The sequence below is a fragment of the Erythrolamprus reginae genome, chromosome 7 (genome assembly GCF_031021105.1).
Source record: "Erythrolamprus reginae isolate rEryReg1 chromosome 7, rEryReg1.hap1, whole genome shotgun sequence".
Classification (NCBI taxonomy): Eukaryota; Metazoa; Chordata; class Lepidosauria; order Squamata; family Dipsadidae; genus Erythrolamprus; species Erythrolamprus reginae.
Genome location: NC_091956.1, coordinates 66,999,739 through 67,143,917, shown reverse-complemented (window position 1 = coordinate 67,143,917; position 144,179 = coordinate 66,999,739). Strand labels below are relative to the sequence as shown.

The 144,179-nt window shown below is 38.4% G+C and overlaps 1 protein-coding gene across 1 annotated transcript; it reads left to right on the top strand.

Annotated features, from left to right (window-relative positions):
• The first annotated feature begins 45,495 nt into the window (after positions 1 to 45,495).
• SLC7A11 (solute carrier family 7 member 11) lies at positions 45,496 to 122,226 on the top strand. Its single transcript, XM_070756636.1, has 12 exons — positions 45,496 to 46,054; positions 50,824 to 50,950; positions 52,777 to 52,892; positions 59,186 to 59,311; positions 62,312 to 62,411; positions 64,979 to 65,023; positions 107,748 to 107,871; positions 108,070 to 108,173; positions 108,768 to 108,864; positions 110,882 to 111,031; positions 117,138 to 117,315; positions 121,678 to 122,226. The coding sequence occupies exons 1-12, from the start codon at positions 45,784 to 45,786 to the stop codon at positions 121,743 to 121,745; spliced, it is 1,506 nt and encodes a 501-aa protein (XP_070612737.1). The 5' UTR covers positions 45,496 to 45,783; the 3' UTR covers positions 121,746 to 122,226.
• The last annotated feature ends 21,953 nt before the right edge of the window (positions 122,227 to 144,179 follow it).

The following is a 144,179-nucleotide window of genomic DNA, read 5'->3' as shown; positions in this document are numbered from 1 at the left end:
ATGCCTGACATTTGAACCATCAGAGGAGGTTATCTTTTTACTGGATCCAGTCCTAGTTCATGTTTTTTGTGTACATGTCAATCATGGTTATGTGAGAGGGATAACACTTCAAGAATTCTTATTCTGACTTACTGGATTTTTCTCTACAGAAACTTGAATCACAGTAACTTTAATCTTTAAAATGATACAACCTCTTGTCTTCCTGTAGCATGTATTGCTTTATTATATATTTGTTTTTTGCCACATCCAATCAGTTTGGAAAATCTGATTCTTGGGAGGAAAGTCCCCATCGGCTTTCTTTTCTTTTTGTTTTTATTCCCTTCTTCGTACAGTCAAGGAACAGGGACGTAGACGGAAGTAATGTTTGTAAAGAAGTACAGGACAGATTGAATCTGTTGCAATGCCTGGTAAGGCCATTATTTGTTTCTCTTGCAGAAACAACCTGTCAGTTGCTTGATACAAAACTTGCTCGAGGCCTGTTTCTTGCCACCAATGGAGAATACACACAATTACTAGGTAAATGCTAAGCAATCTTTTGATGCTCCCAGGGCTGAGAAAAGCATCAGCAAACTCTGTCCTCTTTTGCATCCTTCTTGTCTGGCACTTTTCTGTCTTAACAGATTTAACTAATGCAACAAAGAGCGAATCGCCCCTTCTTCTAATAAACAGTTCGATTGAACTATCCCCACAAGTTCTATCCCATTTGAAGATGATTTGATTAATAGCACAATCATTTCTTAGCCAGCCTTTTCTTTTTCCTACAGGCCCGATGAGGGGAAGTTAGTTTTCACTTGAATGATTCCAGTTTCCGACTGATGGAGCATGTAGAAGTGTTCCCTAACTCCAAAGCTATCACTTATCTTTGTCAGATTGCCTTCAGTTACTCCTGCACACTGTTACGAATTTAGCAAAAAAGTGTTGGTTATGACCTATAAAGCCTTTCATGGCACTGGACCAGATTATCTCCGGGACCGCCTTCTGCCGCACGAATCCCAGCGACCAGTTAGGTCCCACAAAGTTGGCCTTCTCCGGGTCCTGTCGACTAAACAATGTCGTTTGGTGGGACCCAGGGGAAGAGCCTTCTCTGTGGCGGCCCCGGCCCTCTGGAACCAACTCCCCCCGGAGATTAGAATTGCCCCCACCCTCCTCACTTTTCGTAAGCTCCTTAAACCCTACCTCTGCCGTTTTTATCACTGCTGTTAGCCGCCCTGAGTCCACGGAGAGGGGCGGCATACAAATCCAATAAATAAATAAATGAATGAATGAATAAATAAATATAAATATAAATATAAATATAAATATAAATATAAATATAAATATAAATATAAATATAAATATAAATATAAATATAAATATAAATATAAATATAAATATAAATATAAATATAAATATAAATATAAATATAAATATAAATATAAATATAAATATAAATATAAATATAAATATAAATATAAATATAAATATAAATATAAATATAAATATAAATATAAATATAAATATAAATATAAATATAAATAAATAAAGATAGAAAGAAAGAAAGAAAGAAAGAAAGAAAGAAAGAAAGAAAGAAAGAAAGGCTGGTGCAGATTTCGTTTTAGTGTAGTCCAGATGGAAGTCTGATGCTAATACTCAGCAGCATTTGAATGAAAACCAAAGCTATTTATGACCTGGCCTTCCTCTTCCTATGGCACTGTATGAAATCTTGCCAGTCTTGTCTCCTATTATTTTCCCTCCTTCCTACTCCTAGCATTTGCTTCCCTGGAACAATGAGTCAAATTAGTTTACACAGATGTCTGTTTGCAAAGCAAACAGGAGGTGGCTCCTTTGTGTCCTGTCACGTTTGCTTTGTGTACTTTAAAGACTCCAGCTTCACAAAACAGTGTTTCTGGTGGAGAGAGGGGCATCTACTAGAATGAAAGGCAAGGCGGAAGGCAGCAGGGACATAGGGCATTTATTAGCACTTTCCTACTTAGATGAATGTTTGCAGTTGAAGTTGGCATAAATATTTGATTTGCAGCATTTTAAAATATTCATCAAACTGCCTAGCAATGGTGAATACCCTTCACAAAATAGCCAAGCTGTGAAGAATAAAGTTTGGTGATATTTCAATGTTTTTGGTGAAAAATTAGCTCAACAGTGATCATGATTTAACTGTTTAATGATTTTCTGATAACTTCCTATTCTGGTTCTGATTTGTGTGGCAATGCACTAGAAGAATTTTGTTGCATTATTGGGATCTATAAATGTGAAAGAATATCTTACATCTTGTCAAGTGACTGTAAACTTGAATTCTATGATGTAAATAGAATGACATTCTAAGATAATAATCCAGTCATAATTCGTGAAATACATTTAGATAAGGCATATTGCTTCCTTTGATATGTGGTAGGTTCACAAGTTTTTCTCTATTTTTTTTTTTACAGTTGGAACACAGATCCAGTTTTATGAACTTAATTTCCTACAAATTTTATTGTGATACCTGTACATTCATTGTTCACTCATGATCAGTGATGGGCTCCTATGGGAATGGTCAGGAACGCAGTTCTGGTTGTAAAATTTGGAGCTCCACCCCAGAGCAACCAATTTGCACTGAAAGATTTTGAAACAAAATGCATAAGCCACGCCCACAGTGTGGTAGTAAAAATTTTGGTAGCCCATCATTGCTCGTGATGTATTAACTGAGATACAACACACACACACACACGCACGCACACACACACATACAGACAGATACACACACTGAAAAGAGATCAAATTTGAAATAAAATATATACTATACTGCTGTCAACTGGCAGAAACAGTCTTTGTGATCAAAAAATAAAGCATAATGCTGTAAACCAACCAATAATTGTTTTTGGTTCTAATTGTTTTATTATTATTATTATTATTATTATTATCATCATCATTATTAAATTATTATTATTATTATTCAATTATTATTAATATTAGATTAATAATATTAATATTAATATTAGAAACTTCAGATCGTGCAGAATGCAGCTGCGAGAGCAGTCACGGGCTTACCTAGGTATGCCCATGTTTCACCATCACTCCGCAGTCTGCATTGGCTGCCGATCAATTTCCGGTCACAATTCAAAGTGTTGGTTATGACCTTTAAAGCCCTTCATGGCACTGGACCAGAATATCTCTGAGACCGCCTTCTGCCGCACGAATCCCAGCGACCGATTAGGTCCCACAGAGTGGGCCTTCTCCGGGTCCCGTCAACTAAACAATGTCGGTTGGCGGGCCCCAGGGGAAGAGCCTTCTCTGTGGCGGCACTGACTCTCTGGAACCAACACCCCCCAGAGACTAGAACTGCCCCTACTCTCCCTGCCTTCCGTAAACTCCTTAAAACCCACCTCTGCCGTCAGGCATGGGGGAATTGAAACACCTCCCCCGGGCATGTTCAATTTATACATGGTATGTTTGTGTGTGTGTCTGTTAGTATATGGGGTTTTTAAAATCTTTTAAAATTTTTAAAGTTATTTGGATTATTTATGATTTGTTCTATCTTGTAGTGAGCCGCCCCGAGTCTTCGGAGAGGGGCGGCATACAAATCTAAATAATAAATAAATAAATAAATAAATAAGGATTTATATGCTGCCCTTCTCCGACAACTCTTTATATGGAGTGGACATTCTCTTAGAGGACTTCTGAATTCTAATACAAAAAGAAACTGGCATAGATGACATACGTAAATAGCCACAATTCACCATCTCATATACCAAAATATTTTGAGAGTTAATGATATAACAAGTTAAACAAGTTAAAATTTTGAGAGTTAATGATATAACAAGTTAAACAAACTTATTTGCATATGATACAATCATATAGGACAGTGCAAAAAATTGATTAGGGTTGGTTTAGTTAAATATTTAAATCCCCTTAATTCTAAATGCGTGCATTTGAGTTTTTTCTATTCATCATTAGGGCTTTGTATTTCTCCCTGGTAAAATGAATTTATTTATTTGACTTCTATGCTGCCCTTCTTAACCGACTCAGTGTGGCGACACATTCCAACACTAGAAGTTTTAAAGAAGATATTGGATAACATCTTCTGAAGTAGTGTAGGGTTTCCTGCCTAAGCAGGGGGCTGGACTAGAAGACCACCAAGGTCCCTTCCAACTCTGTTGTTGTTGTTGTTGTTGTTATATTACTATTATTATTACTATTATTACTATTATTACTATTATTGCTATTATTGCTATTATTGCTATTATTGCTATTATTACAATTATTACAATTATTACTATTATTACTATTATTACTATTATTATTATTATTATTATTATTATTATTATTATTATTATTATTTTCCACTCTGGACTAGAACATGCCTCTTCTTGCTGCGCCTGAATTTCATTAAGTTGCCATTAATTCTCTGCTTCTCAAATTTGTTATAACTCTTTCAAAATACTTTTCTAAAGTCACCTCCCCATTAGCTTTCTCTAGGTATAAAATAAATTAATAATTTTTTAGATAGACAATGACATGTTGGATTATTCTTTGAGAGAGAAAGGTCTGATTTGATGAACATAAATTTTAGGTTGCCCACATTTATTTTACCCTAATGCTGTGTGATCCAGCAACCATCTAAGAAGAGTATATAGCATAAATAGAAAAATAATAGTAATGACAAATTTTGATAATAAAGTCAATATTTATTTAAATAGATAAAGAGAAAAACCCTGGCTAGGTAATAAAGCAGAGGAACTTCTAACTGGATTCCTCAAGACCTGACTTGTGGAAAGCTGGGGAAAAATGCTGAAAATCATGACCATATGACCATGCTTACGGCAATGGACAGAAATGTGCAAATAAAACTCATTTGAACATCACAGAAATTTCAATTCTAGAGGAGTAAAGTCTTTTGGATTTTTACGCATTTTTAAAGTGGATTTTAGGTACCTCAGTTTAAAATTTATTGTGATATACAGTGGTCCCTCGGTTTTCGCGGGTTCGAACTTCGCGAAACGGCTATACCACAGTTTTTCAAAAATATTAATTAAAAAATACTTTGCGGGTTTTTTCCCTATACCACGGTTTTTCGCCCCCGATGACGTCATACGTCATTGCCAAACTTTCATCCACCTTTAATAAATATTTTTTTTAAATAAACTTTAATAAATAAACATGGTGAGTAATAATCTAAATGGTTGCTAAGGGAATGAGAAATTGCAGTTTAGGGGTTTAAAGTGTTAAGGGAAGGCTTGTGATACTGTTCATAGCCAAAAATAGTGTATTTACTTCCGCATCTCTACTTTGCGGAAATTTGACTTTCGCGGGCGGTCTTGGAACGCATCCCCCGCGAAAATCGAGGGAACAGTGTAATGTGTTGAGGGTAGAAACAGAAAAACAGATAAACACAATGAGAACTTTAATAGTATGTAGATAATAATAAGCACAAAGCCCTTCTTTACTTAGTTGATTACAATCTTTAAAAAATACAGTGGTGCTCTCTAGAAAATTCTAGAAGGGGACCATGAGAGTCTAGCATGCAGAGTTGTTCATGACTCTCTATAAAGAAAATAACTGTTTCTGGCAATGGATTTTGAATCCTTCCATTTAATGCAGCAGGATCCAATCTTTGGTCACCGGGACCAAAGGTTTTATCTTCTGAGCTTTCAGATTTGTGCTGGATTCCATTTAACCTTTGGCATCCCTGATTTAAAAAAAATATCTCCATGAAATATTTGTATATGACACTGTGTAACTCTAGACTGATATTTAATCAATTCTCTCTGTCTTTTATAATATGAAAATATATGACTGTAGTTACTCTGTAAATAACCTTTGTTCAACTTAATTTCTGGCCTAGTTTCTTATTCATATATTGTACCTGACTATATATATGTTTTCCTGTTGCATTATTAACAGCTGGTGTTATCACTGACATGATGTTACCCTCTGTGTAACCTTTATTCCCCGAGCTTTGCCTTGTTAGCCAGCCATGATGTTGACCTCTTGCTCTGGTTCTCCAGAAGGAAAATGTCAATGGATAAACTTATAATCTGTTTCAGTGAACCTTAAAAATGTTGTTGATTATTTCCTCCCTCCTGATAATTTATAGCTACTGTCACTTGGCAAACAAAATATGGAATGCACAAAGTTGGTATAATTATGCCTAGAGGCAGATCCCTGAGTTATTGAGCAGAATTGGAACTTTGGCTTAAACTAGAATTTCAAATAAGGAATATCCAGTAGTATAGGGAGCATTTATAAAATGTGTGTAGGCATGTATGCTTAGGAGATACTTATAAATAAAAGAGAACCATATTAACTTTTCTTTTTCTTCAAGAAGCAGTTCTGATTTGACAACTGCTATGTTTGTGCTTCATAGCATTTTTGTCATTAATGTATTTCAAAAAGCCGGATTATTGTTAAGGATTTTTTTTTTTTGCTTGGAAACAGCATCAGAATAATAACCTCAGAATTCTGATTGACTTGTTTTTCTTAATGCTTCCCCTGAGTCTGCTCTGAAATCTTTTATGAGTTTTTCTTAGCTGGAAAAAAATGAGATAGCTACTTATGTCTTAGTTCAAGAAATCCTTCAACCAAAAGTGACACTATACTCACACATTTCCACATGTCAGGATCTGAAAATATCCTATCCTCCAGAAGTTGTGCTATCAGCTCTCCTTTCCCCAAAGTCATAAATGTTGAATATTATGTTTCATTATGGATGAAAGGAAGTACAAATGAATTAGTGTTACCAACCGAGCTAGAATCTTAGGCCCTTATTTTTACATTAATTTTGAGCATATTTTAAGTTTGGATCACAGCTGTTTCCATGCATTAACCAGGTCACAATATTATAAAAGTAATTTCTACTGGACATGATTACCTTCTTAGGAAGAGATGACAAACTTGATTTCATTGAGGGCAGCATCAGGGTTGTGTTTGACCTTGGGGTGCTGTAGGGGTGTGGTTGGAGTCAACTCAACATCACTCATGTCAGGGATTAAGGAGATCCTTCCTTTCTTCCTCCCTTCCTCCCTTCCTCCCTCCCTCCCTCCCTCCCTCCTCCTTCTTCCCTTCCTTTCTCCCTTCCCTCCCTCCCTCCTTCCTCCCTTTCCTCCCTCCCTCCATCTCTCCCTTTCTTCCCTCCCTCCCCTCTTCATTCTCCCTTCTTCTTCCTTTCCCCTTTTCCTTCCTTATTCTCTTCCCACCTTATTCTTTGTCTTTCCTCTTTGCCTTTCTCCTTCCCTTCCCTTCTTGGATGTTCAAATGCAAAAGGAAAACATTTCTCCTTTTGTTTTGTTTTGTTTTGTTTTAGTTTGTTTTGTTAGCTCTCCGCCAGGAAAAACATAGTCTGTTTTTCCTGGCAGTAGGCTGCAGAACGCTGTGATCAGTAAAGGGCAGCCATTCGCAGCCCTACTGGAATGCTCCAATGGGGAAGGAGGCATGCGGAGGCTGAAGCGCGCACCATTTCTCCAATTTTTGGCATTACCTTGCTTTTCAGCTGCGCAGAAGCAAGGAAATGTCACGCAGCGAGGAGAAAGGCTGGCCAGAGGCGCCTCTGAGGGGAGGGCAAACCAAAGGGAGCCATAACAGAGCCCAGTAGCTCAGGCCACGGTGATGAGTTGGGTGAGTGAGTCATCCAATCAGTGTGGTCCGAAAAGCAGCAGTGAAGGAGAGCATGGCGGAGCTCGAGCTGGCTGCCATTGTTGCTTCACTCAGCATTTCATTGCTTCCATGGTGAAAGCAAGAAAATGCCAAGTGAAGCTCCAGCAACAGCGGCAGCTGGCCCAAGCTCTGATATGCTCTCCAGCGCTGCTTTTTCACAGACTGTGGCAATGGGATGATTCACTCGCCCACCCCATCACCATGGCCTGAGCTGCTGGTCTCTCTTATGGCTCCCTTTGGTTTGCCCTCCCCTTGGAGGTGTCGTTGGCTGGCCCATCTCCTTGTTCTTGGAGCCCCTCCGTTTTCAGGCTTCCGCCCTGCCCGGCACAGCCCTTGGGACTCCCGCGGCACTTGTCCCTTCCAAGCACGGGATGGAAGAGAGGTGGGCTCAAATGACTTGGAGCTCTTCACCACTGCCCAGGCCTCACTCTGCCCGCCGAGCAGCCACCCGACTCTCCAAGGGCTTTCCTGGACCCTGACCAGCTCAACTCAGCATCCTCTTCGGCACCTGGACAGAGACATGGATATCACTGCCAGGGTCCCTGGAGGGAGCCAGAGTCAGGCCAAGTAGAAGCACCCAGCAGCGGTCAGCTCGCATGGTCCATGGGGTGCCTCTGTCACATTCCATACCATGGAGCAGTGAGGGAGGGGTATGGGAAGGAGGGCAGCCCTGCCTGCCTGTCTGCTTTCCTACCTGTCTGCAAGGAGAGGTGCCAGACTGGTGCTGTCTCTCTGCCCGCACGTCAAGCCGCATCAGGCCATCAGCAGCCTGCGGGGCTCTCCCGTGTTTCAGCACAAGTTAGACCATCTCCAACCGTCCCCTCCCTCATTCTGTTCCGGACTGCGATATCTTACCTGTGCAGAAGTGGGCATGGAGGAGGGAGGATTTCGCTCAGTGGAGTTGTTGCTGCTGGCTGGAGCGGCGAGATTTGGCTGCTGCACTTGCAAAGAAGCCAAATCTTGCATGAACATCCCTCACGCCTCGGGATTTCAGCAAAAATTGCAGATTCCAGTGTATGACCTATAAAGCCCTTCATGGCACCCGACCAGATTACCTCAGGGACCGCCTTCTGCTTCACGAATCCCAGCGACCAGTCAGGTCCCACAGAGTGGGTCTTCTCCAGGTCCCATCAACCAAACAATGTCACTTGGCAGGACCCAGAGGAAGAGCCTTCTCTGTGGCGGCCCCGGCCCTCTGGAACCAACTCCCCCCAGAGATTAGAATTGCCCCCACCCTCCTTGCCTTTCGAAAGTTGCTTAAAACCCACCTCTGCTGTCAGGCATGGGGGAACTGAGATATACTTTCCCCCTAGGCCTTTACAATTTTATGCATGGCATGTCTGTATGTATGATTGGTTTTTATATAATGGGCTTTTAACTGTTTTTAGTATTGGATTTTGTTATTTACTGTTTTATTGTTGTTGTTAGCCACCCTGAGTCTGCGGAGAGGGGAGGCATACAAATCCAATAAATGAATGAATGAATACATACATAAATAAATAAATGCATGGTGTGCACCCAGCACATGCATGCCCGGCGGTGATGGAGATGCATGCACAACTCCATTTCTGCCAGTGGAACTGTGTTCCACGCCGTCCCCCTGGAGCCCATCTCTACCTGTGATGGCCAAAAGCAGAGTGCAAGCTCCATTTTCTCTGGCAGACACAGTTTTTATAGTGACCCCATGAGTCAGATCTAAGACCCAGTTGGCTGGATCCAGCCCATGGGCCTTGAGTTTGACATTCTTAGCCATAACCCATATATGCTACCTAGGCTTCCTTATTGACAAGAATGCAAAGGCATCCTTACGGATCTTGAGTAAAAATATAGCCACTCAACTCCATTAGATTTGAGTGCTTAATAAATTTAAACAAATTTATTTATTTATTTGTGTTTGTTTCTTTGTTTCTTTGATTGATTGATTGATTGATTGATTGATTTTTATGCTGCTTTTCTCCTTAGACTCAGGGCGGTTTACAACATGTTAGCAATAGCACTTTTTAACAGAGCCAGCCTATTGCCCCCACAATCCGGGTCCTCATTTTACCCACCTCGGAAGGATGGAAGGCTGAGTCAACCTTGAGCCGGTGATGAGATTTGAACCGCTGACCTGCAGATCTACAGTCAGCTTCAATGGCCTGCAGTACAGCACTCTACCTGCTGCGCCACCCCGGCTCTAGTGATAATATTTACTCCATTTTTTTAGTGTAAGATGACTATGGAATAGCTGATATTGTAGATTTTTCTATTGTTAAGAAGTCTGACAAATTACAGAGAGGCATATGGTTTTGGAAATATGCATCTTTAAATTATGACTGTAAAGAAACAATTGGAAAATGCTGGTAACATTGGGAGCAGAATAAGGATGGGAAGTACATTAATTGTAGGCAGTAACTGTGATTGCAGAACAACTAATGTACCTTTTAGATCTGTCAAAGTGCTCTTACCCCATCCAAATGTTTCATGGAGAAAGAAATCTAAATATAGATCTACGTTTAATGTTTATCTGCACTGCCCAATTGCCTGATTACTAGGAGAATCAAGCACCATTTCTAGAAGGCAGAAAGAAATGACTGTTGTTGTCCTCAATTAATCTTCTGCCCACTATAAAAGTGACATCCAGGTGAGCTGTTCTGCTCCACTTTTGAAGTACAATTGAGTATTTGTCTGGCAAGATGGACTGCATATTAACACCAACGCACTGAATATTTTTGTAGAAAAAAGAACACCCTTCAAAGGATTCATTGCTTACTATGCACTTTAATCACGTCTGTATCTTCCTTTAGCAGCAATGGCGAAGAAACTTAGTAGCTGTGATCTTTTCATAGCATGTTGAAATTGCATATTATTGCACTGTCAGAAATATTGTTTTTAATAACTATTTTGTTTTCCTGACATATCTATTTTCCCCCACTGAACTTTTATTGAAATATATAGTTTATTATATTTTTTTAACCAAGAAAGGTAAGGCAGAGTGTAAGAGTGGCATTTTATTTTAAGGTGGTGGTTGTGCCTGCATATATTTGTATTGTGATGTTTTAATTTTATAGGAGATGTGGTGGCATAGTGGTTAGAATGCATTATTGCAGGCAAATTCTGCTTGTAGCCAGGAGTTCGATCCTTCCCGGTTTAGGATTGACTCAGTCTTCCATCCTTTTGAGATCGGTAAAATCGGGACCCAGATTGTTGGAGGAATATGCTTACACTGTAAACTGCTCAGAAAGTACTGTAAAGTACTATGGAGTAGTATATTGCTATTGTATATATTTATTTAATGTTTTAATTATCTCTACTGTTTTATAAATAATTCATGGCAGAGAACATTTGTAATACTCCTTTCACCTTTTATTTTGCTCACAAATGTGATTATTATTTTATTATTTATTATTATTTATTTTATTTGTATGCCGACCCTCTCCGCAGACTCGGGGCGGCTAACAACAATGATAAAAAACAACATGTAACAATCCAATTTAATAAAACAACTAAAAACCAAACATACACACAAACATACCATACATAACTTGTAATGGCCTAGGGGAAGGAATATCCTAACTCCCCCATGCCTGGCGACAAAGGTGGGTCTTGAGTAATTTGCAAAAGACAAGGAAGGTGGGGGCCATTCTAATCTTTGGGGGGAATTGATTCCAGAGGACCGGGGCCGCCACAGAGAAGGCTCTTCCCCTGGGTCCCGCCAAACGACATTGTTTGGTTGACGGGACCCGGAGAAGGCCAACTCTGTGGGACCTTATTGGCCGCTGGGATTCGTGCGATTCGTGTGAGCAACAATTGTGAGATGATTTTGATTGAGAGAGAGAGTAATATGTCCAAGATCAAGCAACTGATTTTTGTGCCTAAGGTGAGACTAGAACTCATTTTCTACTGATTTCTAGGCCAGCACTTTAATCATTACATCACATTGGGTCTCTAATATCACATAAATTTTAATATTATAGAATGAAGAAAATTGTTGATAATATCTTGAATCACAAAATAATAAATAATTCAATATTAGATGAAGTGAAACCAGACTGCTCACTGCAAATAGTAATAATGAAGCTAAAATTTAAATATTTGGGTCACGTAATATGAATAGAAACATTACTGTGTGAGATTTAGATTTTCTGAAACAACTGAAAGTAATTTAAAAAGAGGCCAACTGAAATCAAGGAGCCTGGATACTGTTACTGAAGAAATAAGCAGGGGCTTGCAAGAAAGCAAAGAAACATAAATTGATATTTTTAATGAAATTATTATTATTATTTATGAAATGTGTATGCCACCCTACTCCCGGAGGACTCTGGGTGGATCACAACAAAGATAAAACATCGTAAATATTGAAACCATCAAAGAAAACCATCTATTAAAAGCAATTAATAAACATATACATAATATAACTGCTTTGGTCGTGCTGATGGATGATCTCTGGCGGGCCTGGGATAGAGGACATTCCTCTATCCTTGTGCTTCTTGACCGCTCAGCAGCTTTCAATATCATTAACCATGGTATCCTTCTGCGCTGACTGGAGGGGTTGGGAGTCTCCTAAGCCTACTGGAAGAGATAGATCTTCATTGCTTTGCTGAAGGCCAATAGGATAGGGGTAGTCCAGATTTCAGGGGACAATGAGTTTCAGAGGGTCAAGGCAGTGACAGAGAAGGCCCTCACCTGCAGACTGCCAGTTGACATTGTTTAGTTTATTTATTTTTATTTTATTTATTCATTTGTCCAATACACAAATACATAGGAAGAAAAATAGACATGTGATAATATAAATGAGGGTGAAAGTTAACTTAGAGGAGAGCATATAAGAAAGGAAGAGGATATATAAGATAGGAGAAAGAGAGGAAAGACAATTGGACAGGGGACGAAAGGCACACCAGTGCACTTATGTACGCCCCTTACTGGCCTCTTAGGAACCTGGAAAGGTCAATCATGGAGAGTCTAAGGGAGAAGTGTTGGGGGTTAGGGGTTGACACAATTGAGTCCGGCAATGAGTTCCATGCTTCAATAACTCGATTGTTGAAATCATATTTTTTACAGTCAAGTTTGGAGCGGTTCGTATTAAGTTTGAATCTGTTGCGTGCTCTTGTGTTATTGCGGTTGAAGCTGAAGTAGTCATTGACCGGTAGGACGTTGCAGCATATGATCTTGTAGTTGATGGAACCTGAAGAAGCATGACTCTGTGGGATCTTACCGGCTGTTGAGAGCTATGTAGTAGTAAGCGGTCCTGAAGATACCCTGGCCATAAGCCATATAGGGCTTTAAATGTAATAACTAACACCTTGAAACGCGTCCTTCAGGTCACAAAAAATTAAAAGAAATGATTAAGTACATGAAAAATAGCAATTAAAATTGAACAACTGGCATGCGTTTATTCTGAGCATAGAATGTTATAACTGTCTAGCTTAAAGAAATGTTTTTAGATTGGAGCTATCTGTTTCATATAATGAGAAACAATTAAAAATAACATTGGTTTTTCTAGATTTTTTTTTCATGTTAGATAGCAAATAGGAAAGGCTTATTATGTTGTCATGTATTTTTCTATAAACAGCATATACCAGTAGTTCATGCTTTTTTAGCCCCAATAGACAGTTTTCTGCTATTTCTGGAAAATTCTGATTAAGCTACTTCTATTTGATAAATCTACATTTCTGGGACTTTCTAAATTCTGGGTTAATTACAATTATGACTAATAGGACACATGCATATGGGATCTGACAGGTAGCTATTTATTTATTTGCCACTCATATTTCAAAATACCAGATGGTTTGTAAATATAAACATGGTTCTCTAGATTACCATATTAAAAATGTAACAGTGGTCACATCAAATTCTATTGCCAAAACAATTTGTTTGCCAGGTTTTTAGAAACACTTACATATAAAACTAGCATTTTCCAAACTTTACAAAGTAGACAAATAGGAAAACCTTCCCTTTCAAGTTTGATTTTATTGTTGTTAGTGAAGCTTTCAGTTTTCCTATCCTGAAAAAAATTGGTAGTTTTAAAAATATGTCCATGGTGTGACTTTAATACTTTCTTCCTTATTCTGGAATTGCCAGGCTGAATTAATGTGAAAACATACAAAAGAGATCACCAATCTCCCAAGGCTTGCTTAAGGAAAGATGTAAAGTAGGTCAGTAAAGCATGTTGGGACAATTATATTGTAATCCAAATCCTTAAATTCCTGAAAGCAAAGCACCAACAGGCATTTATAGCACATTGATATTCTTGTAAGGTTTGTTGGTTAAAATTGTGCTCTCTCTGTGTTTGGTCATTTGTTTCCAAGCCACATGGCTATATGCTGATGGCATTTTCATGTTGCCTGGAGTAATAAGCTTATGTGAAAACACTTCCCAGACATTGCTTACTTTTTAAAATTACAGTAGTTTGAAAATTTTAACATGATTTCCTCCTTGAGTTATTTAGATTTCCCGGAAGTCTCATCCAGCCAAGTTTAAAGCAAAATTCATTAACATTAATAATAAGTAATAAAATCCTTCAAATGTTAAGATTAGAGTTTTATAGATATTTAAATTTACTTAATAATAATTAATACTTATTAGGAAAAAGTATAAAAACAGTTCTGGCACGGATCTTGCTTAAGTTACTTATTTTTCGGAATATAAGACGCATCAGAATACAAGACACACTTTATGTAATAACTCTCAAAGCAAGGTTGAATCAAGCAAGGTTTATTTCGCTAACAGGACAAGGAAGTCAATTCAGTCAAGAAGCAATGGAGTATTGAGAGCTCTATACAATGACAGTTCTCCTATTTATACAATCTAGCCCAGCAACAGGGCAGTTTTACAAGATACATTTTTAGCGCCAAAAGAAGGCAACCAATGAACATGCAATAAACAAATCTGAACTTTTGACTTTTACCCTGTCTGGGTAGGTCACCCGGCAAATATCTAACACTTTAGTTTTTGGGGAGGAAAATAGGGAAAAAAATCGGCTTACTAGATATTCATCTGGTTAGTGTCCTTAGTCTGGTCACTTCAGCACATTATTTTATCCCCTGGTTAGGGTTTTTTTAAAAACTTATTTGGAAAGAGTAACAATGAAAGAGGTTGAAATTTATAATTATGATTTAATAAGTCTGTTTAAATGTATGCCAAAAATTATAATATAAATACTTTAGAAATAAACAGGGAATGCCAATGATAAAGATGTGATCCTGAGTCCTGAGACAGCAAAGCATTATTGTCCCAAAAGTATCATCTTTGTAGAGCTAACATTTCTTTTAACTGGATATGGACTTAAATATAATGTACAAATAGAATAGAATAGAATAGAATTTTATTGGCCAAGTGTGATTGGACACACAAGGAATTTGTCTTGGTGCATATGCTCTCATCATACATAAAATAAAATATACATTTGTCAAGATTCATGTGGTACAACACTTAATGATTGTCATAGGCGTCAAATAAGCAATGAAGAAGCAATATTAATAAAAATCTTAGGATATAAGTAACAAGTTACAGTCATACAGTCAACATGGGAGGAAATGGGTGAAAGGAATGATGAGAAAAACTAGTAGAATAGAAGTGCAGATTTAGTAGAAAGTCTGACAGTGTTGAGGGAATTATTTGTTTAGTAGAGTGATGGCGTTCGGAAAAAAACTGTTCTTGTGTCTAGTTGTCTTGGTGTGAAGTGCTCTGTAGCGACATTTTGAGGGTAGTAGTTGAAACAATTTGTGTCCAGGATGTGAGGGGTCAGTAAATATTTTCCCCGCCCTCTTTTTGACTCGTGAAGTATACAGGTCCTCAGTGGAAGGCAGGTTGGCAGTTCTGATTAACCTCTGAAGTCTGTGTCGGTCCTGTTGGGTTGCAGCATCAAACCAGACAGTTATAGAGGTGCAGATGACAGACTCAATGATTCCTCTGTAGAACTGTATCAGCAGCTCCTTGGGCAGTTTGAGCTTCCTGAGCTGGCGCAGAAAGAACATTCTTTGTTGTGCTTTTTTGATGATGTTTTTGATGTTAGGTGACCATTTTAGGTCTTGAGATATGATAGAACCTAGAAATTTGAAGGTCTCTACTGTTGATACTGTGTTGTCTAGTATTGTGAGAGGTGGAAGGGTGGAAGAGTTTCTCTTAAAGTCTACCACCATTTCTATGGATCTCTTGTTTTAGTAATTTGACATAATAGATAAATTTATGTTGTTTGTTGAATCTCATCCCTAAAGCACATTATTGAAGAATTTCAATTACTGATAAATTCAGAACTATAGTTGAAAATGTTATAACATGAAGAAATCAAATTACTCTGATATTAACAGCAAGATTTCTGCTCTAATTCAAGCAATTAACGTTCAAGCAAAAATTCAAAGCAATAAAGAATTGTTGTTAAAATAAATTAAAATGGAAAAACATCATGTTTTACTTTTCTTCTTTTATAATTTATTATGGCTTTATTAGAGGTTAGATTTAATTTGGACTTCTATATGTTTTGATTAAAATTTGATATGATTTCTTAAAAGGTTTGGGCTGGAAAAGTTAAGAATATTTTTTCTTTTCTGTTTTGATACTACGTTGGAACTTTTTATTTTTAAGTTATTTTGTTCTATTCGGTGACCATAAAACAAACATGAAATTAAACACTCTTAAACTATTGATATAATTAGCTGAAAAGTGTCTACTTGTAAACTAGTTATAGATTTTGAATACATTTTTGTATTCCAGGGCTTAGTTTATGGCTTTGCAAAACATGCATTGAATGTAGATAGGTAGGTACAGTGGTACCTCTATTTAATAACGCCTCTAATTAAGAACTTTTCTAGATAAGAACCGGATGTTCAAGATTTTTTTGCCTCTACTTAAAAACCATTTTCTACTTAAGAACCCAAGCCGGGAAAAATGTCCCAGGAAATTTGAGAGTGGCACGAAGGCCCAGTCAGTTTCCTGCCATTCCCCCTTTAATCCCGGCCATCTGGCTGCCAGAGGAGCCTTTTGGTGGCGCTTAAGAAGGCTTTGGCAGTCCAGAGTGAACGAAGCATTTTCCTTTCTCTGGGCGCTTGGACAGGGAATAAACCTCTGCTAGCGTCCAGAGAAAAACACTCCCTTTGCTCTGGGCAGCCGAGGAGTCACCACAGCAAAGGAAAGGTGCCTGCTTCAAAGCAAGCAAGCGAGTGAGAGGAGAGGGGAGTCCTTCAGCAGGGGAAGGAAGAGGCATCAGGTAACAGCAGCAGCAACCAGCCAATGGAAGGAAGTGTATGGGAGGCAGCCTCGCGCCGGGTGTATTGGAGGTGCGTGCTCCTCCTCGCTGCCTCAGAGTCCCTCTTTTTTTTTTAAGCGTTAAAGTTTTGGATTTTTAAAAATTCCCCTTACCTCACCTTCTTCCTTTGGCAGCGACTCTTCTTCCTCCTCCTCCTTCTCCTCCCACCCAAGTTCTGAGCTTTTATTTCTTTCCTAATGGGTTTGCACACATTATTTGCTTTTACATTGATTCCTATGGGAAAAATTGCTTCTACTTAAGAACGTTTCTACTTAAGAACCTGGTCACGGAACAAATTAAGTTCTTAAGTAGAGGTACCACTGTATAATTATTTAGATTTGATGAAATAGCTGCTGGCATCAGTTGTCTATGTTACATCTGCATTCCGTATTCAAGCACAATGAAGTGTTTTAATGCTGTGAACTATACTTCAATAGGGATCTGAGATCAGAGGCCTGCAAGAAAAGAATACCTGAAGAAAGCAAAGTGCTTCTTAGTCAAAAAGATGGCATGCCAGCATTTGCTGCAGGAACTGTCTCTTCAAGGAAAAAAAATGATTGATGGCAGGGTCACACTGGATTTCTCTGAATTGTTACTGAGAGGCAACTATCACTGGTTCATTTTTCAATAAATGCCAATAGAATTGCAAGTGGAATGTGGAATAATTATGTACCTTTCTTGTTTATATCCTGAGAACGGTGGTTTATTTTTACTTGTTAAATATATATGCCACCCATCTCCCTGATAAGACAGCTCTTTACTAAGTAAGCTTGCTCCTTTTCACTGTCAGTATATGCCTGCAGCTAGTACCATATTTTTTGGAGTATAAAACGCACCGGAGTATAAGACACATCTTACTTTTGGGGGAGAGAAATAGGGAAAAGAATCTGCTTACCAGACATTCATCTGGCTAGCATCCTTAGTCTGGTCAGCTTCAGTACATTATTTTATCCTCTGGTTAGGGCTTTAAAAAAACTTTATTCGGAGAGAGTAACAATGAAAGAGCTTGCAAGCTGATAAGAGCTGGGAACATTGTTAGCACCTGGTTAGGGCTGGAAAGAAACTTCTTCGGAGCAAGTTAGAGCAATGAAAAAAACCCTGCAAAGACTTAGGGTGTGGAAAACATTCTTTGCAGAGAGAAACAATGAAAGAGCCTGCAAGGTAAGAGCTGGGAAGATTGTTAGCAGCTAGTTAGAGCTGGCAAAAGGGAAAAAAGGCCACATTCAGCATATAAAACGGACCCAAATTATCAACCACTTTTAGGCAGGAAAAAGCTGCATCTTATACTCTGAAAAATACAGTAAATTAAACACTGGCATTAAATATTATCTCAACATCCCTTTTAAAACAAACAAACACCCATTCAGCCTGTGTCACACACATCCATGAACATTGGTTTTCTGTCATATGGTAATGAGGGTTATAAGAGTTATTACATAGCCAGGGACTTGTCTTCTTAGAGAGGCCACATCTCATTGCTATAATGGGATCTGCCAGAATTGCAATTTGGGCAGCATCTACTGAGAATTAGAAGAAAGACCCTGGCTGTCCTGATTCAAAAATTCAATTTATTCATGTGATATATTTGTGCCCCCATCACAATTTATAGCATATACTAAGGAAGGATCATGACAAATTACTTGTGTAGTTTATAACTGCTGCTTGTTTCCACTTAATTTTGCTTATATAGACTTTTATGGCCCATATTTTTTTCTCCTTTTTATGGGTTCATAGATCCATTGGGATTTTCTTCTAAACCACACTATTTTTTTTCAAAACAAGCAAATTATGCTAGAGGAATTTGAATAAGAGGGCCCTTTTAAAAATCATTATTAAAATGTGTGAACAATGCTGCTTATGTTATATCTCCCTGGGGGAGAATTACTGCTTAGTATTGTCTTTGCTTCAAATTGGCCTCTTCTTTTAAACCTACAAGAGGACTTCATCTCTTTCCACCAGATTCCCAAGGCTCTTTAAAGGGCTGACATACAATGGTTTATATAAGGGCATGAAAATTTAAAATTAACCTTACACAGTAGTGTTCATCCCCCCTGGGAAGCATTAATTTAATACTAAGAAATGCTAGGAAGAAGTATTGCCTTTGTATAGCATCCATTTCCTAATGCTTAGGGTAGAAGTATTTTGACTTAGAAGTACTTTTGAAGAAGTATACTTACATTTGGTGTTAATTGCAAAATTACTTTCAAAAATCTTCCATTCATTCTTTTTGGTTGGGTGCATTTCTCTGTTTCACTGATGAGCAAGATCACTTCCTGTCCTGTTTGACCTTTCCATAGTAGTGTGCTCCTACGGGTATGGTCAGGTACGCATTACCGGTAGTAAAATTTTGATTTCTTTTTTCATTCATCCATCCATCCATCCATCCATCCATCCATCCATGTTTGTTTATTTATTTATTTATTTATTTATTCATTCATTCATTCATTCATTCATTCATTCATTTATTTATTTATTGGATTTGTATGCCGCCCCTCTCCGCAAACTATTTTCGTATGGTTTTCCTATCACAGTAAATGAGGTTGAATGTGTATAATTTTAGAAGAGCTGTGTGCATGTGTGTATGTACATACACTTTATATAGTAGATAATCAGGAGTAGGCTACTGCACAAACAGGGGGGGATGCAGTGGGGGTAGTGAAAATGGAGCTCCACCCCAAAACACCCAATTTTCATTGAAAGATATTGAAACAAAATGCATAAGCCACGCCCATCGCTGCCTTTCCAACACATTTTGGTTTCAAATTGGAAATAAGAAATTAGCTAGATATTAAAGTTGCCTCCCTAACAATCCTTAGTGGCAATATTATATGTTTTCACTTATTCTCTCTTTATATAATTATAAGGGAAAAGATCTTCTGGAAAACAAAACCTGAATTCTCTCTTTTATGGCAAAGCAATATTGAATCAATTTATCAGATCCTTTAGATGGTGCTGTGGTGCCAGACCAAAATTAAGAAGGTACCATATCTCCTTTTTAAGAACAGATATGAAGAACTGATTTTATGTGTAAATTGTTACTAGTGCTGGGAAAAGGCAGTAGCTATTGAAAATGGAGCCAATCTATTGATATTATCCTCCGATTGTAAAATTTGGTCCCATCCTAATTTCTTGTCCACTTTTGGATCCAAAGCCTAGTGTATAGAGTATAGAGCACCAAATATAGCTGCTTGAATTTAAAATAGCATTAAAATAAATGTGGCAGATATAGTAAGAAAGTGATAAGATGTGAGAAGGGTTATCTTTCAATGATGGGTTTTCACTTTTTAAATTATGTAGATTACAATATGTTCATTATCTCCTCTTTAGACCCATTTGCAAAACAAATTTAAAATACTTCTGATATTTTGTGGTCCAGCTGTACTAATACTAATACTACTTTTACAGAATGATTTTACAGAAAATATGATTTTGTGTTTATGGACTTCTCATAAAAAAGGATGAATGTCATTTTTTTTTAGATTGAGAGTGTAAACATTTGAAGTTCTTTAACTCAAATGATCTGGTCTTGTTTGGCTAGAGCCTTAATTTAATTTGAAATCAATATATATGTTAATATGATTTTGGAAAAACAAGAATTTGATATTGAACAATAAGAAGAGATCCACAGACAATTACTTCTGAAATTCAGGATGTCACCAGGAGCCAAACATTGAGTCAAAGACAAACAAAACACAAATACAAAACAAATAGTTGCCAAAAAGCCAACATGGTCCTAGGCTGCATTAACAGAGGGATAGAATCAGGGGTTAGTATCCTGGACACAAATTGTTTCAACTCCTACCCTCAAAACGTCGCTACAGAGTACTGCACACCAAGACAACTAGACACAAGAACAGTTTTTTCCCGAACGCCATCACTCTACTAAACAAATAATTCCCTCAAAACTGTCAGACTTTCTACTAAATCTGCACTTCTATTCTACTAGTTTTTCTCATCATTCCTATCACCCTTTTCCTCCCATGTTGACTGTATGACTGTAACTTGTTGCTTATATCCGAAGATTTTTATTAATATTGCTTCTTCATTGCTTATTTGACCCCTATGACAATCATTAAGTGTTGTATCACATGATTCTTGACAAATGTATATTTTATTTTATGTACGTTGAGAGCATATGCACCAAGACAAATTCCTTGTGTGTCCAATCACACTTGGCCAATAAAAATTCTATTCTATTCTATTCTATTCTATTCTATTCTATTCTATTCACAATGCTGTGATAAGACCTTACTTGGAATATGGTATGTTTGTGTGTATGTTTCTTAGTGATTTTTTAATTATTAGATTTGTTATATATGGTACTGTTATGGTTGTGAGCCGCCCCGAGTCTACGGAGAGGGGCGGCATATAAATCTAATAAATAATAATAATAATAATAATAATAATAATAATAATAATAATAATAATATTGCATCTAGTTTTGGTTGCCACAAAGTAAAACGGATGTTGAGACAATAGAAAGAGTACAGGGACTGAAGGCTAAAACATGAAAAACGATTGCAGGAATTGAATATGTTTAGTTTAATGAAAAGAAGGACAAGTGCTGACATTATAGCAATGTTCCAATATTGAAGTGGCTGCCACAAAGAAGAGGGGCTCAGTAAGAGCACACAGAGGAGGGTACAATAAGAGCACACAAAGTTGTCCTCCTCCAGGTCCTGTCGACTGAGCAATGCAGGTTGGTGGGCCGCGAGAGGGAGCCTTCTCTGTTGCTGCTCCGGCTCCATGGAATCAACTCCCCCTCGATCTCCGTACTGCTTCCTACTAGCCTTGGGCAAGGCCATGAAGATCTGGCTTTGCCGGTAGGCCAGGGGCCATGAATTGATATCCATTATGGCCAAATTGTGTGAATGGTATGCATGTAAGCTGATCGGATAGTTTAACTGAGGGTTTTAATTGGGGTTACAGTGAACCCTCAAGTTTCGCGTCCTCAAGGATCGCGAAAGGGCTATTTCGCGAGTTTTCAACCCGGAAGTAAACTCCACCATCTACGCATGCGTGCCCTTCCACGCATGCGTAGATGGTGGAGTTTCCCCGCCGGGCAGAGGCTTCCCTGGGTCTTCCCCCTCTTGCCCCCGTAAGACCCCAGCGGCGGCGCGAGCAACGGCGTGGGCGGGCGGGCGGCACGCGCGGGGACACCCCAGCTCGGCTCCCCAGCTGGGAAGCGGCCCCAGCAAACAGCGTGGGCGGGCGGGCGGTGCCCGCGCGCTTGGGGACATCGCAGCTCGCTCCCCAGCTGGGGAGCTGAGCTAGGGAGTCCGGACCGCGCGCGCGTTGCTGGGGAAAGCGCGCGCGCTTGGGGAATCCCTAGCTCCGCTTCCCAGCTGGGGAGCGGAGCTAGGGATTCCCCAAGCGCGCGCGCTTTCCCCAGCAACGCGCGCGCGGTCCGGACTCCCTAGCTCGGCTCCCCAGCTGGGAAGCGGCCCCAGCAACAGCGTGGGCGGGCGGGCGGTGCCCGCGCGCTTGGGGACATCGCAGCTCGCTCCCCAGCTGGGGAGCCGAGCTAGGGAGTCACGACCGCGCGCGCGTTGCTGGGGAAAGCGCGCGCGCTTGGGGAATCCCTAGCTCCGCTTCCCAGCTGGGGAGCGGAGCTAGGGATTCCCCAAGCGCGCGCGCTTTCCCCAGCAACGCGCGCGCGGTCCGGACTCCCTAGCTCGGCTCCCCAGCTGGGAAGCGGCCCCAGCAACAGCGTGGGCGGGCGGGCGGTGCCCGCGCGCTTGGGGACATCGCAGCTCGCTCCCCAGCTGGGGAGCCGAGCTAGGGAGTCCGGACCGCGCGCGCGTTGCTGGGGAAAGCGCGCGCGCTTGGGGAATCCCTAGCTCGGCTCCCCAGCTGGGGAGCGGAGCTAGGGATTCCCCAAGCGCGCGCGCTTTCCCCAGCAACGCGCACGCGGTCCGGACTCCCTAGCTCGGCTCCCCAGCTGGGGAGCGGAGCTAGGGATTCCCCAAGCGCGCGCGCTTTCCCCAGCAACGCGCGGGCGGTCGGGACTCCCTAGCTCGGCTCCCCAGCTGGGAAGCGGCCCCAGCAACAGCGTGAGCAATGGGGTGGGCGGGCGCGAGCAACGGGGTGGGCGGGCGAAGGGCGGGCGGCAGTGGAAGCAAAAACACCATCTGCGCAAGCGCAGATGGTGTTTTTACTTCCGCACCGCTACTTCGCTAAAAATCGATCATCGCGTGGGGTCCTGGAACGGAACCCTCGCGATGATCGAGGGTTCACTGTATATGGTTTTAGATTTTATATTTGACTTCTTTTTTATTGTTTTTTTAATTTTATATTATGTAAACCGCCCTGAGTCCTTCGGGATTGGGTGGCATAGAAGTAGAATTAAATAAATAAATTAAATAAATAAATAAGCCAGTTGAAGGCAGGACAAGGGCAATGGATGGAAACTAATCAAGGAGAGAACCAACCTAAAACTAAGGAGAAATTTCCTGACAGTTAGAACAATTAATTAGTGGAATGAGTTGCCTCCAAAAGTTGTGGGTGCTCAAACAATACAAGTTTTTAAAAAGAGATTTGTCTGAAATGTTTCATGGTTTCCTGTCCGAGCAGAAAGTGGGAATTGCAAGACCTCTAATTCTGTTTAAACACATTTAAACAAATTGATTTACCTCCCTTCTTTGACAATAAATTTCATAGCCACAACTGCCTCTGTGAAAAATCTCATCTCTGGCTATGATTCCTTCTTTTGGATCAGATCTCTATGAGCTTTTTATTCTTCTCAGTTCTCTAAATCTAATGTTCCTCAATGATCTACTGAAGGATTTTCTAGCTGTTAAAATTGGCCAGCATCTTTCCCCCTACCTGTTCGCCAAATATGTCAATCAACCTTCTAGGCCTTTGCAGTTCCCCAGCTGGGCCTCTGCCTTTATTAGCTACAGGGAATGAAATCTCAGCTGAGCAAAGCGATGCAAGGAGAAAAGCCAAGTTTTTCCTTTGTTAAATGAATGAATGAATGAATGAATGGATGGATGTATTTTCCTTTCATCTTCTACCTCACCTCTTTTGTTTCTCCAGTCTGCATTGATGGTCAAAGCTTTTCCTTGTTCCTGTTTTTCATTACAATTGTTGTGAAGGCTAAACTTGTTTTGTTCTATTCCTTCTCCTTCCCCCATGTGTGTGTCCACGTGTGTTCCTATTTCTGCATGACTGTGTAGACAAAGCTCCACAATTTTTTATACCTTTTCTAACCTCAACTCATATTTCTTGCTTTACTGCACTGTCCCTGATTGCTCATTGGCTCAAGCAGCTTAAAAAACAGGCTTCTTATCACTATCTTACATCTTCACCTCCACTTTCTTTAGTATCTCTCCCCATCCATTTCTCTGCTTCTGACTTTGTTCAGTTATGGACCTATGAAACTAGATTTTTAGCACCAGAATCACTTCCTTATTTGGCCAGCTTTTGGCCATTTGTGTCATTCTTTCTTATTTTTTGGCTCTAATGCAACGGTTTACTGTCTGTCTGTCTACCTTCCTACCTCGCTATAATCTCCATCTCTCTCTCTCTCCCCACCATCTTCTACCTATATAGAACTGTCAGTTGGTCTGTCTGTCTGTCTATCTGTCTGTCTTCCCCCTCTCATCTGTCTGTCTGTCTGCCTGCCTGCCCGCCCGCTCGCCCTCCCACCCACCTACCTATCATCTATCTATCTATCTATCTATCTATCTATCTATCTATCTATCTATCTATCTATCTATCTATCTATCTATCTATCTACCTACCTACCTACCTACCTACCTACCTATCATTATAACCTACCTACCTACCTATCAATCATTATAACCTACCTACCTACCAATCAATCAATCAATCAATCAATCAACCAACCAATCAATCAATCAATCAATCAATCAATCATTATAACCTACCTACCTACCTACCTACCTACCTACCTACCTACCTACCTATCTATCTATCTATCTATCTATCTATCTATCTATCTATCTATCTATCTATCTATCTATCATTATAACCTACCTACCTACCTATCTATCTATCTATCTATCTATCTATCTATCTATCTATCTATCTATCTATCTATCTATCTATCTATCTATCTATCTATCTATCTATCTATCAATCAATCATTATAACCTACCTACCTACCTACCTACCTACCTACCTATCTATCTATCTATCTATCTATCTATCTATCTATCTATCTATCTATCTATCTATCAATCATTATAACCTACCTACCTACCTACCTATCAACCAACCAACCAACCAACCAATCAATCAATCAATCATTATAACCTACCTACCTACCTACCTACCTACCTACCTACCTACCTACCTACCTATCTATCTATCTATCTATCTATCTATCTATCTATCTATCTATCTATCTATCTATCTATCTATCTATCTATCTATCTATCTATCATTATAACCTACCTACCTACCTACCTACCTATCTATCTATCTATCTCATCTTTCTATCTTTATTCAGTTCTCCATCTCATTTAATGATTCTGGGCAGCTTATAATTAAAAAATGTATTATAATTAAAACACTAAAAACATTTTGTTTGCATATAGTTAACTTTAAATACATTCCTTTAAAACGAACGTGCATATTCTGGTGCTTTACCTATGCAACATTTGCATCTGTTATTTTGGCTTGAGAGTGTAGGTACTGTTCAGATATGGTAGAAGATGTAAGAAACAAATCAAAATTCTGATTATTTCTCATTTTGAAGATAATGCTGTTTAAGAGAAGTTTTATGTATTAGTATTTAAATGGAAAAATGTATTTTTCTAAGACTTGGCCAACTGGTCTATTTTTATTTTTTTTTGCTTTTAAAATAGTACTTATAAGCAATTACTTAGAATATCTTATGAGGAAAGAAGTTCCAACAACAGTTAATTAGACCTGGCAGAATCTATCCTGACATTTGAACTGTGCTGGAAAGATCTTGAGAAAAATAATCAATAACTTACAATGGCCTTTTGACTCTCCATCTGGCTGTGAAGTATGGTTGTGTGAATATTGCTAAGCAAAGGAACTCCTTACATTTTTCTTGTTAAAGAGTTTTGGAGCCCAGAAGGAATATGGGGAGATGCCTTAAAAATTGTGAACGAAAAGGTCAGAAGGCCAAACAAGACAAGAAATGGAGAGTTGATAGATTGTCTTTATTATGATGATTATGTCAATATGTCTTAAATAAATTCCTATTACCAAATCTCCAAGGCAAACTTTAGAATTTTTTCCTCTCACTAGCTTTGAATGTGAGCATGAGAAAAGTATTGTGACACAAGTACACAGGGGGATATTTAAAAGTGTCCCTTTAAAAAAAACACCTGTTTACTCATTTTTACAGTTTGCTTTGATGTGATTCTGTATTATACAAAACACAATACTTTATTTCCACACAGTAACAATTTCTTTTTTTTTGTCCTTCTATTTATTTTTATTCTATTATTTTTAAATTTTATTTTCTATCAAATTTATATGGCCACCCATTTTACCGAAAGTAACTCTGGCCAACACAATTTCCTGAATCCTAAAATACTGGTAACAGTCTCTTGTGAGATGCACTTGAATTTATTTCTATTTCCCTTTCTTGATCCAAATCTTAGTTCCTAAGAAAACAGACAGAGAAAAGTGTCAATGGCAGATAATTCTTTATTATTTATTTATTTATTATTTAGATTTGTATGCCGCCCCTCTCCGCAAACTCGAGGCGGCTCACACAGAATAAAAACAATTTATAACAAATCCAAATATAATTTAAGATATTTAAAAAAACCCGGTTTGATTTAAAAAACCCCATTTACTAAACAAACATACATACAAACATACCATGCATAAATTGTATAAGCCCGGGGGAGATGTCTCAGTTCCCCCATGCCTGACGACAAAGGTGGGTTTTAAGGAGCTTACGAAAGGCAAGGAGAGTAGGGGCAGTTCATGTAGAGAGCATTACAGTAGTCGAACCTCGAGGTGATGAGGGCATGAGTGACTGTGAGCAATGAGTCCCGGTCCAAATAGGGCCGCAACTGGTGCACCAGGCAAACCTGAGCAAACGCCCTCCTCGCCACAGCTGAAAGATGGTTTTCTAATGTGAGCTGTGGATTGAGGAGGACGCCCAAGATGCGAACCCTCTCCGAGGGGGGTCAATAATTCCCCCCCAGGGTGATGGACGGACAGATGGGATTGTCCTTGGGAGGCAGAACCCACAGCCACTCCGTCTTATCCAGGTTGAGTTTGAGTCTGTTGACACCCATCCAGGCCCCAACAGCCTCCAGACACTGGCACATCACTTCCACCACTTCGTTGACTGGACATGGGGTGGAGATGTAAAGCTGGGTATCATCAGCATACTGATGATACCTCACCCCATGCCCTTGGATGATCTCACCCAGCGGTTTCATGTAGATATTGAATAGCAGGGGGGAGAGGACCGACCCCTGAGGCACCCCACAAGGGAGAGACCTCGGGATCGATCTCTGACCCCCCACTAACACCGACTGCGACCAACCGGAGAGGTAGGAGGAGAACCACTGGAGAACACTGACTCCCACCCCCAACCCCTCCAGCCGGTGCAGAAGGATACCATGGTCGATGGTATCGAAAGCCGCTGAGAGGTCAAGAAGCACCAGGACAGAGGATAAACCCCTGTCCTGGGCCCGCCAGAGATCATCCATCAATGCGACCAAAGCAGTTTCCGTGCTGTAACCGGGCCTGAAACCCGACTGCTGGCGACCTAGATAATCGGCTTCTTCCAAGGACCATTGGAGTTGGAGTGCCACCACCTTCTCAACAACCTTACCCATAAAGGGAAGGTTGGAGACTGGACGATAGTTATTAAGTACGGCTGGGTCCAGGGAAGGCTTCTTGAGGAGGGGGCGCACGAGCGCCTCTTTATAGGGTGATGGAAAGGATCCCCTCCCCAACGAAGCGTTGACAATCTCCTGGACCCAGCTCCGTGTCACCTTCCTGCTGGCCGAAACCAGCAAGGAGGGACACGGATCCAGTAAACAGGTGGCGGAACTCACAGCTCCAATGGACTTGTCCACTTCATCAGGTGTCACCAGATCAAACTCTTCCCAGACAGGTGGACAAGAATTCTTCTTGAATTCTTTTATAATAAACACATAAAAACCTATAATGTACAGTGTTTTACTGTACAACAGAAAAAACAGTCAGGAGAGACACCCAGGATAAAAATAACAAGGTCTGGATAGACTCTAGCAACATATAGAAATGGTATAATAGCAGTTTGACTTTCTACTTTATTCTTTACAATTAGTTATATATATAATTTAACCATTAGAATAGAATAGAATTTTTTTATTGACCAAGTGTGATTGGACACGCAAGGAATTTGTCTTTGGTGCATATGCTCTCGGTATACATAAAAGAAAATATACATACCTCAAGAATCATGAGGTACAACACGTAATGATTGTCATAGGGTTCAAATAAGCAATCAGGAAATAATCAATTATATTTACACAGGCAAAACCTACTTTATCATTACAGAATTAAACAGCTAATGACATCTGTAGTGAGTATAGGAGATTATCACAAACTAATGTTTTACAAACAAGTTGGATTTTAATGTTTAGAATTCTCAGCCATGTTATCTACAAATTATGAAAATTGAAAACCAAGGTCATAACAGAAATACTACTTTTGGAAAAGATAACGTATACAATATTCATTGTTTAGATATTATCCAAATATTTTCAGTGGTCAGTACTATTCTTATTTTCATCGCTTAAAGATTAAAGCTGTAATATTTTGAAGGCAATGGTCCGTATTGGAATTGCTACTATTTATCTCTGTGTAAATAATTGGGCCTATATTGGATTACATTATATCTCATTTTAATAGAATAGAATAGAATTTTTATTGGCCAAGTGAGATTGGACACACAATAAATATTTACTGACCCCTCACATCCTGGACACAAATTGTTTCAACTCCTACCCTCAAAACGTCGCTACAGAGCACTGCACACCAAGACAACTAGACACAAGAACAGTTTTTTCCCCGAACGCCATCACTCTACTAAACAAATAATTCCCTCAACACTGTCAGACTTTCTACTAAATCTGCACTTCTATTCTACTAGTTTTTCTCATCATTCCTTTCACCCATTTCCTCCCATGTTGACTGTATGACTGTAACTTGTTGCTTATATCCTAAGATTTTTATTAATATTGCTTCTTCATTGCTTATTTGACCCCCATGACAATCATTAAGTGTTGTACCACATGTTTCTTGACAAATGTATATTTTATTTTATGTACGCTGAGGGCATATGCACCAAGACAAATTCCTTGTGTGTCCAATCACACTTGGCCAATAAAATTCTATTCTATTCTATTCTATTCTATACAATATTTACAATGTTTAGATATTATCCAAATATTTTCAGTGGTCAGTACTATTCTTACTTTCATCTCTTAAAGATTAACGCTGTAATATTTTGAAGGCAATGGTCCTTATTGGAATTGCTACCATTTACCTCTGTGTAAATAATTGTGCCTATAATGGATTACATTATATCTCATTTTAATAGAATAGAATAGAATTTTTATTGGCCAAGTGAGATTGGACACACAAGAAATTTGCCTTGGTGCATATGTTCTAGAGTGTACATAAAAGAAAAGACATTATACATTACATTTTATATGTCATTTTAAGAAACTGACATTTCCAAAATCACATAATACAAAGTCAATGATTTATTTTTCTGTTCATTAATTGCAAGTATTTAAAAAATCCAATGCTACCATGTAGCCTGTTTGGAATTGTCCTGACATATAAATGTGCCTGTCAATGTTGTTATTTATTTGTCACTGAGCTCGTTTGAAAAGTTCAGCATTATTGATTTGCTGGCCTTGCATTTCCTTCATAAGCTGACAGATGCATTTTCTAGCAAAGCCTTTAATTTCTTTGGAAATTGGAATTCCATCTGGATCACTCATTAATTTTAGAAACATATGACTCAATGAATGACTGCAAGGGAATTTGTCAAGCTTTTGTCCTATAATTAAATTTGAATAGCTAGGCTAATAAGATTGTGTATTGTTGAAAGCAAACAGTAGAGTAAAATTACATGATCCTTTGTGCTGGAGAGACTCATGACTAAATACTATTAGGTTAAGTAAATATTCCATTACTATTTAGCTTTGAAAATATCTGTTTACGAAGGTTAGGTTTATGCAATGGAATGGAATGAAATTCTTTATTGGCCAAGTGTGATTGGACACACAAGGAATTTGTTTTTGGTGCATTTGTTCTCAGTGTACATAAAAGAAAAGATGCATTTGACAAGAATTATGAGGTGTAACACTTAATGATTGTCCTAGAATACAAATAAGCAATCAGGAACCAATTGTAAGGATACAAGCAACAAGTTTCATACTAAATGGGAGAACATGGGTGACAGGAATGATGAGAAAACTAACAGTATGCCCAGCTGGCGACTTACCGCCAGCCAGATTTGCAGCAGGGCCGGGGAAACGCGGTCCCCAGTGTAGCCGCCATCTTGAATGGCCGGGATCTCGTGAGATTTCGTGAGATCCCAGCCATGCCTGTCATCAGTGCCGGCTGATGACATCATTGGGACGTGGCCAGCCAGCCCTTTATAAAAAGGCTGTTCTGGCTTGGGGCTTCCTTTTCACCCGGACAACGAGCAAGCGAACACCCGCCCGTCCTCCCTATTTTTCAGTGTGCTACAGGGGTCACCTTTAGGGGGCCGAATAGGGATTTTTGGCGGTCTCGGCATTTACCTGCTACTGTTTTTTCACCTATTCCACACTGTGGTGCGGGATGGATGGTTAGGGGGTGTTCGTTATTTGATTAGTTCTAATTGGCTTACCTTTGGGTTGGCAGGTTAGGGGTAGGATAGTCATTGGGAGGTGCTAGCAACTGCGTGTTCTCCATTGGGCATCCTTGGGGATGATTGGCAGACTCTCTCCAAGGGCTCCTGGTGGCTTTTAAACCGGCCTGAGCAATTGGGGAGAAGTTGCCTCTGGGTCTCACCCATTTCAATTGCCTTTAAGGGATTGGACAGCGAGACCTCCCACATGCGTCACATGGCTGGGATCCAGGTGAGGGCGTGGTCCCCTTAACCTGGATCAGCATGAAGCTATGCCCCGAGTTGCCCAGGAAGTTTTTGTTACATCATTTTCGCCCCAAATGTTCTTAGTTGACCTCTGCGGGTCCCATTTTAGTTTTGAATTAAATAAGTTTATTTAATTAATAAAATGGCCCAGTTTAAATCCAGCTCTGTGTCCACTACCGCTGCAAATAGTAATGCTGAATTGTTTGACAGTGGTGAGGGCATTATTTGCTAAGCAGAGTGTTGGTGTTAGGGGAAAAAAAACTGTTCTTCTGTCTAGTTATCTTGGTATGCAGTACTCCATAAGACCTTGCTTAATATTGCAAGGTGAATAAAAATATAAATAAATAGGGCAAAGACAATTAAGTGGGCAAGGAGTGAAATAATATAAAAATACATAGCTAGACAATATTATTAATAACAAAAAGTATGCCTGATTGCTGTCTCTAGATACTCCATAAAGCAAAATGCTACAAAAAGGAGAACATGTGGAAGAAGCAGATATTTTAAAATTAGGTTAGCTATTGTTGCAACCGTAAGGCCATCAAATTAGTGACAGTTTCAAGATTTAATGTTTTAGGTACTTCTAATTTATACAAGTTTATGACTAGCTACCTTGCAATTCTGAAAAATAAAAATTGACAATCTGCTTTCTGCAGTAGTTATCAGGAAGGTGTGGTTATTATAGTCAGAAAGATATATTTCTTGATAAAGGAGTAACTTTGTGCTGTATTGGGAAAACTTTGGATTCTTCAGTTAAGAATTGTTTTTTTAAAAGTGAACTACTTTGGAGCTTAATCAATACACCCTGATGCTTCCAGACTATAGCAATTTATTTTAGGTGTTCATTTTGCTGGCTTTGCAGTTGAACTTTGCTGTTTGGTTGGTGATTACAGTAAACCATATGAATCCTATCAAGCTTCGAAATAAGTGGCTACTTTGCTTCATGGAAACTTTCTTAAATCCATGAAAATCAGATGATTAGTAGAAAGAGAAAGAAAAAAATAATTTATAAGCCCCCAATTATATATAAAAAAGATGAATTGGGGTTCATTTCCTTCCAGATATTTGGATGACAATATTCCATAATATTCCTATAGTTTTTCTTCCATAGTTTTGTTTAAGGAGACTCTCAATCATCTAGGTCACGGTTGTCCAATTGCTTCTAAAAGAAGCCACCTTTGGGCAGTGTTCCCTCTAATTTTTTTTGGGGTGGACGGAAAAGTATAGTGTCTGAGCAGCAGTCCCTTTGGGACTGGGCAGCACAGAAATAATAAACAAACAAACAAACAAACAAACAAAAAACCCACCCTGTTTTGCCTCAGAGAATTTCAAAATAAAATACTGTACTGTGTGTCTATAACAGTGAGCTCATAATAGGGCAACTCTATCAATATCAAAATGCCACTTAAATAGTTGAGCTAGTTTCAAACTAGATTTTGATTTTCTTTCTCTCTTCCTTACTCCCATTCTTTTTCTTTCTCTTTTCCTTCCTCTCTTTTTTCTATCTGTTTCTCTCTCTTCCTCTCTTCCTCTCTCTCTCCTTCCCTCTCACTCTTTCCCTCTCGGCTTCTGGGCAGGTTTGGAAAACTCTGAGTTGATGATGATTTTTAAGTGAGCGATTGCTCACTGCTCAGCTTAGAGGGAACTATGCCTTTGGGACTTCCATAGTTTTGGTTCTGACAAGATAATTTCTTCATTTCCTTAGTTCTTTAATGAAGTACTTCAGCCACATATTATTGTCTTTCCATTTCTCACTAGTATCTTTTTAGGTTTTATTTACTTATTTGTTTGTTCATCTGATTTTTACTCCAGTCTTTATTGCAAAAAGGCCATAAATATAACATAACTTTCTGTTTAGCTGTTTAGACCTTGGGCCTTTAACTGAGTTGATGAAGTATCATATGGTAATGATAACAACCAATAAAATGGTGCCCTATATTCTGTTGATTTTTATGTTTATTTTTTATTTTTCTTATTCTTATTTTTATTTTTATCGTGCAGAATGCGGCCGCAAGAGCTATTGTGGGGCTACCTAGATTCACGCACGTCTCTCCAACACTCCGTAGCCTGCATTGGCTGCTGATTGGTTTCCAGTCACAATTCAAAGTGTTGGTAATGATCTATAAAGCCCTGCATGGCATCGAACCAGAATACCTCTGGAACCATCTTCTGCCGCACGAATCCCAGCGGCCGATAAGGTCCCACAGAGTTGGCCTTCTCTGGGTCCCATTGACAAAACAATGCTGTTTGGTGGTCCCCAGGGGAAGAGCCTTCACTGTGGCAGCCCGGGCCCTCTGGAATCAACTCCCTCCAGAGATTAGAACTGCCCCTACCCTCCTTGTCTTTCATAAATTGCTTGAGACCCATCTATATCACCAGGCATGGGGGAGTTGAGATACACTGCCCCCCCAGGCTTATATAGTTTATGTATGGTATGCTTGTGTTGTGTGGTTTTAATAATCTAATAAATATTAGATTTGTTATATTGTACTATTGTTGTTGTGAGCCACCCTGAGTCTGCGGAGAGGGGCGGCATACAAATCTAATAAATTATTATTTATTATATTATTAATTATTATTATCATCTTGACTTGAATAATTAATTGAATTAAAATTATAGTTTAAAAACATTTAGTGATAAATTGGAATTTCCAAAATTATGTTAGTGTGTTATAAAATGGAAAAATGAACTAGCACATTTTATAATGTACATTGTCATTCTCTCAGTAATGTACCCAATACTAATCAAACTCCGAGGCATTGCTTTTCCTCAAAGTACAAATTTATTTAGATTTACCATCTTGGCACTACTGGAAAAAAGCCAGTACTAAAGTTCCTGGGCTTTTCACTCCAATATAAGTTTCAGTTTCTCAAATTTCCCAAACAACTCCTCCTCCAACTCAACCAGATGTTGAACTCACTGGCTAGGAATGATGTTTCAACTGAAGACTCCATCCCCCTCCAGCTCCAAGCTGTGTCAAATTGAATTCATGCCAGAATTTTATTTATTTTATTTATTTATTTATTTTGTCCAATACATAATATACATTGAAGAGAAAGATGTGTAATAATATAAGTAAAGAAAAGAATAGAAGAAAAGATATAAAAGTATAGGTGAACATATTTGAAAGGAAGAAAAGATAAATGAGATAAGGAGAGACAATTGGACAGGGGACGGAAGGCACACTGGTGCACTTATGCACGCCCCTTACTGACCTCTAAGGAACCTGGAGAGGTCACTCGTGGATAGTCTAAGGAGAAAATGTTTGGGGTTAGGGGTTGACACTACTGAGTCAGGTAATGAGTTCCACGCTTCAACAACTCGGTTGCTGAAGTCATATTTATTACAGTCAAGTTTGGAGCGGTTAATATTAAGTTTGAATCTGTTGCGTTCTCTTGTATTGTTGCGGTTGAAGCTGAAATAGTCATTGATAGGTAGAACGTTGCAGCATATGATCTTGTGGGCAATACTTAGATCGTGTTTTAGGCGACGTAGTTCTAAGCTTTCTAGACCTAGGATTGATAGTCTGCTTTCGTAGGGTATTCTGTTTCGAGTGGAGGAGTGAATGCTCAAAGAAGCAAACAATCCCACACCCCAATCAAATTCAGGCTCAACATACATTATATATGTTTTCCTTAATAAGAAGGTTATTATTTTCTGTATAAAACTATAGTGAAGGAGAAAACCAGCAGTACAGTGAAGGAGAGAAGTAGAATATTTAAACATAAGTTTACTTAATGCATGCATTTATCTGAAATTACAACCAGCAGAAATAAAGTTATGTAGTAAAATGAACAATTGGCACTGCTACTGTCAGGCTTTAGGCATTTTTAATATACATTTATTAGATATATTTTTAACAAGATAAAGCAAGATGAATATTGTTAGAAAAGAATCAAGAAAAATAAGGAGAAATACCGCATAACTAAAAAATAAAAGAAAAAAGCACCATAAAGCTTCCAATCTTTTTGATAACTGTTTTAATTAACTTTAAAAAGTAATTGTTTTGAATATAAATTTCCAATTGTAACTGACTAATATTGAATTATGATTATGGTAGATATGTGATGGTGGAAGTATTTTATATAGGGTCTGTAAGAGATGACCAGTTTGAGTCTGAATGAAGGGTCAAATGTGTGATCAGTCATGAGTTCCTTCATGCTTACAAGTCCAGCCTACCTTGAATTCCTTTCTATTCTTAACTTCTGCTAATTAGTTCAGATTCTTCTACAGAGCTTGAGCTTTCAATAAAGCTCTATTGAAGCTCTATCAATAAATACATTTGAACTGCTTGGATCTTCTAATTTCCTGGTGTTTGACATCATCAAGATTTTGATACTGGGAATATATGCTGCAAATGAGAATAATGTAACTTTTTGCAAAGGACTTATGGACAAATTAATGGTTACCATATGAAAATTGCTACTTAAGACTGGAATATATTAATTTGTCCTCAAGGTAATGACCAAAAAAAATGTGTTTGTTATTTGTCAGGATAGACCAAGGTGACATGTAAAGTGATGCATAAAAATATCTTTATTTTTACGAAAGACTCAGATCATGTTTTGAATATTTTACAGTTTGGCTACTCCTGTTCACAAAATAGAGATATTGCCTAAGATTTTTCCCCCCATACATCAATTCAGTGTTAAGAGGAGAACCAGATCATTCAGATGAAGATTAAATGAAGCATAGTTACAGAAAGAAGAAGTGATGGAAATTTTTGGAAAAAGTTAAAAGACATTTTTGATAACCACCTTAACAAAGCTACAGATATAACAATGGCTTGGGATGCTATGTATTAAAAGTAGATGGAAGTATTGGCAATGTGCCCAGAAATTCTATTTTAAATTAACCATCATAGAAACAAAAAAGAATTTCAGGAAAAAAAATGCAAGCATAGAGGCTTATAAAATAATGCTTTTGCAGAGGAGCTGTAAGCAAACTCAAACTTTCCTGCAACAGTTCCAAGAGATTAGAAAAATGAAACATAATCAGGTTTGTACATCAGCAGATTTTAAAGGGAAGAAAAAAGGTCTCTTCATTCAAAGGACAATTGAACTTGTGAAAATGGTCTTGATGATTTTCACAGAAGGTAGTTGATCACATAAAATGCTAAAGTTGTATTGATCTGATAAGACTTCATTGTGTATGTATGTATGTATGTATGTATGTATGTATGTATGTATGTATGTATGTATGTATGTATGTATGTATCTATGTATCTATGTATGTATGTATGTATTTGTTTATTTATTCAAGCATGTATTAGATAACAGATATAAGTATAAACATGATTATGAAAACTGTTCTGTCGAGCTCTCTGGTAGAATCCTCCCGAAAATGCACACATACAATTTCAGACACACACACGTTTGAAAATTCAAAACAATGTTCTTTATAACGAAAATGCAAATAAATGAAGCACTCTTTTTGTATAGCAAAGAGCACTGGTCTCCAAACAAACTGGTAATTTGTACAAGTCCCTTATCAGTTCTGTGATACTTAGCTTGCAGCTGGGAGGCAATTCACAGTCCTTCTTCTTTCACAAAGTGAAACACACTTTGCTCTGGTTTAGTTTCAAAGTGGGGAAAAATCAGCACACAAAGGTCAAAGTCAGCAAAGCAGGCACGGGATACAATGATCAGATAATCCTCCACAATGGCCAAACCCACAGGCTGCTATTTATAGCAGCCTCACTAATTACCACAGCCCCAGCCAACCACAGGTGGCCTCATTTTCTTTGATAATAATCTCTCAGTTGCTGCTGCCTATGCATCGCTCTCCGCATGCGTGGCTGTATCATTAACTCTTGTTCTGAATCCAAGGAGGAACTAGATAATTGATCTCCTTTTGAGCTGTCTGCCACACTCTCCTCCCTGTCACTCATGTCTTCCTGGTCAGAGGAGCCTTCATCAGCAGATTCCACCAGGGGCAAGACAGGCCTGCAGCATGTGGATGTCTCCCCCACATCCACAGTCCTTGGGGCAGGAGCTGGGCCAGAGCTAACCACAACAGAAAACAGGAAATAGATACGAATAAATGGGAACATTAGGTCAGGTATGGTAGGCATGTTGGTGCTTATCCATGCCCCTTTCAGACCTCTTAGGAATGGGGTGAGGTCAACAGTAGATAGATTATAGTTTTGGGGATTTGTGGAAGAAACACAGAGCCAGGTAGTATATTCCCAACACTAACCACTCTGTTGATTAAGTTGTATTTCCTGCAGTCAAGTATGATAAATTTTTTTGTAATTTTTTAAAAGTAGCTTTTACTTTTTTGGAAGCTTCTTAAGTAAAATCAGGAAAATTGAACTTCTGTTCAAAGGAGACTTGGCTGCTTCCCGGCAATATGCACATAAAATCTCATTTCTTGTGATGATATTTGCACGATACTATTAGAAGTAGTTACAGACTTCCTTCACATTAAAGGAATTTTAATCACATGTTCAATTTTGACAGGAAAAATCTGTGCCAAAATAAAGGAGTTTTTTTTAAAGTCCTCCATAAATCCACCCAGTTTTGATTGACTTGTAAAGTTTTCAATGCCCATCATATTTAGATTTTTCCTGTGCAATTGTGACTCTAAGTAAGTAATTTGTTTATTTAAAATATTACTACTAGCTTGAATAAGTGACCTAGGGCCATTTAGCTGATTATCAAAACAAACAGTTTTTTTTTCTTGAATCAGTTTTAAATCACATTTAAGCACAGCTAGATCTTGTTGGATTACTTGAATATTTGTACTCAAGTCAGGATCTCTTTTAACAAATTAGTAGAAGAATCTTCCTCTGCCTTCATGCAATTAAAATTAAAGCAGTTCCTGAAGGTTTGGATATAGTCCAATACTATAGAAATTTTAAAGCACTTTAATCAGAAGAGAAAGAGACAAGGGTGTGTATGTGTTAAAGATGTATATTCACAGTGCCATCCCAAACAAGAAAACATATGTTTTTATTTAAAAAATAATAACTATTTTTAATAAATTTGATTAGTTTCTTTTGTACTTTTGTCAAGTTCCTTATTGGTTTTTTATAGCTGGTTTTTTTAATAGTTATTTCTTTTTTGTTTTCTCTTTTTGTTTTCTTTTCCTTTGTTCTCCTTTATGTAAAACTTAAAATGAAAAATTAAACAATTTTCTCCTCTATACATCATACAAAAGAGATCATATTGAATAAAACATCTTACATCAACATTTCATTTTGGATTCTGTGTGTGAAATACAGATTTAAATCAATATATTTCTTACCTGAAAGTTTTCTTCCAAACCCTGATTCATCTTGTATAAATAATATGCCATTAGAAAAATATTATCTAAATAGACCTATATACCTTGCTCTAAATATGATAGAGGTATCACTAAAATTGCAGAGAGGTATTGTGCTACTAAGTTCCAAATCATATTTATGCATAGCTTCCATAAATGTTGATGTTGGATAACTATTTGTCTGAAGTAGTGTAGAGTTCTTGCCTATGCAGGGGGTTGGACTAGAAGACCTCCAAGGTCCCTTTCAACTCTGTTGTTGTTATATTTATTTATTTATTTATTTATTTACTTACTTACTTACTTACTTACTTACTTACTTACTTATTTATTAGATTTGTATGCCACTCCTCAATTCAAGACAAATCTAATAATTTAAAAACATTTAAAAAACCTGTTATTAAAGCAGACATACACACAAACATACCATACATGAATTGTATAGGCCCAGGGGAGATGTCTCAATTACCCCATGCCTGATGGCAGAGGTGGGTTTTAAGGAGTTTACGAAAGGCAAGGAGGATGGGGGCAATTCTAATCTCAGGGGGGAGCTGGTTCCAGAGGGTCGGGGCCGCCATAGAGAAGGATCCTTCCCTGGGACCCGCCAAATGACATTGTTTATTATTATTTATTATTATTATTATTATTATTATTATTATTTAATACAAGAAACTGAGGGTGAAAAGGATGCATAGAATAGAAACAGATTTTCTGTTGGAAACAAAATTGTAAAATACAAAACAAGTTTAAAGTCCAACTTATAATGCTAATTCACTGGTTGATCAAGTACTCAGTTCCTATTTCTCAATGAAATTTGCTTCATGAGTTTATTGTCAGAGTAAACTAGGGGATTCCCAAAATGACATTAAGATTTTTAAAAATCCCCTCCAATTGTTTGGAATAAAAGCAAAATTTACAATTTCGGAAATTAGCAGTGCCTCTATTTCTTTGCCATAAATCATTTAGATACGTTAGGCTAACATTTTTAGCTTACTGTGCTGGGAAAATGTGGCTACTGTTTAAACAATGCTGTCATGAAAAATATTATAAAACAACTTTCCTTAAATTTTAATTCTCTTCTGAAAAAAAAAACATTCTCCCTAAATCCTACAGCTCATCTGCTCTGAATTTTAATTTGTTTTAATTTGAGCTTCTTTGCATAATATAAAAGCTGTAGAAATTGTTATAAATCACTAAGAATGATTATATTCTTGTACTGGCATGCCAATTAATTATGAGCTTTTAAATTACCACATTTATAGAATTTGTCTCATTGGACCACGCCTACTCATTTACTGTATCTGATTCATACTCTTCTGCGCACTTGCTAATCTAGGAAACACCTCATAAGCTTTTAATGAGATAGTTTCTCAGATAGTTGTTTTTTTTTAAAGGCCAATATTAAATCTATTGACCCAAACATGTTAAAATTGGACAGCGACCTATTATGTGCCAATTAGATGTTTGATAGTATATTATATCGTGCAGAATGCAGCTGCGAGAGCTATCATGGGCTTTCCTAAAAATGCCCATGTCACACCAACACTCCGCAGTCTGCATTGGTTGCCGATCAGTTTCCGGTCACAATTCAAAGTGTTGGTTATGACCTATAAAGCCCTTCATGGCACCGGACCAGAATATCTCCGGGGACCGCCTTCTGCCGCACGAATCCCAGCGACCAGTTCGGTCCCACAGAGTTGGCCTTCTCCGGGTCCTGTCAACTAAACAATGTCGTTTGGTGGGACCCAGGGGAAGAGCCTTCTCTGTGGCAGCCCCGACCCTTTGGAACCAACTCCCCCCAGATATCAGAGTTGCCCCCACCCTCCTTGCCTTTCGTAAAGTTCTTAAGATCCATCTCTGTCGTCAGGCATGGGAGAACTGACACATCTCCCCCGGGCCTATACAGTTTATACATGGAATGTTTTTGTGTGTGTTTGCTTTTAATAATGGGGTTTTTAGTGTTTTTTAAAAATTATTAGATTTGTTTTTTACATTGTTCTTGTTATTGTTGTGAGCTGCCCCGGGTCTATGGAGAGGGGCGGCATACAAATCTAATAAATAAATAAAATAAATAAATAAATAAATAAATTACAGGACAGATTATTTTGCAAGAAACCTCACCTGTTTTCTCTATCAGTTATCAGAAGGTTCTATGTCCAGTTTTGGACAACAATGAATATTTCATAAATTTCTATTGAAAGATTAATATTCCTTTGCATAGTTCAGTGTTTTTCAACCTTTCTAATGCGGCGACTCTTTAATACAATTCCTCATGTTGTGGTGACCCCCAACCATAAGTCTAGCACCAATTATCTCAATAGAGCTTTAAGCTAATTGGCAGGAAGGTCAGAGAGACACCCCCAATGTAAACGCCTGATTGGTCGGATTGTAAAAATATGTTCCAAGATGCCAGAATAGAAGCTTTAGTTCCTAACACCATAGGAAATTTGTCTTTACCCATGGTTTTAGGTGACCCCTGTGAATCCTCACAAGGGGTCCTGACCCCCAGGTTGAGAACCACTGTCATAGTTTAATAAAAATCTTTTAAACTAAAATAGAAGGAAATATATTCATTTTTTAAAATATGAACCTGTAAGAATGTTTACTATTTGGCATTCATTGGGAGTTAAGCCTTACTGAAAGCATTTTTATAATTGCATCATTTATTCTCAATAGGTTATTACTTTTAATTTTTAAGTAGGTTCATTAAATTCTATTTCCCCTTTTTCTTTTCGAGACAACTATTTGAATTTTAATTTCCTTAAATTGTGGTGGTTTTCCTGAGCTACTTCCACTTTACATTTTTATGTAAAAATAATTTCACACATAAAGAAAAAAGTAACTGAAAAAGAGAAAGAAAAAGTGAATATAATCTTGACTCCTTTGAAGAAATCTATTGGGTCTATGGATAGTGGGGATTATTTGGCAAAATCCTGAAATATAGTTGATTTATACTTTTTCTATCGTAGTTTAATGGTTGTAATTTTCTGCAAAGTTACATCATAACTGGTATAACAACTTGCATATGATTCTTCCCACATCAGTGATTCTGGATAAAGCTTCTACTTTCCATTGTTTCTTCTCATGTATGCAATACAGGTTTTTGGCTTTTATTCATACCTCTTAATGTTACTTTTCTGGGGGAAAAAGGTATGTTACAAATTTTCTTAAACCAAGCCACTTCATAAGTTTGTTCAGGGTTGGTTATTTTTGCTATTCTGCTAATTCTTATTTGACTTTGCCCAAATGAACGGACTCTAGCCATATTTTATAGTGGCAGTTATTTTATTTCTCATGGAAGCATACGTGTATAAGACAGTATGGACATGGTCATGATTGTTTTTCATATGATGATTTTGACATAATTTAGCTAAATTAAGATTCCTACAAAGAAATCCTAGAACTACTTCTGGTAGGAACAGTTACAGAAGACAAGTGATGACATTTGACTTCAGTTATGTAAGAAGCATTCTGCCAATAACAATAATCACATAATCCCAGAATAAGCACCAAACCCTGGCATATCAAGTTGGCAGATTAAAGAAAAGTGAACTTAACATTTAATGCAAAATCACTTTTCACAGTTGCTAATATATAAAATGCTCATTATGTCCATCCAGATCCCCTTCCCTCCCTCCCTCCCTCCCTCCCTCCCTCAGTGGTATAGTCTACCAAAGTAAAAATAAATTTCCTTATAGCTGATTACTAAAACTAATTAAGCAATTTGTTTAATTTATGAAGTCTTATAATAATCATATCAAGTCTGCCATCCCCTCCTCACTAGTATTAAGATAGTTTCATAAAAGGAAAAGTACTGAGGAAGAACCTTTGTCAACACTCAGTAGAAACAGTATTTGCTTTTTCTTTAATTATTAATACATAATGTTCCAGATTGATCCTGACAGGCAAGTTAAATACTTATAAGGAAGAGGCAGTGAATGTTCCTAAACAGGATTAGCATGGGTAGCACCAGTCCAAAGCACTGCATATCTGAAAAATCTCGTATTTCATTCCACAAGTGTCTGATTTAGGTTTACTGTGCAAAAAAAAAATTCTAATTCCTTTGTCCCTCAGAGAACCCCATAATATTCTTTTATGCTCTAGATCTGAATTCCTCAAGAGATATTGTATTGAGGACAAGCATTCCCATAAAATATTCATCTAGAGCAGGGGTCTCCAACCTTGTCAACCTTAAGATGTGTGGACTTTAACTCCCAGAGTTCCTCAGCCAGATGAGTTGGCTGTGGAACTCTGGGAATTGAAGTCCACAAATCTTAAAGTTGCCAAGGTTAAAGACCCCTGGTCTAGATGAATATTTTATGGGATTGCTTGTTCTCAATACAATATCTCTTGAGGGATTCAGTTACATAACTTTTCCCTGCTTTGTTTATTCTATGTATTTTTTGCTATGTATCCTTACGATTTTTATTAATATCAATTGTTTCCTCATCAATTGTGCCACTCCGAGTCTTTGGAGAGGGGCAGCATACAAGTCTAATAAATAATAATAATAATAATAATAATAATAATAATAATAATAATAATGACAATGATAATAATAATAATAATAATAATAATAATAATAATAATAATTGCTTATTTGACCCCTATGACAATCATTAAGTTTTGTACCTAATGATTTTTGACAAATATATACATATACATATACATATACATATACATATACATATACATATACACACACACACACACACACACACACACACACACACACACACACATATATATATATATATATATATATATATATATATATAATGTACACTGAGAGCATATGCACCAAAGACAAATTCCTTGTGTGTCCAATCACACTTGGACAATAAAGAATTCTATTCTATTCTATTCTATTCTATTCTAGATATAGGTAATTTGTAATTTGTGGGGTGTAAAAGAAAACTTGAGTCGGTAGGACTCACTGTAAACTTAGAGGAGGCTATAAAAAAACTTACCCAATAATGTCAATGAAAACTTCAGTGCTAATTTAAAGCAGTCATATCATTGTGTCATATTGAACTGTGCAACCATCTTTCTTAGTTTATTACTTTCTGATGTGTTGAAACAATTTTCAGACTTTTCCAACAGAACTTGTTGTCAGCCCTGAAGCCATTTTGAGCTGAATCCATTTTGGGAGAATCTTCAGGGCTGCCACAACAAGACCGGTTGGAGCTATGAGAACATACGGGGAGAGTTAGAGATAGCTAACATTCTTTCCCATGAGAACCAAGGACCTTCTACCAGGTGTTGGAGAGGCGTGGACCAAATCTCACCAAGATAGTAGCTGCGACCTGGTTGGACCATATGAGCGACACGTGACCTGGATGAAAGAACTTTGGGGTTTGATTTGGGTGGGGAAAATCTCGGGTCCTTCAGAGTTGGGTTTTCCCAGGTGTGTCATTATAACACGCCTAATAAATCTATACTTTGAGGAATATGCCTGCCTTGGAGTTTTGATTCCACTAGATGTTTTAACTGGAACACTGCCACTTACTGGGAATGTAATTTTACAGTCCAAACATGGCAGAATGGCATTTTGATGTAGCAGACTACACTGTGTCATTCAAAATTAAGTGGTATGAAATTTCTGGAATTTTTTATGTCAGCGAATTGCAATTCTCAGCATGGTTGACGGTGAGCATTTATATAGTTTGATAACAACTACTATAGGGGCCATAGTACTCTACCTCTGAAATACTGAATTGGGAAAATATTACACAAACAAATTATACAGAGTTCCTGATCATGTAGAAAAACTTTTGGTACTTTATCTAATACTGTCATAGATATCAGAATCAGGATCATCCAGCATGACCTTTTAATGTATTTACAATTTATGAAGTGTATACAAGGCAGGTAACAAAAGAAAATTTAATTTATTTTTTAAAAGATGGCAACAACATCACAATGACCTTCATTGAGTTCTGTAACACTGCGTTTTCCCCAAAATAAAACCCTCTCTTATATTCGTTTTGAACCTTGAAATAAGTGCTTGGCCTTATTGCCATGTACCCAAAAGCCCAATTGGGCTTATTATCAGTGGATATCTTATATTGGGAGAAACTGGGTATATATTTGGAAATCAGGGCTTTAGTTTCCAATAAACTTATTGCTTTGGTTGAAGGAATGTTTTAATCAAGGAGTAATCAAGTAAACAGCAACCATCAAACCATCTGGATTGTTTGAGTTGATAGGCATCCCAAAGAACAAAAGATGTGGATATGGATTTTCCACCCTATAAATGTATAAAATCTTTAAGGAAATAATTCATGACATTCATGAGATTGGGGCTTAATTACTACCCTGTTTTCCCGAAAATAAGACAAAAGTAAGGCATGTCAGAGGTTTTGCAGAATTTGCTAATATAAGGCACACCCCAAAAATAAGGCGTAGTCAAGTTTACATACGGTACAGTGGAAAAACATACGGTACCATTCAAAGCTGTTCATAGCGGTACCGTAATAATGTGGCATCCCCTGCTGGCCCCTTCCATCGCTTTGTACCGTCCAGTACAGCAGACACAGTCTGCTGCTGTCTCACCGCCATTACAGTCTCCACTATAGTGCGTAGACTGTAGTTCCTCTGGTGGCCAGAAGCTGCAATAGCGGGAGTATACTGTTGTACCATATAAGTGCCGCCGTTTGTGTGTGTGGGTGTCATACTGACAGGTACCGTACCATAATCAGTGTACCATATGGTACACTGTCTTTGGGGATGTCAGCTTTTCTGCCTGTGAATTTGTCTTATTTGAGAAATATAAGGCACCCCCCGAAAATAAGACGTAGCACAACTTTTGGAGCAAAAATTAATATAAGACAGTATCTTATTTTCGGGGAAACACGGTACTAATGAACTGGTCCGGACAGAACATATATATACAAAACAAACAAAAACTTAGAATCTTTTTTATAATGTAGGAAAAGTTACTTACACTAATAATAAGATTTATATTTATATTTGGTTTGTTTTTCCCCACTTGTTAGCTTCAGGACTTTGTTCTTTGAAACAGATGTATTTTCACATTAGGAGTGCGTTAAAATATTTGGAAATATGCCAGTAATATAATCTTTTAACTAAGATTTGGTCAGCCCTGGGGACTGTGTGTTTGCATGCATGTGGAAGTATTTTCTGCAAGAGTTTGAGTTAGTTGTGCAACATCCTGCTACTCTGAAAAAAAATGCTGAGTAATGCTGGAACTAGCTTGTATGGCTGATGCAAACCTGTGGAATTTGCATCATCATTCAGCAAAGCTAACTTAGTATGACAAGGAAGCTTACACACAATACCGTACTGAAGTGGAGCTGGCTTCCAAAGACAGAACAACACCAAAGTAGCTGAGAGGAGAAGCAGGTGTTTTTCAGTAGCAGTTTGAAATCACTGAAAAGTTAAAGGACACCCGGGAGTTTTATACCTGTTGACACAAGCAGGTTTAAAAGCTAGAGACATGCACAGTAATTTTTAGCTAGGAAAAGGCAAAAGAGAAAAGAAAATAACAGAGAGATTTTTTTTTGTTTTAATCTTTGTAAATTGTGTGAGCTGCTCTAAAGCATGTTTAGGAAGTCTCCGGTCTCGTCATGTTCCAATGGAAGCTACTCTCAGGGACAATCTAAGTTGCCTTCAACATATGACATCAAGGCAGAACCAAGAGACAAAGTGGTGCTGAAGAAGAAAATCACTTTGCTGAGAGGAGTATCCATTATAATTGGCACTATAATTGGAGCAGGAATCTTTATCTCTCCAAAAGGGATTCTCCAGAACACTGGCACGGTGGGAATGTCCTTGACTGTCTGGACCATCTGTGGCATTCTTTCACTCTTTGGTAAGTTTTGGAAGTTTTTAATTGATCCTTGGGGTGGCTAGCTGTATTGGTGATGCTACCTACCTTCCTACCTTCCTACCTTCCTACCTTCCTACCTTCCTACCTTCCTACCTTCCTACCTTCCTACCTTCCTACCTTCCTACCTTCCTACCTTCCTACCTTCCTACCTTCCTACCCTCCTACCCTCCTACCCTCCTACCCTCCTACCCTCCTACCCTCCTACCTTCCTACCTTCCTACCCTCCTACCCACCTACCCACCTTCCCACCTTCCCTCCTACCCTCCTACCCTCCTACCCTCCTACCCTCCTACCCACCTACCCTCCTACCCTCCTACCTTCCTACCTTCCTACCTACCTTCCCACCTTCCCACCTTCCCACCTACCCTCCTACCTTCCTACCTTCCTACCTTCCTACCTTCCTACCTACCTACCTACCTACCTACATGTCTGTCTGTCTGTCAATCTATGGGATTGCTGATGCCTTGTCCCATGGTCAGTTGTCTAGGTTCCGGACGCTGGCTCCGTGGGCTCATGCGTCACCGGAAGTCTTCCCTTGCCATCTGTGGAGCCTGGGCAGGCTCACGAGCAGTGGAAGATCGAAGTCTGTCTGTCTGTCTGTCTGTCTGTCTGTCTGTCTGTCTGTCTGTCTGTCTGTCTGTCTGTCTATCTATCTATCTATCTATCTATCTATCTATCTATCTATCTATCTATCTATCTATCTATCTATCTATCTATCTCTCTCTTCATCCATCTCTCTAGCCACACAGATACTGAAGAGCAAAAGTCTGGTTAATGTACCAGTCATACTGAATGGATTTAGGTTTTTACTTTTAAAATAGATCCCCCCAAAAAAAATAGATGAAGAAAGGAGTTTCCTAAATCATAAAATCTGTTATTTTTGTTATTTTTGTACACACTTTAAAAACAAGTTGCAGCAGGCTTGCAGAATGTTCCAGCTGGAAAGGATCTTCTCAGTCTTGAGAATGTGCAGCAAAGAAAATATACCTTACTCAGTGTTGTATAAAGATAATTATTAACAGAGTAAATTTTAGCTGAATTATCTGCTGGCCTCCAACATATAGCAATATAGACTTAAAATACTTTTTTTAAATTAAATGAGACTAAACTTTTCCTGGAATTGTAGATACTGAACTGGAGTTTCTTACTTCTAACTGATCAGGAAGATTATTTGGTAACAGTAAAATCTCTAGTGCATGCTCAGAAGCAGTCTTGTAATGTGTGGCAAGCATTTTTTTTAATGCTGCTAACTTTAGTGACTCAAAGTTCTAGAGTTTTTAAATTTAAACTTTATAAATATGCATTTTCATTATTGAGCAATGTAATTTCTTCTCAGCAGTTCTATTTTTGAGGAACAGCATTAATAATCTACCTGACAATTTTGCAATGTATAAAATGGTATTGCTTAAAGATTATGATAGCAGTGTCCCAATATCTCAGAGGGTTGCCACAAAGAAAGAGTCAACCTATCCTCCAAAGCACCTGAAGCAATGGGTGAAATGCTAAACAAGGAGAGAAGCAACTTAGAACTAGGGAGAAATTTCCTGACAGTTAGAACAATTAATCAGTGGAACAGCTTGCCTCCAGAAGTTGTGAACACTCCAACACTGGAAGTTGAAGTTTTTAAGATGTTGGATAACCATCTGTCTGAAGTAGTGTAGGGTTTTCTGCCTAAGCAGGGGATTGGACTAGAAGACCTCTAACTCTGTTGTTGTTATTATTAATTGGAATTTATCTAAATGTTAATAATTATATTGGAAACATAATGTATCATTGATATTAGAATTAATATCAGTGATACATTATGTATCTTAAACTGTCCAAACAATAAACTCATTGATCACCTTAATCAGCTAAGAAGGGGACAATCCACATGACTCGATTAATTATTATACTACTTCTAGCATTAGTAACAGTGGATAAACTAAACTGAGTATCAAATATCCAGTCAAGAAGTGGAATAAACGTTGTTCTCTGTCGATATATTCTGCATGTTAAAGAGGTGAGACTTAATCCACCCTTGATAAACAAGTTGCTTTACATACACAAACTGGGTCAAAAGTAGGATGCTGAATTGACACACCAGGAATAATTATGGTTGCTTCCTTCAATCTAGTTCTTCCTGGATATCTGGATTTCAGATTTTCAGAAATCTTAGATATGGTTATAAAACATTTTGGAGTTGGAAGATATGGAAAATAGCTAGGCTGAAGAAGCTAAAGTTGATTTCCCTTGGACTTCTTATAAATTCCAGATGTCTTGTTCTGTAATGCCCAGGTAGTATGACTGGTTCTGGTAGGAACAGTCCACAATTTTTGTATAGTCCACAATTTTTGCAATATCAATATTGGTTATCTAAAATGGACAATATCCAAGGATTATCCATAAAATACATCAGAACTTCTTATAATGATATTGTTTCACTTATGCTGCTTGTTTTTATTACGGAATGACAAAGGAACATAAATATTTTTTAATCTTCTGAAATTTGCAAAGTACAAATGTTTTCTGATAAATTCACTGTGAATGAATTCAGCAATAAATCCTTCTTTCTAGTATTAAGTATGATTAACACTGCCTACAAACTATTCCATTTTCCATTTTTGTTCCTTATGGGGTTTTAAGACTTGAATTATTAAATTAAACAAAATTAATCTATTAATCCAATCTGGCCTATTATTTTCTTAGAACATTTTCTTAGAAATCAGGCTAATTTTTATTTTTAATTATTGATACATTTATCTAGGTTTCTCTTTTAATTTCTATTGAGAATTATTTAGAGAAGAGGCCAAGAGATGTACTGATTTGATTAAATATAAAGAAACATAGTTTCTAAAGTTTAGATTTAATTCATTTATTTTTTACCTTTGTGGAAGCTAAGTTCAAGTTGGTGCACATGCAAGATCCTCCCCTCTATTTCCACAACAAAACTTCTGAATGAGGAAATTACTGTCCTCAAATGGGCTATGATAGAATGATATTTGAATAGAAAAATACAAGAGGGAGAAGGGTAAAATAATTAAAATATGTCCATATGAATAGCCAGTGAAATTCTGCAATAATTTTAGAATGATTGTTGGTTATTGATACTCTATCAAATGTAAAATGACAAATATTTATCAGAAAAATGTTTTTACACTGTTCCTTGTATGGAAATATTTTGTATTATTCTTATTCTTATTCTTATTATTTATTAGATTTATATGCTGCCCTTCTCTGAAGACTCGGGGCGGCTCACAACAATAATAGAAACAATATAACAGTGAGACAAATCTAATATTAAAAATAAAACATATCTAAAACCCCAGCAATTAAAACCATACAACACATACATACCAAACATAAAATATAAAAGCCTGGGGGAGGATGTCTCAGTTCCCCCATGCCTGGTGATAAAGGTGGGTCTTGAGTAATTTGCGAAAGACAAGGAGGGTGGGGGCCGTTCTAATCTCTGGGGGGAGTTGATTGCAGAGGGCCGGGGCCGCCACAGAGAAGGCTCTTCCCCTGGGGCCCGCCAAATGACATTGTTTGGTCGACGGGACCCGGAGAAGGCCAACTCTGTGGGACATTATCGGCCGCTGGAATTCGTGTAGTAGAAGGCGGTTTCGGAGGTATTCTGGTCCAATGCCATGTAGGGCTTTAAAGTTCATTACCAACACTTTGAATTGTGACCGGAAACTGATCAGCAGCCAATGCAGGCCACGGAGTGTTGCAGAAATGTGGGCAAATCTAGGGAGCCCCACGATGGCTCGCGCGGCCGCATTCTGCACGATCTGAAGTTTCTGAACACTTTTCAAGGGTAGCTCCATGTAGAAAGCGTTGCAGTAATTGAACCTCGAGGTGATGAGGGCATGAAAAGAAAAAAAGGACAATTAAATAGTTAAGAATTTTAAAGTATTTTAAAGTTTGAAATGTGCAGACTTTAATAGTTTACAACATGCGTAACGTGTTGTATGAACAATGTAACTTTTTGCCTTGAGTAACAGTGGAGTTTTTACACTGAGGATCAATAGGCAAGGCTAATTTTATACTGTTTAAGGATAGGTGTTTAATACATCAAATGGGCATGTAAATGTTTGACTACAATTCTACTGTAAAACTCACAATATTGTATGGTGGTATCAAGAGGTATGCATAATTTCTAGTTGATATGGTATAATTATAATAATGAATTTGTCCCATAGCAGAAAATCTTCTATGACACTTAAAAAATCATTGCAATGACAAAATTGACATTTGTCAGTTCAAAAATACATAATATATGGATTGGATTGGCACATATACTATGCAGATACATTATGACATTCTAGGTTCTTGGGAAGAACTTGATGCCTCTGACAAATAGAACTAGCAGCTGTTACTTCACATTGTTGTGAACTGATAACAATAATTAGGTATTTACAATGTTTGATATAACACATATTTTAAAAAGGGAAGTCTTCTGGGAAGGCTTTATAGGTGGACAATGATGTGAAATCCAGTCTAAATATCTGAGTGACTGTGATTGATAGAAGATTAAATTTATATATAAAATATATATATAAAAAAATTCCCTATATGCTCACCTGGACTGATCTTGCATTAATGACTGAAAAAGAAATGTAAATAATTGTCATCTTGTTACACGGATATTTCAAACACCAAGGAAATAAAAATCTGCTAATGATAACAAATGAACATCCTCCCTTTGATTATGAAACTTTTTGATAAACCTTGTCAAATCAATAATTTAAAATTAATTCTTTTTATAGGTGCTCTCTGCTATGCAGAATTAGGCACAAGTATTAAGAAATCTGGTGGGCATTACACATATATCCTTGAAGCTTTTGGTCCACTTCCTGCATTTGTAAGAGTGTGGGTAGAATTACTCATCATACGGTAAGTAAACGTAAGTTTTGGGTTGTTGTCATTTTAGTCCTTATGTGCTTTGAAAATCAAAGAACAGTTATAAATATAATAACAGTAGACATAATCTATTGATTTTCCTTTCTTAAGTTTTCCTTCACGTGCTTGCTTTCCAAGATTTTATAGGAGTATCTGCAGTAATGGGCTGGCAAACCTTTTACTGCCACACTGTGGGTATGGCTTATTTTGTGGGTGTGGCTTGATGGTCATGTGACTGGGTAGGAGTGGCTTGCCAGCCATGTGACTAGGTAGGAGTGGCTTGAACGATCATCATCGTTCAAGTGAACTGTTAAGCCCTCCACAACCTCACCAGTGTCACTCACTGGGGTGACAATTTGCTTCATGTTCCCCCTGCTTTCCTTCCTGTGTTGCCCCCTGCCTCAGGCTGGGTAGATAGGTGAATGGGTGCCGATCAGCTGTTGAGAAAAGAAGGGGGAGGAAAGGGGCCTCCTGCAACTCCTGCCCGTGTTGGTCTCCCTGCCGCTTTCCAAGGAGGAGGAGGAGGAAGATGGTAGGGGAGCATTTAAAAATATCGGAAAGCGGAGTGAGAATTACATGGTTATTATTGCTACACAATGCCTTTTCATCTTAGCTGTGGGCAGAGTGAGTGTTTTGCAAGGAGAGAAAGACTGCAGCCCAGACCGCTTTGCGGCTTGCTTGCTTGCTTGCTTGCTTGCTTGCTTGCTTGCTTGCTTGCTTGCTTGCTTGCTTGCTTGCTTGCTTGCTTGCTTGCTTGCTTGCTTGCTTGCTTGCTTGCTTGCTTACTTACTTACTTACTTACTTACTTACTTACTTACTTACTTACTTACTTATTTATTTATTAGATTTGTATGCCGCCCCTCTCCGTAGACTCAGGGCGGCTAACAACACAATAAAACAGTTCATGACAAAACTAATAATTTACAATTTAAAATATTTTTAAAAACCCTTTATTAAGCAAACATGCATACAAACATACCATACATAAATTGTATAGGCCCGGGGGAGATATCTCAGTTCCCCCATGCCTGACAACAAAGGTGAGTTTTAAGGAGTTTGCGGAAGGCAAGGAGGGTAGGGGCAGTTCTAATCTCTGGGGGGAGCTGGTTCCAGAGAGTCGGGGCCACCACAGAGAAGGCTCTTCCCCTGGCTTGACTCAGCTCTCCTTTTTCCCCCTGCTGCTGTTGTGCACTCCTCACTTTTTTCCTCTTTCCTCCTTCCTGGCCTTGGGAGGTGGCCATGTGAGGCTGGAGGGGAGCTGGGCAGGAGAGAGGGAAGCTCATCTGAGGCCAGGAAGGAGGAAAGAGGAAAAAAGCAAGGAGTGCAGATGCAGCAGCAGCAACAGGGGTAAAAAAAAGAGACCCCAGCCAAAACCGATAATCCCAGAAGTGACTGACACCAGTTAGCTGGAGCTGGGCACGCAGTTTCATTTCTGCCAGTGGAACTGAGTTCCACCCTGTCCTGCTTGCTGCCCATCCCTGAGTATCTGATGTACTTTTATTAACAGATATAAGTTATAGAAAATTTAATTTATTCTGATTAGGTTACCAGATTATACATATAAACACACACATGTGATAAATACACCCACACCCACACTCAGACCCACATATATTTGTAGATTTTCATGGGTATAGGTAGGTAGGTCTTAGTAATGGTTGAGCTATCAAGTTATTACTTAGGATCCATTATGGACATAAATGCATTCTGGACATTAGATATCTATATTGTTTGATATATATTTAAATTTAATAGAGACACAAAATTAGTGGTTTTTGCATTCCTTAGATTAGAAAAATAACCTCTTTCTTTTTTTCTAGCCCTGCTGCTACAGCAGTAATCTCTCTGGCATTTGGGACCTACATATTGGAACCATTTTTTATACAATGTGAAATCCCTGACCTCGCTATTAAACTCATTACAGCTGTAGGAATCAGTAAGTACTGAATTTTGATAGAAAAAGATTAGGGAGATGATAAGTAACTGATCATTAAAATCAATTCTTTATTTAACGGTGGAATACAGAAATCAAATGCATTCAAAGAATCTATCCAACTTAACAATTTGCATCAGTTTGAAAAATTGTTTGATTTGGGATATCCAAATGCATTTGGAAAAGATCTTTTTTTATTTTCCAAATTGATTACTACAGTTAATCCAATCAGTCATATTGAATTTTCTTCAGATATTTGGAATCAAATATCTGAAGCGAAGCTTTAATCAGTGCTCGGCAACTCAATGCTTCATAATGTGGGAGTTACTATGACTGTGTTTTATTAGAAATTAAATTAATGTGAACTTTGATAGAATAGAATGATGTGTGGTAACCTCTATTGGATTTTTATAGATTGCATTGAATGTATTGAGGGGGTTATTTTAAAAATAGAAAACGAGACATAAAACAAAAGGAAGGAATTCAAGTGGATTTATTAGAACAAGTTTACAGTAGATGCATTATTTCTGGTAAACCTTAAGAGACTTTTGCTGATTAGTATGGAAGATGAGGTTTTAAAAATTTGTTTGTAGAGAATGAAGTGAGGTACGGAATGAAGAGATTGTTTGTTGCATTTAAAGATATGGTAATACATTGTTAAAATTGTTTATACTCCTTTAGGACAAAGGAAAAAGTTTTCATACCAAAATAAGTCATTGGGAATTATTTGGAACAACATTATTTTTAAAATTAAATAACATATGATTAACTCTATGTCGGTGTATGTTCAAAGGGGAAGAAGGCTGTTATAAAACTACACCCAACTAAACTCTGAGTTAAGAAAAAATGGGAAACCCATTCTCTTTTTGAAGTTCAGTACCCAATGGATTAGCTATTTTAGTGAGATATCTATTCAGATAACATGTTACAAGAATGTAAAGAATGCAAAATATAACAAATTGAAGTTGTAATACAGTGAACCCTCAAGTTTCGCGTCCTCAAGTATCGCGAAAGGGCTATTTCGCGAGTTTTCAACCCGGAAGTAAACTCCACCATCTGCGCATGCATGCCCTTCCACGCATGCGTAGATGGTGGAGTTTCCCCACCGGGCAGAGGCTTCCCTGGGTCTTCCCCCTTCCCCCAGAGGCTTCCCTGGGACACCCCAGCTCCGCTCCCCAGCTGGGAGGCGGATCTAGGGAGTCCCCACCGCGCGCGCGCGTTGCTGGGGAAAGCGCGCGCGCTTGGGGACATCCCAGCTCCGCTCCCCAGCTGGGAGGCGGATCTAGGGAGTCCCCACCGCGCGCGCGTTGCTGGGGAAAGCGTGCGCGCTTGGGGACATCCCAGCTCTGCTCCCCAGCTGGGAGGCGGATCTAGGGAGTCCCCACCGCGCGCGCATTGCTGGGGAAAGCGCGCGCGCTTGGGGACATCCCAGCTCCGCTCCCCAGCTGGGAGGCGGATCTAGGGAGTCCCCACTGCGCGCGCGTTGCTGGGGAAAGCGCGCGCGCTTGGGGACATCCCAGCTCCGCTCCCCAGCTGGGAGGCGGATCTAGGGAGTCCCCAAGCGCGCGCGCACCCCAGGCGCGAGCAACGGGGTGGGCGGGCGAAGGGCGGGCGGCAGTGGAAGCAAAAACACCATCTGCGCACGCGCAGATGGTGTTTTTACTTCCGCACCACTACTTCGCTAAAAATCGATCATCGCGTGGGGTCCTGGAACGGAACCCTCGCGATGATCGAGGGTTCACTGTATAAGGAAAAAGCTGGAACCTTTTTAAAAGGTTCAAAATTTTAAGATGTTGAAAGTTACAAACTTGTGAAGTATGTAGCTTTAGGTGTTAAGCATTGGAATTCAATTTTTAATCTTGCAATGTTTTAGGAGTTGGTTATTAGATATAGACCATCTCTGTCATTCTGAATACTGTGGTATCTCTGATTTCAGAGGCTCATATATTGGGCATTTGGGAGACAGACTTTTCTTGCTTTGCTCCAGGCTATGGAATGTATTCCTTCAGAGGTTGTACAGTATTTCCACCTTAGAAGACAGATAACTTGTATCATTTTGGCAGATCACTAAACATTAATGATTGAATATTTTATCCTGCTTTGAGTGTTCCACAAGAAAATAGTAACTACATGTAAACATCATACAATCATAGAACTGGATAGTTGTCTGTTCTGCCAGCGTGTTTCAATCGCCCATAATTACAGGGTAATTAGTCCAGGAAGACACACACCACACGATAAAAGAAAACCCCAAAAGTTTTTATAAACAGAAAAACAGAAACAGCTCGCTTTTTAAATATCAAAGGGATTTTCTGGTACACACAAGGCACAGGTTAAATGCAATCCAATTGCTCACCCCATAACTGGGAAATTGAATCCAATTCTAAAGTCCAGAGAGTCCACACACAATCTTGAACAGCACAAAAACCACAATCTTGATGAAATAATGAATCAGATAAACTGCCATGAGGCTAAAACACCAGGCTACACTTTTATCTGTAGCACTAATTACAGCAGCCCCACCCAACCACAGGTGGCCTCATTTTCTCTTGTAATAATCCTTCAGTTGTTGTCTCCTATGCATCACTCTATGCATGCATGGATGTGTCATTAATTCTTGTTCAGAATCCAGGGATGATACAGATGTTTGATCTCCTCCTGGGAGCAAAACGGGCCTGCGGCATGTGGATGTCTCCCCCACATCCACCTCCACATTCCTTGGGTCAGGAGCTGGGCCAGAGCTAACCACAACAGTTGTCTATAACTGAAATTACAGAAAATAGAAATATTAATAGGCCTAAGTCCTGATGAGACCATAGATGTATGCAATGGATTTTTTGTTATTAAAATGCAAAAATACTGGCATCTAGATAGTAAAAAATTAATGGATTAAAATCAGAGTTGTGATTCAGCAGGTTCTGACCAGTTCTGGAAAACCAGTAGTGGAAATTTTGAATAGTTTGGAGAACTGGCAAATATCAACTCTGACTTGCCCTGCCTCCATCTATTCTCTGCCTCCCAAGTCCCAGCTGATCAGGAGGAAATGTGGATTTTGCCGTAAACTTTCCTGGAATGAGGTGGAAATGGAGATGTTACAGTATCCTTTCCCTTCCACCTTCACCAAGCCACACCCACTGAATTACACCATGCCCACAAAACTGGTGGTAATTTTTTTTTAATCATACCACTAATTAAAATTATGACAATAAAGGTTGTTTTGTATAGTTCTGCTTTGCCCTGCGCTATCTTAGTAAAGCTTTTATCTCAATTCACTTGGGATATGGATATATATATAAGCTACTGGTCTCTATTCTAATTTACAAATTTCACTTCTTTGTTCTAAGAAAATTGCAATGGTTGTTTTGGGGAAAGCTTTACTGCCTCTATTAATTAATAAAGAATTTAGCACTCCCGTTTATAGGGATTCTGCAAATGATCATTTTACTAAGGAAAAGGTGGCCTTTTGGCTTGCAGAAAGAGATGTAGTCATGAAGCTTTAATAACGGGATATTCCACTTTAGGCATATATCATGTGGTTTGTGAGCACTGCTGAGGTTAATGAAGCACTTTAGAACTACTGCAAGGCAAAAATGTATAGAAAGATGCTATAAAATATTAACCTGTATGTGTTTTATAACTTTTGCAACATATTGAACAACAATAATAACAACAAAATGTCTGGTCATATGTACCATCTAATATTTCTGATGATAACATTTCTAAGGAAAATATGTAAGATATGTAGTGTCTCTCGGATTGGTGTATTTGGGATACAATTTACATAGGATCGATGTGTATGTCCATTGGTCTCTGCCTGGTTTTTGTTATTCTTAGAGGGCATAGCTACTAAGACAATTAAGAAACTGATGCAGCAAAAAACCATTAAATGTGTTTTATTTATTTAAATTAGTACTTAATTCTCTTTATATGCTGGCCAGTGAACAGTATTAGGATTTTTAAAAGTTATATGCCTTTTATGGTTCCTACCGGACCTTAATATAGAAACTGAAGAATAAAAACTGCAGAAAACTATGAATGCTAATATTTGTCTTTTGTGCAAGCATAAACTTATAGGCTGCTAAATATGATATAGCCAAACTCAGCATATTTATTTATTAGAGGTGTATTCCACCTTTTGTATAAGAATGTAAGTCACTAAATATAGTGCTCTCTCAATCTACCATATATTATCTATATTGTATATTAAAATTAATATCTATGCATTAAAAGATACACACACTTTCTGCAACTGCTTAATACCCTCTGCCACCTCTCTTCTTCAAGCAGTACTTTGTGAGTCGTGGAAAATTCCAAATAATTAGCCACTTTAGAGTTGGGAAGTGGAGCCCATCAGAGTGAATGATTGAAATTCCCTGCAATGATCCCTAGTATCTACCAGAAATCTAAAGCCATTCTTTCTTGGAAGGATTCATTTGAGATTTATTCTTCATGATTATCTATTTGGCCAAAAGACAAGGTGCATTAATGGTGGAGGTGGGTTTCAGCAGGTATATATATATGTTGTTTTGTTTTTTGCTGAATTTGAAAATTAAGGGAGACTAGGATAGATCTATTTTGGCCTTATTTTTGCCTCATCAGCTAGCCGTACCCTCACTGGGACACAAAAATATGTAACCCTTCCCTGGTGCAGAGCTGAAGGGATTGGATACTGTAGCCTAGAGGTTAATTCTCTGCCTTACAAGGCAAAGGTTGCAGGTTCAAGTCCCAGTGACGGTATGGCTAGCTGATGAGGCCAAAATAAGGCCAAAATAGATCTATCCTAGTCTCCCTTAATTTTCAAATTCATCAAAAAACAAAACAACACATATAGATAGAATTGTCAGCTATCAATAAAATTAACTGCCTTGGAAATGGCCCTGGGTTGGGCCAAGAGGCAAAAAAGGAGCTGTGATGTTCCTTCATTACAACAGGGTGATTCGACACAAATATATATATATATATATATATATATATATATATATATATGTGTGTGTGTGTGTGTGTGTGTGTGTGTGTGTGTGTGTGTGTCACATGTTTAAGCTGAATTTGAAAATTAAGGGAGACTAGGATAGATCTATTTCGGCCTTATTTTGGCCTCATCAGCTAGCCATACCCACTGGGACTTGAACCTGCAACCTTTGCCTTGTAAGGCAGAGAATTATCCTCTAGGCTACAGTATCCAATCCCTTCAGCTAGATAGATAGATAGATAGATAGAGATAGATAGATAGATAGATAGATAGATAGATAGATAGATAGATAGAGATCTATAGATATATATAATTTATTAGACTTGGGGCAGCTCACAACATATGAAAAACAGTATACACCAAGATAATAATTAAAGTTAAAATTAAGAATTACATTTAAAAAAGAAACTAAAAAGCTTATTAACATGCACACGTCCCATTCAACAAACTTACTATATATTCATTGGCCCGAGGGTAGAATCTAATGACTCTAAGCTTGATGGCATAAGTGAGTCTTTTAACTATTATGGAAGGTGGGGAGGGTGGAAGCAACACGAATCCCTGGGGGGAGTTGATTCCATGTATATATACATGCACACACACACACACACACACACACACACACATATACACACACAGATACACCAAAGTTTAATTAAACCAAATAGGAAATAAATCTGAATAGAAAAGTAAAATCAAGGAGTTTTTTTGGTACTCTCTGAGCTTGTTTGTTTTCTTGTAGATGTTTCATTACCCAAAGTAGCAAACACCATCAATGCTAGTCACTTGGTTAATGGTCTTCAAACTTGGCAATTTTAAGACTTGTGGACTTCAACTCTCAAAATTCTCAGAGAATTCTGAGAGTTGAAGTCCACAAGTCCACAAATCCTAAAATTGCCAGGTTTGAAGACCTCTGGTCTGGAAGAAAAAAAGCAAGCTCAGAGAGCACCAAGGATTCCTCATTTGAGCTACAAATATTTTTCTTTATAAGTAAAATTAAGTCTGGTTTAAATTTTGAGTTACAGCAACCCATCTATTATCAAAACGAGTTCTACAATGAGGACCAATTATGAGGCTAAGATGATTGAAAGTAGTTTGAAAGATGGATTAGATTTTTAGTTGATGGTACTTAAAGGTTTTTTAAAAGTTTTTTTTAATAAGCTATAAGAAGGCTGCTCATTAAAGGTTACTAAGGGTAATAATGTGAGTTGTTCTGCTAATGCCCTAGGATGCATAGTGGGAGAGGTTCTGCCTAACAGAGCTTTTATGGTGCTTTTGGATGGATGAGAAATACTTTCTTTTAACTTTTCTTTTTCTTTTTCTCCAGCGGTTGTAATGGTCCTGAATAGTATGAGTGTCAGCTGGAGTGCCCGCATTCAGATTTTCCTAACCTTTTGCAAGCTTGTAGCAATTTTGATAATTATAGTCCCTGGAGTTATGCAGCTAATTAGAGGTATGAACTGAAAAGTAAATGCTACTTTATGTGCTTTCATCTCCCGCCTTCCCATTCTTGCCCCTACCAAAAATTGCTTATGCCAGCAAAAAATTTTAATTAGTCTCTGCTTGTTTAATTTAAGTCCCATACTGTCAGGTAAATATCTGGAAGTAAAACTTACATTGCAGCATCTGGCTATGAGATCATACTGAGTCTCCATCTATCATTTTTAAATGTTGGACCTAAAGATTGTTTCTTGCAAATCAAGCAAATAGGGTCTCAAAGATTCTTGTAAACATGGAAGACTCAAGCTTCTAAACAATGTATTTTATATAGAACAGTGTAGTGTATTTGCAATACAACTTTATAGCCTTTCTCTTTATTGGAAACATTATTTTATAAAGAACCACTCCCACTAATTGGTGTTCGCTCTTAAAATGTTTCTTAAGTAGAGTGTTTGAAGTTATTTACGTAGATAAGTGAATTCCATTTCTTCAAACTGGTGTTGGCTACAGTGATATTAGCAGATGCTAATATTGTAGCAGATGCTAGTCATAGTCATTGGGGGTTCTTGTTTTTTAGACTTTTTAAAATGTATTATTGTTATTTTAGATTCTAACTATTAGATTTCTCATTGTATATTGTTTTTATCATTGCTGTGAGCCGCCCCGAGTCTACGGAGACGGGCGGCATACAAATCTAATTAATAATAATAATAATAATAATAATAATAATAATAATAGTAGTAGTAGTAGTAGTAGTAGTAGTAGTAGTAGTAGTAGTAAAATCTCTAATGGTGTGGATTTACTACAATAATAATATTTTATCACCATTATTCCAACACTATTTCTTCATTATGAAAAGCGGAATGAAGTACATTTTAGAATAAGTCACAGTTTCTATTACATTCCAATATAATATTCCAATATGAGACGAGGTGGCCCAGTGGGTAGGGCACAGTACTGCAGGCCACTAAAGCTGACTGCTAGATCTGCAGGTCAGAGGTTCAAATCTCCTCACCGGCTCAAGGTTGACTTAGCCTCCCACCCTTCCGAGATGTGTAAAATGAGGACCCGAATTTGATCCTGTGACTCCTGAAGATGTGGACAAGGCTGTGTGAGCGATGAGTTCCTCCATGTGTTTGTTGGACCTGTGCTCCTTTTGGTTTGGTTTTGGCCAGCAGGGAGGTGACCTGAAGCTGGCTCTAGACTTTGGTTGATGCCTCCTTAAGGGAGGGGTCCTTCCCACAACCATTAAAGAAAGTGGTTGTGAGGCCCCTCCTCAAGAAGCCTTCCCTAGATCCAGCATAATTAAAGAACTCTTGTCCAGTCTCCAGCAAACCCTTTGTGTGAAAGGTTGTAGAGAAAGTGGTTGTGCCCCAACTCCTATGGTCATTGGCAACGGTCTACAGCACGGAAACTGCTTTGATCACTCTGATGGATGTTCTCTGGTGAGACCAAGATGGGGAGTTATTCCTCCATCTTGGTGCTACTTGACCTCTCAGCTGCTTTCAATACCATTGACCTTGCTATCTTTCTGCAATGACTAAGGGAGTTGAGAGTGGGAAGCACCGTGTTATGGTGGTTCTCCTCCTATATCTCTGGCTGGTTGCAGTAAATGTTGGTTAGAGGCCAGAGGTCAACCCCTGTACCCCTCTTTTGTGGAATGCCTCAGGGTACAGTCATCTCTCCTCTCCTATTTAATATCTACATGAAACCACTGGGTGAGATCATCTGACGACATAGGGTGAGGCATTAGCAATATGCTGATGACACTCAGTTATATATCTCCACCCCACGTCAGTTCAGTGAAGCAGTGGACATGATGTGCCAGTTCCTGGAGGCTGTGAGGGTCTGGATGGGGGTTAAATAGGTTCAGACTTAACCCTTACAAGACCAAGTGGCTGTGGGTATTGCCTCTGAAAGACAATATTGACTATATTGGTTCTGGGGAGAGAAAATTGCCCCCCTCAGAAGGTATTCACAATTTGGGTGACCTCCTAGACTCACAGCTGAGATTAGACCATCATTTGACAGCTGTAGTAGAGAGACCTTTACACAGGTTTCCCTAGTGCACCAATTGCGACCCTACTTGGATCAGGAGACACTTCTCACAGTCACTCCTGCCCTTGTAACATCATGATTAGATTATTGCAATGCGCTCTGCATGGGGCTACCCCTGAAGAGTTTTCAGAGACTACAGTTGGTCCAGAACACAGCTGTACGAGTTATTGTGGGTGCACCTAGGTACACCTACATTACACCAATCCTCCGCAAATTGCACTAACTCCCAATTGGTCTCCAGACACAATTCAAGGTGTTAGTCATTACCTTTAAAGCCCTACACGGCTTAGGGCCAGGCTATCTTTGAGACCGCCTTCTACCACATAGCTCCCAGCGACCAGTAAGGGCCCACAGAGTTTATCTTCTCCGGCATTATGGAAGATATTAGCAATGATATTACACCTGGCATGCTGGAATTTTAGATTTATCTAAACGATTGGAACTGGAAAAAAATACTGTATATGGAAAAAAATACTGTATATGACCAGTTAGGTCTCACAGAGTTGGCCTTCTCCGGGTCCCGTCGACTAAACAATGTCATTTGGCAGGACCCAGGGGAAGAGCCTTTTCTGTGGCGGCCCCGACCCTTTGGAACCAACTCCCCCCAGATATCAGAGTTGCCCCCACCCTCCTTGCCTTTCGTAAGCGCCTTAAAACCCACCTCTGTCGTCAGGCATGGGGGAATTGAGATTTTCCCTTCTCCCCAGGCTTATAAAATTTATGCATGGTATGTCTGTATGTATGATTGGTTTCTTAAATTGGGGCTTTTTACATTTTAATATTAGATTTGTTCATATTGTCTTTTTACTGTTGTTAGCCGCCCCGAGTCTACCAAGAGGGGCGGCATACAAATCTAATAAATAAATCAATACATAAATATTTCTGGGTTGTTAATGTTGGTAATATTTTAATAAAATTGAAATCAACTTTGCTATGTTTGTTTTTTCTTCCTCAGGAAAAACGGAGCACTTTAAAGATGCGTTTTTTGGAAATGCAGCCAGTGTCAAAGGATTGCCTCTAGCTTTTTATTCTGGAATGTATGCTTACTCTGGTTGGTAAGTTATACTGCTGATTTACTGAATGGCTTTTGATTAAGAACCTTCTTGCAAAATAAATTCTAACCCACAGAGACATTGCCTGAAGTTTTCCTTTAGTGCCTCTTTGAAGCTAAACATGAGGTGGAAAGAAAGCCTTTCCTAGTGAAACTTCATATGTGAACTCCAAAACAGGGAGTTTTAGAGACGGATCCAGAGTGATCTGCGGTTTCAGGGTGCACAAGAAAAGTTCCAGGAAACCTGTCGCTATATATGACAGTGTTTAATTTCTTTGATTTCTTTGATTCCATAGGAGTAACCAAGGGGAAAAAGTGCTGTCAGGATTTCAGTACAATAGCTAACTTTATACAGGTCTCATTTGGATTAATTTTGCTACTCATAAAGTGGCTTCTACCGTGTTTCCCCGAAAATAAGACACCGTCTTATATTCATTTTTGCTCCAAAAGTTGTGCTACGTCTTATTTCTCAAATAAGACAAATTAACAGGCAGAAAAGCTGACACCCCCAAAGAAAGTGTACTGTACGGTACACTGATTACAGTACGGTACCTGTCAGTATGGCACCCACACACACAAACGACGGCACTTATATGGTACAATAGTATACTCCCGCTATTGCAGCTTCCGGTCACCAGAGGAACTACAGTCTACGCACTGTAGTGGAGACTGTAATGGCGGTGAGACAGCAGCAGACTGTCTCTGCTGTACTGGACGGTACAAAGCGATGGAAGGGGCCAGCAGGGGATGCCACATTATTATGGTACCTCTATGAACAGCTTTGAATGGTAGAATAGAATAGAATAGAATAGAATTTTTATTGGCCAAGTGTGACTGGACACACAAGGAATTTGTCTTGGTGCATATGCTCTCAACGTACATAAAATAAAATATACATTTGTCAAGAATCATGTGGTACAACACTTAATGATTGTCATAGGGGTCAAATAAGCAATGAAGAAGCAATATTAATAAAAATCTTAGGATACGTATGGTACCGTATGTTTTTCCAGTGTACTGTATGTAAACATGACTATGCCTTATTTTCGGGGGGTGCCTTATATTAGCAAATTCTGCAAAACTTCTGACATGCCTTACTTTCGGGGTACGTCTTATTTTTGGGGAAACAGGGTATGGTTTAGGTTTATAGAATCCTATGAGAATCCTGCCACTAGTAAAATGTCTTTGTTTATTTATAAATCAAGTTATTTTGATTTAGGTAAGAAATCACATGTATCTTTCATTACCCTAACCAGGTAACATCATTAGTCAAGTAAGGAATGCTGTTTGCTGTCAGTTTATATTCTGCTGTTTTGCTTGTCTGTTTGAGGGTGTGGTGGTGAGGGTGGGCTGATGAGAGTGGAAATCCTTAAAAAATCTTAGGGATTTTTTGGTTGGGCTATTTATTAATGTCTCTAAGAATCCCTCAGATTCCTCCCCCTCCTCATACAGACAGGCAACACATCAGAATATAAACATATGTGTGCAAGAGAACAAGTAAAGTCAGAAAGCATCAAGCACTTTTTATTTCAACCCTGAGCTACAAATATTCTCCTTCATTGATAGCAGATTAGAGTTTAGTAATTCCCGATACTATTTCAAGATTACTTGCAGCTTTTGGTTCATGTGCTAGAATTATATTCGGTCTTTTGTTCAGGAGCTTAAGGTGCCACATAGAAAACTACCTCCTCCTTATTTTTCACCACGGAAAGAACCTTGTGAGATAGTTGGAACTACCTGCCTTGGTAAACCTACCCAAAGTCCCCAGTAGGCTTCCATTGCAAAAGTGGACTACAATCTAAGTCATATCAGGATCAGTCCAAAACACTAATTGCTATACAGTTTAGCTCTTTCAAAAACAGAGTTTTAGAAACTATGGATAGAACGAGTCTTCGGAGAGGGGCGGCATACAAATCTAATAAATAATAATACAGTGTTCCCTCGATTTTCGCGGGGATGCGTTACGAGACCTCCCACGAAAGTCGAATTTCCGCGAAGTAGAGATGCGGAAGTAAATACACTATTTTTGGCTATGAACAGTATCACAAGCCTTCCCTTAGCACTTTAAACCCCTAAATTGCAATTTCCCATTCCCTTAGCAACCATTTAGATTATTACTCACCCTATTTATTTATTAAAGTTTATTTTAAAAAATATTTATTAAAGGCAAACAAAAGTTTGGCCATGACATATGACGTCATCAGGCGGGAAAAACCTTGGTATAGGGAAAAAAACCCATGAAGTATTTTTTAATTAATATTTTTTTTAAAAAATGGTATAGAGTTTTCGCAAAGTTTGAACCTGCGAAAATTGAGGGAACACTGTAATAATAACAACTGCTAATCACTTTATTTTTATACTATGAGATAATATTTTGATGTAATATAAAACAATTCCAATTTTGAAGTTAGCCATATACCAAAAATTTGGTTGCTGCTCTTTTCCTAGTCCATATTTATTCCAAGCACATATTAAGACAAGCTATTCAAGTAATATATAAAATACAGTAATACCTCTAGATACGATGTAGTTATAAAAACGATGGCGTTAACATCATCTTTGTTTTTATAGGTTTTACCTCAATTTTGTTACTGAAGAAGTGGAAAATCCTGAAAGGCATGTACCCATCTCTTCTTAACTTTTAGCAAAATTCTTAAACTTTTAAAATATGTATTGCTGGTTAAAAAGTGGGAAAAGGTTAATATACAAACCCTATATTGTCTTTAAGATTATCTTTCATGATTGTCAGATTTTTTTTTATTTGCAGAGTCCAAATGTGTTATTGCTTCAAACTTTACTATTTTGATTTGACTGTAAGCAAGTAGATCTGTAATCTTCCTTTCAGTAATATGAGATCCTTTTAGTGCCAAAGCCCTAAGGGATAGTTAACATTCTTAATGAAGTTTTATAACAGATGTTATAGCTTGAATATAAGTCATCCAAGTTGTTTTGTAATTTCATCCGTCTAAGACCCAATTTAAATAAGGTAGGACCCTGTGGACAACATTCATGTAAACCGCTGATGCTTTAAATGGCATAATACAATTAAACCATTTATGCACAGACTTAATATCTTAAATTCTGAGGCGCCGCAGAGTCCCTGAGGGGAACGATGTCTTCAAAGGGACTCAGGGCAGCCCAGCCGCGTGGGGTCACTCACGAACGCGAATCCTAGAACGAAAACTTGGACACATTTCTCTCTGGGTGAAATGACACAGTATTGAGCTGTGTACGCCCTTTTATTGGGGGGAATATGCAAATGGGAATGATTATACGTATATGTCAAGTGATATACAAACATCCAATAACATAACTCTGAGATATGACACAGCTTCCGAGTCCTTCCTATCTACATATGGCACGTAACTAGTTTCTACTGAACAAATGTCTCTCATGGCAAATTTCCTGGGCACCTTTGTTGTTAATACGGCTATCTCCTGTTTACCACAAAGCAAGGTCTTTTATCGCAGCCTTCATCCTGTTTACCCCAGGGAATGTAAATTGCGTCTTTTGATCACACAGTTCTTTTCCTGTTGACACATTCTTGTTATTCGAGGAGAGCCACTGAATCGTTTTATGGCCAGTCACTTCCTAAACAGATTTTACCAGAAATGCAGACTCACTTAGTGACCTACGTGCAGTCCTGTTCCTGGCTAATGGAATCGGAGTGTATGGCATTGGACCAGAATACCTCCGGAACCGCCTGCTACCGCACGAATCCCAGCGGCCGATAAGGTCCCACAGAGTTGGCCTTCTCCGGGTCCCGTCGACTAAACAATGTCGTCTGGCGGGCCCCAGGGGAAGAGCCTTCTCTGTGGCGGCCCCGGCCCTCTGGAATCAACTCCCCCCGGAGATTAGAACTGCTCCCACCCTCCTTGTCTTCCGTAAACTACTTAAGATCCATCTATACCGCCAGGCATGGGGGATTTGAGACACCTTTCCCCCAGGCTTATTATAATTTATGTTTGGTATGTATGTGCTGTTTGTTTTTTTTAAATTGATAGGGTTTTTAGTTTTTTTTAAATATTAGATTTGTGCCTGTACAATATTGTTTTATCGCTTGTTGTGAGCCGCCCCGAGTCTTCGGAGAAGGGCGGCATACAAATCTAATAAATAATAATAATAATAATAATAATAATAATAATAATAATTATTATTATTATTATTATTATTATTATTATTATTATTATTATTATTATTATTATTATTATTATTATTATTATAAGGCATTTGTTGTTAGAAGTCCAGATATCAAATCCTATCCTAACATGCCATGGCAGCTACAAAATTCTATGAAGATGTTTTGCTAGACTTTTAGCATTGTTTGTAAATTTTCCACTGGATATATACAAATTTTTCAACAAGGACTCCCTTTTTATGACTCTATAATCCCTTAATTTGGGGTAAATTGGGGTTATAGTGAATATTGATATGCTTCTGTCCACCATGGATGTCTAAAGTTTAAATCTAATTGGCGAGCAATCTAAAGATTTTGGAATTGTGATAGAACTTTACTACCGGTGCAACATAGTAATGTTTTTATGTATTCTGGGACAGATATAAGTCTGCAAGTCTGATATAAAATATAAGAATGCAAGTCTGGCAACTCCTTTTTGCAACCCTGAATTTCAACACATTAGCTTGGTGGTTGAAAATTAGCAAAATGTTTCCATACAACTTTGATGGGATAACATGAATATTTAAGATCCCTAAATGTATTTTAACTACAGTTCAAAAGTCTAGCAAAATCCTTCTCCATTACCTCAAAATTGGAGAACAAATAGAAAAATATAATAATCCCACCCACATGCCAATTTTAAGTATTAGTTGATTCTTCAGAAATGTTAACTGTGTGCCTGATCCCATAAAGTTGGTCTTGTGATATAGGCTGAAATAGTTGAATGGAGATCTAAGAGCAATAGGAAATACTTTGTCAGGAAACCTTAAGATTTACAAAAGACTGGAAAATAATACACAGCATAGTTTTCAAAATTAAATGATAGAAAGTTCTAAAACTCTTCATTTTGCAAAATATTGGAAAAAAAAGCCTGAAACAAGGAGAAAGATGGAAAATTTTGTCAGTATGTTTAAGTGCAAACCATATAAACTAGCACTGAAATGGACCATAGAGGAAGTCTAGACACAGGGAAATTTGTCTTATTAGACACAGAAATGATAGCAGATTGCATTTTGCTTATTTTCTTTGGGAATGTTGTTGCCATCTGTTTATATAATTTTCAAGCTCATTTGAACTGGTTCCAAAGAATGTCTCAAACTTTGGTTATTCAGTCCTAAACAATAGATTGTTTGCATATTGTCCACTACTACCAGATTTTATTCATTCTGTCACAGGTGCATGGTGACTCAATACAGATATATAGATTTCTATATAGAAAGTGGGGAAGCCCCATCTTTCTCTATAATCCTTTTGTTTGGAAAAATGAGTACTTGCAAAAATGTGAGCAAAGGACTCAGAGAAAAGGAATCAGAAAAAAAGGACAGAGAAAAGGAAGGTGGTTAGGAACTGTTTTTTCTTGCCACCGAAAGAGAGGCCAAAATTAACACATAAAACTTGCAGCTAGTTTTATTTCATTTAAATAAAAAGAAAATTCCTTTGACAGTAAGATACAACAGTAGAATAGTTTACATACAGAATTTATGGTTGTTAGATATTTATTTATTGATTGATTGATTTAGATATTTGGTATCAGAAACTGCTTCTAAAGTTTATGGCTCCAAATGAAAAACATGCAAATAATTGAAAACAACAACACTTGAGGGCAATATTCTTTAACAGTCAGAATGACTGGAAACACAGATATTGCTATGCCAGGAGCTCTGTTAAAGAAATCTAGAGCGAAATTCTTTATTTACATATGAAATGGACCTTTCAGAAGTTTGCAAATGGTCTGTTTCTGCTTAGTAAATAAGTTTGTGACTGTTCTATCAATTTATCATTGTTTAAAAAGTTACACTGTGAAAGTAATGTATTATTGAGATGTATAGTATTTGTAAGCCTGCTCTTGGGTTGATAAATCATGTCTAGTGCCTGTAGAAATCCAAAGAATGAATTGCTTTGTTATAACCTTGAGGGGTCTCAGATTAGTCAGTTTGTCTATTAGACTTACTGCAGTGTACTGTACTTCTCACTTCATTTATTCCTTCTGTTCTTGAAAGCCGGGATGCTGCAGATTTGTTGCTAGGGTTTCATGTCATTAGTCATTTCAGAAAAGCAAAATATCAGACTGGCCTCCATAATCGTTTGCATTTTTTTAAAAAAAAGTTTTAAATAATCTGACTGTCATATTTAATTAATACAGTGATCCCTCGATTATTGCGAGGGTTCCGTTCCAAGACCCCTCGCGATAATCGATTTTTCGCGATGTAGGGTTGCGGAAGTAAAAACACCATCTGCGCGCATGCGCAGATGGTGGAGGGTCACAGTATACAGTGATCCCTTGATTTTCGCGATCTCGATCTTCGCAAAACGCTATATCGCGATTTTACAAAAAATAAATTAAAAATACGTGCACGGTTTTTTTGCTATACCACTTCCGCGTTTGGCTTCAGAAGTCAGCTGGGACAAGGCGCGGCTGTTTTAAAAGGTCGCAGCCGGCCTGGGGGGCTTCCTAGCACCCCCCCGAACCCCCAACCCGGGTTCGGGGGGGTGCTGGAAAGCCCCCCAGGCCGGCTGCGACCCAGCCTGGGGGGTCTTAGACCCCCCATGCGCGCAGATGGTGGAGGGTCGCAGCCGGCCTGGGGGGCTTTCCAACACCCCCCCGAACCCGGGTTGGGGGTTTGGGGGGGTGCTAGGAAGCCCCCCAGGCCGGCTGTGACCTTTTAAAACAGCCGCGCCGCGTCCCAGCTGACTTCTGAAGCCAAACGCGGAAGTGGTATAGCAAAAAAACCGCGCACGTATTTTTAATTTATTATTTTTTGTAAAGTCGCGATATAGCGTTTCGCGAAGATCGAGATCGCGAAAATCAAGGGATCACTGTATACTGTTTGCTTCCTATTCATATTAATTAATGCACGAAAGTCTTAATGTCTGAAAAATGAGAAATGGAATAATATATTTCCAGTTTTAAGAATATTGAAAAACATATTAATTTATATATTAATTAATTATATTGACTTAATTTATATATTAATAGTAAATTTGAATTCTTTCAAAAATTTTGAATGCCATATTCTAATGCATCTAGTTAAATCGCTAAACTCTCATGATGCTTTAAAGAGTAATCCGAATATACCTAATTTAATTCATTAATTATCAAATTGATATGGTTGTGCATCTCACACGAGGTGACTCTGGGTAAAATACAATAAATCAACAATGAAAACAATATAAAAACCAGCTAAATCAGTTAAGTAACTGTTCTGTCAGGCTCTCTAGTAGACTCCTCCCAAAAATTCACAGGTACAAATTTCAGACACACACACGTTTGAAAATTCAAAACAATGTTCTTTATAATGAAAATTCACTTAAGCCAAACCCTCTTTTGGTATAGCAAAGAGCAATCCTCTCCAAACAAACTGGTAATTTGTACAAGTCCCTTATCAGTTCTGTGATACTTAGCTTGCAGCTGTGAGGCAATTCACAATCCTTCTTTCACAAAGTGAAACACACTTTGCCCTGGTTTAGTTTCAAAGCAGGGAAAAATCAGCACACAAAAGGTCAAAGTTAGTAAAGCAGTCACGAAACACAACGATCAGATAATCCTCCACAATGGCCAAATCCACAGGCTGCTATTTATAGCAGCCTCATTAATCACCACAGCCCCACCCAACCACAGGTGGCCTCATTTTCTTTGATAATAATCTCTCAGTTGTTGTTGCCTATGCATCGCTCTCCGCATGCGTGGCTGTATCATTAACTCTTGTTCTGAATCCAAGGAGGAGCTAGATAATTGATCTCCTTCTGAGATGTCTGCCACACTCTCCTCCCCCCTGTCTTCTTGGTCAGAGGAACCTTCATCAGCAGATTCCACCAGGGGCAAAACAGGCCTTCAGCATGTGGATGTCTCCCCCACATCCACAGTCCTTGGGGCAGGAGCTGGGCCAGAGCTAACTACAACAAGTAACATGATTAAAAACAACATTGCATATTAAATTAAGAAATTGGACTTGCCTCTTGGGTCCCATCAGATGAAACACCTTAGCAGATGGCACCTGGTGCATGATTCTCCTGCCGAACCTGCTAAGATGGATAGGTTTAATTTGGGAGAGGTGGTCCCTCTGAAAATTCATATCGTAAGGCTTTGAAAACCAAAAAAAAAGCACAGAAACAAACTGATAACCAATGCGGCTTAGCAGCAGAGGTGGGGTGGGGGTCATTCTAGATGTGGATATAACTGCCAGTGCTGGTACATTTTGCACCAACTGAACCCCTGATGCACAAAAATATGGCTGGTGGTGTTGAAAGCTGACAGGATGTCATGGCAAGCCAGAATGGATGTGTTTACCTTATCCCACTTCTGCCAGAGATCATCCAAAAGTGTGACCAATGCTTTTAAGTACCAAGTGTTGGTTATGACCTATAAAGCCCTTCATGGCATTGGACCAGAATATCTCCGAGACCGCCTTCTGCTGCACGAATCCCAGCGACTGATTAGGTCCCACAGAGTGGGCCTTCTCCAGGTCCCGTCAACTAAACAATGTCGTTTGGCGGGCCCCAGGGGAAGAGCCTTCTCTGTGGCGGCCCCGACTCTCTGGAACCAGCTCCCTCCGGAGATTAGAACTGCCCCCACCCTCCTTGCCTTTCGTAAACTCCTCAAAACCCACCTTTGTCGTCAGACATGGGGAAACTTAAATATCTCCCCCGGGCCTATACAATTTATGTATGGTATGTTTGTACGTATGTCTGCTTAATAATGGGGTTTTTAAAATATTTAAAATTGTAAATTATTAGATTTGTTAAGAACTGTTTTATTGTGTTGTGAGCTGCCCTGAGTCTATGGAGAGGGGCGGTATACAAATCTAATAAATAAATAAATGAATGAATGAATGAATGAATGAATGAATGAATAAATAAATTTTAAAAAAAAAAAATTCCAGTCCTGAATCTTGATAGAAAGGGGTATAGATCAGGGGTCCCCAAACGCAGGCCAAAGCCAATACTTGAGAATATGGAAGTGTCAGATGAGTGCATGTGCATTGCCACTTGCATGGGCAGCAGGAAGCATTCAAACTCCATTTGCACAAGCAGTACGTGCGCCTTTCCACCATTTGTGCAAATGGAGCTGCAGGGCATGCGTGCTTGCCCGCTGCTTACATGGAACATCCCCCCCTGGCCGGTCCACAAAGGTTGGGGAATATGCTTCCTCCACGGTCTTCTGAAACTGCAGTGTGTCCACATTTTCTATCATCTTCCTTTAAAAAGTGAAATTGGACATGGTACAAAAACTGTCAGGCATGGTGGTATCCAGTGATGGCTTATTTATTTATTGGATTTGTATGCCACCCCGCTCCGTGGACTTGGGGCGGCTAACAACAGTGATAAAAACAGCATGTAAAAATCCAATACTAAAACAGCTAAAAACCCTTGTTATAAAACCAATCATACATATAAACATACCATGCATAAATTGTAGAAGCCTAGGGGGAAAGAATATTTCAGTTCCCCCTTGCCTGACGGCAGAGGTGGGTTTTGAGGAGCTTACAAAAGGCAAGGAAGGTGGGGGCTATTCTAATCTCTGGGGGGAGTTGGTTCCAGTGGGCCGGGGCTGCCACAGAGAAGGCTCTTCCCCTGGGTCCCGCCAAACAACATTGTTTTGTTGACGGGACCCGGAGAAGGCCCACTCTGTGGGACCTAACTGGTCGCTGGGATTCGTGCAGCAGAAGGCGATCCCGGAGATAATCTGGCCCGGTGCCATGAAGGGCTTTATAGGTCATAACAATACTTTGAATTGTGACCTGATCGGCAACCAATGCATACTGCTGAGTGTTGGTGTGACATGGGCATATTTAGGGAAGCCCATGATTGCTCTCGCAGCTGCATTCTGCACGATCTGAAGTTTCCGAACACTTTTCAAAGGTAGCCCCATGTAGAGAGCATTACAGTAGTCGAGCCTCGAGGTGATGAGGGCGTGAGTGACTGTGAGCAGTGACTCCCGATCCAGATAGGGCCGCAACTGGTGCACCAGGCGAACCTGGGCAAACGCCCCCCTTACCACAGCTGAACGATGTTTCTCTAATCTGAGCTGTGGATCGAGGAGGACCCCCAAGTTGCGGACCCTCTCTGAGGGGGTTAGTAATTCCCCCCTCCAGGGTAATGGATGGACAGGTGGAGTTGTCCTTGGGAGGCAAAACCCACAGCCACTCTGTCTTATCAGGGTTGAGTTTGAGTCTGTTGACACCCATCCAGAGTGGGTGAACCAACACCTCCCAAAGATGTAATGGGATAAACTCCTCTCTCAAGGATTTAACATTGCTAGAACCAACCCATATTTCACCCCTTAGCCCAAGCCTTAGCCAACTTGGTGCATGGGCCTAAAGAACAAGTGCTCAAACTCACAATAATGTCCACTTCCCCAGGATCTACAAGTTAAAGCCATTCCTCCAGATAATAGGACCAGAGTGTCCCATGCATCTCAATAGCAGCTGGGCCATGTAGGCATGAAATTTGGAATGAAATTCAGCAACTTTGTTTAATAGATGTTCTGAAATTACAAATCTTCTGTGCCCAAAAGGGCATGGATCACTTGGAACTAGGTCATTAGTGGGAGCCCATGGATGTAATAAGAACAAAAAAAAGTATTGATGCTTTGGTTCTAACTTGAAATATATTTGTACTTACAAAATAGAAAGTGTTGGGGATTCAGTGCTTCCTGTAACAACATTTACTTTGCAGTATAAATTATAAAAATTGGCCTTGAGAAAGTTGGTTCACTTTCATGATTGTTATTTTTTAATCTGTTTGTTTTGGAATATGAATTGTGCGACTAGCTTCTTTGGAAAGTAATGCCTGCTGTGAACAGGCATTCCTTCACAGAGATAGAGTGTCAACCTTGCTTATGACAAGATAAAATGGTTTGCTTTTGGCAACATCATGAAGAGAAATAAGCGATGTTTTTAATAGTCCCAATAAGGTTTTTGAAAAAATGGGACTATGAGGATGAAAAGATTTCTGATGGCAAAATATACAGTACTAACAGTATTGTAAATAAATTCTGCTTAAAAATGTATCGCTTTAATATATGATTAGTCAAGACAATGCTTAACACAGAGATTTGTACACACACCCAAACACACAACCGTCTGAACTGATATATATTTTGTTTTTAATAATTAAATTTTTGAGGTTTCTATTAAGTAAGTGTACAAGAAAACTTTTGCTTTTTCGTCATTGTCCATGACCATTCATTAACGCTAATTGCTTGGAGAAATAAACACTTCTTCAACTTAAAAGATAGTTAACCTATTTAACTATACTCGAAATAGAATACCCTACGAGACTAGACTTTCAATCCTGGGCCTAGAAAGTTTAAAACTAAGACGCCTTAAACAAGATCTAAGTATTGCCCACAAGATCATATGCTGCAACGTCCTGCCTGTCGGCAACTACTTCAGCTTCAACTACAACAACACAAGAGCACACAACAGATTTAAACTTAATATTAACTGCTCCAAACTTGACTGTAAAAAATATGACTTCAGTAACTGAGTTGTCGAAGCGTGGAACTCATTACCGGACTCCACAGTGTCATCCCCAAACCCCCAACACTTTACCCTTAGATTATCTAAGGTTGACCTATACAGATTCCTAAGAGGTCAGTAAGGGGCGAGTACAAGTGCACTAGAGTGCCTTCCGTCCCCTGTCCTATTGCTCTCCTATATCTCCTATACCTTTCTTCTATTCCTATATCTCTTCTTCTATTCTTTCATTGATATGTTCTATTACTATATCTTCTTTTCTATTATTTCTTAAATATATTTTACTATGAGTATCTCCTCTATAACCTTCATCGTGCATTTTACTATGTGTATATAGATATATACCCACTAAAACCCTCATTGTGTATTGGACAAAATAAATAAATAAATAAATAAATAAATAAATAAATAAATAAATATTTTTTAAAATTATAAAATCCAGAAAAACAGCAACAAAACTAACATACAAACACCCAAAATGAGTAGGAAAAAGAAACCAACAAAGATATATAATATAAACTCATTCAGCCCAGATTTTTAACACTCCTTTCAACTTTGATCACACACATCTACTTAAGAAGAGGGATTATTTATTATTTTCAAACACATAATTGTTATACTAAAAGGTCAAGTCCTATGCTAGCCATTAATTACTGGTATAAGTTTTCAGAGCTGGTACCTGAGGAGCCAGTGTTAAGCTTCAGGGTATAATGACTATGATCTAGAAAACACATTGCAGCAGAGGCGGAATAACAATCCGGACACAGAGCTGGATTTAAAACTGGGTCATTTTTATTAATTGAATTAAAATTAATTTAATTCAACTTAACATGGACCCACAGAGGTCAACTGAAATACTTCCGGGGCCCTCACCTGGATCCCAGCCATGCCATGCATGTGGGAGGTCTCACCGTCCAATCCCTGAAAGGGGATTGAAATGGGCAAGACCCAGAGGCAGGTTCTCCCCAATTGCTCAGGCTGATTTAAAAGGCACCATGAGCCCTTGGAGAGAGTCTGCTAATCATCCCCAAAGATGCCCAACGGAGAACACGCTAAACACCTCCCAATTTCCGCCCCTAACCTGCCAACCCAATGACCAGAGGTAAACCAATTAGAACTAATCGGGGAGCGAAGCACCCCCTAACCATCCGTCCCGCACTGCAGTGTGGAATAGGCAAAAAAACGGTTGCAGAAAATACTGAGACCGCCAAAAATTCCTATTTGGCCCCTAAGGGCGACCCTTGTAGCACACTGAAAGATAGGGAGGGCAGGCGGGTGTACGCCTGCTCGTTGTCCGGGGCGAAAAGGAGGCCCCGAGCCTGCACAGCCCTTTATATAGGGCTGGCAGGCTCCGCCCCGGCAACGTCATCGGCAAGTGCCAATGACAAAGCATGGCCGGGATTTCACGAAATCTCGCGAGATTCTGGCTATTCAAAATGACGGCTGAGGTCAAGGGTCGCGTTTCCCTAGCCCTGCCGCAAATCCTGGCTGGCGTTAAGTCGCCGGCTGGGCATTTCCTGGTATTTTGCCAGTAACTGTGGCTGCCATTTATAGAGGCAGTTTGAAAATATGAGCCACAGTTTCTGGTGAAACATCAGGAAATGTGCTATCCAAACCATATTCACTAAACCCTGAAACACAATGCACTGTACATCAATTGTTGTAAAATATAGTTTTACTATATTTTTTTCATTTTATTCCTTAGCAAGATAGAAGTGTCCTACATTAAGAAACACTTTGACTATGTTAGATTTTCTTTTTGTACTATTCAGCTTCATTTAAAAAAAATGCATTAAGCCACTTTACAAACTGGTAAGTGTAAGTAGTGCAGATATAATAGGCTTTTATTGTGATTTTTTTTAACCTTGGTGTAATCAACAGTGGCATATCTTAATCCTAGAAGTTGTTGTTGTTGTTGTTGTTGTTGTTGTTATTATTATTATTATTATTATTATTATTATTATTATTATTAATTAGATTTGTATGCCGCCCCTCTCCGTAGACTCGGGGCGGCTCACAACACAATAAAACAGTTCATAACAAATCTAATAATTTACAATTTAAAATATTTAAAAAACCCCATTATTAAGCAGACATACATACAAAAATACCATACATAAATTGTATAGGCCCTGGGGAGATATTTCAATTCCCCCATGCCTGACGACAAAGGTGGGTTTTGAAGAGTTTACGAAAGGCAAGGAGGGTAGGGGCAGTTCTAATCTCTGGGGGGAGCTGGTTCCAGAGAGTCGTGGCTGCCACAGAGAAGGCTCTTCCCCTGGGGCCCGCCAACCGACATTGTTTAGTTGACGGGACCCGGAGAAGGCCCACTCTGTGGGACCTAATCGGTCGCTGGGATTTGTGCAGCAGAAGGCGGTCTCAGAGTTATTCTGGTCCGATACCATGAAGGGCTTTATAGGTCATAACAAACACTTTGAATTGTGACCGGAAACTGATCGGCAACCAATGCAGACTGCGGAGTGTTGGTGTAACATGGGCATATTTGGGAAAGCCCATGATTGCTCTTGCAGCTGCATTCTGTACGATCTGAAGTTTCCGAACACTTTTCAAAGGTAGCCCCATGTAGAGAGCGTTACAGTAGTCGAACATCGAGGTGATGAGGGCATGAGTGACTGTGAGCAGTGACTCCCGGTCCAAATAGGGCCGCAACTGGTGCACCAGGCGAACCTGGGCAAACGCCCCCCTCTAAAGCTCTCATGTTCATGTAAATGTAAAAGGTGCCTATTTACCTCATCATCACTTTGAAAGGCGTGGCTTTCACTTCTATTCTGTATAAAGTATAATTTTGAAATAATGAGTTTAAATTCCATGTGACTAGACTTTCCTTTTAATGATACAGATGGACAGGGGGAGCACAACCTTCAACCATATTTTTTGCATTCATTTCTTACGAGTTTGACATTCATCAATATCTTGCAGTTTGACATTCACCACAGTACATCCTGCCAATATTAAACATCTTAGTTTATGTATTATAATTTAATAAAAATTACTTTAGCCTAAAAGAGAGTAGATGGCATAGTATCATTTTCATGCTAGAATGGAAATTTAATTGAAAAGTTAGTATACAAAATGATTCTGGTGATATGAAATACAAAAGTGTAGCTCCAAATTAAGCTGTCTTTTATTTCCAGTAAAATAATTATTTTCTAATTTCAGTATAATATATGTGTGACTAAATATCAGGGATTTTTTTTTTCAAATTTCATCATTAGTTTCTTCATGTACCTACATTATTTTACATAAATTTTCCTTGTCCCATTTAATAGTCAAAACAGATTATAATAATCTATATTAATTAACTGCTTCAGTATTACTTTTAGAATAGTATCATCTATGATATTATTCCATCTGTAGGCTAGCATCTGAGTTTTAATCTTTTAGAGTTTGAGATAATCATTTTAAATCTGACTACAATATTATTTTCAGAACTATATTTTTTTGCATCATTTAACATAACATTTAGAATAGGCATTATTCTATTTGCGGCGCAGGCGGAGTAACAGTCAGACACAAGGTATGGGTATAATGGGGTCACTTTTATTAAACCAAACTCAAATTAACTATTTAATCAATTAAAACCACGTGACCTGCAAGGGTGCATAAATCAAATGGGGGCGGAGTTAACTTTTCAAACAACCTCAACTGAGCAACTCTCGGGCGAAAGCTCCTTGCCTGGGTGCAGGGTCATGGTAAAATTACACCTGTCCCCTGCCCCATTACCACACCCCCATGGCGTATGGGATGGCTCGCTACTGGTCTCTGGTAAGCCCCAGCCAGCGAGCCATAGGAGCGACCCCCTCCCCAAACCCAAGCCGGTCGAGCCCTGTTATCCGAGAAGGAGATCGCCCCTCACCTCACTAGAGGTGCCCCTAAAGGAGATCACACAGTTGCTGCTTACACCCATTTCCGCCCCCTATCGGCCTTCCCCCCCCCGGTGACCTTGGGGGGGCACTAGTTGGTGAGTCCACCCCCTAACCACACTCCCACGCACAGAGTGGAGTAGGCGAAAAAACAATCACAGCTGGGCCAATTTACTGTGACTGAAAAAAATTCCTACTCGGCCCCCTAAGGGCGACCCATCATATGCACCCTGTAACAGAGGGAGGGTGGGCGGGTGTCCCACAACGATCGGGCGAGAGGAAACTGCGCCATGAGGCAGCCCCTTTTATAGGGCTGCCTCCCTCCCGCCCTGGCCAATCGGTGCCCAGCACACCCAATCTTCATCACTGCGGCCCCCTGATGACGTGGGGGCCACAGGCTCCGCCCAACAATGGCGGCCTCCTTCCCCGGCCAATGCCGCAACGACCGCCGGCCGGTAAGTCGGCAGCGGGCATTCTTATTTCATAGAAACATAGAAGACTGACGGCAGAAAAAGACCTCATGATCCATCTAGTCTGCCCTTATACTATTTTCTGTATTTTATCTTAGAAAATAGTATAAGGGCAGACTAGATGGATCATGAGGTCTATCATTTCAAACATAGATCTGTTTAGGATTAATTGCATCTTTTTTTTAGTAAAAGTAAAGCATGGTATAATGTTTAGCTCATTATTCCTTCACGTAATTAGTAATCAGCAGTATATAATTTGTGGGATAGGCATAAGTATGATACAGACAGATTTATTTGTATTAAGGAATTGTTCTTTAAAAGGAATAAGCAGGTGGTTCTAAGGATGATTCTGTCAATTAAAAAACAGGGGAACACAACAAATGTTACAGGGTCAGAAAAGCTACCTGGGTATGAAGAAGACATTGGGCAATAAACAGGAAAGAAATTCCGTAGATATTATCTTTATTTTCTCCGGAGAAGCAAAAGATAAGAGGAAGCAGGAAATGTCAGATAAAATGTCAGAGTTGTATAACTTTGAGGCAACAGGAGCTAATCATTAGTGCTAGCCTTACTATTTAAGCCTTACTATTTAAGGAGCTAATCATTAGGCTAGCCTTACTATTTATTTCAGGCAACAAATCTGAAACTGGCTGTTAAGTGCTAGAGGGCAAATTGAGAACTACGCAACCTATGGTGCTCCTTATGTCAGTATACATTCTTAGATGATACAACGTTATAGTTGTACAGTACATCACTGTTGTAGTTGACATCATACTACTGTCAAAAACAGATTCAGACGCAACACCAGAAGGAAACACAACCTTATTCCTCCCTGCAGGTGACAAAATACCTTGAGGCACAAGTTAGCCACAAATTTCAGAGAGACTACCACTCTGTGTAAACCACAGGATATGTAACACAGCACAGCAATTCAGTGTTGCAATGTTTGTATGCAACTGCTCTGAAAACAATCATTGCACTTGTTTAGAGTTTGCTATTGCTATTTGCTTGACATTGTTTTGGACATGGCTAGCTATGCTGCAGATTTTCAGGATTAGTGATTTTTGAGACAGAAACATAGACTACAAATGAGATTCTAAAATTAATCCAACCATTATGATTAAGCTATAAAAGTATAAACCTCATGTGATTTGGGAAAGTAATTTTTCACAACTCCGACAATGGGACCTGTTATTTAGGACTGTGATATGGTAAACTCAGAGATAGTCGAGCATAGAAACATAGAAGACTGACGGCGGAAAAAGACCTCATGATCCATCTAGTCTGCCCTTATACTATCTTCTGTATTTTATCTTAGGATGGATATATGTTTATCCCAGGCATGTTTAAATTCAGTTACTGTGGATTTATCTACCACGTCTGCTGGAAGTTTGTTCCAAGGATCTACTACTCTTTCAGTGAAATAATATTTTCTCATGTTGCTTTTGATCTTTCCCCCAACTAACTTCAGATTGTGTCCCCTTGTTCTTGTGTTCACTTTCCTATTAAAAACACTTCCCTCCTGGATCTTATTTAACCCTTTAACATATTTAAATGTTTCGATCATGTCCCCCCTTTTCCTTCTGTCCTCCAGACTATACAGATTGAGTTCATTAAGTCTTTCCTGATACGTTTTATGCTTAATATCTTCTACCATTCTTGTAGCCCGTCTTTGGACCCGTTCAATTTTGTCAATATCTTTTTGTAGGTGAGGTCTCCAGAACTGAACACAGTACTCCAAATGTGGTCTCACCAGCACTCTATATAGCGGGATCATAATTTCCCTCTTCCTGCTTGTTATACCTCTAGCTATGCAGCCAAGCATCCTACTTGCTTTCTCTACCGCTTGACTGCACTGTTCACCCATTTTGCGACTGTCAGAAATCACTACCCCTAAATCCTTTTCTTCTGAAGTTTTTGCTAACACAGAACTGCCAATACAATACTCAGATTGAGGATTCCTTTTCCCCAAGAGCAATGTCATGTCTATAACCTGTTATATGTGTTCTAGTTAGGGATTTTCAAGAGCTGGACTAAATTACTTGAAATATCTCTTCCTGCCTTAGCACAGTGCAAGATGTGCAGTTATACCTGCGCATGATGGCAGTTTGCACCTAGAGTGCAGGAAGATGTGGCACAAATTAGAGTTAGTGGTAGATAGTGTAAACCAAGATAGGCAGAACAACTAATATTACAGTATAAGGAATTGGCATGAAAAAGGCACTTGTGTGTTTATTTAGTTCATTTAACTAGAAATGTACTGTATGTTAAAGTGTTTCTATTTGGAGAATCTCCTGTTTGTCAAAAGGAGATTTGGTTTGATATCTATCCAAGTCATATCAGATTCCTACAGAATAATTGACATTGTCTCATGCAGGTCAGCTATTGATGATCTAATAACAGATTTCATAATCCCTTTATGTTGGATGTAGTCTGTTAGCAGTGTCTCCTATGATATGGGTACCAGGTCAGTTATAACTGGGCCGTAGTTAGATATAAACTGCATATGGGTTAGAAGATGGATGTACTCAAATAGAAAAATTACTGTCAAATCTGAAATTGACATGCGTGTAGCCATTTTACTTAGCTTTATATTATATTCATTTATTCCTTTTCTTTCTCTTTACTTACATAAGGGGTTGGTTTTGGTCTCGCCACATTCTTAACGTGGGAGGAGAGAATAGAAAGGGAGGTTTGTTTTGGCTAGGTGATTTTCTTTCCCATGGGAAAAGAGGCTGTTCTTGCTGTGAGTTGGAAGTAGAGTGTGAAGACACCAGGCAATGTTGATTCTGCTGTAATTGGCGAATGTGACTTTTGTGGGATGTTTCTAATTTACAGTATTTTGTGGTGTAACTCCAGTTTGTGTCAGATCCAGAATTACAAAAGACTTTGCAAATTGAATATCTACGTAAATAAAAAAAGAATTTGTTGCACTTTGCTCATTTCTTTTTAAATGGGTTTCACCATTTCAAAATCTGACAATTACCTTCGGACTGTTCTTTTACTGTTTCGTTGTTTGTATTACTGTTCACCTACTAAGAAATGTTGCCATTATGGTTTAGCAACCATATGCTAATAAAAAAGGAAATATGCATGAAATGCTACATGAAACTTGTTGAGGAGGTGGAATTGCAATCTTCTATTAAAAAAATCACTGAACTTCAAAAGGTGCAAGTTAAACACGAACTTGATCTTCCAGAAACCATCATCTGTGAACTGTGAACTGACCTTAATACCACACTTTCCTACTATGTTATAGAGCCCCTGATTATGATATCACACATGCAAACAAGCTAACCTCACTGCTAATGTGGGCAGCTTCCTATCCACATCCTATGAAAAAGGTGGAGAAAATTCTATCTAAGTTTGCAATTATCATTCTGCAAAACTCAAATCAGTGATGGACGACCAAAATTTTTACTACCACACTGTGGGTGTGGCTTATGCAGGACGCCTTGCATTTTCTTTCAACATCTTTCAGTGCAAATTGGGTGCTCTGTGATGGAGCTCCATTTTCACTACCCCACTGCGCCCCCCCCCCTTCGTCTGGGCAGTAGCCCACCCCTGACTCAGTCTGAACCGAGCATTATGTTGAATTACAATCATGTATTTATTTTAGCTGTTAGGTTAGTAGTAAATAAAATATTTTTGTGCTTAATAAAATAGTATATGTGTTTGGAAAAATAGCAATTATTCACAACTAATACAATATTAATGCATACAAATAATAGCAAATATAAAAACAAAGTATTTTCTCAGACACTTGTATTTTATTTGGGAAAAAAACCCCTCATTATTTTAAAAATATTAAATGTTCAGTTAGATTCACTGTCAAAAAATCCCAGTGACCGATAAGGTCCCACAGAGTTGGCCTTCTCTGGGTCCCGTCGACTAAACAATGTCATTTGGTGGGCCCCAGGGGAAGAGCCTTCTCTGTGGCGGTCCCGGCCCTCTGGAACCAACTCCCCCCCGGAGATTGATTATTTATTTATTTATTTATTTATTTATTTATTTATTTATTCATTCATTCATTCATTCATTCATTCATTCATTCATTCATTCATTTATTGGATTTGTATGCCGCCCCTCTCCGCAGACTAGGGGCGGCTAACAACAGCAATAAAACATTATATAAAAAATCCAATACTAAGAACTGTCCTCACCCTCCCTGTCTTTTGTAAACTACTCATGACTCATTTATACCGCCAGGCATGGGGGAGTTAAGATAGCTCTTCCCCCTAGGCCATTACAAGTTATGCATGGTATGTTTGTGTGTATGTTTGGTTTTATAATAGGGGTTTGTAGTTGTTTTTATTATTGGATTGTACATGTTGTGTTTATTATTGTTGTTAGCCCCCCCAAGTCTATGGAGAGGGGCGGCATACAAATCCAATAAATTATTATTATTATTATTATTGATGATCAACTGTAAGAATGGTTGGATGCATATGGTGTAGCAGCTGTAAGGAGGGATCTCTCCCTCCTGTGGTTGCTTTTTCTTTCGATTCCTGAGATCTTTCTGAGCATAGATCGTCTGGAGGACAACGTGGGCAAGGAGGGACAATCCAGGTATTTGATTGGCAAAGGCGTTTTACAATCGGTGTGAAGGACACCCTCTCTATCAGGGATCAAAAGCACCCGTTACAGCTGTCACCAGTATGGCGGGCCTGAAACCTCAACGGGCCATAACAGAAGGAAGCAAGTGAGACACGCAGATCTTTTCCGTAATTCAGTAAGTTTATACTGTATACTGTGGACAGCTCCATTAGGAGATCTAGAAAAAAGAGACTCACAAATTTATAAAGGCGGCGATGGTGAGCGGGAGAGGAAAGGACTGACATTTTACCGTAATGAAGACTTTGATTCCTTTGGGAGAAGTGTGCAGATTTCTAAGTGGAGCTGATAGTTTTCCCTAAGAGGCGTCTCAATTTTCTGTATTGGATTCAATATAGACTATACATATCTTGACTTGAGCTGTTTGAATTGTCTGAAAGGACTCCTCAGATCAGGGCTATCTTTTTTCCAATCTCATAAGAGTCTGGCGGTTTGACAATCAGCTGATGGAAAGCGATGGAAAGCGGCAAGGGACAGAAAGCAGATTGCTGATTTTGTGTGCTGATACAGGGATCATGGTGTTGTGCTGGGATTTCGTGGAAATTATAACGAATTATAAAGAAACTGGACTAATCCTTAAAACAGAAGTTCAGTGGGAGAACCCGAGAGAAATCTAGGTGGAGAAGATTGCCAGGAAGCGTCGTATCACTACAGATCACTCCGCGGCGGAGATTCCAGCTGTACCGAATTTAATCTTTAAAACAACAAAAATAAACATGCAAAACACTTTATTCTTCGAACAAGAGCCTTTCTTTCTCTTTTCTTGCTTGTTACAACCCATTTACAAATAACCTTGGAGAGGGAATAAACAGCAGACAGAACGGGAAGTGACGTTTCGCCTTGTGGACAATTAAAGAGTGAATAACCTTCAGAAAGAGGAACTATAAACTGGAATGTTGAAAAACTGTCTTTACTTTTATTAAAGAAGAAGTAACTTTTTTTAAAAAAAAAAAACCCTATAGATTAGCAGAAGTTTATAATATAGTGAAATATACTTAAGTAACCTGTATAATTTATATAACCCTATAACTTGTATCACTCTATAACCTTACAATTTACTGATCTATCTACTCCATTAAGCTTTGTTTTTGTTTTGTTCTTCTCTCTCTTTTTCTCTTTGAATTAATATTAGATTTTCACAAAGTATATATTTACATTTTGTTGTGATTCAGCCTGAGGCTCCTCAGGGAACGGCTGACCCTCTGCCGGCTCCATGCTCAGAGGGGGAGGATGAGGAACAGGAGGAGGAGGAGGAGGCCCAGGCAGACGGGGAGGAGGAATATCAGGCCGAGGGAGAGGGAGAACAGCCTGAGTCCCCCGGGGTGGAGCTCTCCCCAGCAAGCCTTAGATGAAAATGTCCTTAGATGAAAATGCACAAGCCATCATCGATCTCAGGCAGAGAAGAGCAGCACAACGAAGGGGACAATTAGCCAGGTATTTCCAGCCCTAAATAGGCAACAGCTGGGTTTGGGTGTGGTTCTCCCCAGAAAGGCTGAAAAGGCAGACCCACCCTTCCTGTATTGTGGAGTATTATCTTTGGGAGTCCTGGGACCTGGCTGTGATCTTTGGCGTCTCTGATTCTGGCTTGTGGCCTTGAAGGCTGAAACCTTGGGGGGGAAGGCGTGGGTCTTATTCTCTACAGTGGTGTGTGTGCCAGCAGGAAGTCTGCTGTATTGTCTGGCCATCCTGACTCTGCTGTGAAGCCTCATAGCCTGCCTGTGTGGAAGAACAGGTTTTTCTCTGTGTTTGTTTTTCAAACTATAAAGTGCCTTTGCTTTTACCAGCGTGTCTGGCTGCTTTTTTCAGTTGGTGTTGAAGTCTGGGGGCACCCAGACAGAACACATTTGGATATAAGAAGTAATTATACATTATAGTTTTGACTGTTTATGACTTGATAATAATTTAGTTTTATTTAGTTTTATATATTATAGTAACTTTAACATATATACTTAACTACTTTTATTGATTTATAATAATAGCTATATTCATAACATACTTATTTGTCATATCTTTTCTCCCAGTAATTTGTTCCTGCCAAGGGCTTCTAAAAAAGACACAGTTGCAGTAATGGGTTATACAAATCCTCTGATCAATGCAATGTGCCATAACCAGACAAATAGATACAGGATATCTTTGTGTGTTAATCCAATTAAATCCCAAAGAATGTTGCTTTACAAATGGCAACATATTGCTGGCTTCAAGGGGTTATCTGTACTCCTGTCATTACACAACAAGACTTACCCCAATTATGGTGGCTTGGAATTATACTATTTTTCATAGTATAAGACACATCTTTCCCCTCCTAAAAGAGGCTGAAAATTTGTGTGTGTCTTATACTCTGAATGTAGCTTTTTCCCAAGCCCTAATGAGATGCTAGCGATCTTCCCGGATTGCAGGATTTTTTTCATCGCTACTCCTAAGGTTTTTTTCCAGCCCAAAGTTTTGCTGGTTTGTTTTCATTGCTATTCCCTCTGAAAAGGTTTTTCCAGCCCTAACAAGGTGCTAATGATCTTCCCTGCTTGCAGGATTTTTTCATTGCTACTACAAAGTTTTTTCCCACCCTAAATTTTGGTTTCATTGGTGTTCCTTTTGAAGAAGTCCCTCCCCCCCCACCAAACCCTAATCAGAGAATAAAATGATGTGTTGAAGCTGACCAGATAAAGGACGCTAGCCAGATGAATACCTGGTTGGTAGATTTCCCCCTTATTTTCTTCCTCCGAAACTAAGGTGTGTCTTATACTCCAGTGTGTCCTGTACTCTGAAAAATGCAGTACAGTGTTCCCTCGATTTTCGCGGGTTCGAACTTTGCAAAAAGCCTATACCACGGTTTTTCAAAAATATTAATAAAAAAATACTTTGCAGTTTTATCCCCCTATACTACGATTTTTCCCACCCGATGACGTCATATGTCATCGCCAAACTTTCATCCACCTTTAATTAAAAAAAAATTAAATAAATTTTAATAAATAAACATGGTGAGTAATAATCTAAATGGTTGCTAGGGGAATGGGAAATTGTAATTTAGGGGTTTAAAGTGTTAAGGGAAGGCTTGTGACACTGTTCATAGCCAAAAATAGTGTATTTACTTCCGCATCTCTACTTCGTGGAAATTCGATTTTCGCGGGCGGGCTCGGAACGCATCCCCCGCGAAAATCGAGGTAACACTGTATTGCACAATTTCTTGCATGTACAAAATACAGTGATGGATAAGGTAGGGAAGCTTCGCTGCCAAGATGATTGCGTTTTAGTGTATGTATTTATTATTTTAAGAATTGCCTTCTTCTTATATCAAACTGTGAACAACAGTGTTTGAAAAATACTGGACTAACTTTGATTATTTAAAATGCAGAATCCTGTGAGTTGGGAAGGGAAAGAAAAGACAGAATTTTAAAAATTCATGTTGAAACTTAAGTAGACATGTAAGATACTAATGAAATTTGACCAGCTTGAGGGCACAACAAGGAAACACTGATAGGCTGTCATTTCCCTATGCTTACTTTTAAGTCAAAAAGAAAAATAGTGGATGGCTGGTAATTCTCTGAGCTGTAAACCTACAAATGTGTAGATAATATCTTGATGGCATAACATATCTGCAGCTAGCCAACACAGTATAAACTAATTCTAGATCAAAGCAAAGAGCCTGGTCATCTGGAACAGGTCTCCGCTATGCTAACACAATTCTGTGCAGACTGATATATTCAGAGACATTTAAGTTGCATACTTTTGAAATGAAGGATCACATTTCTTTTCAACAATCCATGATCTGATTATACACATTTGTATAATCATTACAATGATTATACAAGTGTGTCGAAATATGAACTTTTACTGGAAGTATAAAGGTTAGGTTTAGGTTTAGGTTTATTGGATTTATATGCCACCCCTCTCCGCAAACTCGGGGCGGCTCACAACAATAATAAAAAACAGTACAGTACACAATACCAAATCCAATAAAGCATCCAATTAAAAAAAATCCAATAAAGCATCAAGAGCAGACATGTCTGTTGGCAACTCTTTCAATCTGCTTATAACTAAGTATTTATTTATAGAGCTATTTGTATGCTGCTATAATTTGAGCTCAAGGCAATACATGATGGTAAAAATGCAGTAATAATCAATTAAACAGAGAAAAATATTTCAGAAACCTATTATACCGCTGTCTACCTAACTCGGCATTCTTCATCAAAAATTCCATGGAAAGAACACAGAGCCTTCCTGAACATTAATACGGCGAGAGCCAGTCTAACTTGAGAACATAAACATTTCCAGACTTAGATGCTGGCTACCAAAGAGGCCATCCCCTAAGCAGGCCTATCTCTTAAGAAATGGGGATAAGCATAGTTCCATGCTGTTTAACACATAATGGATGGGTAGATTCTGTCTGGAATGGATTGTACTATGAATGTAGCAAAGATTCAAGATATAATATACAGTGTTCCCTCGATTTTCGCGGGTTCAAACTTTGCGAAAAGTCCATACCACGGTTTTTCAAAAATATTAATTAAAAAATACTTTGCGGTTTCCCCCCCATACCACGGTTTTTCCCTCCCGATGATGTCATATGTCATCGCCAAACTTTTGTCTGCCTTTAATAAATATTTTTAAAATCAACTTTAATAAATAAACATGGTGAGTAATAATCTAAATGGTTGCTAAGGGAATGTGAAATTGTAATTTAGGGGTTTAAAGTGTTAAGGGAAGGCTTGTGATACTGTTCATAGCCAAAAATAGTGTATTTACTTCCGCATCTCTACTTCGCGGAACTATGACTTTCGCGGGAGGTCTCGGAACACATCCCCCGCGAAAATCGAGGGAACACTGTACTGTAATGGTAAAAAATGCCTCTTGCACCAAGTCAATACTTTACATTGTAGCCAAGTGTCATTTCTTCAGTGTTGTTACATGAAAATATATACTTAAATATTTACAAAATGTGAGGGGTGTACCCACTTCTGTGACATACTGTATATTCATTTCAGAAATATTTATTTATTTTATTTATTTATTTTGTCCAATACACAATGAGGGTTTTAGTGGGTATATATCTATATACACATAGTAAAATACATGATGGAGGTTATAGAGGAGATACTCATAGTAAAATATATCTAAGAAATAATAGAAAAGAAGATATAGTAATAGAACATGTCAATGAAAGAATAGAAGAGATATAGGAATAGAAGAAAGGTATAGGAGATATAGGAGAGCAATAGGACAGGGGACGGAAGGCACTCCAGTGCACTTGTATTTGTACTCTACAATGATACAACAGCAGTTTAAGAGCAAATGTTCTTTACATCCCTCAAAAAGTATATTATACATTTAATGATTTAATTGAATGATCAAGTGACAGCCATAATCTAAAAATTGCAGATGCCAGTTGTTGGACCTTGAATGTAAGTTCAAAAATACAATGCCTCTTTATGCTTATAACAGTGTTATGTTAAAACTTTAATTGAATCAGAGGTATTTTAATCAAATGCAAATTTAACTAACTGAACAATTAATCAGGTAAATTACAATGGCTATCTGATTTGGCAACCCTAGTAAAAGTATAATTTGGAAGCAATTGAATATTATCCAGATAGGTGGATGTGATGGTATGTAGAAGCAAAGAATAATTGAAATGTGATTTGTCTTTTTGTCATCATACTGTAATTGTATGACAAGAGCACTAGAAATTTACCAGTTGATAAAATTTGATCAGTGATCTTAATTTCTGGCCATTGCTGGCAAATTTAAATGATATTGTCTCAGTTTATTCTGGATTTATTTTATTTAGATTTGAGAGTTTGTTTTAATTATTTTTAATGTGTAATCAGATAAAAATTAAAATTAGGGAATAAAAATATTGTATTTAATGGTTAAAATGCCACTACTTTTTTGCTATCATTTGGAGGCAATAATATGTACTAAGAACACTTAAATACTGTGATCATTGGCAATATGTGTGGTTCTCAGTGAGTTGCATGTGGGTTAGTTTTCCCCAAATTCTCATCGTATTTGTGGATAGAGAATTTGGAGGAGAGAAACAATGAATTCTGTCATTTCCTTCACTCGAAGAGAACATCTTCCCAAATATTGAATGTTAGCTTTTGCTATAGAAGCCAATGAAGGCAGTTAAATTGGCAACTCCACCCTGTGCAATGTCTAAGGACTTTATATTTTATACAGCAGCTGCTACACAATAATACAAACAGATAACTGGAAGCTAATGAGATCTAACTTAATGAACAGCCACATTGAGGAATTGTTTGATCCTTTCGATTATGAAGTGTTCCAGAACATATTTAAAATATATTAATCTCTTCTTAAAATAACATTAACATTTTTTACAATATTTGCTTTTTCCTAAACAAACAAAAAGACCTTCAACACCAACTGAAAGTTGAAGAATGATTATACACGGTGAAGAAAAAGTAGGTACATAATTGTGATTAATATAAACTTAAAATTAGGGGAAAAAACCCTAATTAACAGAAAAGGATCAATATAATAAATATAGATAACAACATAGTACTAATTGAATTTAGGCCATATAGCAGGGGTCACCAAACTTTTTACACAGGGGGCCAGTTCACTGTCCCTCGGACTGTTGGAGGGCCAGACTATAAAAAAACCCCTATGAACAATTCCCTATGCACACTGCACATACCTTATTTTAAAGTAAAAACAAAATGGGAACATACTATTTAAAGGGGGGGGGGAGAAGTCTGAAATTCATATAAGTTTATGTTTTGTTTTTAATTTTCTTTTGTTAACATCTGATTGGCTATAAAAGGTTTTCTTGGCTTATAGAAAAATGTATAAAGAAAGAAGGAAGCACTTTGGCATAATGGGTAATAAGTTAGAAATATAATTGGTGTTGTACTTTTTGAAGGAACATTAAGGAGGGAATTTAATTAAAAGAAAATGAATGTAACTGGATGACAATTTTTTTTAAAAAAAACTGTTTTGATGATTGATATTAGTTACTAATACCGCATTTTTTTCATTGAAAATTAGATGGTACACTGTGTTGTTTGAATGTATGTTAAGAGAAAAAAAATGAAAAAATTACCCCCCCCAAAACAGTCCTTCCTTCCTCTGTCCCTCCATTCATTTCATTCTTCCTTCCTTCCTTCCTTCCTTCCTTCCTTCCTTCCTTCCTCCTTCTATTTCCCTCACCCTCTTTCCCTTTTCTTTCTCTCTCTCTCTCTTTTCCCTCTCTCTCACAAAACCTCTGTGCTCGGCCATGAACTTGAGGGGGTGCGTCTGCTGAAAAAATGAGACTCCCCACAAGTCAACTTATGGGAAAGGTGGAGAGAGGGCGAGGTAACAGCTCTGGTGTAGGCACAAGTCTACGCCGCTTTTACCCCAGGGCGCTGCTTCTGTGCACAGGTGGCAAGGCCATCCAAGCGCTGCCTCTTGTTTCCTGGGGGGGGGGGGGGTTGCTTCCATTTTCTTCCCGGTGGCGAGAAGAATATCGTTAGAAGTGGGTGGGGCGTGGTCCCCAGACACAGCCGGAGAAGCTGGGCAGGGCTCAGAGCCCACAGGGGTTTCTCCAGGCCGACAGCAGATCAGCTGTTGGGCAGGAGAAATGGCGCCAGCTCTAGGAGTTTGTTTTTTGCCTGCACAGCCATGCGACCACGCAGGCTAGAGGGAACAGTAGCCAGGAGCACAGAATACGGACATATCCTGTGCTCCTGTCATCACCGGCGGGCCGGATAAATGGCCTCAGCGGGCCGCATGTGGCCCCCGGGCCGTAGTTTGGAGACCACTGCCATATAGGAACATATTGCAGCATCTTTCATTTTTAGGCATAGAGACTTCAAAAAGAAACAAACTCATCAATGGTAGAGTTCAAACTTTTTTACTAACAATTCTGTGGGTGTGGCTTGGTGGCTATGGCGTGGCTTGGTGGCTATGGCTTGGTGGGCATAGCAGTGGAAGAATACTGTAAAATCTCTATTCCCACACCACTCCAGGGGGAGGATACTGTAAAACCTCCATTCCCTCCTCACTCCAGGGGAAGGTTACTGCAAAGTCTCCATTTCCTCCTGATGAGCTGGGATTTGGAAAACAGAATAGATGGAGGCAGGGACAGTCAGAAGTAGTATTTGCCGGTTCTCCAGAAATATTCAGAACTGGCTGAATCCCATCTCTGAAACAAATATCCTAGATCCATTACTTCAACTAAATTCATTTTTAGTTACATACATTTATCCTGTTTGTCATATTCTAGGTTTTATGCAGAAAAGTTTTTTATGGAATGAAAAAAATTATGTTTAGCAATATCATGCAAATTACATTACATTAAGATTCTTAACCATAATATTTTCTCCCAGAATTTTATGTAGTGTTTTGAAATTCAAATAAGGCGATTACTGGACAACTCCACATTATTAGAACATAATATGCCATCATAAAGAAGAATTTAATTTTTATCAATGTTTAAATACTATCTGAGAGTGTTTGATAAAGTCAGAATACTATTGTTGGATGAACTACTTCCATGTTTGTTTCATATTCCTCAATATTTGGATCCACTAAAACTAGATATTCCAATTTTTCATTCCACAATTCAATATACAGTTAATACTGTGATTTTACTTTTTACTTATAAAATTGAAATGTGGGTTTCTATTTAAGAATACATTTACATTTGATAAAAATCCTAAAATTGAAGACATTGTGGACGTTGATTTATCCATTTATTAAACTCATATATACCACCCATCTCACCCATCTAGGAGTTTACAATCGATTAAGACAATGATATGAAACACTAAAACAATAAATTGTAATACTAAAAATGGTTTAAAGTTGAGAAATATGGGAAGGGAGTGAGATGCACACATGAACGAGTGCATCTTAAATTAGTCTGTTAACCATTTCAAGAAGATGCAGAATAACATTTCCAAAATGATTGGTTGCTATGTCTGGGCCATTGCTATTGCCTGTTTCAATTATATATAGTCAAAGATGATATTGCAAGTAAGTCAGATTCAAGATACAGTCCTCCAAAAACATAATTAAAAATTAATTGATTTTAAATGTTGATGCCTTGTAATCTAAGCTTTCCAATGAAATGTCTTCAATGGTTTTTTTTACATTTGTGTTATCTTTCAGCATCAGTTTATCAGGTGATAGGCATTAAAATATAATTGCTTATCTATTAATAAGCATACGTGCCTTGCAACTTTCAAAGCAGGAAATTAAAATCTCTTATTCGTATACCTGGAACTGACATTTGTCAAAACTTAGACATATTACACACTTGTTCTCAAATGGGCCCAAAAGGAGGAATAATAATAATAAGGAATCTAATAAAAATGTTAAAATAAAAATCTAGTGATACAGCTGAATATTTGTATACTGCAGTTATCATCATTTTAAGGTAACCTCAATTTGGCCAAAGTCATTCTACAGGCTTTAGCCAGCAATAAAAAAAATTCTCATTAGCTTACCTATCTCTGTAAAGTATCTAATTAGAATTTACATTGGATTTCCTCTTATAATATGGCATTAATCTTGAGGAAATGCTCATTTTGATAATTTTAATTGTGCCCCAAATACTTAATGGAAGGTATAGACATATGTCTACTGAAATTTCACTTGTTCGTTTAAACATTTTTATTCAACATACTTGGCATATTCTAGAAAAGGATAAACCAAGGTACTTTATAATGTCTGTGTCAACCTTGAATCAAACCTTGCAGAAGCCATTTTTCTATTCCTCAGTTGCCACACAGAGAAAGGAAAGGAAAGGAGGATGAAATGCATTGGCAGACAAAACATAGTCATCATATTGGGAACCAAAGTCATCTCTAGAGGTGGTGGATAGATATGGGGAGGAGTGCCTGGAAAGCCCACCAATTAACTTAACCCTGCTATTCTGTTCAGAAAAACTCCCTAATCTTATGTTCCCGGGTCACCCTGACCCGGACCGAAAACCCTTCATTTGAAGTGCTTATATTTGGTCTTTTTGAAAGCTTTTTTCACTTGGAAACAAGTTTGAACATTTCTGCACACATTGAAATGAAAATTGAAATGAAAAAAGTAAATCTTATTGGTTTATTTTGCTGATATAATGTGTGCCCCCCCGTTTTTGTGAAATATTTTTCAATGTATGGATAGTTTTGCTTGCAAAATGCAATTTGGTCTTTCAAAAAGACCAAATTCAAGTACCTAAAAAAAATCATTTTGGTCCGGGTCTATATGACCCGAACAGAGTCAACGTGACTTTTTTTCCCCCCAGAAAAAAATTAGCCCCCACAAATATTTTTATGATGATCAGCATTGTTAAATTGAGTAAATGAATGCCTAAGTTTTAAAGAATATTTCGGATTTGGAGCATAAAAAAATAAAAAGTGAAAATGGTTGCAAGCAGCCAGGGGGGGGGGGGAGGGCTTATTTCTGATTTTAAAAAAACAATAAGAATCATTTCTTTCAGTTCATTTATATTTTTCTTATATTCAGAAATGTTCAAACTACCAATCCCACACCAACTTTAATAAAATTGAACACATTTTGCAAGCTGAACTATCTATAAATTGAAAAAAAATCAGAAAAATGGGTGGAGGTCTGCCTTTTATAACCAAATTAAAGCAATATGCATAATTATTTTCAGTTCAATTTTCATATCATTGTGTGCAGAAATGTTCAGACTACTTTCCAAGTGAAAAAAGTATTCAAATTGACCAAACATAAGCACTTCAAATGAAGAGTTTTCGGTCTGGGTCAGGGTGACCCGGGAACAGAAAAAGTGTGACTTTTTGTTTTTCAGCAAGAAAGAAACCCCCCACCCCCCCCAAAAAAAATTCTCATAGAGAGAACCCCTGAAATGATGAAAAGTCATGAAATTTCAAGTTTCAGATATGCAGGAATTTTTTTTTACAGGTAATCAAACTTGGCTTCGGGTCACATACGACCCGAACAGAAGAGCAGGGTTGGCTAACATGAATTTTGGGGAGGGAGTTATTTCCTATTTTAACTATGCTGAAACCGCAGTAAACATTTAGAGTTGGTTTTCCATTTGATCGAACCGATATGATGTACACAATAATTATGTTCTTAGAAGAAGAATTTAGCCGCTGAGTTTTGGTTTTTTGGGGTGTTCGTTAGTTGGGATCATGACTGCCTGTGCATATTGTAAACCTTACTATTTTAGAGTTATTTATAGATGTAATTGATCTCAAAAGTAACAAATTAGGCTCATTCAAGCCTAATACTTGTTGTGTTTGGGCCTGGGCCGGCTGCTGCTCCCACCTATGTGAGAGATGCGGCACAGAGCGATTGTGAAAGTCTGGCTGACAGCCAGGAAAACTTGGCAGACAGCCCAGAGGATTTGGCAGACAGCCCAGGGAACTTGGCAGGCAGCCCATTGAATGGCCTCTCTTCTTTGGATTCGAATGCCGAACAGATAATCAATAAGCGTAGCCATAGAGCAATGCAACGTAGGGCTCAATTAAGGGATTATCAATGGTGATTATGGTGTCACCTGTGTTTGGGTGTGGTTCACAGACTGAGGGTTGGGTGTGCTCCCCATAATGAGGGCTACAGTTACAAAAGGGAACGGAGGCAGAGGCAAACCGTGGACGTTTATCTGTGTCGTTTGGGTGGCTTTGCTGTTACCTGTTTTGAGATCGTTGCTCTGTGCGTTTGGATTCAACCCAGCATTGTCAGGCAAGTGGGCATTGGGAAACCTGTGAATCACTGCTTTTATCGTGCCACGTGAATTCAGAGAACTCCTGGAACTATGCTGCTATGTGAGCTTTGTATTTGGTTGCCTTTTCGCTCCACATGCACTTTGTATCTATCTGAACTTTCGCCTAGAACTGTGTTTTACTCCTGAAGAATAAGGACATTTTGTTTAGTGTTTCCTTTTGTGTTTAATACAATTTTGCTGTTTATCACTGCCCGTATGTGTCTAACCTTCTTTCCTGGACCCTTAATTCCTGGACCCGTCAGGCAGAACAATACTGTATAAACCATATAACCTCAATAAATTTTAATAATGATTTTGCATAATTATAAATAATAGCCACAATAGCATCAGCATATAAAAGTGTTTATTTTCATTGTTAAGTGCCTTTAATATCTTGACAGTCTAAGAACAAAGCCAACGACAGAAAAACCAAAATGAAAATTAACAGAAACAAAGTATATCCATTGTCAGGCTTTTGAGTAAGATACAGACTGGGAAATCAAGGTTATAAACGCTAGTATACTTTTTATTATAAGATTACAGTCACTAGAAATCTTGCCTGTTTTAATGTGTCACTCTCTCCCTTCTTTTACCTTGAAGAAAACCAGGGAAGGTCAAGTGTGAGATATTTTCAAATATTACATTTATGCCTTGACTCAAATATTTTTCTTCTGACCACTATCTTGATTGCAGCTCTTCAAGATTATTCTTCCAGTCTATTTCCCTTATTGGCTGCCAGATTATATTTTGATGAGTTGAGAGACAAATTCTATATTTATTTTAAGTATAGTTATGATGAAAATACTACGTTTGTCTATGCCATAAATTACTTCTTTACTTTTACTTGAGTAAAGATACCAAGTTGTAATAATGAACTTGATGAAGTGAAAAGTTGGGTGGAACTTTTGAATGAAAGTAATTCAAAATGAAAGGACTTTTCATTTCACGAATGAAAAATACGGTGGAAACCTGCATTTTCTTTGAACAAACTTCCTCAATTTAATTTGGATTGCATTAAAGACTTCTTCAGCAACAAATTTAGAACAGCTGGTTTATATTTATATGCAGTGATTTCCATGATAGTATTTTTAGCTGGCTATTGTCAGATAATTTTCTATTATTTTAAAGCAAAAATAGAAAATTAGAAAATAGAAGTTGAATTAGATGCATGGTATGAGTTACCATTCATCAGATGCCATGAGTTTCTACAGCATCTTGGCTGATGTTGCAATGTCGACATTAAATGAAAGTATGGTTCTATTGCTTAGCTATTTTCAGGGATTTTTAATACTGCAGTAATAAAAGAGTTAGGAATAGAAAATATATAAGAAATATAGACAGCCAACAAAATGAGGACTCGGATTGTGGGGGCAATATGCTGGCTCTGTTTAAAAAGTGCTATTGTTAACATGTTGTAAGCTGCCCTGAGTCTAAGGAGAAGGGCGGCATAAAAATCTAATAAATAAATAAATAAATAAAATAAAATACAAGTGTCATAAAATTTGGTACCATTTTGTACCATAAAGTTTTGTACCAAATATATGAAGTAGAGTAGTTTTCTGCTGCTTCATAAATATGATAAACCACAAACAAGAAGAAGACTAGCAAGTCCATCTTCTTCTGCTTGATAGTGAGCATCCGATATTGCTGAAGTAGTCCAAACATCTAAAATAAGTGTTACATGTGATTCAAGTTGATGTTTGTTTACATATGTGTTGCATGGAACAATGACTTGCAAATGAGCTGTTCTACCTTCAGTAACAATAATTTCTGTTATTTTATTTTTATGTCTACTTAGACTCCCTCAGATATGTTACATATTAGAAACGTAGAAACATAGAAGTCTGACGGCAGAAAAAGACCTCATGGTCCATCTAGTCTACCCTTATATTATTTTCTGTATTTTATCTTAGGATGGATATATGTTTATCCCAGGCATGTTTAAATTCAGTTACTGTGGATTTATCTACCACGTCTGCTGGAAGTTTGTTCCAAGGATCTACTACTCTTTCAGTAAAATAATATTTTCTCATGTTGTTTTTGATCTTTCCCCCAACTAACTTCAGATTGTGTCCCCTTGTTCTTGTGTTCACTTTCCTATTAAAAACACTTCCCTCCTGGACCTTATTTAATCCTTTAACATATTTAAATGTTTCGATCATGTCCCCCCTTTTCCTTCTGTCCTCCAGACTAGACTAGACTAGACTAGACTAGACTAGACTAGACTAGACTAGACTAGACTGTACTGTACTGTACTGTACTGTACTGTAATTCTTATGGACTATACTATAGTCTATAAGAATTACATTACACACAGGTATTAACAAGTTATAAAAAATACTGTATTAGTAAACATGCCTTAGAAACAGAGTTTAACAAAGAGTAGATGGCCCTTACATTTTTAATAGTTTGGAACTAAGATATTTGTAGGTGAAGGAGCACTTGTTCATTCAAATGATAAGTGCTTATCTTACTGAAATCTCATCCTATCTGATATCCGCGGGGGGCAGTAGTTGAGAGTACTATCAAATAAATTATATTACTTTAGCATATAAGAGGAAATAATGGTTTTTGTCTTATGATATATACTATCATTTCTTCAATTAATTTTTTTATAATAATATTAGTATTTCCTATATTCATTAGCCTATGTTTCAAACTGCTGTAATACCGGCATTGGGTTATTATCTGCAACAGCTTGTGACTGTTCTGGCAGGCAGCAGAACAGCTATTGTTTTCCTTCAACACTTAAAGCCCTTGTTGACTTTAGGGTTCCTGCAGTTAGTTGTTATTTACAGCATTGATGACAGTACAAAATAGTACATATTGTTTGTATATTTTTCCACGCTTCAATTATCTTAAAATGCAGGGTATTTTGCAAACACTGGTGAGAGGTGATTCTTGATGAGTCTTGAAGTGTTATTTCCTAATGATAAGTGGTAGATGTTTATGCTATATAACAAACTTGGGAAATTTATTATTAATGCACTGGTTGTCTCCCTGGTTTTATTTTGCAATGCTTTGAAATAATACCACCGGCTTGTGTTTCTATGTCACAGTTGAGTCATCATATAGGAACCACAAATTCAGAAGGATTCAACTTGTAACTAATCTCAAAAAACAAACAAACAAAAAAAAATCCCAGGCTCATTCTGTCTTTAATACTTTATAGGAATTGAGCAACAGTTCTTGTGTATCTCTGTAAGAGAAGCGCACCACACAGATACATTTCTAAATTGTATACTCCTAATCTATTAATATTTGTTGAGCTGTAGGCAGTGAAGGGCTACCAAAATGTTTACTACCACTCTGTGGGCGTGGCTTATGCAGGACGTCCTGCATTTTCTTTCAACATCCTTCAGTGCAAATTGGGCGCTCTAGGGTGGAGCTCCATTTTCGCTACACCCCCCCCCCATCCGGACAGTAGCCCACCTTTGGCTGTAGGGGATCCCTTGCAAATATTTACCATGGTTATCAGGCAATGCTGATATCTATACAGGCAATGCTCAAGTTACAGCAGTTTATTAAATAAAAGAGTGACCGTTCAAAGTTACAATGGCATTAAAAAAAGTGATTTATGACAGTTTTCACACATACGACTGTTGCAGCATCCTCTTGATCACATGATCAAAATTCAGACACTTGGCAAGTGACTCATATGTATAATGGCTGCAATGTCCAGGAGTCACGTGATTCTCTTTTGCAACCTTCTGACCAGCAAAATCAATGGGAAAATTCATTTAGCAAGTATATTACTCACTTAACAATTACAGTGATTCACTTAACAACTGTAGCAAGTAAGGTCATAAAATGGAGCAAAACTCCACAAATATTTTACTTAATGTTGTGATTCAGCCTGAGGCTCCTCAGGGACTGGCTGGATCTCTGCTGGATCCATGCCCAGAGGAGGAGGACAGTGAACAGGAGGGGGAGGACCAGGCAGACGGGGGAGAGGAACGTCAGGAAGAGGAGGAGGGAGAGCAGCCTGAGACCCCCCGGGGGGCCCTCTCCCCAGCCTGGATTCATTGGATGAAGACGCACAGGCTATAATAGACATGAGGCAGCCACGTGCAGCTCAAAGACGGGGCCAATTAGAAAGGTATTTCCATCCCTGAATTGGCAACAGCTGGGTTTGGGTGTGGTTCTCCTCAGCAGGGTTGAAAAGGCAGGCCCGCCCTTACAGTCTTGTGGAGAGTTATCAATTGGGAGTCCTGTGACCTTGCTTCGATTCTTGGCGTCTCTGATCTTGGCTTGTGGCCTAGAAGTCTGGAAGACTTGGGGGTGGCATGGGTTTTATTATCTCCAGCGTTGTTTTTGCCAGCAAGAATCCTGTTTTATTGCCTGGCCTTCGTGAAACCTCTGTGAAGCTTCATAGTGTTCCTGTCTGTAAGAACAGTTTTTGTTACCTGTGTTTGCTTTGAATTATATAAACTGCCTCTGCTTTTTACCAGTGTGTCTGGCTACTCTTTTTGGTTGGTGTTGGCGTCTGGGGGGACCCAGACAGAACACTTAATAACAGAAATGTTGGGCTCAATTGTATAAGGCCATGATTATTTCTCAATACATTTCTCATATGAAAAATATATATGTAATACCTATATGAACATAATTTGTGGCATATATATCTAAATAATAAGAAAAATGTGCAAAATTATTACAGAAAACATACATTAAGGATTTTGGAAACTTCAGTGCATTTAAGTTGAAAATAATTGCAAATCACATTGAAATCAGTGAACTTTTCTTGACGTGGACTTTCAGTTTGATAATCCTAACTTTTAAGTCTTTGTGCCTTTCATAAAAAGAATTCCATATATACTTCTTCAATTCTAGATTTTTTTTATTTCTCACCATTCTTCTCATCACCTTTTAATTTACAGCTTAGAAAAGATTTTTCTAATTTTTCCAATTTTTAATATTAATAAAATACAGGTCTCTTTCTTATTATGTATTTTGGAGATTTTCCATTTTCAAACAAGACTTTATGAATACAGTGTTCCCTTGATTTTTGCGGGGGATGCGTTTCGAGACCTCCCGCGAAAGTCGAATTTCTGCAAAGTAGAGACACGGAAGCAAATACACTATTTTTGGCTATGAACAATATCACAAGCCATCCCTTAACACTTTTAACCCCTAAACTGCAATTTCTCATTCCCTTAGCAACCATTTAGATTATTACTTGCCATGTTTATTTATTAAAGTTTATTTAAAAAAATGTTTATTAAAGGCGGACGAAAGTTTGGCGATGACGTATGACATCATTGGTCGGGGAAAACTGTGGTATAGGGAAAAAAATTGCAAAGTATTTTTTAATTAATATTACTGAAAAACTGTGGTATAGACTTTTCGCGAAGTTCGAAGCCGCGAAAATCGAGGGACCACTGTAATTCATTTAGGAGTCATTCAATAGAAAAGGGCTTCTTAATTTCAATAGCCATATCAATATATGAAGTTTAGATGTGCCAATTAATTTATAGCAAAAAACCTAATTTACTGCCTCAGAGAATGAAATTGTGTTTCTGTTTCAAAGAGTTAGATGGCAGTGTAGCAAAAGAAGTGAACTGTGGCCTTATGTGTTGCACAGTGATAGCAAAAAAATCTAACTTTTGAGTTAAAAATGGCTATGGATTGAATACCTTATTGCTGGAATCATTAAACCAGATATTTCATATAGTGTTTCTTTGCTCTATGTGAACTCTTGTCACTGCAAGCATCAACTAACAAGTAACACTTGCTGGTGTTACATGCTAATGGATTGCAGTTCCCTAAGGGGCCAATTGTACTGGGGGGGATGACAGAAAAATCTCTTATTCTGCTAGAGGCTTCTAGGATAATGGAGAGTGCAAAGCTTTCAGCAAGGTAATGAACAGTACATGCTAGTTATTATTATTATTACTATTATAGTTTGTCACATAGGCAGACAGATGTTCAGACTGGAGTTAGCATTTTTATCCACCTATCAAGTCTTTCCAAAGGCTTGGGACAGGTAGATACTTGATGTTCAATTATGTTAAAGGTATAGTCTCAAGTTTATTAGCTGTTTAGAATAAAGCTGCCTCTTGCAATTGACTGGTGTTGTTTTTGTCAATGCCAGTGGTGCTCCAGTTGTTTTATTTATTTGTTTGTTTGATTTGATTTGATTCGATTTGTATGCCGCCCCTCTCCGTAGACTCGGGGCGGCTCACAGCAATAATAAAAACAATGTACAACAAATCTAATATTTAAAAATATCTAAAAACTCCTTATTTAAAAGCAAGACATACACACAAACATACCATGCATAAACTATATAGGCCTGGGGGAGATGTCTCAATTCCCCCAGGCCTGACGGCAGAGGTGGGTTTTAAGAAGTTTGCGAAAAGCAAAGAGGTGGGGGCAATCCTAATCTCTGGTGGGAGCTGGTTCCAGAGTGTCAGGGCCAACACAGAGAAGGCTCTTCCCCGGGTCCTGCCAGATGACATTGTTTAGTTGGTGGGACCCGGAGAAGGCCAACTCTGTGGGACCTAACTGGTCGCTGGGATAAGCACCCAAGATGCTTATTGCTATTCCTTTATATTGCCACAGGTTTTCCATTTCTATTGGAGGTCTCAAAGATGCTTTTACAAGAGGCAACTGGACTTTGTGGTTTTTCTTTGAAGACATTTCGCTTCTCATCCAAGAAGCTTCTTCAGCTCTGATTAGATGATGGGGAAGGGAAAAAAATCATACTCATTTGCATCTTTTAGAGAGTTGTTGAAGCCACTGAGGTTTATCTGTGTCTTGTGGTTCACATGAGTAGTACAAATGGCTGTGAAGCCCAATGTCTACAATGAGTGTAAATTTGAAGGTCTTTGTCCTCCAGCTCTTTCTTTTCTATTCTGCCATCTCCAAGTACTGTCACATCCACTACCCAGACTTTTTTTTGGTTAAATCTGAGGTGTTATGTGCCATATTTGTGTCCGTTTAAATTCTAAAGTCCCAGAGCACTTTAGCTTATTTATTGTCTGTATTTGATGGTCCCAACAGTTCTTGCTTTCAGGCAAATGGTATTTCTTCCATTGTTGCTGTTATGGTTGGCTCTGGGCCAGCTCCTCCTCCAAGGACTGTGGGGGTTGATGTGGGAGAATATTCACATTATCAGAGGCCGGTTTTACTGCCAACAGCTTCCGACGGCGAAGCGTCTGTGTCAGGGGAAGATTCTAGAGAAGTAGAATCAACGGAGGAGGTAATTACAGGCAGCCCATTAGCTAATTCCCCCATTAGTGAACCACCACCACCATCATCATTATCATCCTTAGGTTCATAGATGTTCACAGATGCAGGTTGATTTCAAGGAAAGAACAACTGCGCAAGTATTATAGGAAATAAGGGAGAACACATGTGGCTGGGGCAATTAGGCTAATGGGGCTGCTGATAAATTGCCACCATTGTTGCCTCTTGGCGTGGGAGTTTATTAGTTTCGAGAGAAAGAGAATTGTGGTTACAAAGACTTTTGTGAACGGATTCAGGAATTACAAGGACATTGTGGAACAATTCACAGTTAAGTTTAAGTGTGAGGACTCTTGAAGGGGGGTGGCTGTGACGTCTTCACAGCTGCTTTATATCTGCTTTGTTTTTGTTTTACGTTTTTCACAGCATTCAAGGCTTGTTGTGTGTGGGAGAGCACTTTGGCTGATTAAAAGTGCGTTTTTGGACAGTATTTTCTTTTTCATAAACCAACTTTGTTTACTTTACAAACGTGTGTGTTTGAATTTCTCCTTTGGACTTAATTGGGGGCTTGTAATGTGAAGCCCGGCATAACAGTTGCTACTTTGTTGTGCTGTTGTTTGAAGTCAGTCTATGGAATCTTTTTGCAGCAGCTAATCAGGTGATCCACTATTTCTTCAGCATCTTTGAGAGGCAGCACTTGCTATTTGCCATTGTCTTCTCAGTTCTGGCTCTTATGCATTTTTTCTTGTGCAACCAGAATTGGCACCTCTGTCTCTTTCTAATTTTTTTCTGTTCTTAGTCTTTGTCAACATGGCTGACATTGACTGGAATATTCCCAGGGCCCTTACATGAAAAAGTAAGAATATAGTAGAGGCCCTTACAGTAGCAGCTCTGGCACAGCTGGTTAAGACACCGACTAGAGGGGAGAATATTTTAGATTTAGTTTTTATGAATGGGAATCAGTTTTCAGAGGTTAAGGTGGTAGGATAGGATAGGATAGGTCTTTTATATAGGCCAGTTCGGTTTTTCCAGTTTTCCTGCCAATACGGGCCACTCTATAGATTAGTAGCAGACATAGAGTTGCACATGCAGCTCTGCATGAGTGGCAGGTGGGCACGCATGCCCTTGTGAGATTTGGCTTCTGCACATGCGCAGGAAGTCAGATTTCACATGAGGATGCTCTTGTGCATGAGATTCTGCCAATTTTTTGCATTTTTTGCTTCTGCGCATGCGTGGAAGCAAAGAAATAGCCGAAAATCAGCAAAATCTCACACACCTGAGTGTCTTTGCATGCACAGAAGCTGAATCTCATGCTGACAGGTTCCCATCTTCTCACGCCATTCACCAGGAGCGCACTAGTAGCGTTGGTGATGGGGAACCCTTGCCTGGTTCAGTGCATTGTCTTTACTAACCATCAGATGTTTTTCCAATGCCCTTTTTACTTTGCAAATCTTTGATATACTTGCAACATTCTCTGCCTACCTATTTTCCTCTGAAAGTAGAGTGTGTCAATATAACTACGTAGATAAAGGCATAATTCATTGTCATTATTTTTCTGGTTTTCCTATCCAGCACTTTTAGTTCTGCTTTCTATTCTAGTAGTGTATCTAATGACGTGAATTGCCCAAGTGTTAATTGCATAATATTTCTTCCACTGAGTTTGAACTTTTAGATTCTCTTTACTCTTTTAATGGTACATTCAGTTCTAATCCTTTCCCTTGACTTCAGTGTGCTTGATGTTGTCAGCTTAAAGGATACCTATCAATCGGTAGCGATCTTCTTCATTCAGATTCTCAATGTTATTTTCAAAGGGCATTTTGAGTCATACAGTTTTTCACTATTTTTTCCTGTTTGATAGTGACCCATTTGTCCAATGACAGTGTATAGTAGCAACCTATTTTTATCATTATTATTTGTATTGTCCTCAAAGGGAATGCAACTTAGCATAAGATGACAATATTTCACCTCCCAGATTCATTCATGCTTTCTGGTTGGATTATATATTTACATTTGGTTTTATAAAAGAGTACATTAATTTATAAACAAGATATACCTTGGATTTTAAAAAATACTGTCAATGCAGAGCACAGGGCCTGTGATGATGAAACTAAAAGGAGAGCCTTATTAAACTTTAAGTGGCTATTGCTATCAAATGATCAGTAGACATGTGTCTTGAAGATGGACAAATTTAGTGATAGCATATGGACAGAAAAAGTATTCAGCTCTGAAAGCTAAAGCCTCATTTGACTTCAAATGTATTTGGGCTCTATTTATCTGCAGTACTACTTTGGAATAAGAGTATATGTGACCAGCTTGATGCCTGTTAATATTTGGGTTATGTTAGCCCAGTGGTTCTCAACCTGGGGGTCGCTACCCCTTTGGGGGTGTGGTTGAATGACTGTTTCACAGGAGTCGCCTAAGAGCATGAAAAAAGATAAATTTCCGATGGTGTCAGAAACTTAAGCTTCTATTCTGGTGCCTTGGAACATATTTCTAGAATACGACCAGTGGGAATGTCCCTCTGACATTCCTGCCAATCAGCTTAAAGCTCTGTTGGGAGAATTGGTGTTAGACTTATGTTTGGGGGTCACCACAACATGAGGAACTGTATTAAGGGATCGCGGCATTAGAAAGGTTGAGAACCACTGATTACACCTTTTAAAGTGGAAATGGTGCCACTCATTTCAAAAGCCTTAGTAAATTTACTGGATGAGAGTGATGATAAATAGCAATCCCAAAGGTGCTTTTTCAAGAGTCAATTGGAGTTTCTGATATTTCTTTGAAAATGTTTTACTTCTCATCCAAGAAGCTTCTTCAGCTGAGGAAGATTGCTGAAGAAGTTTCTTGGATTAGAAGTGAAACATCTTCAGAGAAAAAACAAACTCTAGTTGCCTCTTTAAAAATGCACCTTTGGGACAATCATGATGATGGCTGAGAATCTCCATAGATAAAAGTAAAATGTTATTAAGTACTAAACTGGAAAGCGGATACATATCCAGGAAAAAGGTGATTCTTGAATCTGGATTCTCTTGAATAGGGGGCTAATTTTTAACTAATGGAGTAAAAATATATTTTATAGCCATTTTTCTTTTGTTTTTTTCAAGTGAAATATTTCAACATATTGTATTGGATTTGTTGTGAGATCTCCAAAGAGTATTTTACAGGCAAGTGAATATTTACTACTCACTCAAGAAGCCTACGTGCTAAGCTGAAAATGATTGAATAATATTATGGTTGTTCTAATCTCTGAAAAACAGGGCTAGGGTTAAGTTACCTATTTATCAGCCTTTCCATTCTCAGTACTCACCATATCTACCCAAGCTCCCTAGGGCAGGGTCCTCTAATCTTGGCAACTTTAAGACTTGTGGACTTCAACTCACAAAATTCATCAGCCAGCAAACCTTTGCTGGCTGAGAAATTCTGGGAGTTGAAGTCCACAAGTGTTAAAGTTGCCAATGTTGGAGACCCCTGATCTAGGATATGAAAGCTTTTGTATGTATCAAACTCTTCAGTTATTTATCCTTATTCATCTACTGCTGGATCTAGCTAGAATTTTATTATAGCAAGTTGGAGGAAGAAGGGAAAAATTACCAGTTAGGACAAGTAAGGAGGTATAACATTTGCTTTTCCTGCTCTCTCTCAATCAGATTGTAATTTAACAATTCTAAAGGTGTAATTATGCCATTATTAAAGGCTAGCTCTTGTGGTGTGAATTGTAATAATTATGTTTTAATTACAGGATTTGGTAGGGTGACTACAGCCAGGTGTGTGTGAAATATAAAACCCAAAATTTGCTAAGAAGCAAGACAACACTGACTGTGAATTTGTTGAATTGCAAGATCAGGCTAAAGAAAAGTTCTAATGGTTGATTGATATCAACTTGTTTTTAAAATGTCATTGTCACCCTTCTGAGCCATTAAAATGGGGGCATGTTATGCCTGAAAAAGTTTATTTAAATGTATCATTTAGCCTTCTTTCAAAGATTTCATATATTTATTTATTTATTTATTATTTGGATTTGTATGCCGCCCCTCTCCGAAGACTCGGAAATTAATTTATTCATTTCAAAAATAAGAGGCTAGGATTCCATTTGTTTGGAAACATTTCCAGTTACATTCCCTTTTGTCTCTTAAGATAATAATGTCTTGTAATATCTACCTGTGAAATACTGATGTTCACAAAAAAACTTGTCAAATTGTAATTCCTTATTTGAATAAGTTATATTCAGATCAGTAGTGGGATTCTTTTTTTTTTTTACTATTGGTTTTGTGTGCGTGGCTCGGTGGGTGGGTGTGGCAGAGTAAGGATACAGTAAAATCTCCATTCCTATCCCACTCAGGGGAAGGTTACTGCAAAATCCCCATTTCCTCCTGATCAGCTGGTACTGGGGAAGCAGAAGTTAAATATCTCTGAACCATAGTTCCCTCTAAGCTGAGCAGTGAGCAATCGCTCACTTAAAAATCATCATCAACTCAGAGTTTTCCAAACCTGCCCAGAAGCCGAGAGGGAAAGAGTGAGAGGGAAGGAGAGAGAGAGGAAGAGAGGAAGAGAGAGAAACAGATAGAAAAAAGAGAGGAAGGAAAAGAGAAAGAAAAAGAATGGGAGTAAGGAAGAGAGAAAGAAAATCAAAATCTAGTTTGAAACTAGCTCAACTATTTAAGTGGCATTTTGATATTGATAGAGTTGCCCTATTATGAGCTCACTGTTATAGACACACAGTACAGTATTTTATTTTGAAATTCTCTGAGGCAAAACAGGGTGGGTTTTTTATTTGTTTGTTTGTTTGTTTTTATTCATTCATTCATTCATTCATTCATTCATTCATTCATTCATTCATTCAGTTATTTATTTAATATTTCTGTGCTGCCCAGTCCCAAAGGGACTGCCGCTCAGACACTATACTTTTCTGCCCACCCCCCAAAAAATTAGAGAGAACACTGCTCTGAACTACTCAAAATTTCCACTACCGGTCTTTCAGAAGTGGTCAGAACCTGCTGATTCCCATCTCTGCTTCAGATCTCTGGTGACAATGTATCTTGAATTTTCCAGATTTCCATCTATCACTGCTTTGCCTAAGGAAAAACCCATGGTCCACTTTGATCTCAACATACAGGATGGGCAATATCAATGCAATAAGAAAATTCCTCCCAGGCGCATATCAGCATATCACAAACAAAGTTGATCATAAACAAACAACTAAATGTTGCCTGAAGAATGACACATAATCCCTGTGGCAGCCATTTAAAACTTAGATAACGCCTCTTTCAAATGGTCACTGACTCATTACATGATGATGCTTGAGAACGGAAGCAACGCGTCATTAAATTGGTTCATTCTTTTTGAATAACCCTGTATATGTTAAGTTACAATTTGATGACAATTCTCCAGAATGGCTCAGAATATAGTGTATCCCACTGGCTCAAACAAATTTTATGCAATTGTAAATTAGAAAGTGGTGAAGATAATTCCAATTGTCAACATTTCTGTTTGAATAATAAATGCCTTGGCTGTAAATCTTGCTTACAATGTTGGCCTAAAATAGTTATCTTTTTTAGTGTAAACAACGGAGGTATCATGATTCAGACTTTGCAAACAGCGATGGGGCATCACTTGCCTACTGTTTGCAATCTACCTAGTTAGGAATTATTTATAACACAAGAGATAAGTTACTCTGACCTGAAGTACAATATTGTAAGCAATCAGTTTCATGTAACAAGATTTATCTTTTGTATAAAATCAGTAGTGACAATGAAAGTGATATGAATCATATATATTTCCTAAACAAATTGATTTAATTTTATGTGCAGATGGATAATGCCCAATTTCTTTCTGTTTTTCAGAAATGTGCCACTCGCCATTTGCTCATCAATGGTTATTGTCACACTTGGCTACGTCTTAACTAATGTGGCCTATTTTACAACTCTCAGCCCTGAGGATATCTTAACCTCCAAGGCAGTGGCAGTGGTAAGTTGTGGTAAAAATACATATCGGAAATTAGGAAGCATTATAATATATTGCATATAAGTCCAATTAATAAATAATAATAAATAAATATTGAAAATAAATCCTTTGACTATAAAGGAAGAACTGAATTTAGGATCTATATTTTAATATTAAAGAATATATACATTAGTAATGTTTTTGTTTGTTTGTTTTTGTTAGACTTTTTCTGAACGTCTACTGGGAAATTTTTCCTTAGCTGTTCCTGTTTTTGTTGCACTTTCTTGCTTTGGATCTATGAATGGTGGTATATTTGCAGTTTCAAGGTAAGTTATTCTTTTGTTAATGAAAGATAAAGTAAAAGTGAATGGAACATAGAAATATTCTGTATATGTGTGTACACACATGCATACTTACCAGATTTATTTTTTCATATGTAAGTATCACTGACCATCTTAAAACTGAATAAATACATAGAGAATATTATACTTTTCTTTGGTATTTAGTCAACACTGAACACAGTCTAATATATATGTCTTATATATAAATGTATAATAATGCACAAAATCTATTTTAAATAGATTCCATTATTATTGTTGTTGTTCTTATTGCCTGGTACAATTTCACTGATACTTGTATAAATTATCTGCAAAAGTAAAATAAAGCAGCACTCAACTATTCCTGTTTTGGAAAGCTGACAAAGATGTTGGTTCAAAATAGGTTTTAAAAGTTTTCCCCCCATAAGCTTCTAATTTTGTTTTCTAAAATTCTTTAATTCAGCTTCTGATGCTTGCCTTGCATAGAAACTAATAGTACTATTGAGGATAACTTTGGATGTATTCTGCATCTCTGGTGAACTGCTTCAATTAATCTTGGTAATGAGCATCTTTAAAAGCTGTCCAAATTTATTTTCCCATCAGGATGTTCTACGTTGCATCCCGTGAGGGTCACCTTCCAGAAATTCTCTCCATGATTCATGTTCGCAAGCACACTCCTCTACCAGCTGTCATTGTTTTGGTAAATCATATAAACAAATGGCTCTTTATCAACACTGTATAACATGGTCCTGCTCGAAAGCATTCAAATGTAACTTAAACACTACTTGAAATGTGGTTATTTATTTCTGTTTCACTCTGTTTGGAGGGGTGGAAAATAAATAATGAGATGATGTATTCAAGAACTTTCTGCTAGTTGCCCTTAACTCTCACAGGCTAGCACTTAAATCAGACTGCAGTATTTTATTTGAAGGTTGAATGAGAGATTAGTTAAACTCTCAGAGGAATGACTCTTCCTAGATAGGAGGAAGACCAGTGAAATTCGAAAGGCAGGCTATATGCTAATGTGCTGCTTTTGAAGATCTGAAGTTACATTCTAAACAATCTGAAGAAAAATGTAAACAGCAGTGATAAATAAACAGTATTATCCCGCCTTTCATGGTGCTAATTCTAGGTAATTTATATACATATGTAGATAACTGCCTTTTTTATATATGACCAATCTGCAGTGCTGAAATGAGATGGCGCATTGGCTAAAGGGCCACAATTTTATTGATGGCCATTTAAATGTATTACAGAACTTGCAATTGGATAAAGTGGAGGGATACATACTGCTTTCTCACTGTCATAACTATCAAATCCATTGAACAATACAAAAGTCCTGTCAAGCTGCATAGCCTTAACCTTTCACTAATACACTTTCACTAATTAAATAGTTCAATTTAATAAGCACTTACATGTATATAAGTTAATCAGGTTGCAGCACAAACATCTTTCATGACTGTATAACGAGAGAGTGAATTGACTGAATAGGGTCAGATGCTCTTATATCCATTGTATGACATCTTATTGTAGAAACAATATAATATTATAAAATTAATTATTCATTGCCAGTCAGTGGAGAGAGATCGGAAATGGACATGGGTATAAACTCACATCCAAATGTATGTTGCAGTGATTAGGACAGTAAACAGGGGTGGGCTGCTGCTCAGACAGGGGGGACGGACACAGTGGGGTAGCGAAAATGGAGCTCTACCCCAGAGCACCCAATTTGCACTGAAAGATATTAAAGAAAATGCAGGGCGTCCTGCATAAGCCACGCCCACAGTATGGTGGTAAAATTTTGGTAGCCCTTCACTGAAAGTAAATATTTCTGTCCTTTACATCATTAGTCTGTGCCTCATCAGTCATTTTAGTATGATTTACTCTCTATTAGAAAGTGACAAATAAGAACCATCTACAGGCCACTGAATAATTTGGCAACTTTGTAAAATTTAATTTGACAAATTTACTGAGGTTTGGATTCCATATGGGCAGCATATGAGACATGACAAAGATAGAATTTTGCAATCTTATCTGGCATCAATTTCATTTTTCATGAATTCGGAGGAGTAGCCTTGGGTCCTGAATAGTATGAGCTGCATTCACACTCAACCAGTCTCCTTTGGGATGATTTGATCAAGTTCAGTAAATTCAATTCAATTCAATTTATTAGATTTGTATGCCGCCCCTCTCCGAAGACTCGGGGCGGCTCACAACAGTAATAAAAACAGTATAACAATGGAACAAATCTAATAATAAAATATATAAAAACCTCAACAATTAAAAGCCATATAGCACATGCACATCAAACATGAAATATAGTAAGCCTGGGGGAGATGTCTTAGTTCCCCCATGCCTGGCGATATAGGTGGGTCTTAAGTAATTTGCGAAAGACAAGGAGGGTGGGGGCCATTCTAATCTCCGGGGAAAATTGATTCCAGAGGGCCGGGGCCGCCACAGAGAAGGCTCTTCTCTTGGGAAAGCCATTTCTAGATCCAGTCATTCTGGATGCCAATTGTCTAGTGTACAATATTCTTCTGTGGCAAAGATTTTGGAGAAAATGATAGAACTCCAACTCCAAATGTCTCAAAGAACTGTTGTTTTTTTTGAGTAAAGGGGGAAGAAAATTCAATATGGTTTGTGGTGTATCCTATACAATGTAATAAGCAACAACTTGTGAACCAATGAAGCTTTCTTATTTTTAAATTATTTTTCAGTACCCTATCACTATGATCATGCTCTTCACCAGTGATCTCTACAGCCTCTTGAACTTCCTCAGTTTTGCAAGATGGCTTTTCATAGGATTGGCAGTTGCCGGGATGATCTATCTCAGATATAAGCGTCCTGATATGCTTCGTCCTTTCAAGGTAACCATGGTTACATGACTGTTTTCCATAAACAGATTTGATTCAAACCAACAATTTTGATTCAAACCTATATTTAAAAAGAGATCGCCTAATTAAAATATCCTCTTTTCTGGTTGTTCGTACATTCATATGAATTTATCTGTTCTCTGAAAATATCTCCTGAAATCTTGCTTATAAAGAGCCCCAAAAATATGGTATTATTTCACCAGTCCAACAACAGGTTATTTTTTTAAAATCTTCAACAGTGTCCAATACAACTATGGTAGTAATTCAGTTTGGAAGCCAAACAGGTTTGATGGCAAATGTAGCCACATCTTTTCAACATCAAACTGAGGAATTCATGAGGAATTGTTTAAAAATATTAACAGTTCTTCAGACATTATGTCATACGTCAGTTGCCTGAATTTGTTCTGCTTCTTTTAGGGATTAGGTATCACAGCTAGACGTTAAATGATTTCAGTGTTGGTTAAAGAACACAGTTCGCAGTCCTTCCAATCAAATGACATATTTTTCTCAATATTACTTGCTACAGTAATACCATAATCATTGTTTTATATTGCTTCATGACAGAGGAATTGTTTCCCACTTAATTTTATTTCAGTTTTATTTTCATTAGTTTACTGTGATTTTATTTTTAACAGTGTAGTGGTTACAGCATCAGACCAGAAGCTAAGAGAATATAAGTCCTGCCACAGGCATGAAAGCTGGGCCAACTTTGGGCCAATCACATTCTGTCAATCCAACTCACCTTACAGGGTGGTTGTTGTGAGTAAAATAAGAGGAGGAAGTAGTATTATGTATTTTTGTAGCCTTGAGTTATTATAAAAGAAATAAAGGAAGGATTTAAAAAAAATCTAAAATAAAATATCAAAAAATTGCTTCTTTTCCAATAAGGAACACTATAAGACGGAGTGGCTGTGGGATTTGTCTCCCAAGGACAATCCCACCAGTCCGTCCATCACCCTGGGGAGGGAATTATTGACCCCCTCGGAGAGGGTCCGCAACTTGGGCATCCTCCTCGATCCACAGCTCACATTAGAGAACCATCTTTCAGCTGTGGCAAGAGGGGCATTTGCCCAGGTTCGCCTGGTGCACCAGTTGCGGCCCTATCTGGACCGGGACTCACTGCTCACAGTCACTCATGCCCTCATCACCTCGAGGTTCGACTACTGTAATGCTCTCTACATGGGGCTACCTTTGAAAAGTGTTCGGAAACTTCAGATCGTGCAGAATGCAGCTGCGAGAGCAGTCATGGGGTTACCTAGGTATGCCCATGTTTCACCAACACTCCGCAGTCTGCATTGGTTGCCGATCAATTTCTGGTCACAATTCAAAGTGTTGGTTATGACCTTTAAAGCCCTTCATGGCATCGGACCAGAATATCTCCGAGACCGCGTTCTGCTGCACGAATCCCAGGCGACCGATTAGGTCCCACAGAGTGGGCCTTCTCCGGGTCCTGTCAACTAAACAATGTTGGTTGGCGGGCCCCAGGGGAAAAGCCTTCTCTGTGGTGGCTCCGACTCTCTGGAACCAGCTCCCCCCAGAGATTAGAACTGCCCCTACCCTCCTCGCCTTTCGCAAACTCCTTAAAACCCACCTTTGTCGTCAGGCATGGGGGAACTGAGATATCTCCCCCGGGCCTATACAATTTATGTATGGTATGCTTGTGTGTATGTCTGTTTAATCATGGTTTTTTAAAAATATTTTAAATAGTAAATTATTAGATTTGTTATAAACTGTTTTTATTGTGTTGTGAGCCACCCCGAGTCTACGGAAAGGAGCGGCATACAAATCTAATAAATAAAATAAATAAATAAAATAAATAAATTTCATTCATGAAAACTGTTTAATTACATATTGTGAGTTTTCCTATATTTTAAAATAGATTCCAAGTGTTTTTTTAAATTTTAAAATATATTTTTTAAATTTCTATGAATAAAGAAGTATAGAATACTATAGGTACACCATGCTATCAGAACTTGTTATTCATTTCTAAAATGCCATTTAACCTGGCAGTCTTTTGCCTGATTATTTATTGATTTGGGGGGGGAGAGCTGGGAAGTTAATCGATATATAGTGAAGAGTTTTAAATCATAGACCATACCCTGAAAATCTTGTTACATTGTAAGACTGACTCAAATAGACAATTCTAAAATATTATATTCTGATTGTCATTGCTTGTCTATTATCATTTAAAATGATGGTAGACTAGTAAAGCAAATACAGTGGTACCTCATGATACGAACTTAATTGGTTCCAGGAGGAGGTTTGTAAGGTGAAAAGTTTGTAAGACAAAACAATGTTTCCCATAGGAATCAATGTAAAAGCAAATAATGCGTGCAAATCCTTCCGGAAAATCCCAAACTTTAGAAGGGAGGCGAACAGAGGGCAGGGAGGAGCAGCTAAGGGGGGCAGGTGGAAGAAGCAAGGCTAGGCTAAAGGGTGAGTGGGAAGGAAGAAAGGCAAGGGGGACGCCCCTCCCTTTTCTATCTTCAAAAGACACTCTTTCAGTGCCTGTGGCTGTTCTCTGCAAAATCTTTCCTCCTCCAAGACGCCCCTCCCTTTTCTTTCTTCAAAAAAGGGGGAAAAAAGAAACCCCTTCAGCCCAGCAGCAGCGGCTTGGGTTCGTAAGGTGAAAATAGTTCAGAAGAAGAGGCAAAAAAATCTTAAACACCAGGTTCGTATCTTGAAAAGTTCGTTAGAAGAGGCGTTCGTAAGATGACGTACCACTGTACAAGGCTCTCAAGGTACAGTCTGCAAAGATTTGTGAGAACATCTTCTTGGCCTTACTGTATGAGACTAAGTATTTTGTTTTTCCCAGTATAGATGCCTTTTTGGTGTTTGTGAGCAAGGCACAGACCCAATCTGTCTTCCACTGTTGTTTCTACCATACCTTTGAACTTGTGGCTTCAGGTGTTGAGATAACACAGAGTCTCAAAACTGATAGCCATTGACAGAACTGGTCTTCGTAAATGGCTTTTATTTTTTTATTTATTTAAATAATTTCTAAGGCTGTTCACACCTATATGACTGTGAGTGACTCATTCATTCAAAACAACATTAAAAGAGAATTGCACATGAAAAAATAAACTAAGATATACAATACAGAAACTGTTACAATTACATGGCAATGAGTGGTGCCACACATTGCCCTGTGTGAACACCTTGGTCTGAAATGCCCTCCGCATGGCACTGGACCAGATTATCTCAGGGACCGCGTTCTGCTGCATGAATCCCAGCGAACAGTTAGGTCCCACAGAGTGGGCCTTCTCCGGCTCCCGTCAACTAAACAATGTCATTTGGCGGGGCCCAGGGGAAGAGCCTTCTCTGTGGTGGCCCCGGCCCTCTGGAACCAACTCCTCCCGGAGATTAGAATTGCCCCCACCCTCCTCGCCTTTCGTAAGCTCCTTAAAACCCACCTCTGCCGTCAGGCATGGGGGAACTGAGATATTCTTTCCCCCCTAGGCCTTTACAATTTATGCATGGTATGTTTGCTTGTATGTATGTTTGGTTTTACAATAAGGGTTTTTTAGTTGTTTTAATATTGGATTTACATGCTGTTTTTTATTACTGTTGTTAGCCGCCCCGAGTCTATGGAGAGGGGCGGCATACAAATCCAATAAATAAATCCAATAAATAAATACATAAATAAATACATAAAAGACAGCAAGGTTAAAGGCAAATGCTGTTCCAAAAGGCAGATGTATCTACAAAGAATACTTTAAATCATATGAGATGACATTGCTTTAATCAATGGTATCCAGAACATGCCAAGTCAGCCAGGTCTTAAATAGACAATGGAAAAGAAAAGATCTTGCAAATACCCAGATCCTATATCATGGAAGGCTTTATAAATGACTACCAGTATCTTGAGTTGTACTCGGAAGGTGATGTGGCTGGTCCACGTCCAGTTCAGCTGGTTATGGATTTTGAGGACCAGGAGACAAATGCATATTGGTATCCTAAGCCAGTGTTCTTGTCACCTGGGTCTGAGAGTGAGAGTGATGTGGAGTCTGAGGATCAACTAGAAGCTGTAGCACTACTAGTTATGGTCTTAACTGAGTTAGAGGAGGAAGATGAATTAGAGAACGATCCCATGTTAGATGCCAGAGTGAGGAGAACTATGTGCAGACAAGTGTATCTGAAAAGAATGGGGTCTTGGCGTTAGTAGCTCTAGGGAACATTTGGCCACACATTGTCACTATATAAGGGACAGACTGGGGATAAGTGGACTGGTGAACATCATTTGAAAAATCATGGCTGTGTGTGAGCTCCAGAATTCCGGGAGAACTTTATGCTTTCAGATTGTCCTGACTCATGTCTGAAAAGACTCTGGAGAAACTATAAGTTCACTTGATTGACAGAATCACTTCAAAGGAATTTCCCCTAATGAGTTTGGCTTCCAGCCCAGGATTTGTTCTTATCTCAGAGACAATTAAGCTGGGAATACTTCCAGTATGGACTAAATTTGAGTTGAAACTATTAACCCTTGTTTTCCTAACATTATAATAGCAGTGTTCTTTTATATATAACCCTATGACTGTATGTGTGGCTTTTATTCCGATCGGTGACCCATCCAGACAGAACAATTGATAGCATAGCTTGGAAAGTATTTGCTTACATAGTCATACAATTTACTGGTATTAAAGGCCTCCTTCTTATTTTTAACCACATCAATCACTTTATTCCACTGACAAAATGGATAATGGTGTAGAACTTGCTATTAATTAAACCACCACTGGGATGCATGTTGAATAAAAATGCATGTAGTTTCTTTTACTAGCCAATTGCATTTCCATAGCTCTTCTTCTTCCCACTCAAGCAAGGAACAGGGCTTATTTGCTGAAGGTATGGGGGTAGGAGAGCAAGACTCTGCAAGACTTACTTGCAGAGTCCATTATTTGAAATAAGTCTTATTTTTGGTTGTCTGCATTTGGGGTAGTTACTCCTAACTGTAATTCCAAATTATGTCTCCTTTTTTCTTTTCTTTTCAAGACCCTTTTGTTTTTGCTACCCGCCTTTGTTTCTGCATCCTTGGTTGGTTATAAAACAAAAGAAAAAAAATTAAAACATACTTCCACAGTATTGACTTTTTCTTTTTCCGGAACTCATAATTTAAAACCTAAATCCTATATAATCCTAAATCTAAAAACCTAAAATTACTGCTGCTAATCAAAAAAATGAATTTAACTAATTTATAGCTATTATTAAATCAAAATAAACTATTTTACAGCCATTATAAGTAGCTGTTACAGGAGGATAAGGAGCTCACTAAAATGGTTGTCACATGGCAGCCATCATCCCATAATTCTCCTGCATTTGCATAAGTCCTGAATATCCACATTTTTCAAAGTTGTAGTGTGTCACTATATTTTAATTTAATTTAATTTTTTAAAATTTATTGGATTTGTATGCCGCCTCTCTCCGCAGACTCGGGCGGCTAACAACAATGATAAAAAACAACATGTACCAATCCAATTTAATAAAACAACTAAAAACCCTTATTATAAAAACCAAACATACACACAAACTTACCATACATAACTTGCAATGGCCTAGGGGAAGGAATATCCTAACTCCCCATGCCTGGCGACAAAGGTGGGTCTTGAGTAATTTGCAAAAGACAAGGAGGGTGGGGGCCATTCTAATCTCTGGGGGGAGTTGATTCCAGAGGGCCGGGACCGCCACAGAGAAGGATCTTCCCCTGGGGCCCGCCAAACCACATTGTTTGGTCGACAGGACCCGGAGAAGGCCAACTCTATGGGACCTTATTGACCGCTGGGATTCGTGCGGTAGAAGGCAGTTCCGGATGTATTCTGGCCCAATGCCATGTAGGGCTTTAAAGGTCATTACCAACACTTTGAATTGTGACTGGAAACCGATCGGCAGCCAGTGCAGGCCGCAGAGCGTTGCAGAAACATGGGCGAATCTAGGAAGCCCCACGATGGCTCTTGCGGCCGCATTCTGCACGATCTGAAGTTTCCAAACACTTTTCAAAGGTAGCCCCCTGTAGAGAGCGTTGCAGTAATCGGACCTCGAGGTGATACTACTGATATTTAATAGGTAAACTTAAATTATAATAGTATTTTTTTGGAATGTTTTCCAGGTACCACTATTTATTCCTGCTCTGTTTTCCTTCACCTGTCTCTTCATGGTTGCACTGTCACTTTATGCTGATCCGGTTAATACTGGCATTGGTTTTGCAATTACAATGACAGGAGTCCCTGCCTACTACCTCTTTATTGTATGGGACAAGAAGCCCACATGCCTTAGGCGATTTTTAGGTGAGTGAATTTTGAGCTAAACCGATTTATTTTGTATTTTTATTTATATATTTATTTATAAAATTTATAAGACAGCCGTCTTACCTCAAGGTAACTCTTATTTTCATATTGTTTTTATAGAACAAGAATAAGTTTACAACGGAGAATTTAATTTTTTCATACGTTACTATTCTCATGTCACGTCATTTTTAATCTGATGTACTAGATAAATTGTTGCACAAGTTTAATTAGAGAGTAGCGTTTTACTAATAGAACTCATTACACTATTAATTTATTAATTTATTAATTAAATTTATATGCCGCCCCTCTCCGGAGACTCGGGGCGGCTCACAACAGTAATAGAAAAAAACAATGTAGAATACAAATCTAATAATTAAAACTAAAAATAATTTATAATTTGTAACACAACTGCATTCTCCTTTCTAATCCTCCTTCAATTAAAAAAAATTAAAGTCGTTCTCTAGTTTGTCTATCCTATGATCAACTATCTTCATATGTTTCTATCAAATGAAATATGAATGCTGGCTGGTAATTCCTAAAATTTGTTGAGAAAGGAGACAATTCATTTGGTAGGTGTATGTTGCTGTAGGCATGCAATGAAATATTTTCTCCTGTACTTTCCCAAATATGGTGTTTTCTTCCAAATATATTAGAGATTATAATATGACAAAAAGGCTTTACAGAAGTTTATATAAATTGCACCTATTATTTTGCTCTGGTCAAGTTTTGCTTTTTTGAAAGTAGGCTGTTAGTTTCTAGGTGGAGTGCATGGATTGATTTATGATTGATTCCATGACTTTGCATGTGATGCAGCCTAGGGAGATTGCTCTATAATTTTCTACTAGATTGTGATCTCCTTTTTAAAAGATGGGGATGACTGTGGCTAGTGACCATTTGGTAGGATTTTTCAAAGATTATGATTAGTGGTTCAGCTATGGCTGTGGAAAGCTTTTTTAGGAAGTATGCATATAGTCCATTAGGTCTGATTGACAAAAAAGGTTTTAGGCTGTGCAATGCTTTTTCAGTGTTGTCTTCAGTGAAGTCTATTTGTGTTAAATCATTGTGAGTATTTGTGGTACCTCTAGGTTTTTTGTGCATGAGCTGTTGCTGTTTATAAAGACTGAGCCAAAGAATGTGTTGAAGGGGTTAGCTTTGACTGTTTCATTGTAGCATTCTTTTAGTGGTGGGAGGGGTCTCAACTCCTTGAGTTTGTTATTTATGAAGTTGTAGAAAGCACAGTTGGATTTTGTGCGCAGAAGGTTTAGCTCCTGTTTGCTGTGATAGTTGGAGCATTCCAGTTTTATTTGGTGTCATATATTTTGTAGAGGTTTGTTTTTTTGTAGAGGTCTGCTTTGTTTTTTTGCCAGAGGGATTTTTTAAAAATAGTAGCTTCCTTATTGATATGGGTAGTTTGTTTTTCTTGGTTATGGAGATTATTAGTGGTACATGTAGTCTGATAGTTCTTTTGACTTCAAGCAATAAGATGTTATTGAGGTCATCAGCAGCATTACAGCCAGAGAATAGAGTTTGCCAGTCAAGAGTTAAAGGTTAAAGTTTTGGTGGTTTGGGGACGAAACTACAGTCAGGAAAGTGTATTCCAGGCTTGAAGGTCTCTATCTTTATAATAGAAATTCCTGTGAAACATCTCAGCTTCTAGCATTTCAATTAATTTTAGGAAACATTTTCAGCTGAAACCATTAGGAATCTTTTATACCACAAAGCTAATTTTGGCCTGGGGCAGAATGTCAGAGTTATAATGGGTAAGAATACATAATCCATATCATTCCTTCCAATGTACTGCAGTCATAATGAAAACCCCAGTACCTGTGATTCTTCTAAAAAGAAATCCCTTAATGTAGGTGCAATTAATTTTAATTAGATATGCTTTAACACACACAGTTGTTGCTTCTGCAGAAAGAAAAATCTACAATCTGTATAATGGTGTTTTTACATGTGTGTGAGAGAGAGAGAGAGAGGGGGAGAAAGAAAGAAAGAAAGAAAGAAAGAAAGAAAGAAAGAAAGAAAGAAAGAAAGAGGGTGGTATACAGTCCAACAGGCTATTTTTCAAGAATGTGAAATGGAATATTTACCATTTATCCAAAAAATGGTAATTAAAATATGGTTACTAAGTAATATCAATGTATAAATTTATTATATATAAATATATAATGTATAAAGTTGCATCTTTTAAATATTTTCAATAGCTACAATGAATAAATCACTGTATGATAGTCAAAATATCTTTGTACCTTTATTTATCTACTTACTGTATATGTCTTCACAAGCATTGTTTTCTTCAAAGAATTAATATAAACTTAAGAAATATAAAACAAAACTTGTGTGTTGGGAATCACTGTTATTAATCTAACCTTATGTCTATAGGATTCTGAAGTTATTTCTTTCTGCCTCAGAAGAGTCTTTGTATTTTATTCTTTTATCAGGTAGTTACAGTTTCACAAGCTGTTGAATTGTAGTTTCATAAATCAGTATGGCCACTGGATGCCAGTGTTGAACCATTACATTTAAGTAAAAAGCATAATACTTTTGAGATTTCTGCTCTTGATAACAATGCAGTGATTTTGTTTTGAGCGCTGTGACTATTATTTTTTCCTGACAGGAGAAAATATAAATACCATAAATGAAACACCCAGACTCTGAAAACCCAGTATAAAATTTGGTATACAAAATAGTTTATAATTAGAATGCTAGGCTTCCATCCCATGAACATCATCTTTACCAATCTAACTGTAATTATTTTGTTAAGGAAACAACAATATTTATTTATTGTCCCCATAGATATCAGTAATCCTATGCAAAGGAACCATAGACCAATCATCGGTGGTTTTGATCTTATGTTACTTAAATATGGATAGTCATCAATTTTTTCTGTATGCTAACTTAATTTGATCAAAAAGGTTTCCTGATTTTCTAAAAAGAGTTCTCAGGAATAAGTAAATGGTTTTAGATAAGGAAGAGAGAATATAAACTATTTTAGTGGGACATTCACAGATGCAAAATTGCAATATAAATCGATTTAGTTCAACTTTAAAATCAATGCTTTTCAAGGGTGCCAAATGCACATGATGGAAGCAAAATATATTGAAACATCTTGCCATGCTTTAATGGTTTTTCACATTGGATTTTTAGTGTATGTATATAAAAATCTGATTTTAGAGAACAGAAGGCAGCTATTAGGAAGATAGAATCGGAAGGGTGGCATAGAAATCTTATAAATAAATAAATAAACAAATAAACAAACAAACAAACAAACAAACGAATGAATAAGTAAATAACTAAGTAAGTAAGTAAGTAAGTAAGTAAGTAAGTAAGTAAGTAAGTAAGTAAGTAAGTTCTGCATTAAATTCCACTAACAGCTTTTATTTTATTTTTATTTATTTGTTTAAATTACAAAAAGATATTGACAAAATTGAACGGGTCCAAAGACGGGCTACAAGAATGGTGGAAGGTCTTAAGCATAAAACGTATCAGGAAAGACTTAATGAACTCAATCTGTATAGTCTGGAGGACAGAAGGAAAAGGGGGGACATGATCGAAACATTTAAATATATTAAAGGGTTAAATAAGGTCCAGGAGGGAAGTGTTTTTAATAGGAAAGTGAACACAAGAACAAGGGACACAATCTGAAGTTAGTTGGGGGAAAGATCAAAAGCAACGTGAGAAAATATTATTTTACTGAAAGAGTAGTAGATCCTTGGAACAAACTTCCAGCAGACGTGGTAGATAAATCCACAGTAACTGAATTTAAACATGCCTGGGATAAACATATATCCATCCTAAGATAAAATACAGAAAATAGTACAAGGGCAGACTAGATGGACCATGAGGTCTTTTTCTGCCGTCAGACTTCTATGTTTCTATGTTTCTACATTTACATCTTACTTTTCCTGTAAGGAACTCCACATAGTATGTAGGGCCAATGCTGTTTTTTTATTCTAAGAACAATCCTATGTGGTAGTTTAGAATTAGAGAAGGCAACTCTTCTGAAGACACTATACAGGAAATAAATCTAACATGAATTATAATTGCAATATATCTAATGTATTGTTGAAAGCAAGAATTTGCCAGATTATTATTTTTAGATTTGTTTTTGTATTACTTAATAAAGGCTATCTTCTTAAAAAGTTTAATAAGATTCAGATTCTAAAAAATGAATCATTGGATACATTTTGTGAAATATATACTTTGGATTTGAATCAAATTGTCAGTTGTTTGATTTGAATATTGTCTCTGTTAGCTCTTTCTCTGCCTATTGTCCTATTCCAAATGTTCTAAGTAAAAAAACCTGTTTGAACTTACATCTGAGTAAACATGAACAGACTCTCATATATTGTTCTTTCACAGACAACATGACATCAACATTGCAAATAATCTTAGAAGTTATTCCAACAGAAGATAATCCAAATTTGTGATCTTCAGCTAGAAGAATCTGCATTGTTAGACAAACATCCAAATTCTTCACTGAGTAAATGAACTTTTTTTTTTATTTTTTTTACCAAAATGGCTTTAAAAAAAGTTTTACTGGAAAATTTGGATAAGTTATATTTGGGAACCACTTTTAACCTGATACTTGATGCAAACTTTAAATGGAATTGTTATTGATGTATGTGTATACATACATAAAAAAATTATCTGATACTATATCAGCAGTTTTGTAGGCCACTGTTTTAAAACTGTTGTTTTTTTAGTGTTTATCTTCTAGTTTGCAAATGGAGTTGATATGGTATTTTATATATTTTAAATGTATAAGATGTCCAATTTTTCATACTGATATTTACTAAGAACATTTGTTTTAAAAATGTTCATCATCGCTGGAAATATTAGAATGGATTATATTTGAATTCTCCATGCTGATCTGATGTAAGACAACAATAAAATTGTATTCATACAAAATTATTCCATTTGGGTTTTTTTTTAAAGCAACACTTTATGGTTCAATGGGGACACTACTGCATTAAAGACAACTCTATTTTCCCTACTCAGTTGTGATTAAGACTACGAAATTGTTCTGACATCCAAAGAATATACCAAATGATAGACAGGAACATTCTTTGTCAATACTTACATAACAAACATAATGAGTCTTCGGAGAGGGGCGGCATACAAGTCTAATAAATTATTATTATTATTATTATTGTTGTTGTTGTTATTAACTAAATGACTACAGCTGCTCTAAAATCAGTAGTTGTGAAAACCTTTGAAAAGCTAGTGCTGTCCCACTTGAAAACCATCACAGATACATTGTTAGACCCCCTGCAATTTGCATATTGAGCAAAAGATCAACAGATGATGATGTTAATATGACTCTGCACTACATCCTACAACATTTAGAATCTCTAAAGACCTACGCAACGGTCCTCTTTGTAGATTTCAATTCAGAATTCAATACCATCATTCCAGACGCTCTTCTAACTAAGTTAAACCAGCTAGCAGTACCTGAACACACTTATAAGTGGATCATAAGCTTCCCAGGAAACAGGAAGCAGCAGGTAAAGCTAAGCAGAATCACGTCAGATACTTGTACAATTGGCACAGCACCCACCCACCCCCACCCTCCCGGGCTGTATGCTTTCTCCACTTTTCTCTTCATACCAATGACTACATATCTAACGATCCATCTGCTAAACTACTGAAGTTCACAGATGACACACTTGAAACATAGAAACATAGAAACATAGAAGACTGACGGCAGAAAAAGACCTCTTGGTCCATCTAGTCTGCCCTTTTACTATTTCCTGTATTTTATCTTAGGATGGATATATGTTTATCCCAGGCATGTTTAAATTCAGTTACTGTGGATTTCCCAACCACGTCTGCTGGAAGTTTGTTCCAAGGATCTACTACTCTTTCAGTAAAATAAAATGGCCAATAAAATTCTCTTCTCTTCTCATAGAAATAGCATTTAAGCTTATATACTTCTCCCTAGTGCTTTACAGCACTCTCCGGTTTGCAACATTTTGCTTTCATCAATCTGGGTCTTCATTGTACTGAACTTGGAAGGATGGAAGGTGGAACCAACTTAAGCCCCATCAGGATTTAACTCCAGACTGTGGGCAGCATTTGCCTCCAATATTGCACTTTAACCATTGTGCACTAGAGCAGTGTTTCCCAACCTTTTTTGAGCCGCGGCACATTATTCACACTTACAAAATCCTGGGGAACACTGAGCGGGGGGGCGAGTGGGGGGGGCGAGTGGGGGGAGGGGCTAAAAATGTTTGGACAAAAAAACCCTCTCTTCCTCCCTTTCGCCCTATTTCTCCCCTATCTCTTTCTTTCCCTCTGTCTCCATCCCTCTTTCTTCCTTCCTTCCTTCCTCTCTTTTTTGCTTTCTCTCGCCCTCCTTCCCTCCTTCTTTCTCGCTTTCTCTCTCTTGCATTCTTTCTCTCTCTCTTTCTGTCTCTCTTGCTATCTCTTTTATTATTTCTTTTTCTCTCTCTTGCTTTCTCTCTCCCTTGCTTTCTCTCTCTCGCTTTCCTTCTCTCTTCCTCTTTCTCTCTTGCTTTCTCTCTAACCCTCCTTTTTCTCTCTCTCTCTTTCTCTCTCGTGCACCACGCCGGCAACATAGAGAGAAAGAGAGAGCGGAGAGAGAGTGGAGGGTAGCTTGCCGGTCCGTGGCCCCCTGGATCAGCGGCCCCGCATGGCCCCAGCGCAAACTCCGCCGTTGCCTTCGCCTCCGCCTAAGAGGCAGCAGCCACATCCAACCCTTTGCCCTCCCAGGTGTCTATGGCGCTCAGCGCCCGGCCACGCACCGCCTCCGCCTCCCGGTACCCCGCCCGACTTCTACCTGCAGGAATGGGTGGTGGGGCGCCACGAAGGGCGGCACTTGGAGGCCACCACGGCACCATTATCATCACGGTGCAAAGCCACGCAGTCCTGGATCGCTCGCTTCTCCGGCCAGCAAGCCGGCTGCCTGGCAAAACGGCACGCTTTTTAAACGCGCGCTTTTCAAAGGCGGCGCTTTCCCGGGCAGCAGACTTTGCTGGCCGGAGAAGGGAGCAATTCAGGACTGCGTGGCTTTGTGCCACTTCAAAAATTTCTGCGGGGGGGGGGTTTCCTAATGACTGTGCGGGCGCACGCCTACGCAGCTTAGAAACAACAGTGGCTGGCGCCCTCCCACCAAGCCCCAAAAGTTCACTTCCCGTCACCGCCAGGGAAGTTCCAGCCAGGCCGGGCTCGCGGCACACCTGACCATGTCCCACGGCACACTAGTGTGCCATGGCACACTGGTTGGGAAACACTGCACTAGAGCTCCTTATAGCTCAGTGATGGTGAACCTTTTAGGGACTGAGTGCCCAAATTGCAACCCAAAACCCATTTATTTATCACCAAGTGCCAACGTGGCAATTGAACCTGAATAATGAGGTTCTGTGAGGAATGTCAATCACTCTTTCACAACTTACCTTCTCCCTGGTGGCACTAGATTTCTTTAACAGCACAACTTAGCAATGAAGAGAGTGTAGTGTAGTAGCATCTGGAGGGCCACCCCCCCCCCCCAGATCCCCTTCCCCGTTACTCACCCATGCAGCTGGCCTTCCTCTTTGGAGCAGGGGGCTGGGAAAGAAGAGCAGCCGGCAGAGACCCGGCCGGCCCTTAAGCTCCTCCTGGGTTGCGGCAAATCCTCCCGCCTGCCATTCCCTCTTCCGCAGGGCTGCAGCGCCGGGACATGACTGGGCCTGTCCGGGGGCGGGGCAGGGGAAACGGGTGAGGAAAGGCCCTGCACAGCTGGCCTGAAGTCTGTGCAGAGACCTCCAGCCAAGCTGGGTTAGGGGCAGGGAGGGTGAGGCAGCAGCGGAGAGCCTGGAATAACCACCCTCCAGCCTCTTCCCAAGGGGGCTGGTTGGGAGGAAAAAAAGCGGTACATTCTTCAAAGGGCGCGGGATTTATTTATTTATTTATTAATCAGATTTGTATGCCGCCCCTCTCCGCAGACTCGGGGCGGCTCACAGCAATAGTAATACAATATAAACAAATCTAATATTTAAGTTAATTTTAAAAACCCCAATTTAGAAACCAATCATACATACTAGCATACCATGCATAAATTTTATAAGCCTAGGGGGAGGGAAAAATGTCAATTTCCCCATGCCTGACGACAGAGGTGGGTTTTAAGGAGCTTACGAAAGGCTAGGAGGGTGGGGGCAACTCTGATATCTGGGGGGAGTTGGTTCCAAAGGGTCGGGGCCGCCACAGAGAAGGCTCTTCCCCTGGGTCCCGCCAAACGACATTGTTTAGTTGATGGGACCTGGAGAAGGCCAACTCTGTGGGACCTAACCGGTCACTGGGATTCGTGCGACAAATGATGAAAAGGCGTGACTGTCCCACTGAAAGCGGGACGTCTGGTCACTTTATCATAGAGAAGACTCTGCATGCCACGTCTGACACAATGCCATAGGTTTGCCATCATGGTTATAGCTAATAAGCTTATACATTAGCTTATAGCTTGTGTTTTTGTGAGACCATCATTTTTGTCTATTAAACAAATTAAGACATCAGGTGTAAATATAATCACTTCTCAGTCTATTTTGTTTTATTTATGCAAAATTTTCTAAAGCTGCACATTCAATGATTCTGACTGGCTCTTTTGTCTTTTCCTTCTTTGCTTTACTATTTGAAATAGGAAGTTGTTCAAGGCAACTTTACTGATGTTGACAGCATTCTGTTCAATGTCTTTCTGGGGGTTTTGTTTTTCATTTCGCAACACTGCATGAAGAAAAATAGTTTCAGGCATCACTTTTTTTTAATAAGATTAGTGGCCCCAAAACAGGCTCATTGTCCTTAGAGAGATTGCCTTCTTTATTAATTATGCATTTTTATATTCTGTGCACATTGAATTATTTGTAAAGTAATAGTGTGACTTTTAGAAAGGCACACAGGAGGCTTATTATTCTAATTAATAATTCCATCACATGGAAATTTACAATCACTATAATAATACAAAACTATATTAACGAGGTACCGAAGGAGAACAGTTTGCAAAGATATGTATAGTTGAATGAAACCCAAGAGATAAATAATGTTCTCTGGAAAATAAATGGATAGTGACGACCTCTGAATAAAAAGAAAAGGTCCAAATATTGCATCACAATATAGCATGGATTATTCTGCTACTGCAATGAAGATGTAAACGATATAATTTAAGAAGGAAGGTTGGTATGGTAAGGTGCAGTTATATAAATGCTCTTCCTGATTCTTTCCACCTGATCAATCTTGGTTAGGAGAAATGCATTCAATGGCATTGCTGCCTTTTCTAATGTGCTTAGGTGGGAGGTGAATAAGCATTAGTTGCACATTGTCATCTATTGTTCCTTATTTTATGTCACAGGCCACATGTATTTAGTACTCAGTGAATAGAGATCTAATCCTCCAATGGCAATAAGAAGCCACAATTTGTATTGACACAGCCTTCCAGTCCAATTGTTTTCTGAATAAGGGTGTTAAGAACTGACAATGCTGTCTACTAATGATTCTCTTCCATGTACTTTGTGCTACACAGCATGCACATGTGCTCGCACATATGCGTGTATGTGCACGCGCGCGCAAACACACACACTATTGAATTACACTGGAATTATCTGCTGCTACCAAGGTGAAATCTCAACAACTTCTTTGACTAATTCTCTGCAGGTATATATTTTCTTCTTTTCAAAAACTCTATATAAAGCATTGGTGCAAAAGTAACACTGCTTGGGGTTATATAATTACAAGTGTTAGACTGTGAATATTAGCTGCAAGTGTTAATTGATAAGTGGCTATTATTAATCGGTTTTAAAAGGAATCTAGGACAGATCTAAATCCTGCAGACTATTCTCATACAGAAAATATGTATTGGATTTTAATTATAGGACAATTATAATGTATAAGGTTCTTACAGTATACAGACCTTTTATTGAATGGTTAAACTATTAATCAGTTTATGTATTGATTTAAAAGAAATTTGCTAAACAATTAACCGTCCTTTATATAAAGCCTGTGTTCACATATATACTTACATATATACGTATTGTATATTCAGCATGAATTAATTCACTGCAGGAGGGAGACAGTACTGAAAATTATGGAGCAGTGTGGTTTGGAAGATAAAAGGTTGTTGTTTTTTTACTTCCTCCCTAGGATTGCTTGACTGGGGTAAAGAAATCTAGTTAGTCTCCATGAATAAGGGAAGATTAAATCTGTTTGTTTTTCCGTACTTCTAGTTTAGCACTTCAGATAATAAACCACACCACCTGTCATATACAGTGATCCCCCGATCATTGCGAGGGTTCCGTTCCAGGACCCCTAGCAATGATCGGGTTTTCACGAAGTAGCGCTGCGGAAGTAAAAACACCATCTGGGCATGCGCAGATGGTGTTTTTACTTCCGCAGCGCCAGCGAGGAGCCGAAGATTGGGGTTCCTGGGAAGGGGACTCAGCTGGGAAGCGGCGCGGCTGTGTTAAAACGCCGCCGCCGCCATGGGGGGCTTGCCAGCACCCCCCCCGGACCCCCAACCCGGGTTTGGGGGGCTGCTAGGAAGCCCCCCCATGCCAGCGGCGATGTTTTAAAACAGCCGCGCGGCTTCGCAACTGAGTCCCAAAGACAAACGTCAAAGGCGAATTTCCGCGTTTGTCTTCGGGACTCATTGGGAAGCCACGTGGCTGTTTTAAAACGTCGCCGCCGGCATGGGGGGCTTGCCAGCACCCCCCCCGAACCCGGGTGGCCGGGCGAGCAGCGAGCGAACGGCGGGTGGCCGGGCGAAGGGCGGGCGAGCGGCGAAGGGCGGGCGAGTGGGTGCTGGGGGGGGGCTTCTCGCCCTCCCGCCAGCAAGAGGGGGAGCGAACGGCGTGGGCGGGCAAAGGGTGGGCGAGCGGCAGCGAGGAGTTTGCGTGGGCGGTGGGGAAACTCCTCGCTGATGCTCGCCCTCCCGCCAGCAAGAGGGGGAAGACCCAGGGAAGCCGCCCAGCAGCTGATCTGCCCGGCGCCATCTACGCATGCGTGGCCATAAAAAAAGGGCGCGCATGCGCAGATGGTGTTTTGACTTCCGGGTTTAAAAATCGCGATTTAGCCCGTTCGCAATGATCGGGGTCGCGATACCCGGGGGATCACTGTACTGTATTTTTAAAATTATTTAGAAGATGCATAAGTGACTACTCTTTACTACTCATTTTTTTCAGATTCTGAGATAGCATGAATGGGTTGTAGATACATTCAGTCTAAATTAATCAAAGATAATATGACTCTTAAAACTGTACCAGGATAAAAAAGAAACATGAAAAAGAAGGGATTACTCTAATGAAGAGTAATAATATGTTTTTCTATAATCAAAAGAAATTCTTCCTAACTTTAAAGAGTGTATAATTCTGTACATTACAAATTAAGGTAAAAACTAATGTTAATTATATATTTTGTAAACATTCTGCATGTAGCTCTATGTTATACACATATGATAAAATACATACTGCATTATTAAAATTATATATTTCTCTAGAGCTCAATAGTATCAACTATATAATTTTAAAATCAAATGGAATTATAGAAAGAGATGTATATTCTGACTCGGCCTTCACAAGCAATGAGAAACAACTTACTCATGAGTAAAACAAACCCCATTTATTTATTTATTTATTTATCTATCTATCTATCTATCTATCTATCTATCTATCTATCTATCTATCTATCTATCTATCTATTTATTGGATTTGTATGCCGCCCCTCTCGGCAGACTCTGGGCAGCTAACAACAATGATAAAAAACAACATGTAACAATCCAATTTAATAAAACAACTAAAAACCCTTATTATAAAAACCAAACATACACACAAACATACCATACATAACTTGTAATGGCCTAGGGGAACGAATATCCTAACTCCCCCATGCCTGGCGACAAAGGTGGGTCTTGAGTAATTTGCAAAAGACAAGGAGGGTGGGGGCCATTCTAATCTCTGAGGGGAGTTGATTCTAGAGGGCCGGGGCCACCACAGAGAAGGCTCTTCCCCTGGGGCCTGCCAAATGACATTGCTTGGTCAACAGGACCCGGAGAAGGCCAACTCTGTGGGACCTTATCGGCCGCTGGGATTCGTGCGGTAGAAGGCAGTTCCGGATATATTTGACCCAATGCCATGTAGGGCTTTAAAGGTCATTACCAACACTTTGAATAGTGACCGAAAACCGATCAGCAGCCAGTGCAGGCCGCGGAGTGTTGCAGAAACGTGGGCGAATCTAGGAAGCCCCACGATGGCTCTCGCGGGCAGTCTGAATAGCATAGCATAGCATAGAATAGAATTATTTATTGGCCAAGTGTGATTGGATACAACAAAGAATTTGTCTGGGTTAATATGCTCTCAGTGTACATAAAAGAAAAGATACATTCGTCAGGAATCAGAAGGTACAACTGTTAATGATTTAGGATATAAATAAGCAATCAGATCACATTAGGAAACAGCAAATATAAATCGTAAGGATATAAAAAACAAAGTTACAGCCATGCAGTCATAATTGGGAGGAGATGGGTGATAGGAACGATGAGGAGATTAATAATAGTGCAGACTGAGTAAGTAGTTTGACAGAGTTGAGGGAATTATTTGTTTAGCAGAGTGAAGGCTTTTAGGAAAAAAACTGTTCTTTTGTTTAGTTGTTCTGGTGTGCAGTGCTCTATGGCATTGTTTTGAGGACAGGAGTTGAAATAGTTTATGCCTAGGATGTGAGGGATCTGTAAATATTTTCACAGTCCTATTTTTGATTCATGCAGGATACAGGTTCTTATTGCAAGGCAAGTTGGTAGTAAATGATTTTTCTGCAGTTGTAATTATCCTCTGAAGTCTGTGTCTGTCTTGTGTTGCACAACCAAACCAGACAGTTATAGAGGTGCAGATGACATACTCAAGAATTCCTCCATAGAACTGTATTAGTAACTCCTTGGGCAGTTTGAGCTTTCTGAGTTGGCGCAGAAAGAACATTCTTTGTTGTGCTTTTTTGATGACGTTTTTGATGCTAGATGTCAATTTTAGACCTTGAAATATGGTAGAACCTGGAAATGTGAAGGGCTCTACTGTTGATACTGTGTTGTCTAGTATTGTAAGAGGAGGTAGTATGGGAAGGTTTCTCCTAAAGTCTACCACCATTTCTACGATTTTGAGTGTGTTCAGTTCAAGTTGTTCTGGTCATACCACGAGGCTAGTTTATTTATTTATTTTATTTATTCATTTGTCCAATACACAAACACATAGGAAGAAAAATAGACATGTAGTAATATATATAAGGGTAAAAGTGAACTTAGAGGAGAGGATATATGAAAGGAAGAGAATATATATGATAAGTGAGAGAAAGGAAAGACAATTGGGCAGGGGACGAAAGGCACACCAGTGCACTTATGTACGCCCCTTACTGACCTCTTAGGAACCTGGAGAGGTCAATCATGGAGAGTCTAAGGGCGAAATGTTGGGGGTTAGGGGTTGACACAATTGAGTCTGGTAATGAGTTCCACGCTTTGATAACTCAATTGTTGAAATCATATTTTTTACAGTCAAGTTTGGAGCGGTTCGTTTGTTGTTGTTGCGGTTGAAGCTGAAGAAGCTGAAGTAGTCATTGACCAGTAGGGCTTTGCAGCATATGATCTTGTGGGCAATACTCAGATCATGTTTTAGGCGCCATAGTTCTAGGCTTTCTAGGCCCAGGATTGTTAGTCTATTTTTGTAGGATATTTTGTTTTGAGTGTTCAACCTCCCATTTGTATGTGGATTCATCATGGTCTCAAATGAGACTGATCACTGTTGTGTCATCTGAGAACTTCAGTAGTTTAACAGATATATCATTAATCATTGGTATATATAGAGAAGAATAGTGGAGGTAGCACACAGCCTTGGAGCCCCCCCTCCTGTGCTAATTGTGCAGCTATCTGATGTGATTTAGCTTAGCTTCACCTGCTGCTTTCTGTCTGTTAGGAAGCTTATGATGCACTTACATGTGTGTTCAGGTTAGGCTTAGGCTTAGGGTTATTCACATTGGATAGACAAAACCAAAAATAATTAGTTACAAATGAAAATCTTTTCTCCATCTGAAATAGGGCACTGTCTCTATTCACATGAGAACTCAAGATAAAAAATCCTTCAATGATTAAGCCGAGCATAAACAGTCCCTGTTCGCACTGGTGGAGACAAATTCACTACCTATTATTTCTCAGCAGGGAGACTCAGTTGGCACCTCAAATATAGAGCAATTAGTCCTGACAAATCTGATTCCAGCAAAAAGAATGTGACTTGATTGATGTACACTGGAAAATGAATGGTTGTCTGTGACAACAGGCCAATTCCAAATGTCTACTATTTATTTCCCAGCCAGGGCGGGAATGGCTAATATCTATGACTTGTTTTCTTTGAAAGCCGGCTTATTGCTTTCCGTTGCTCTCCTCTCCTCTTTACGCATATCGGGGATAGGCCTCATCTGTTGCTCCTGCTCATTCAGCTCAGGCCCCAAAAGATAACTGCCTTTCCACCTGGAGTGGACAGAACACCCTGCCTCTGCTTCCGCTTCCTCATCTGAGACTTTAAAAGCTCAAAAGCTGGATCTGCTCTCACTCCTCCTCATCTGACTCTGTTGCTAGCTCTGCGGATAGCCAATGGGCCACAACATGTATTTTATACATGTGATAAAATACATATTGTTTCATTACAATTTTATTATTTGTGGAGGTCTCTACAGCTCAATAGTAGTGTTGGATGAACCGAACCTGCAAAGGTCGGGTTTGTGCCGAACTTTGCAGTGTTCGGCATGTTGAACCCGACCCTGAACGTTTTTAAAAGTTCGGGTAAAGTTCAGGTTCGGGTTCGGCCAAACACCACAAAACGCCACCACTGGTCCGGGAGGAGAGTGGGGAATCCCATCGTGGGATTTCCCACTTCCTTTTGCTTGCAGCATCACTGCGGCATCCTTTTTTGTAACAATAAAAGGAAGCAAAAAGGAGGTGGGGAATTCCCCATCTCCCTGTTTATTTTTACAGAAAAGGATGCCACAGGGGCTTGCTGCATGCAAAAGTTCGGGTTCAGGTTTGGGTTCGGGTTCGAGTTTGGCGAACTCACCCAAACTTCACAGCAAAGTTTGGGTGAGTTCGACGAACCCAAACTTCGTTGGGTTCGCCCAACACTACTCAATAGTATCAACTATGTAATTTTAAAATCAAATGGAATTATTGAAATAAATGTGTATTTTTCAAGATACTTGCATTTCAACAAGCAGTTTTTGATTCGGTCAGTTGCAACTAAAATGTTCTAAAGTAATACATTGCCTTAAGGCAGAAACAAAAATGCTGACCAGAAATTTGGTATTTTCATAGCCCTTAAAATGGAATGGAGGAAGATCATACGCTTCAGCAGATTATGTACTGCATTATCCCTGTCGTGCAGCTGCTCAGGAAGAATTAGCTTGGGTCAAAGAAAATAATAGAAAAGACAATTATTAGGCTTTAAGAAATGTTGATTTTACACATACATACACACATACACAACAAAATTATATTGTTTAGCTATTTTACAAATAAAACTGAACTTTGTACATCTAAAAGATATTGACAACTGTATACAGGTAGTCCCCGACTTACGATGGGGATCCGTTCCCATGGCCCTTCGTAAGCCAAGTTTGGTGTAAGTTGGAATATTCCGATTTACACTAATATTCCGACTTACACGACAGCGGCGGCGGCGGCTTCTTCAAGGAACCAACAGCCGTCAAAGCCTCCTGCTGAATGTTCGGGCGAGGGGATCTCCACGGTGGGTGGCCTCGGAGGCTACAGCAATGCAGCACCGAGAAGGACCGGCTTCAAGGGACCAATAACCGGTCCTTCTCGGGGCTGCATTGCTGTAGCCTCCGAGGCTGCCCACAGCGGAGATCTCCTCACCTGAATGGAAGCGGCGGCGGCAGCCTCAGAGGCTGCAGCAACGCAGCATCGAGAAGGACAGGCTGTTGGTCCCTTGAAGCCGCTGCCGCCTCCGTTCAGGCGAGGGAATATCCGTGGGGGTCTCCGAAGTCGCCACCCACCGCAGAGATCCCTTCACCTGAATGGAGGTGGTGGTGGCAGCGGTGGCTTCGAAACTGTCCCCGGGTCATCGTAACGACGAAACGTCATACGTCGGGGACGATGTAACCCGGGGACTACCTGTATATATATATGTATGGTCCTAGAAAGCAAGTCCCTTATCCAATGATCTTAATTACTAAGGTTCTAACAGAGTTTTCTCTATTAGTCTTTCTGACACACAATCTGATACCTTGATGGTATGCTCACTAGAATATCTGCTTTCATTTTTCTTTCATATTATCCTTTGTGATTGCTTGCTTGATTTTCCACATTTTTAAGGGAAATGGTTAACAAAAAAAAAACAGAAAATACTGCAAAACAGGGAAAAAATGGATAACACTTTGCTGTGTTATCCTTTGTAGGGGGTCATCCCTGTATTAAGCGGAATGTAATCCATTTTGAAACCATCAAAAAATAGAAACCATCTTTTTTGAGGGTTTTTTCTCGTCAAAAAATACATTAAGGAGAAAATGATGGAATATCTGTAAGCAGCTACATTAATAGTAGTTTTGGAGTCAGGCACTGTAAGCACCTTCAGGGTTTCATGGTACTTTAAGGCTAACACATTATAACATACACTTTCACAGGTTGCATCCATTCAATTAGATACATACAATGTGATATTAAATAGGAATATATTTACACTTCTTTTCAGAAAGCATAGTAAACAATGACATCAGAATAAATAAATGTTAATAGAGGTGATAATTACCTTATTAAAAGTAGCTTCTATATCATCTTAAGACTATGACCATATTATAAAAATCAAACTATTTTGAAAACTATTCAAAATGTAAATGTGAAATTTATTTTATGCCCATTGACTTTAGAACATATTATTTTTAAGGATTTAACCACATTGGAAAACAAGTTATTATTAAATAGGATACAAACTTAAAGTAAAACACTCCAAACCTGACTATAGAAAATACGACTTTAGCAACAAAATGATTAATGCATGTAACTCACTTTTGACTCTGTAGTTTCATCACAAAATGTCAAACTTTACCCTTACACTGTTCACTGTTGACCTCACCCAATTCCTAAGAGGTCAGTAAGTGCATCAGCATGCCTACCATCCCTGTCCTAATATTTCCCTCTTATTAGTATCTATCCCATGTATATAAACAGTGTTATATCTATGTATACTACCAGTACATACTTGATAAAATAAATAAAATAAAATAAAAATAGAGTCTTCAGTAATCAAGTGTTGCAGTCTAAACAACACATCTAGGAGATACATTGATAGGGAAGCATAGCACAAAACTGAAAATCCATTTAATTTTCATGTCAGTACTGCAACACTATGCACATTTTTAAAATTATAAACTTGATAATTAATTCTGAAGCTTCTTAAAGAAATATAAACTTCTATTGATGAAATAATCCCCTACTCATTATCACAATTGATTGCAGTTGCTTGTTTTCTACTAATGAAGGTTTGTTCACTTGAGCAATATGTAAGTACTCTGCACCACTTTCAGAAACTTCTCATGATAATTACATTACACAAGTAATCATTCACCCCATTTCTTTTTTAAAAAAAACCCACTAAGTTAAATAAGAACTTGGTAAAAGATCTCATACTCAAGCATGAGAATTAGAGTAAAGTAAATAAATAAAATATAATGAAATATTCAGATAATTATCTCTGGAATTTCTAATTTAATGAAAGAACAGCCTAATTCAGTAGTTCAACAGATGGATGAAACATTCTTCCTAATTCTGATGGGATCAATTTTTCTGCCTGTAACTGTGCAATAAATATGCAATTAGGTTTTATTATATTGCTGTTAGATTGCTAACATTGATGCCTTCTCCAGAATTAAGCACTTAAAAGATTGAGTAGCATTTTGCTCTCTACTGGAATGGATAGAAGAGGAATTATAGCTTCAAATATTTTCTCTATCTTAATTTTTGATGATTTGTTCAATTATAGCAAGTGCTTCACAACAGTACTGAAATAAATAAATGAATGCTTAGTTATGCACAAAATAAAAGCTGGTCCAATATACAGTAAACAAACATAGGTTATGATTTGTTTTTTTAAAAACACACACCAAACAGTCCTTATGCAGGGATAATCCATTAAATTTGATGTGCAATTGAAAGAAGGGATTATCATGGTTGTAAAAATGTGTTGATTAAAATGTAGAAGAAAGGATTAAAAAAAGCTTTTGTGAGAAAAACTTTGTAGAAAATTTCTTCAAAAGGGATGTTGATGTAACTCCTAAAAAGAAAGTGCCTTTGCTTTTGCTCTAAATACATATTTACTATATATAAAAGTTATTTTTAATTTTAATTATTCACCCTTAATGTTATCAGTATACTGTCCATACATCCCAATTGTTGGATGCAATCAACAGCATGTTGACTTGCAAGGCAGTTTGTAGAGCAGTGGCCCCCAACCTTTTTGGCACTAAGGACTAGACATTTTTTAATGAACTGGAAGGAGCATGATTTTGCATGCTTCCTGCATTCTGTGGATGGGTTTTGCTTGTTCTCATGGCCCAGTTTCTGGAATGCTGCAGCCAATACCGATACACAGAGTACGAGTTGGCGATCCCTGTCTTAGAGTACTGGCGCTAGTAGCAGTGTTCCCTCTAATTATTTTGGGGGGGGGGGGCGGAAAAGTATAGTGTCTGAGCGGCAGTCCCTTCGGGACTGGGCGGCACATAAATAATAAATAAATAAATAAATAAACAAACAAATAAATAAACAAATAAACAAACAAACAAACAAATAAAAAACCCACCCTGTTTTGCCTCAGAGAATTTCAAAATAAAATACTGTACTGTGTGTCTATAACAGTGAGCTCATAATAGGGCAACTCTATCAATATCAAAATGCCACTTAAATAGTTGAGCTAGTTTCAAACTAGATTTTGATTTTCTTTCTCTCTTCCTTACTCCCATTCTTTTTCTTTCTCTTTTCCTTCCTCTCTTTTTTCTATCTGTTTCTCTCTCTTCCTCTCTCTCTCCTTCCCTCTCACTCTTTCCCTCTCGGCTTCTGGGCAGGTTTGGAAAACTCTGAGTTGATGATGATTTTTAAGTGAGCGATTGCTCACTGCTCAGCTTAGAGGGAACTATGGCTAGTAGTGTGAAAAAGTAGTGAGAAAGCTTAAATAATGTGTGAAAGCTTGAGTAAAATTGATTCTGGTTTGAATTCCTAGAGTTAGTTAGTTAGTTAGTTAGTTAGTTAGTTAGTTAGTTAGTTAGTTAGATAGTTAGTTAGTTAGTTTGTTTATTTATTTATTTATTTATTTATTTCCCATTTTTATTATTTTGAGAAATAACTCAAGGAGGCAAAACACCTCTTCCCTCTTTAAAAAATTAACATAATAATAATCTTGTAAGGCAGGGGTGGGTTGCTTACCTTTTGCTACTGGTGCGCTGCGTGTGCATTGTGATGTTTCTCATGTGCGCTCATAAAGCTCCCATGCAGCCCAGTATGATTTTGCTTCTGAACATGTGCAGAGTGACGATTTTTGTTCTGCGCATGCTCAGAGAGCCAAAAAATCGTGGAAAATTATAATATTATAATAAAATATGGCGGTGCACACAGGCTGGGAAAGACAGACCGGAACCATTCTGCCAGAATTGTGCAAAATTTATTTATTTATTTATTTATTTGTTTGTTTGTTTGTTTATTGGATTTGTATGCTCCTTAAAACCCACCTCTGCCGTCAGGCACGGGGGAATTGAGACATTTCCCCCCGGCCTATATAGTTTTATGTATGGTATGCTTGTGTTGTATGTTCTTTTAAATAATGGGTTTTTAGATTTTAAATATTAGATTTGTTCTCTGTATATTGTTTTATTATTGTTGTTGTTCTGTCTGGGTTCCCCCAGACGTCAACACCAACTAAAAAGAGTATCCAGACACGCTGGTAAAAAGCAAAGTCATTTTATATCTTTGAAAACAAACACAGATAACAAAAACTGTTCTTACAAACTGGAATGCTGTGAAGCTTCACAGAAAAGTCACGATGGCCAGACAATACAACAGGCTTCTTGCTGGCACACACACCACTGTAGATAATAAAACCCACGCCTCTCCCAAGTTTTCAGCCTTCGAGGCCACAAGCGAGAATCAGAGACGCCAAGGATCAAAGCAAGGTCACAGGACTCCCAAAAGATAACTCTCCACAATACAGGAAGGGCGGGCCTGCCTTTTCAACCTTTCTGAGAACCACACCCAAACCCAGCTGTTGCCTATTAGGGATGGAAATACCTGGCCAATTGTCCCCTTCGTTGTGCTGCCCTTCTCTGCCTCATATCTATGATGGCTTGTGCGTTCTCATCTAATGACTCCAGGCTACTCGCTGGGGAGAGCTCCCTCCCCGGGGGTCTCAGGCTGTTCTCCCTCCTCCTCGTCCTGACATTCCTCTTCCCCATCTGCCTGGTCCTCCTCCTCCTCCTGTTCCTCGTCCTCCCCCTCTGAGCATGGAGCCGGCAGAGTTCCAGCCGTTCCCTGAGGAGCCTCAGACTGAATCACAACAGTTGTGAGCAGCCCCGAGTCTGCGGAGAGGGGTGGCATACAAATCCAATAAATGAATGAATGAATGAATGAATGAATGAATGAATGAATGAATAAATAAATAAATAAATAAATAAATAAATAAATAAATAAATTCCTGGGAGTTCCAAAATGCCCCAAACACCAGAGTTTCTTCCTGGGCAGCCTTTGCCAGCAGGAAGGAGAAGTGAACCTCTTGAAGCTCATTTTTCAAACCCCCGGGTGCTGCCAAACCTGTGCAGGGAAATTTCCCAAAAGTTCCAAAATGTTCCACTGCTGCCCCTCTCGGCCCCAACATGCTTGCTTGCCTTCAACCCTGATAGGAGCTCAAGCCACAGTGATGGCAGAAGGAAAGTTGCAGAGTAGCAGCAGCAGCGGTGCTCCAGGAAGGTGGCCCTCAGGGCCTTGGGAAAGTGCATAGTAAGGAGTTTCTGCTTTGGGTCCTCCTCCCAGTCTGGAAAATGCTGCAGGAAAAATGACCAAGAGCACCAGCTGGATTCTCCATCTATGCAAGCCAGGGAGTGACAGCAAGGAAGTACCAAAAGCTCGACTTATGCGCATGTGCAGAAGGAAAAAAAACCTGGAAAAAAAATAAAAATTTGCAATTAAAAAAAATCTTTTAAAATGCAACTTGAAAAAAGTTGGTGGTGCTCATGGACCGGCACTGACAGAACAGGTTCAGTGAAGTCATCATGAATTATCAGAGGATCACTACCGGTTTGGGTAAACCAGTCCAAACCTGGAGGAGCCCAAAATGATAAAAGTATGGCAAGAAAGATGGGCAGTTTAGACTGTAATTGTCACTCAAATACTTTTAACATAAGTATTTATGCCCAGTTTTGGACATATTTACTGGAAGGCCACGTGGAATTATAAATATGCAAAGTAGCTTGTATTTTTAAAATCAGATATTTTTTCTTTTGAAAGTTCAGTGTATGAAGGTTGTATTGTTAATATGTTCTTCATATTAACACTATGAAAACAGTTAACTACTCACTTCTCTAATATTTCCTTTAAGTATTTTGAACTTAATCTACACTATTTTTATGCACTTTTTCTGTGTGTGTTTACTAATTTATTTATTTTATTTTTTATTTATTCATTTGTCCAATATACATATACATAGGAAGAAAAATAGACATGTAGTAATATTTATAAGGGTAAAGTGAACTTAGAGGAGAGGATATATGAAAGAAAGAAAATATATATAATAAGTGAGAGAAAGGAAAGACAATTGGATAGGGGATGAAAGGCACACCAGTGCACTTATGTACGCCCCTTATATTAGTTATGCTTCATATTAGTTAATATGAAGCATAAATTGTTTTCTATGTCACTATCAATGGCTCTACAAAACATTCTAGGATTAAAATTCAATTGGCTACCTTGTTTTATGAATCCAATTGGCTAATTTCTATTACATAGAGTTGTGTGAATGTAAAAGCTTTGTCCCTGTAGATTCACCCCATGAAGAGGGAGTAAACATCACATCTATCATTCAGGTTCTGTGTGTTATTTTGAATGTTATGTTTTTGTATATGTGTATATATCTGTATGCATTGGGAGCACATTTCTGCCATACCTGTCTAGAGTGAAGTAACTTCTGCTTATCATGAAGGGTCTCAGGAGTGCCTCGGAGCAACCATCCAAAATCTCCATGAAGCTTTATGATGTGGATCCAGAAGGGTGCTTCATTTTGCTGAAGAATCTGCACAAGCTTACTATTAAATACTGTTTCTTCATCTGTGAAATTTTGACAGTTCAGACATTTATTTTTAGATTTATATCCAGCCTTCCCTCCAATAGCTCTGCTTCATCCCCGACCTAATTTTATCATCGAAACTCATAAACAAGCTATGCTAAGCTGAAAAATAACGATCACCATTCATTATTATTTTCACCTATATCTGAGCATTAATTATTATATTCTTGGTTTTTACCCCCATTCTGTACATAAAGCTATATTTAATACTAAATCTGTTTTGGTCCAGGATATATCATCACGATATATCCACATTTTGAAAAACCATGAAAAATTGACTTGATAAAAGCATTTACTGACTTGTGTATCATAAAAATTGATGTGGAAGTTTTTCTGAAAGAGAATAAGTTATAATTTACAGTTTCCAGATAGATGAATACCTGCCTATCACTCCTGGCCATTCTGCTTCAGAACTAAATTAGAGGTGATGCAGCCTTAAAATATATCGATATGTTTTGCCACTAAAGAAATAATTTTCTTGGGAAAGTGTTTCTAACTGGAAAGATGATGTAGGGAGTTGAGAACTTCAGTGCTGCCATCATCCCAGTCAGAACAATCAAAATTACTTTTCTCCTGAGATGCAAATATTTATTTATTTATTTATTTATTTATTTATTTATTTATTTATTTATTTATTTATTTATTTATTTATTTATTTATTTATTTATTTAATTTGTATGCCGCCCCTCTCCGTAGACTCGGGGCTGCTTACAACAGTAATAGAAAACAATATATAATACAAATCTAATAATTAAAACTAAAAACCCATAATCCATAATTTAAAAAACATACACACAATATATATCCTTCCTAGGTAAAGAGTGAGTGAGATTAGGATAGGAGAGAAAATAAGGACATTGGCGAAGAATGGCTGTAGTGCAAAGGTTTTCCTATTACTAGAATTGTTGTTGAATTTATACTGTTTTACATTGTTTTATGCTGCTTATTAGTTGTAGGTGGCCCAAAGTTGGTTTTAAGGTGGACAGCTGTTTAAATTGTATAAAGTAATTGAATAATTAAATTAAAATATTTTTAATAGGTTTATGTTTGCATCACACTTTTCATTCTGGAGTTCAAAGTGGAATAGATACAATTTCCTTCACCTGTTATGTCTCTTGCCTCTCTGTGAGATATTTTGAGTTAAAAAAGAAGTAGCATATTTTTCCCCATGTTTCATTCAGTTTCTTGTAGTAAGCGCATTACATGACCTCACTGTGCACAAGCCATCTTGTTATACAAGAGTAATACAACAAGAACAGGAAATGTATCACAGGAACAATAGAGATGAAATCTAGAGTGGCAATGTGTTACAAGAAACAATTACAATAGAGAGGAATGATAGAGCTGCATATAAGAGGCTTATCTGGCAGGTGTGACTTTTCCTCTATGACTCTGTCTCCTGCGTAGCACCTCCCTCCATTTTAAAGTAAACATTTGAAAGAAAAAGTAGTGTCTTACACACAGAAAAAAATACGGTAATTCAAGTCATCTGTAAGCTTCCATGGCTAAGAATGGACTTGAACCTGAGTCAGTAGCAGTCAAGACTGTAAACACTAAACTAAGTGAAAGCTGTCTTGTTATTTACATCTTATGTAGTTTGATATAAAACTTGTGGAATAGGAATGTTCTGTTCTGGGACAATTAGTGACAGTGCAAATCTTGACTGGCTTTATTGAATAATTCATAAATGAGTAAAGAATAGTCTCACTCTTCCTCTGGGCAGATCCAACAAATGGAAGGATATTTCATACACACATTGTCTTGACTCTCTTCATTTTACTTATTAAACAAATTTATATGTCTGCTCAACTAACATAAGGTGATTCTAGAGCAATTGTAAGACCATGACCCCTTAATACAGTTCCTCAGGTTATGGTGATCCCCAACTATAAGTCTAGCACCAATTCTCCCAACAGAGCTTTAAGCTGATTGGCAGGAAGGTCAGAAGGACATCCCACTGTAAACACCTGATTGGTCAGATTGTAGAAATATGTTCTAAGGAGCTTTAGTTCCTAACACCATGGGAAATTTATCTTTTCCCATGGTCTTAGGTGTTTCGGCGACTCCCAGGTTGACAACCACTGTTCTAGAGGTTCACAAAACTAAATATTCACATTACAGTAACCCATAGACCCTCCTGCCAGCCCTCCACAGTTGCAACAAACATCCTCCCACCAACCACTTGATCACATTATATCACATCACCTTCACATCAACCTGACAGAACCATATCTCCAGGCTTTCCACAAAAGTATCAAGGTAGGGGTAGGATTCTTTTTTTTCTGGGGAAGATATTCCATAAGGAAGGAGCCACCACAAAGAAGAACCTCTTTCTTGGTCTTAATAGATCTACTTCTGTAAGAGTTGGGAGCTGTAGAAGTTTGCTTTTCATAAAATATTAATTAAAGTCCTTGAGGGACAATGTGAACCTGTTGCTTATCCTAACCTTGAATGCACAAAAGGGTTGCCTGAATGAGAATTCTGTGTACACTAGAGCACACATAAAATTGTTCAGAGCCTTTTATTTTTATAAGAAACAAACATTCAGAATCTTGCCTATCTTCCTTTTATTTTTCCAGGGATGATTGAAGTTATTCAAGAAGACCATATTCATTGTCAAAACAGTGTTTGGAGGATTTTGCCTCTTACCAGACTATAAAAGAAAAGATAGAGAAGGCGTATTTGGAGAATGGATAGTATTAAGAATTATTACTTTGTCCTGCCTGCCCTAAATGCGTTATGTACTTAAGTGCAGACCTTTAGTCCTCTCAAGTAGCTGTTTGGCCTCTGTTTATGAATACTAAGCTCCCTGAGATTCAGAATCAATAAAAACAATTTCTGCAGGGAAAGGAGAAATGTTATTTGGAAAGCTGAAAAATGTTTTTGCATTAAAATGTCTCTTTTTCTAGATTATATGGATATTTTAGAAGCAGGGCTGCCAACGTTCAAAAATAAAATAGAACTCTCCAGTGAGTTATAAAACATCTTTCTCTAGCAGAATAGAATATATAGGCAGGAGAAAATAGTTCTCTGGTGAAGTAAATGTACAATGAATAACACTGCATGCACTAATTCTAGGCAGAAAGCTATTCTCTAAAGAGAATGAATAATGGCATTCCGCTAGAGAACTGCACAGTCTAACTTTCATCTGAAAGCTCTATTATCAAAGAATTTGCTTTTGAGACTCTTCCGTGGCTTCTGAGATGGCACTGCTGAAATCAGTTATTATTTTTGGTGGGAAAATTAAAACATGACCAAGGTTATAAAGAAGCTGGCAATCTTCAGAGTTCATCAGTATTTTTCATCAGGATTGAAAGTAAGCAAAAATGAAAAAGAACAAAGAGTAAATGAAAGGTTGGATAAGATGAAGAAGTCAGAATATTGTTTATTTTGAACTGGAATTGTTTTATTTCATGTATTTTAGTAAGTAAAACCCTGATAATTTTAATTTATGTTTGCCTAATGGACAAATACTGCTCCCTGAAAACTTCTATATATATTGTTCTGTCGGGCTCTCTGGTAGACTCCTCCCAAAAATTCACAGGTACAAATTTCAGACACACACACGTTTGAAAATTCAAAACAATGTTCTTTATAATGAAATTTCACTTAAACTAAGCCCTCTTTTGGTATAGCAAAGAGCACTCGCCTCCAAACAAACTGGTAATTTGTACAATTCCCTTATCAGTTCTGTGATACTTAGCTTGCAGCTGTGAGGTAATTCACATTCCTTCTTCTTTCACAAAGTGAAACACACTTTGCTCTGGTTTAGTTTCAAAGCGGGGAAAAATCAGCACACAAAAGGTCAGTAAAGCAGTCACGAAACATAACGATCAGATAATCCTCCACAATGGCCAAACCCACAGGCTGCTATTTATAGCAGCCTCACTAATTGCCACAGCCCCACCCAACCACAGGTAGCCTCATTTTCTTTGATAATAATCTCTCAGTTGTTGTTACTTATGCATCACTCTCTGCATGCGTGGCTGTATCATTAACTCTTGTTCTGAATCCAAGGAGGAGCTAGATAATTGATCTCCTTCTGAGCTGTCTGCCACACTCTCCTCCTCCCTGTCACTCATGTCTTCTTGGTTAGAGGAGCCTTCATCAGCAGATTCCACCCGGGGTGAGGGGGGGCAAAACAGGCCTGCAGCATGTGGATGTCTCCCCCACATCCACAGTCCTTGGGGCAGGAGCTGGGCCAGAGCTAACCACAACATATATTCAGCCTTTATATATTAGATAGGAACTACTAACAGTTTTTTGACTTAAAAAAAGGGGAATATTATATGCCAAATTCAGAAACAGCAGATTTTCCTGTGCATTTTATATATTTCTACTTAAAGGTAATTCACATTAGGTTCACTGTGATTTACCAGCAGATATCTTTGTGTATAATCCAGTATACTGGATTTCTCTCACAGAACATGCATATGTAGACATAGTTTATCCAACTGCACATATTAATAATATAATATTAACATACAGTAGTCCCTCACCTATCGCTGGTATTATGTT

Bases quoted from the DNA above. Each gene is read 5' to 3' on its own strand.
- SLC7A11 (XM_070756636.1), top strand. From the start codon at position 45,784: ATGTTTAGGAAGTCTCCGGTCTCGTCATGTTCCAATGGAAGCTACTCT. The intron at 59,312-62,311 runs GTATGAACTGAA...TTTCTTCCTCAG, and splicing joins AGTTATGCAGCTAATTAGAG to GAAAAACGGAGCACTTTAAA. The intron at 65,024-107,747 runs GCATGTACCCAT...TCTGTTTTTCAG, and splicing joins GAAGTGGAAAATCCTGAAAG to AAATGTGCCACTCGCCATTT.